Source organism: Miniopterus schreibersii, assembly GCF_964146895.1.
Source record: "Miniopterus schreibersii genome assembly, chromosome: 11".
NCBI lineage: Eukaryota > Metazoa > Chordata > Mammalia > Chiroptera > Miniopteridae > Miniopterus > Miniopterus schreibersii.
In genome coordinates, this window is record NC_138111.1 from 2,505,274 (window position 1) to 2,643,583 (window position 138,310).

Genomic DNA, 138,310 nt, shown 5'->3' on the forward strand with positions numbered 1-138,310 from the left:
CAAAAAGAAAAGTTAGGGTGGTATTTAGGATAAGATAATGGGTGAATAAAGGAATATGGGCCTTGACGTTTTAAGAGTGATCTACAAACCAGGACCAAGTTTGTCGGCCAGATTGTTTTGTGAGAGCAAAGTGAAACCAATTAACTGTGCTTCACATTCATTTCCCCCAGGTGATTATTTCTTGAAGCCTATGTGAAATCACCTCTATTTCCCAATCCAGCAGAACTATTTCCAAAATACATATAATAGTAACAATGTACAAAGTATAAAATTTATAATGCGCCTGTAGTTTTCCCCCTAATATCACTAGCAACTTGTTAAAATACGGGTTGTCTAACATTAAGCCAACAGTTACTTGATACTGAATGGTAGAGTGGAAAACCATGGGCTTTGGAGCAACATCAATCTGGACTCAAATTGTGACTTTGTCACATATTAGGCAAGTGACCTTGAGTAAGTTTCTGAATCTTCCCAGCTGTATAACGGAGAAGACTATTCCATTCCTCATTGGGCCCTAGTGAGGATTAAATGAGATAATACAGTTTATGGAAAGCTTTAACAGTGCGTGGTGTGGAGGAGGCGCTGTGGTGAGTGGATCCTCGTAGAAATGGTGGTATCCAGGTCAGGTAGGTGCACCATGGGAGACCTGGAGGGTAAAGAGTAGGGGACCCGGTGCTTTTTAGTTGCAGAAGATGGGTTCTGACAGGTGTGGGTTTGTGTCTGGGTCATTGGCCAGCTCTGTAGGCCTGATAGCCAGCAGTCGCCGCAGTTTCTCGGCTTACACAGTGGATACATGTGAACACGTGCACCCGTGAGATGAGGTCGTTTAGAATCGCAACCGATCTACGACTGCACCTGGCTTAGACTCGGAGAGGCTCCTGCTGCCCCAAAGAAACAATGAAATTCTCTAGCAATATGTCGGATGCGTTCCAGTCATTTGTTTTTCGCTAGTGCTAATATTTATGCTTCTTCGGGGGAAAAGGTGGAAACTTGGGGTCGGGGAGTAGGCACCAAAACCCTTGGTTTCCAGGAGCGAGCTAAATTTCCTCTCTTAAAGAGCCTCAAGAAAGTAATCCAACTCCGGGTCTGGGAAAATCCAAACCGTAGTTTTCTCTTTGCTTTGGCTCCTCGCGGGTGTTAGTACCCGCGCGGGGGAGACATTGCCAGCCCTAAGCAAGGCCGGCGAGAATCCACCGGCTCCCGGGAGGGGGGACCGAAGCTCAGCGGCCGGGAGCAGAGGGCGAGAAGTCGCGGGAGTGCGCGGGCGGGGGCGGGAGCTACGGGACCACAACTCCCGGCATGCCCTGCGGGCTGCGCCGAGAGCAGTTGGCTGGGAGCTCTGCCCTCATCGGCCAATAGGACGCCGGAGAAAGACGACTCGAACTCTAGGGGGCCAATGGTGGTTCAGGGGAGGCGGGTGCTTCCTTACTCCTCACCTTGCACTCGGAAGAATCCTATTTAAAAGGTTGGGCCGGGGCGGGCTCTGGCGGGCAGGACGACGAGAGCGGGAAGGCGCAGCGGCGTCCCCGAAAACGGCGCCAGGAGGGTCCCGGTCCTCGCGAGGCGCGCTGCGGACGTCGCTGGGGGCGGGGCCAGGGGCGGGGCCTGGCCTCGTTGTGGAGCGGCTCGTAATCCATCATGGCGGCCGCGGGGGTCGGCGTCCGTTCCTGAGCAGCGCCGGAGCCGGAGCCGGTCCCCGCGCCCCACAGCTGAGGAGCACCCGCGTCGTCCGCGGCCCCTACCCGCGCGGGGAGGCTGGGCCCCGCGGCGGAGCCCGGGGGATGTGACTGCCTGGCGGCGGCGGCAGCGTCCCGGACCGGGGGAGGGGGTGTCTCGGGCAGAGACCCCCGGGCTCGGGGCAGCTGAGGCGGCCGGGCCTCCTCCCCCCACCGCCGGCTGTCCCCTTCGGAGCCCCGAGAGCCCTTCGTGCCTCACAGCCCTGCGCCGGCTCTGGGACCCTGGGGGTGGTCTCTTCCCCCCGGACCTGGGACACCGGCTTCCTGAGGCGTGAGCGGCGTCGCCCCGAGTCCGCCGCCCCCGCCGCGCCCGGCAGCCTCGCTCAGTCTCGGGCCGCCCCTCGCTCCGGCCCCGGGCCCCCAGTTCAGCCTCGGAGCCCCCCGCGCCGCCGCTCCGGCCATTCAGACCCCCTCCCTGCTGTCAAGTGGCCTCCCCTTCTCCCCAGGCTGCTCCCGGGAGCCTCCGATGTCCTGACTTCTCCCAATGTCACCTGCGGCGCCCCTGGTCCCAGCCCTGCCGAGAACTTTAATGCGGAGGAAGAGTCTGGACTCGTTCCACAGGCCTTTTAAAAAGCGGACCGAGGAGTCGCTGGCCGCGCGCCCCCGCCGGTGGGAGCCGAGGGCGAGCGCGCGCTGAGGCCGGGGGCCCGCGTCCTGTTCCGGCGGCGGGGCGGAGGAGCGGCGGCCGCGGCCGGCCGGCAGGAAATCTGTCCGAAGATGAAGAAACCGGGGGGTGGGTGACTTCCACGGGGACAGTTCCGGAGGAGCGCCCCGGACGACCGGCGTTTCCTTTCCGGGTGGGAGTCCTCGGCACGACTGGAGTGCCCCCGACCCTTTTACAGCGGCTCCTGTGAATATTTCTCTTTAGGTTTTGTTTTTTTTGTGTTGGGTTTTTTTTTTTTTTTTACTTCTTGAAAGAAATGGTTATCCAGCCAGTAAAAGACGCTTAAAAATCAAGAAACTTCAAAGCGATACACCGCGAAGCCCATCGGACCCCCTGTTTCCATGTGTCAGCCTGCAACCGGCCTCCGTTCGTCGTGATGGGAGGTGTCGCCGGGTGACCGCCCCCGGCCACCGCGTCCTGGCCGCGCGGCGAGTGTGAGATCCCGCGGGTCGCAGCGCCCCGCTGTCCTCAGCCCACGGACCCTTCCGGAAGACCTCGAGCCCTCTTCTGGAAAGGGGTACCTATCCTTGCTTTATGGGGCAGCAGCCTGGAAAAGTTCTTGGGGACCAGAGACGGCCAAGTTTGCCTGCCCTGCACTTTATCAAGGGAGCGGGGAAGAAGGAGTCATCCAGGCACGGGGGCCCGCACTGCAACGTGTTCGTGGAGCATGGTGAGTGCGGCGCGTGGGCCGCGGGCCGGCCCCGTCCAGGTCCGCCTGGAACTTCCGTCACTGCGGCGGCCCCGCCGCTCTGTGGGAGGAGAAGGTGCGCGGTGACCGCGACCGTAGGTGCTCGGTGAGCGGGTCGCGTCTGCTCCGCGCGGCTGCGGGTTGACCTTGGACGAGCCGTCTCCCGGGCCGGGTTCCTGGGGAGGCCGGGCCGAGGGCGCCCCCGCCGGAAGCCGGGCTTCCCCCAGGTGTCGGGGCCCCGCCCGCGGCCCCCGCGCAGAGCGCTTCCGGGCCCTCCGAGCTGAAGAGTCAGCTCCTAGCGGGCGGTGGTACCCTGGGCCTGCTCAGCCGTCAGGGGGCTTGAAAAGGCTCCCTTTGGCGCCGGGGGGAACCCAGCAGGGAAGCAGCGCTCCCCGAGCCGAGGAGGGTGCCCAGTCCCGGGGTGATCCTCTCCCAGGGGTGGGGCGGAAGTTCCTCTGCCTGCTCCCGGTCGCAGGTGACACATCTGCAGCAAAAAAATGTTGTCCTTGACATTTCATGGAGGTGTTGGCGTGGAGCTCTGACTGTACCTGTGACACTGTTTACCTCTAGTGATTGTCTGTGAGCTTTAAAGCTAAGGGTCAGCTAGAAGATGTTTGTAAGGGGCGCCGGGAACCAGGTAATTAGGGCCCTCCTCCTACACTTGGCTCTGACATTTTCCACCCTGGGCACTTTATGTTAAAATACCGGTTGAGCCCCCCCGCCCTGTAAGCAGATGTAAGGTGTGTACAAGTGGCTTATAGTTTGAAATTCAATCACAAATACCTCTTAACAGCGGGTCACTATAGTAAGCAAAGGTCTCTGTTCAGTGAACTTGCATTTGACAGTTGAGGTTTGACTTCCCAACAGGAAAATGTTCACTGCATCTGAATAATCTGGGTACTTGGATTTGACTTTGCCTTAAAACATTTGGTTATATTTTGGCATTGGTTTTTAGACAGGCAGATATGGCAATGTGTTATGTTTTGGTGCTTTTCAAATTCAGCATTTATAAAGTGAATTATTTACATTTTAAAATGCTAGGGATGGTCACACAGACCTAAGTAGGGAAAATCGGTACAGACTTTAAGGAGAGCTTTGGCCAAACTTACCAGAATTTAAAATGTACATACCAATGACCCAGTAACCACACTTCTAGGGAACTATCCTGGTGTAGAACAGTGTAGTCCCCTAGATGTCCCTGATACCCCTTTGGGGGTCCAGGGTTAAAACTGTTTGCATATTAAGGCAATACCCAATTGTTGTTTGTACTGCTTGCACTAATGGTGCAAAAGTAACGCATGAATCAAGGCTGTGGCACCTGACTATACTGGTAGTCATTAAATACCTGTTATGCATCCATAGCTAAAAAAAATTAGGTTTTCACTTAAGAATGTCCTTGATGAAACAGCAAAGATTATTAATGTTATTAACTCCTGACCCTGGTGTATGTGTCTTTAATATTATGTGGGAGGAAATGGGAAGACCGTAGTTTCTGTTGTGCACTGATTATCTTGAGGCAGGGCACTGGGGCAGCTTGAGTTGCAGGCTGAACTAGCTGCTTTTCTCATGGACTATCCATTTTACTTGAAACTGCAGTGAAAATGTACAACTGACGAACTGTGGCTATTCAAACTAAAAGTATAAAGGAGTCTTGAAAAGAAAACTGGCAGTATCTGTTGCCAATGATAAAATTTTAGCTTTCCAGCAAAAAAATAGGATTGTGGAAAACTTGTATCTGCTGCTGTGATGTAGAGATTGGTGGTAATATTTACAAATGCGGTGTTTTGATATCTTATAATGAAATGTGTTATTTGGAAAATCTGTATAATTCAGTGAATCACTCTTCTAAATGATCAACACACGATACTATAAAATCACACACGGGTAAAGGATTCATTCAAGGTATAACATGGGCAAATGGATTTTAATGCAACAGAATACAAAAGTTCATTGATAATAGTTTTAGATTACGCATCACAACTAACTTTTAGGAAACTACCAGTTACCAAGGTTTGGTGTCATTTCAAAGAATATCTACAATTATCTAAAAATAGGGTGAAACAGTTATTTTCCAGTCATAATAAAAATGTTTACTTTTAAACAAATAATTAAAAATTTTTAGTTTAAACTTCTAGTCTGGTAAATAATGGTGAGATAACCTATCTATATATATATTTGGGGTCCTCAATAATTTTCCAGAGTGTCAAAGAGGTCTTGAGATAAAAAAAAAAGTTTGAGAACTGCGGCTATGGAAAGTATATTGAGAGGGCACATGAGGATGTTTATCGTTGGCATACTGTAAAGTACTAACACCAAAAGGTGTCCATGTAGTGGTAAGAGTGGAAGAAGGAATTTGGAGATCAGTCTATGTGGTGGGGCCCAATTTTTGTAAAATAAAAATTGTCTATTTATTTGTACATTCACAGGAGAAAAGCGTAGAAGGATTTAGACGGAAATAGTTGCTGTCTCTAGGGAACCAGGGTTTAGGTGGAATAGGAGAAAACTTTCACTTTGTTGTTGTTGTTAGCCCTCACCCCAGGATATTTTTTGCATTTATTTTTTAGAGAGAGGGAGAGGGAGGGAGCTGGGGAGAGAGAGCACGACAGAAACATTGATGTGAGAGAGGCACCTGGATTGGTTGCCTCCTGCACTGGCCCCTCGGGGTCAAACCTGCAGCCCAGGTATGGGCCTTTGCGGGGCTCCGGCCGACACGCTAACCTCGGAGCGTCGCAGGCCAGGGTAGAACTTCTGCTCTTTTCACTTTGCATTTGTGATATTACAGATTTCTTACAAGTGTGTGTTATTTTGTAATAAAAAATATGAAGATTTAAAAACTGAACATAGGGCAACCCAACCAAATAGTCGCTTCTTTGTGGCACCTTTTCATGAAAGAATTTGCCAAAGTTACGTTTTACTGAAGACAATGCAGTTTCTTTGGGCCTTGGGTGTTCTTTCTCAGGGGGAGCACTGACATGTCTTACTCTGTGTTACAAGTTCTTGATCTTTCATAGCCTGATCTTTCCAGAGCTGGTTAATATCCATACAGGCTGGGTTAAAACACTTGCAGGCATCGCGTACAGTGTCGGGCCAGATGTGAATCTGGAAGCCACGGCCATGTCGGGTGGTGGTGCAACTGAAAGAAGTGGGCCCACGGCAGCGTTTTGCTGGGATTAGTCATGTTCAGAAGGGCTGGTGGTCGTGTGTATGGGTTGGGGAACCGTGTTGTTTCATGTACCATATGTTCCTTCCAAATTTCAGTGGCTTGACTAAGAAAATTCATTTTTAGGAGAATTGATAAAGCAAGATTGAAAACAGTCACTAGTAAACCTCTTTTTCTTAGTGTTTCCTCCTTCCTTCCATGAATATTTACTGAGCACACACCATGTACCTAGTAGTTGCTGTATTAGTGAACAAAAACCATATCCCTTCATTCCTAAAACTTAAATTCTAGTGGGAGGAGACAGACCTTCAATAAGCAAAATCAGTAACATATAGACTATGTTAGGTGGTGGTAGGTGTTGAGAAAAAATAACAGAGAAGGAGACAGAGCATGTTGGGTGTGTGTGATTTTCATTCGGGTGACTGTAGAGAGGCCCCCATGAGACGGTGGCATTTGAATCAAGACCTGTAGGAGGGAGTTGAGGGAACAAGCCATGGAGATAATGGGGTAAACATTTCAGACAGAGGAAATCAGGTGCAGAGCTTCTGAGGCAGAGCTTGCTTAACGTGTTCAAGGAAAAGCCCAGAGTAGCTGGAGCGAAGAGAGCCCACGGAAAGTTATAGGAGGTGAAGTGGGAGGTGGAGGCAGAACGGCCGAGAAGAGGGGCTGGTTGGCTTTTACTCATGTGGTTTGGGCATCTTTGGAGAATATTGGAGTAACAGGACCTGATATATGCTTTAATAAAATCTCTCTGCCAGTACATTCGGCAGGAGAGCCGGGAGGAAGCAGGAATTTCACTTAGGGGTTGAGTGTGAGGGTGGCATGGACCGGGTTGGTGGCTGTGGTCAGGTTCTGTGACTGCCTGAAGGTTCAGCTAACTGGGTTTGCTCTTGGATTAGATGTGAGATGTGGCAAGTGAGAGAAGTCAAGCGTGACTCCAGGATTTTTGGATTGAATAACTGGAAAACCAGAGTTGACAGTCACTGAAATGTAGACTTAGAGGAGCAGGTTTGGGAGGTGGGTTGGGGGGAGCTTCTTTGGGGCATGCTGCATCTGAGATTCCTATTAGGCATCCACCAGGTGGGTAGGCCAAATACACAGTCAAGTCAACAAGCTTGAATTCAGGGAAGCGGTCCAGGCTGGACAGAGAACCTGGGAGTCGTCAGGTTATAGATGGTATTTAAAGCTATGTGAATGGATGGTGTCCCCAAGGGAGACATCTCCATGTATGTGTATGTGTCTTTCATGTATGCAAGTGACATTCAGTAGTTATGAAATTAAGACATTTTTTAAACATAATTACCTTTTCATTTTTTTAAATTGATTTTGGAGAGAGGAAGGGGGGCAGGGAGAGAGAGAAAGACATGGATGTGAGAGAGAAACATCGATCGGTTGCCTCCTGCATGCACCCTGACCACAGGCGGCCCAATCTGAGATCGAATCCAGAACCTGGGTATGTGCCTTGACCGGGAATTGGATCTGCCACCTTTTGGTGTACAGGACAATTCTCCTACCCACTGAGCCACACTGGCCAGGGCAAGACTACATATTTATATAGGATGAATTTGAATCTTTTGGGGGGGGGGTTGATATGCAAATTTTGCATGGGAATGATTTTAACTCATCTTTAAGTTTTATATTATGTTTCTCTGGATTTTTTCCCCTTAAATCAAAAAGTTACAGAATTAGTATGTGTATGCATGCAATGGAATATTATTCAGCAATAAAAAACAAAACAGTGAAATCTTGCCATTTGCAACAACATGGATGGACCTAGAGAGCATTATGCTAAGTGAAATAAGTCAGACAGAGAAAGACAAATACCGTGTGGTTTCACTTACATGTGGAGTCTAGAAACAAAACAAACACCCATCTCCCATATTTGCCCTGGTATTGAATAGGTTCAACATAAACTTCTGCACTTTCTACTTCTGCAATATCATATAGTAATTCATGGTTTTATTGGTGATTCTGCAGCATCCTGGATTGCAAAGAGTGTCTTTTGTAGATGTGTAAAGATTGAAATACTGTTAAAGCACTTCCATGTATATGTACTGGATCTGTGGTGTAGGTAGGATAGACGTTATTCCTGTTTTCAGTAGAGAAAGCTGTGGTTTGGGTGGTAAAGTAGTGCTTTTAGGGTTACGTTGCTGATTGATTATAGAGCTGGGATTGAAATCAAGTGTTTTTTTTTATAGCTTCAGGGGGTTTTTTCCTGTCAAAAAGATTACTTTTTGAATCTGGACTAATGCCTTTTGAAAATCTTCACAACAATGAAATGAGGGGGATTTAAATTTAGAATTTATTTAATCTGAATTTTTATTTTTTCATCATGTTTTTTGTTGTTAATTCTCACATTAGGATGTTTTTTCCGTTGCTTTTTAGAAAGAGCAGAAGGGGGGGAGAGAGGGAGAGAGAAACATGGATGTGAGAGAGAGACATCGACTGGTATATGGTTGAGACATCGCACAGCCCAGGTATATGCCCTTGACCGAGAATCAAACTTGCAGCCCTTTGGTGCGTGGGCCAGCGCTCCAACCACTGAGCAACACTGGCCAGGGCAAAATTCATTTTCAAATTGAATGTAATAATTTTGAATATGTATTTTCTGATTTAAACCACAGACTGTATTACAAATGTATGTTCTGAGGAGCTTACTTCTACCCTAGCCCCTCTATTCTTTTCACTACTGCCTCTGGGAACCCAGTTTTATTGTTTTATTTTTTATTTTTATTTTTTTAAATGTATCTTTATTGATTTCAGAGAGAGGAAAGGAGAGGGAGAGAGAGAGAAACATCAATGATGAGAGAGTCATTGATCAGCTGCCTCCTGCACGGCTCCTGACTGGGGATCGGGCCCGCAACCCGGGCATGTGCCCTGACCCGGAATTGAACCCTGATCACCTGGATCCTAGGTCGACGTTCAACCGCTGAGTTGGGCGGGAACCCAGTTTTATTAGTGGCTTTTTTTTGCTTGTTTGGTTTTTTTATTATCCCAGTGTTTATTTTTGCAAATGCAAGCAAATATGTACTTATTGTATAAAAGGCAGCATACGGTATATACTGTTCTGTACTTTACGGTTTTTGTCTTTCACTTACTGTACCCTCAGGATCTCTCCATATGGGAATACAGACATCTTTCCTTTCCTTACGGCTGCAGTGTACCCCACTGTCTTGGAAGTGTCATTGATTTTTCAACTAGTACCCTCTTTCTGGACATTTGGGTGGTTTCCAGTCTTGAGTTCCAATGCTAGAGAATAGCCTTGCATCTGCCATTTTAACAAGTTTAGCTAAAGGGTTCATGCATTTGTAGCTTTTATTAGTAGGTAGATGTTACTTAGCAGATTAATAGTTGTAAGTAGGTAGATATTAATATGGATGCTGCTTGGTAAATACTACTCCCAAATTCCCTTCCGTCTTGTGCTAGGTTATACTCCCATTACCGGTGATGCACGAGAGTGGCTGTATCCCCAAAGCCTAGCCAAGAGTGTGTTGTCAAACTTTGGGACTTATACCAATCTGATAAGAAATAATATCTTAGTATGGTTTTAATTAGTAGCTCTCTTATGAGTGAGGTCGAGCATTTTAAATGTGTTTAAGGGACACACATTTTATCTTTTTGTGAACCGTCTCACCAGGTTCTTTGTTTGCCAGGTACTTGAACAGGCACTTGTGCAGGGAAACAACCCCTCCACCTCTGTGTGTCTCACAGGGAACATCCCATACCAGCCTCCAGAGCTGTCCTGATTAGGCCATTTTCAGCCCTGGCTGTACTTTAGAATCTCAGGGATTGATTTAACTGGTCTAAGGAGATGCCTGCACCTCAGTTTTTTGTTGTGTTGTTTAGTAGGAGTGACTTCATTCCAAAGGAAGATTGCAAGGGGGAAGGAAGGGACTTTTGCAATAGGGAGAGCACTCTGACCTCAAGGTCTGCAAGTGTCTCCTTGTTTTGTTTTTGTATTATTGTTATGAGTTTTTAACTCTCCTGGTAATTCTGACAGGCAGCCGGGTTTGAGCATCAGTGGTGTAAGCCAAACACAGACATCCTAGACTGACTCAGTCTGAGGGAAATCAAGGCCTTTTTCCCCCTGGTGTTGGGCTTGCGGTGGTCTTTGCTTCTGGGGGACAGCTCGTCTCAGTCTGGAGCTGAAATGCTGGGGTGGGGCCGGGTGGGAGAACAGGGACTGTGGGGCTGCTGCAGGCACCTCACCTCTGGACTTTGAATTAGGTGACATGGTACATTTTCCTTACTGTTTAAGCCATTTTGATTTGGGCTGACTATTACTTTGTACCACCAGTGTTTTCACTGAAAAAGTAATACATTTTAACCTGATCAATTTTTTCTACTTTCCATTTTTGGAAAGAAAAATGGCAGCTTCCACTGACAAATGATGTTACAATTCCTTATATTTGTTTTGCTCTTTAGTTTCGTACCATTTTCATACTTTTTTTTTTTTGTAAAATTGGCAAAATCCTGTTGTATGAAGATAACCTTACCTCTCTCTACCACAGTGTACTAATTATATCCTCAAGGTATATTGTTGGAGGACCTCGTGATAACATCAGTTGTTAGAGATAATACAGTATTTATATTGCCTGGAAGCACAGCCCTGAGGTCATGTGGCCTGGCCATTGCTGCTGCCTCTTCTAGGGGCTGGGCTGGATTAGCCAGTGCCAGCGCTCCTGCTTCTCCTAGGCTGTGGCTCAGTCCTGCAGTTGGCACCTCAAGCTAATGTGCTAAGCCTGGACCATGTTTAAAGAACACAGGACCTGTGGTTCAGGGAGCTTTTATTGCTGCAGACTGCATTGCAAGGAAGCCAGGGGCAGAGTGAAGTCTGCTGAATGCCAGTGCTGGTTCTTGCTGCCCAGGGAGCAAGGAGTGGGGAAAAACTCAGCTCAGTTCAAGTCTTCCTTGAAGCCTGCCTGCTGTAGCCACTGTTTGCCTAACTGTTCGGATAGCTTTGGCCTCAGAGTAATGTCCATTCTTGAGGAATGATGGTCTATTAGGAGGAAAACAAAAAAATAAGTCCCAATGCAAAGAACCTCCTAGCCTAAGATACAGTCAGAACATTGCCCAAGGGGAGAGAAATGTCATGATAGTGTTTGTCTTTCAATTGCCTTTCCCTATCTAGGCTACTAATAATACTTGGTGACATTTAGTTAGCACTTTCTATATTCAGGTAGTAATCCAGTCACTTTTTTTTTTTTTTTAAATATATCTTTATTGATCTCAGAGAGAGGAAAGGAGAGGGAGAGAGAGAGAGAGAGAAACATCTATGATGAGAGAGTCATTGATCGGCTGCCACCTGCACGGCCTCGACTGGGAATCAAGCCCACAACCTGGGCATGTGCCCTGACTGGGAATCGAACCCCGATAGCCTAGATCCTAGGTCGATGCTCAACCGCCGAGCCACGCCCGGCTGGCCAATCACTTTTTTAAAAATATTTTTTATTGATTTTTAGAGAGACAGGAAAGGAGAGGGAGAGAGAGAAACATTGATGTGGTAGTGAAACATCCATTGGCTGCCTCCTGCATGTCTCCTACTGCAGATCAAAGCTGCAGTCCGGGCGTGTGTCCTGACCGGGAACCGAACTGGCAACCCTTCCGGGCATGTGACAGTACCCAGCTGACTGAGCCACACAGGCCAGGGTCCGAACACTTTTAATGTAATAAGTTGTTTAATACAACAACAATTTCAGGTATTTTTAACAAGGAAAAAGTGAAAATTGAGACTTGATCATTACTAGCACATCTGGAGAGTCTGTTTGGTTTGAGAAGCATAATTGAGGTAGTTGCTGGGATGAGGCGACTTGTGAGGATGAAGGTGAACACACAAAATGTTAAAACATGCCCTGGCCTGGGAGCTCAGTTGTTCAGATCATCGCCCCAATACGCCAAACCCAGTCAGGGCACATGCTCGAATCAACCAGTGAATGCATAAGTAAGTGGAACAATAAATCATTGTTTGTTTGTTTTCTCCCTCTCTCTCCCTTCCTCTCTCAAAAAAACCCCCCACGAAAGCAGTAAAAAATGTTACAACGTGATATTATGAATAATAGTAATAGTGATTACTCCCCCTTCCCATTCAAAACAAAATCTATTGTTTAGTGGATACAATGTAAGGAACATTTTTTTTCTTAGAGAAATGTATCTTTTTTGGTGATGCATGAGCCTTTCAAGTCTAGCAGTGAAAATAGAGCTCTTTAAATACAGAAAAGTGTGTTGCTTATGTGATTTGTTAGCAGTAGCTCACTGTGTAGCTTTGTGGACGTGATGTAATTAGCATCCTCCTTGACAGTGTCTAATTCATGGTCATGCCCTTGTCAGTTAAACTAAATGCATAGTGTTTCCAGGTTGTTTTTTAGGGCTTTTTTTAGTTTAATTAAAATATGGGTATAATGGAGAAAGCCTTCAGGAAATATAAGGAGTATTACTTTTAAAATCGCTACATTGTTTTTTATGAAAACAACATACATTTCTGTAAATTATTCAATCAAGGAAGATTTGATTTAGAAAGTAGTTTGAAGTTCGGTCAGCATGATCAGTGCTACTTTAATTCCTGTTCAAATGAAAATCCTCTCCTAGTCAAAGTGATACATATGGTAAGGAAAGTGTGGTGGAGGGAGGAGAGCAGGAATACCAATTACCCTGCTGGAGAGACCTGTGGGTTACACAGGAGAGGGCAAGACCACACCTGTCCTCAGGCATTTGCACCAGTACAGAGGGAAACAAGAGCAAGGTAAGGAAAATGCAGCGAGAGGATGAGGGCTTAAGAAACGGGATGAAGTGGGTTGGCTGGAATTGGTTGCACCACAGCCACTTGCCACCACACAGCATGGGTGCCGTGGGGGCCGCTGTACATCCGGCTCAGACCTTCTCTGGCGGGGAACTCTGTGCCTTTTACAGGCCAGTTGTCGAAAGGGAGGAACCTGACCTTTGTCGTGGTGCAAGACTCATTCCTAGGCCCACCAAGGTTACAGTGTCGTGTATGTTGTTTGGTTGTCCCTGATTTGGGCTGAACTGAAAGGATGGCCATTTGTGAGGAGCATTGATGCTTTTTAGCACTTATGTGCTCCAGCTGTGGCGGGTGTCATTTTGAGGATGTACACTCAGCAGTGAGTCAGATGGGACACACACATGGCTTTTCAGTTATTAGCTCAGTGCGCTCTCCTGACGTACTTCTGAGAAGTCCCGATGACAGTTGAAAACTTTTTTTCTACCGGCTGGAAGTTGAGGTCCCTTTCAACAAGGTCTTCCATCTCCTGCAGCACATTAGGGAAACTGGAGGCTGTCAGTGACTCCCAGGTGATGGGTTACACGTAAATAACCCATCTTAGACATATGCCAGGCATGGTGTGGTCTGTGTTCCCGCCTGTTACAGCTGCTGTTTGAGGGCTTTCTCTGGCTGTGTGCAGAGACGTACTATCTTGAAAGTTACGAAATAATGCCAGAGCCCTTGTTCTAAATGCTGAAAGTCTGTTGTATAATAAAGTAGGTTTTCTGAATGCATATGTTAAAAAATTGACAAATTAGTTAACCCAGTTTTACTTATGTAGACACGTTTGTGTAATTAAAATTAAGAATGTATGAAAAGTTTAATTTCACAGAAAAGTTTTCTATATGTCTTACTGTAATTTTAAATTTATACTGAATAGGTCTAGTAAATATGTGAATTCACCAGTCACTGAGAGTAAGCAAATGCACGCGGCTGGGGTATGGCTTAGAAAGTCCGGCCAGGAGATAACAGAACCAATTTCCTTGAGAGATGCATTGTGATCATGTGCTAATCATTCATGGAATGCTGTTTAGGAGCGGTGACTATTGGATTTAAATGTGTAGACTATAGGGGTAGATACGTAATATTTATTTATGTCAGAGAAATTACTAGTGTTTTTTCCAACATATGTCCTATTTGATAAAATTTGTTAAAAATAACAGTGATTTAGTAACAAAAAATAACTTGTTAATTAATTAAAAGCATTTAAAAATTAATGGTGTTAATTTTCACATATGACATAGGACCGGAAATTTTGTCCATTAAGTCTGAAGTCTGTACAATTGAGGTCCACAAAATTGAGGGTTTACTGTAAATCTTATGCTGTGCTGGTGGTTATTTGGAGGTTGGTTTTCTGGCCCTTGCTTTCAATCTCCTTCCTTCCTTATGTCATTTAGCCATGGTATTATTATTTTAATTATTATTGTTTTAATTGATTTCAGAGAGAGGAAGGCAGAGGGAGAGAGAGAGAGAAACATCAGTGATGAGAGGGCCCCCTACTAGAGATCAAGCCCAAAACTCAGGGATGTGCTCTGACCCAGAATCAAACCATGACCTTCTCCTGGTTCATAGGTCAGCGCTCAACCACTGAGCCACGCCCCCTGGGCCGGCTGGGCTGTGTTGTTTCCGCAGTTTGACCTAGCGTCTCCTTATGCTTGGTCACTGAGCAGTAGGGGTTAGGCCTGTTTTTCCTTTCCCACAGGTTCAGGAGCTGTTGGGGTGCCGTTTTGCTGCACCAGCGATGAACAGTAGCTGTTTGGTCTCTTCTCCTCCTTAAAGTCAGTCCTTGAGCACGGGGACTTCTAAGAACTGGACCGTTGTCATCAATTAGGATTCCTGCTCCTCTTGGGTTTGTAATAGAAACTCCTGTCCTGTTACAAGAGGCATGTTGTTCCTGCATTTCTTTCTGTTCTCGTAACATAGACCCTCTCAAGTCTACAAATCCCAGGGGCTCTGGGAAGCAGGACATACTTTGATCTTTTCCGAGTGGCTGGATAACCAGTCCTTGTAAAAAGACCTCGAAACACTAGGAAATGACTTTCCTGCTTCAACATTGGGGTACTAAGTCCTTATTATACTACTTCTCCACTTTTTAAGGAAAATTTCTCATAAATTTTTTGGGGGCTAAGTTTATTTTCCCCCCTTCTTACAGCTATTTAAGGTCTTTGACATATCCTTCAAATCTGATAGTTGACTTCTGATTGGAGGGTGGCATCTGTCCTCTCTCCAGCCTGCCGTCCCTCCCCACCTGGGCCCCCGCACAGCCTGTTCTCTCTTCTCTGGGAAGGGGGGGTCTTTTGAAGCACTGTTAGGATTATGAGAACAAGGTCAGGAACTGCTGAAATATCCTGTTTCAGTCCCCTTCTCCCTTAAAATTCATTAGACATTACGCAGTGAGAACCCATTGGGGTCACCAGGCAGGGGGCCTTTCTTCCACGTCCCCTCACAGACACCGCCGCCTCACTGCTGCGGCACGGTCAGGAGGCTCGCCCCTTTAATTCTGTTTTTCCTCTCAAATAATTAGAGCCTTCACTGAGTGGACTGTGAGCCATTTCTTTAAATTTCTTATTTTTAGTAATGTAAAAGTTAAATTTTTTTTCACAAATGAAATTTTATATTTATCTCTTTATATAATAAAGAGCTAAATGCTCATTATTAAAAAAGAAAATTCAGAAGTACAGATAGTGATAACACAGAAAGTATGAATCGCCCACAGTCCCACTGCTGAGAGAGAACCAGCATTTGTTTTGTGGGAATATTTCAGATTTATTTCTCTGCTTATAGCCACACCCCACTTACACAGAAGCATTCATATGAGAGATGCGGTTTCTGTTCATTTGCTTAAAAAAATAAACACCTTAACAATAGGTTGTAAACCTTTTTCCGTGCCACTGAATGTAGAAGATGGTAGTTTTTTATTTTGTGTTGTGTGCACTTTATACTTCACAGTGATTGTGTATGTTTATGGTGATTTTCAAACTGAGTATTTACAAAGAAAAAATGAACAATTGGGTGCATAGTGTGCTAAGCACTTTATAGGAATTGTCTCATCAAATCCATCCTTCATCTGGATTTATGCAGCACTCTCCTTACTGATACTCCTGCTTTCAGTCTTTCTGCTCTACAACCTCCTTTTCATACAGAAACCTGAATAATCTTTCAGGAATGCAAATGAGATCACATTGCTCCTCTGCTGAAAATCCTCCAGTAGCTTCTTATTTCACCTCAACTGAGATCTGACCTGTGTCCCCAGTATCCTCTCACAGCCACCTTGGCCTTTCTGTTCCTTAAGAAGGGCAAATCTATTTTAACCACAGGGCCTTTGCACTGTTTTCTGGTTCCTCTGCCTTGGGACATTTGAATAATTGTCTTTCTTTTCATTCAGGTCCCAGTTCAAATTGAATTCAAGTAAGGCGAACCCCATAATGCATGTACTTTGTAGAAAATTTTAAAAATTTAGCCAAGTATAGAATAGAACATGTCCCACCACCTACTCTTAACATTTTAGAGATATTTTCCTTTCATTTGTTTCTCATTTGTTTGTTCTTTTGACAAAAATATCTACGATATGGCAGGTATATTGTACAGGTGTTTGGGGAGGTTACAGCATTAAATAAGATGATTCTTGCCTTTGTGAGGCCTGTTGGGGGCATTAATCCTTCTGTGAGGAGGCTGCATGATGTAATAGTCAAGAGCTCAGACTCCACAGTCAGACTAGCAGGATTCAAAAACTGTGGTGAGCTAGTTACTTACATTCTCAGCCTCAGTTTTCCCACCAGTGTTAGTTATCTATTTCTATATGACAAATCACCTCAAAATGTAGTTGCTTAAAACAGCAAATACACATTACCTCACAGTGTCTGTGGGCCAGGAATTTAGAAGTGGGTTAGCCGGGTGGTCTGGCCTGTGGTCTCCACTGAGATTGTAGTCTAGATGTCGATGGGCTGCAGTCATCTGACAGCTTGACTGGGGTGGCAGATCCACCTAAGGGTGGCTTAGTCACAGGGCCGGCAAGGCAGCACTGGCTCTTGGCAGGAGGCCTTGGTTCCTTGCCACACAGACGTATCCACAGGTTGCTTGAGTGTCCCCAGAACAAGCATTCTAGGAGACCACCACAAGGCAGAAGTTATAATGTCCTGTGACCTAGCTGCAGAAGTTGCACTGTCATTTCTGCAGTGTCCTATTGGTTATGCAGGTCAGCCCTGCTCAGTGAGGGAGGGGACTAAACAAATGAGGGGGGACCACTGGGACCATTTGGGAGGCTGGCTCCTATACTGGCTATAGCCTCATAGTGCTGACCATATCCTTGGTTTATAATGAGGATTAAATGAGATAATACATATAAAGTGAATGCAGAAAAATCCTGGTACGTAGTAAGCAAGTACTCAGAACACCTTAGCTGTGATTGTGTTGTCATTACAATCACTACCACCTCCTCCGCCCGCACAGGGGAAAATGAACCCAGCATAAAGGGGGCAGGGACGACAGGAAAGACTTCTCCGAGGAAATATTTATGCTGAGACTGGGCCACAAGCAGACTTTGGAGAGGTTAAAAGCATTGCAGGCAAAGGGGCAGTGATTACGAAGGTCCTGAGTAGGCAGGCAGCTGACTGGAGGGGGGAGAGTGGCAGCGAGGGGGGCAGAGGCCAGGAAGCGGTCATCACTGTGCCCTGTAGGGCGCTTTCCTTCTGTGGGAACACAGCTGGACTTACCCAGCAACCGCAGAGAAAATAAGAGCTGAGATTTCTGGAGTGCAGTTATCCTGTGAAGTGAGGTCTGTGTACCGCACGTTTCCCCAGAGCTCTTCAAGTTGTTTTATTTCATTACCACTGGGGGGAAGACTTACCTGGTTCTTCTGGTTCAGACCAGACTCTGTTACTGACCTTTTCATGTGTTAAAGGCTCCCTCTGCCATTAGGGGGGTTGTGCTTTTCTTGTTTCAACAGTGTATTTCTTTTATTTTGCAGGATCAGATTCTTGTTCTGATTAATGTATCCAAAAAACTTGGAAATCTGTACAGATCTCTGGTTCCTCATGCTACATTGTTTTCCTTGCTTGTTACATCCCGGTCAAGAATTGTGTCTGTGTTCCTGACACCTTGAGTTGGGATTGATTTGATGATTTCAGAGCACACAAGTTGTCTGTCTGCTTAGTTGCCTGTCTGCCTGACTAACCAGCCGCTAAACACTGAAGTTCCCAACACCCCCCTTTTTTGGCCAGAGTTGCCCATATTCAGAATTTGTTACTTTGCTAAGGTGATTTTTTATTGTTAAATATGAATGATATGCTTCTCTTTGGACTTTCTAGGCCTTTCTGAAATTTTGTGTGTTCATGTTTTTTGTTTTTGGGGTTTTTTTTTGGTGAGGAAATTCATAGCCTTTATCAGCTTCTCAAGGGGTTAGAGGCTCAGGGGAGGCTTTGATGCAGTTATGACAGTGCTATAGGCAGCCACCTGGGGACGCCTGGGTGCTGCTTACCCACTTCTCTGGTGGCCTTGCAGGAGGAGGGAATGCCGTACAGATATGTAGCAGGATGGACGTCAGGTACACAGGACAGGTGCTGATATGCCATCATTAGAGGGTTAGTCCCCTGACCCACTGTTGCTGGGCACTTAAGTTGTTTGCTGTTTTTCTCCCCAGAATCATCTTCGTGATCCATTTTTGTACATTCTTATTATTTCCTTAGGATAAATTTCTAGGAGTGGGATTTCTGCATCAAAAGGTATATCCAGTAGATCGGTTTACCTGTGAGCTGACAGTAACATATCAGTCTTTATTTATCTTTATAAGGGAGGAAATCCAAGTTGTTTGGTGGCATAGAGTCGAAATTCAGCCCGACAGCCCCTGTGTTTCTCATCTGTCTCTTAGGCCCCCCAGGAGCCCCTTTTGCAAGTTACACAAATCTGTTGGGGCATTAGAGTCGACGGGCTTCCCCAATCCTAGCACTGGCCAAAGGAATCAGTTGTAAGTGGTGGCAGCGTGGTGGAAACATGTCCATCAGCAGGGTTAGGTAAGGAAGCTGCCACAAGACTGGTGTTGGTCTCCTGAGGGCTTCCCTGAGGAGAGGGAAGATGAAGCCAAGAAATGAGTGAATTCGTCAGATTGTATTTGGCAGAATGGAGACCAAGTGGGTGCAGGTCATCGCCCACAAGTTTCCCAGGGTGGCGGAGAGACCGCTGCCCCAGAGCTTCCGACCGGGGGCCCTGGGGCCGTGGCTGCGTTGGTGCGCTCTGAGGAATGTGGCCTGGCATTCCACAGACATACCAAACACTGGGCCTCCCCCAGCGCCCTCCACAGCTCGCTCCCGACATGCTCACCAACCGGAGCAGCCCGCATGGCCACAGCAGGGAAAGTGGGTCAGGCAGGACAGATGCCTTAGTGTAGGCTCAGGAGAGAAGGGGTGATGGTGGACACACTTCTGAGTAGGACCCTGAGAAAGGATGGGAAAGCCGCCGCGGGTGCCGCCCAGCCAAGGGTGGCTTCTGCAGGAGACTGAGTGTCACGTAGGCAGACCACCTGAGTGGCTGTGTTGGATATCGCTCATCAGGGTACAGGTGAGGATGTCCCTCGATTATCGAGGTGGAGAAGCACAGGTGCTCTGAAGGGCTGTTTCGTTCGCGTTCATGGGATCTCACTAAACCTGGTCTTCACATTCCAGCCCTGTCCTTTTCTTGATGACTTAGGACCTGAGGAAAGGGTGACAACCTGTGGCCCTGGCATCGTCTCCCCAGGTCCCTGCCACCTCCTCTAGGTGTCATCCCTCACTCCTCCCTTCCCTCACTCCCACGTCCGATACAGCGCAGGCGCTCCCGAGCGAATCCCAGAGGGAGTCAAGTCAGTGCTGCCGCCTGTCGTGGGAGATTTCCCAGCCTCCCGTCCTGGTCTTGTTCCCACCCCTGTCTGCTCTCCCGCTGCCATCGCAGAGCCCTTTCTGCAGACACCTACATCAGATCTTTTCACTCCCCAGGTTCCTGTCTACTGGGTGCCCATCTCAGAATAGAATTCCCAGCTCCTCTCAACAGCCTGTGGCCCCTCTTGCTCTGGGCCGGTTCCCTCTCGGATGATACCTCCCATCAGTCCCTTTGCTTACTGGGGTGCTCTTCCCTTTGGTGCCTGCCCCAGGCTCTGCCTCTCTCTGGGGTACTCTTATACCACATCTTCCGGGGCTGACACTTTGTAGGAAAGGCCTTCCGTCACCACCCAGTCCAGAGTACCCCTGCTGGCAGTACCCACTCCAGCACCAGCTCTTTATCTCCTTCCTCTTGTGATTTCACAGTACGTGCCATCTGCAGTCACTTCACCTATTTATGCATATAGGTGTTTGCTCTCCTACTGGGATCCCAAGGGCCCCTCAGCGATCCCCTTCTTCTAGGCTCACCTGACCTCAGGATGCCCTGGAGAGTCCCATCCCAAGTGAGAGTACTACATTTCAGTTCTGGGAGAGCTGTTTGTATGAGAAAGAAAAACGTTTGATTTCTCAAACCAGCCACAGCACAGACTTCCAGAACTGTGAGTGTATGCATGTGTGCACATACCGTGTGTACACACACACACACACACACACACACACAGAGAAATAGGGCATCTCTTTTAAACAGAAATAGCCACCTGTATTTCAGCAAAGAAAGGTTTACACAGAGAAACATTAAAATGTAGCTCCTAACACATTAAATTCAGTCATCAAAATTTAGACTGAGGGGAACTCTGTAGAACAAATAACTTGGTTTCATTAATGGGTAAATTGGAAGAAAAAAATTTAAGTGGAATCTGTAAATTAAAGGAGACATAATTGCAATGTATGGAGCTGATTAAGATCTGCATCCAAACTATAAAAATTGGGAAAGTCCATGTATGAGCTGGTTGGGGAACTTTGAAATGACTGAACATTGGATGATATTAAAGATTTATTGTTAACTTTTTAGGTGTGATAACCAAAAGAACCATTATGTGTAAAAATTGGTCTTATAGCCCTGGCCAGGTAGCCTGGCTGGTTAGAGCGTAGTCCTGATGTAATAAGGTTGGGGGTTCGATCCCCAGTCAGGACACATATAAGAAGCGACCAGTGAAACATAAATAAGTGGAGCAGCGAATTGATGTTTCTCTCTCTAAAGAACCAGTTAAAAAAAAAAACAAAACACCAGAAAACAAACAAAAAAATTAGCTTTACCTTTTAGAGACATATTAAAATATTTCTTAATGAAATGATATAATATCAGATATTTGCTTCAGAGTAATCTGGGCAGGAGAAGTGTGTGGGGCTCTAGGGAACTCCACTTAGCTAGGAGTAGATACTTGTTGAAACCAGGTGGGGGGTACATGAGTACATGGGGGCCTTGGGGTTCTTAGACTGCTCTCTCTACCTTGAGATATATTTTTAAACTTCCATAATAATTTTTTAAACTAGGAGATTATACCTCCAAAACCCTTATCATATGCCAGCTGTCTGCTGGAGCCGAGTGGCTGCTGTTCTTCTAAGCAGCATCTTTTAACATGGGAAAGCCCTCCCTATGCACTTAATTCACGTGTACAACTGCCCCAGGCGGCTGGGGGGAGGGGTGCTCTGAGAGCCTCCTCTTTTTCTGTTTGTTGTTTTTTTAAAAATACATATATTTTATTGATTTCAGAGAGAGGAAGGGAAAGGGAGAGATAGAAACATCAATGATGAGCGTCATTGATTGGCTGCCCCTTGCACGCCCTCCACTGGGGATTGAGCCCACAACCGGGGCATGTCTCCTGACCAGGAATCGAACTGAGATCTCCCGGATCCTAGGTTGACGCTCAACCGCTGAGCCACGCCGGCCAGGCCTGTTTCCTTCTTGATGGAAAGATTGGTGGCAGGATTTACTTGATTGCTACTTTTGGGAACATATAAAAAAATTCATGCTTTCCTAAGTCTACAGCTTCATGCTCCCATGAAGCTTGGTGTGAACTGGCCCTTAGGAGCAGTGTGGAGCTTACGGAAGACTCATTGGCATGAGCACAGCCTCCCTAGGCTAGAGCCGGTGGTGAGTCCCCGTGTGACTGACCTCGGCCTGTGGGAATGGAGGAGAGGCAGCACCAAGGAGCAGAAGCAGGAAGCTTTCACCGGGGACCGCCCTGCCCGCTGTCAGGGCTGAGAGCCCCTCTGCGGCCCCCGCTGCCCTCCTCAAGCCAGCCGACTTGTTCTGGGCAAGGGGCTTGTTGGCTGTTACAGCCAGTGAAGAAAGGTAGTGAGACCTCTGGTCCTGTGTGTGTGGTGGTCCTGGTGGAGCAGTGTTTGCTGAAGGAAAAGGTAGTGCATCTTTCCAAGCCTCAGGGACGCATCTGTAATAGACCCACCCTATAGGTCACCGGGAAAATTAAATTAGCACCTCTGTGAGAAACCTAACTTGGAACAAGTGAAAACACTGAAATGTTCATTAACAGGGAATGGCAAGTGTGGCCACCATTCTGTGCAGCACCCTTATGTGGTCGAGAACTGTTTTCTTTTCACCTAGAGGAAGCGCTTTGTGGCTTCTCATTGGCGTGTCCGAATTGCCAGCATCACCGCTCCTTTACTTTGGGGCCGTTATTTAGTACAGTAAGGGTGACCTGAACACCGGCACTACATTCAGTACCTCCAGTTGGTTTGATAACCTTGGTGGCTACAAAGCGACTGCGGGACGGGGAGTGTGGAGGGAATGGAGATGCTGGACAAAGGGATGATTCACATCCCTGGGTGGGATGCAGCGGGAGGGCTTGCGGTTTCATCACGCTGCTCAGAGCGGTGCGCAATTGACAAGGTATGAATTCTTTATTTCTGGAATTTTCCATTTAATATTTTCAGACTGGTTGACCGCAGGTAACTGAAACTGCAGAAAGCAAAACGGGGTGATACTCTATAACGCATCCTGTTGGTATCTGTGTTGAGAACACTTTGTGTACTAAAAACATTCACCACGTGGTGGCGCTCTTAAAGAAACGGGACAAGATTATAGGTCAGCATTGAGTGCTTGGCGTGGAACTGAGGAGAGGCAGCTGGCGTGCCAATTCATATTCCATACATTTGCGCTTTGAGTTTTGGGGGTCAAATAAGGAAATGAGCCCTTTCATTTTATTGGCTCAGTAAGTTATGCAGGTGTCAGAGTATAGGGACATTTGTTCTTTCTCACACACTGTGACATATTCATTGTAAATTAACATGCTCTCCTTTTAAAATGGCCTAGATACGGTCATTCAGAAGCTTGTGTGCTTACTGGGAAAAAATACATCTGTAAAGAGAACATCGATACCTCTTCACAAATTTTATTCCTTCGTTGTAATTGGAAGGGGCCACAGGAAGGAGAGGGGATGGCACGTGTGCCCCAGTCTATTGCTTAGTCCCAGAAACCCAGTCGTTATTTTAATACCTCTGATAACTGTGGATCACTGCAGATAAAGAAGACATAAGCCACTAAGCCAAATATATATCAACCCCGAGGGGATTATCTAGAGCTTATTTAGAGTTCTTTTAAAGTTCCTTGCACCTTGAAAACTTGTCATTTTCTCCTTAAAAAAAAAAGTTTGTGGTAAACAGGGAAGAAAAAACTTTCTAGTTAATTGAGAATTATGATTAAGCAATATTCAAGTATTATCATATATTGATGAAAACTATGACTTTTTAAAGAAATATTTTTTATTGATTTTTAGAGAGAGGAGGGGCGAGGGAGAGAGATATGAAAACATCAATGTGAGAGTCATTGATCGGCTGCCTCCTGCCCACCCCCTACTGGGGATCGAGCCTGCAACCTGGGCATGTGCCCTGACCAGGAATCTGACCAGCGGCCTTCAAGGGTACATGGAACACCGCCAACCAACTGAGCCACACCAGCCAGGACGAGAACTGACTTTAAAGAAAAAAATCTAAGAACTGATTTCTAATTAGTTGTTCACAACACAGCCCCCCTTTGTGATGGGATAACAGCGTTTGGCCTGAGCAGCTTCCTGGTGAATGAAAGCCGATCAGAAGTGACCTGGAGTGAGGGAGTGGCAGCAACAGCACTGGAGATCTGTGCGCAGTTTGTTAAGATGAGTCAAGTGGTAGTTATGGTAACGAAGAGCAACAGAGGGAGGAGGAGAGAGATGCGGGAAAGGCGGCAGCACATTTAGTAGCAGCCATTATTCATGACGACAGCGTTGTTTACTGTAACGATTCCACCTCCTCTGCCCCTCTGCTGTCCCGCCGTCTTTGACTTTGTGTTAGAGCGTGCCAATTGATGGCACAGCGCAGTGCAGTGCCACCTCTGGAGTGGAACCTGTAAAGTCGCGAGATGTATTAAATACAGACTTAGTCCCCAACAGTAAGTCCCGAAAGGACCTTATCCTGTTTAACCCTTTATGCTCGGGGAGGGGCAGCCTGTAAATTTATACAGAGAAATGGGCATGAGGTGGTGCATTTGACAGTGAACTGCCTCGCCTAAGCAGACTTGGCCGCTCCAAGAAAAACAACAATGTATATACCACGTGAGGAACTCATGTGGGGAGTTACTTTGTTTTGGTTGGTTTTTTTAATCCTCACCTGAGGATGTGTTTCATTGATTTTTTTAGAGAGAGAGAGAAACATCAGTGTGAGGTGGAAACATTGGTCGCCGCCTCCTGTGCGTGCCCTGACCTGGGGTTGAACCTGCAGCGTTTTGGAGCACGGGACGCTCCAGCCAGCTGTGCCACCCAGCCAGCGCTGCGGAGTTAGCAGTGTCAGGCTCTTCTTTTGTCCTCACCGAGGATTTTCCCCCACTGCTTTTCAGAGAGAGTGGAAGGGAGAGAGAGAGACATCGGTGAGAGAGACACATTGGTTGGTTGGTTGCTGCCCGAACGTGCCCAGACTGGGGCTAGGAATCCTGCAACCGAGGTACGTGCCCTTGGCCGGAATTGAACCTGGGACCCTTCAGTCTGTGGGCCGATGCTCTGACCACTGAGCCACGCCGGCCAGGGCAGTGTCGTACTCCTGGTGCTCTCAGGTGGCTAATGTCTTGCTTGGTAAGGATGAAATAGAAACAAGGTGAAGTTGCATTTGATCTTGAGAGGTATTAGTGGCAGACTCTGACATTTAGCTCGGTTAGTAGAGGTTTTATCTTTCACAGCTGCTCAGCTTTTGTATTACTAGAGCCCCCTCTGCTTTCTGGCTCCATGATGCCTTTTATAATTTCAGTGTTCTCAAAGAGAACACTGTGTGAAAGTGATCAGCCGCAAATGTAAACGACTTTTAAGAAAGCAGACACAGTTTATGTTGGCTCATCCTCTGGCTTTTGGTTGTCCCTTTTAGGAGGGAAGCTGTGGGGCCTTTTGTAAGTGTGGTGGATCAGGTAACGCTGAGGTTCCCTGGTTTCAGGTCCTGCTGGTCTGTATAGCCTTGTTGGCTTTCTTCATATTGGTGGTGGTCTGGCGCTCTGTGTCTGAGCCGTTCCCAAAGGAAACCTTGCAGCCCCCATTGTGGGATTCTGCTCGCCCCTGATCAGTACTGTAGCAGGTACTTCCTTGCTTTAGGCTTCACCTGCCGTTTTTAGGTGAATGGTTCCCTCCACTTCCCATATCTCAGACTCTCCTCTCCCTGGCTGGCAGGGCCTCGTCCTCCAGGTCTCATCTCCACGTCACAGAGACCTTTCTAGTCTCCATCAGAGCCTCTGGCACCTGTACCTGTCCTTGCTGGCACTTTTTATAGTTAGGGTGAACCTGTTAGTGTGGCAGGGATTTAAAGCCTCCCTCCTTCCCTAGACTGTGAGCTCCATGTGGGAAAGGGCTGTCTGTCCTGGTCAGTCTGCTCTGTCTGCGGTGCCTGCCTCGAGCCTGGCACATGCCATGGGCCGATGCTGTTTATGGTGAGTGATGGGGTGGATGGCCTGCCTTTGCCAGTCCACCAGTGATCCACTCCTGCTCAGCATCTTGGGTGGGCGCAGAGGGGGCTGATTTAGGAGGTTAGATGAGCCATTGTGTGTTGTCTTTATTAGGACTGGGAGGAAATACTGAACTGTTTCTAAAAATGGGGTAGGAGAACATGGGTAATGGAGGTCACTTGCCCAATCTCCACGAGCAGGCTTCCTTTTTCTCAGTAAAAAGATTAGAGGAGGGAACGCCAGATGTGTAGATACTCGGCACTGGAGAAACGTGATCAAGTACTTCCAGAAGTAGGTTGGACCCGAGTAGATATGAGGGCCTAAAGAGGGTGAGCAAGTTAAGAAACGACCGTGAAACGGAGGGGGGCCTGTTTCACCAGCTGGAAGAGTGAGCCGACCGCGATGAAACTGAAGGCGAGGGGAGGACCACTCCCGTTACCTCCTGACCTAGCGATCCTGCGAGCGGGCACCGGGCTGGCCTGGGCTTCGAGGGCAGCCTGTGCTGGGTATAGTCTCCGTCTGTTTTGAAGCTGTGCAGAGAAGCTCACTTGCGTCATTCCGAAGATGCAGTGAGTCAGCGCGGTCCCAGGGGAGCAGTAATGGCCTCAAACAGAAACTTGGAGTGAGACATAGCTGTGGATTTAAAGACATAGTACTTTCTTCCTGTAATTTCTTTTGGTCACGTTAGGATTAATTCACAGAAAACCCTCCTCTAATGGCAGACCTTAAACATGTGTGGAATGATTTTTTCCCTTTTCCTATTTAACCTTTTAAGAAAGGACGTACAGTTAGGTGCTTGGTTTGAAGGGCTCAATAAAATAATTCACCACCACTCACTTGCCATCCACACTGCCCCCCCCCCCCCCCAAGCTGCTTTTGGGCTTTTCCAAAAATGTCAGTATAGTATTTCCTGGTCATTCTTTTTTTTTTTTTTTTTTAATATATCTTTATTGATTTCATAGAGAGGAAAGGACAGGGAGAGATAGAGAAACATCAGTGATGAGCAAGTCACTGATCGGCCGCCTCCTGCACACCCCCAACTGGGGATCGAGCCCGCAACCCGGGCATATGCCCTGACCGGGAATCGAACCCCGATCGCCTGGATCCGAGGTCAGCGCTCAACCACTGAGCCACGCCCAGCCGGGCTCCTGGTCATTCTTGACCCTCAGCCATAGTTACATGCATTGGGCTTTTCAGTGGAGGGGAACCAGAGAAGAATCTTTTCATCTAATGTTAACCTTTGACCATATATACTATTTCAGCCTGATTTTTAAATTGCTATCTTTTAATAGTATTACAGATAACATCTCACTATAACAAACATCAAGGGGATTATCCAAATTCCTACCTGAAAATGTCTTTTTTATTAGCAGATTTGCCAGCTGCGTCATTATCTGTTAGTGTGTACTAAAACTATATTATTTTGAGATTAGAGAATCCCCAGTGGAATTTTCCCCTTAACCATCTAAATCTGTATTGCTTTTTTTTTTTTCCTAGTCTCCTGAACAGTGGGCTTCTGGCAGGAAATGAAAGAGGAGGAGGCCATGTAGAATAATTCAGAGTGGCTTTCACACGTTATGGTGTGTGTGCGTGAGGAGTGTATACTCTCCTGTGACTGTGTGTGTATGTGTAGAAAGAAAGTCTGAAGGAAGCCTATGAGTTAACACATACCCTTATTATGGAGCATGGTGATGTTTTCTATGTTAATTCATTTTTGGAAAATGCTGGCAGTGATTTACTAGCGGATGTCATGACCAAGAATGAGTCTTGTTTGAAGATTGGTCATGGTAAAGACTGTGGGCTCCAGAGTTTGCCCAGGTTTAAATCCTGGCTCTACCCCACCTTGAGTGGGATCACACGGTTACTGGCTCACCCTTCTAAAGCTTTGGCTCTGACTCCTGCGAGGTACCAATAGTGGCAGCACACCTAGCTCATGGGATTCCTGAGAGGATTTGAGGAGATGATGCACTAAACCTCTTAGCAAGGGCCTGTCCAGAGACCTTGTGACTCAGCTGCTGCAGTGGTGGCCGTGACTGTTCTTAAAGACGCTGCAGCTGTGTTGGCTTCATGAGAAATCGTGGAATTTCATTCCCTGAGGATGCTGAGGAAAGATTATACTTGTCAAGAGCATTTATTATTACTTTCTTTTCTTTATTTTTTAATGAAAATTTTTAAAGATATAAAAAGTTGAAAAACTGTGAAGAATCGCCAGTATATCCTTCACCTAGATTCATCAACTCTTAACACGCTCTTCTTTCACCAGACCTCCTGGAAATTGCCCGTAGGCTCATGACAGCCAAGAAGGGACATTCTCTTACACCACCGCAGCACTGTCACCGCGCTTAAGGAAATCACCGTTAGCATTACCAGCATGGGCTCCATATCCACAACTCCCCCGTCTCAGTAACATTCTAGACACAACCATTCAGAGAATTTAGGATGAACTAGGTGGCCTCACTCTGAAGTTCGCCCTGGAGCTAAAGAGTCCTGTGAAGTTGGGCCCGGCCGGGTGTGGCTCAGCGGTTGAGCTTCGACCTGAGATCCAGGCAATTGGGGTTCGATTTCCGGTCAGGGCACATGGCGGGGTTGCGGGCTCGATCAATGACTCTCTCATCATTGATGTTTCTGTCTCTCTCTCCCTCTCCTTTCCTCTCTCTGAAATCAATAAAGATATATTTAAAAACAAAACAAAACAACAACACAGAGTCCTGTGAAGTTGGAAATAACCACCCACAGTGTGGCTCTCACGTGGAACGTTAAATCAGTGGTGTATCTTTTTGGCCTCCTGCATGTAAACTCCAGAGAGCTGATGAGATGAGGGGGAGCTTGGGGTTGCCTGCCCTGTGTGAGCCAGGTGGCTTGGCAGTTGGCACACCTGCTTTAGAGGTGGCACCCTTTACTTTGCCAGTTCATGCAGATGTGTTTGGCAATAAAACTGGGGACCAAAAAGATACACCTTGAAATGCAAAGTTGTAGAGCAGTAGGTAACATTCGAACTTAAATGGGTATGAATTGGAAAAATTTGTTGGAATTAGAAATACTTGTTGGAATTAGAATGTGTCTGGGTAGGAATTTAAGTTCTTCCTCAAATTGAGAATGACATGGATGTCTTTTAAGGAGAGAATTTAAGATAAATAGTTAGGCAGTTTGTACGTGTGTGTTTTAAGCAGACATATTTATGGTAAAAAAATTAAAGCAACAACATAAAGCATTCAGTAGTAAGTCAGTCCTACCTTGCTAGTTTCTGTATTTTTCAGAGCTGCTTTAATTTATTCTTTAATTTAATGTATGTGATGTTACATTAAAAACACCTCTAAAATCAGAATGGTTCTTATAATCAACAGAATGCTATGGTTTAATGGTTCACAAGAGTAAAGGCGTATCTTACGGCACCGTCTTAGGTTTGAAGAAGTATTCTATGCGTATACAAGTTTGTGTGTTCTTTCTGGTTCCCCCCCCTTTTAAGACATATAGTCAAATTGTAGAGCCATAGATTTATATACTACTACCCAGCTGGGCAGAGAGACATTACAGCCTTTTGTTTTGTTTTGTTTTGTTAAACCTCACCCCGGAACATTTTTTCCATTGATTTTTTTAGAGAGAGTGGAAGGGTGGGGGGGCGGGGAGAGAGAATTTTAGTACTGGGCTTTGCCTGCTTTTAAAAGAGGCAGGTAAACCCAGCTAATGAGTGACATTTCAAAACTAAGCCATCATTATCCTACAGATGACATGGGATCATGGTCATCTGTAGGATAACCTCGCTGTCTTGTTGATGCAGGTGCTTCAAATTGCAAGTCCGTCACCGTCCTTCAGTCTTTTTTTTTTTTTTTTTACCTGCAAGCTTTCATCCATAAGTTAGCAGAATATGTCAAAGTCAAGTTCATAAACTAGCTGATTTATTTTGTTCACTTAGTGAGCTTGGAAAGAATTTTTTTTAAAGACCAAGTTTAAGATACCTTAGAACATAAAAATGTGTGTATTTCCTGGTCTATTCTATCTTTTGAAGGCCTGATTTCATCAAAATAAATGAATCACTGTTTTTTCTTCTTTCATCATCTCCTAATTGGTTTCCAAAATAAAATGATTAATGGCTGCGTTTCTCAACGGCATTGTTTTGATTACAGTCCTACTGGCAGTACCGGTGATCATTGGGAAACACTTTCAAAACGGGTGATTGTTTCTGGCTGGGCCACATGACTTCACCAAGGGTACCAGATATGTTGCCACTAGGAAGTCTTCAAAGAAACAAGCAAGTTCGCCCTTGTGCTTTTGTTGTAAGTTAAGGAAAATGATTTTAAACAATGAAAACTTAGTTACAACTCAGGCTCTATTTTTTTTCTTGAGATGTCTTAGTTTTCAGAAAGGAAAAAGGTGTGTATTTTAGAGTTCCCTAGAGCATATTTTAATTAGTGGAGTTTTCTGCCATCAGCTTGAGTGAAAGCTTCATCAACTGACCCTTTGGCAGAATATGCTAATTATTCCTGACTCCAGGCCCCTCTTTCCTGGTACCCTCAAAAGTGTAACGCACACCCTGACTGGTGTGGCTCAGTTGGTGGGGCATCGTCCCATGCACCGAAAGGCTGATGGTTCGATTCCAGGTCCTGGCTGATGGCACATGCCCAGGCTGTGGGCTCCATCCCTGGTAGGGGGTGTGCAGGAAGCAATCAATGTTCCGCTCTTACACTGATGTTTCTCTTTCTCTCTCCTTCTCCCTTTTTCTCTAAAAATCAATTTAAAAAAAGAGTAGCTCCCTTCACATCTCTTCAGCACTTTGGTGAGTGGTTTGAAGCATAAAGCTGGTTGAACTAGCGGGTGAGACATAAGGGGTTCTTGCGAGCATCTATATGCACTACAGTTGGACCTTTTGCTCATTGGTGCCCCTGCTCCTTGCCATGCTGTCCTGTAGCTAGTTGGGCATTGAGAGTTTCTTAGTGTGAAGTGGGTGGTTTTAGAATTCCACTTCAGATGGCATCAACCCCGAGTACAGCTGGTTTCACTTAATACGTTTTGTTTAAACAAACCCTGTTCCTGGAAATGGTTTCAGAATAGTCTGTTCCTTGTAGCTGTTCCTTTGCTCTTATTTTTAAAACTGTTTTCCCGACAATATCATAAGTGCATGAGCATGACAGATTCAGAAATTTTGCTTGAAGTTTTACATATGAATAGAGTTGGATCCAGATTTGGTGTATGGATTCTCATTCAGTACTGTAGATTTAATTCGGTACCTTTATTTTGCAAACTGACCACATGCCTTTGTGGTTTAGGTATATCCCCCTTTAAGGGACTCACGCAGCAATCTCCACTGACAAAACAGGTAAATTAGAGAATAAGTACTTTTCACTTTGCAAACATGAGCAGTTCTTAACAAAAAGCCAGGGCTGGGCAAATTATGTAATCAGTATAGTTTCAAATGGGATATAAATTTTTATTTTAGGTATGATACCACAATATTAAAATGGAATTCAGGAAAAAACTGGATGGAAATACAAAATAAGGTATTAGTAGTCTCTACTCTGACTTTTCTAAAACAAGTTTGTATTTTTATTTGAAAATTTTAAATGAGAGAACCTTCTAAAAATAGGAATTTATAAAGCATATATGCAACTCATTAAGAAGTTTTTAACATAAACTTTAATTTTGTTATGTTCTGTCATAGGATTTATCCTTGTCTTTGGAGATCTTCTCTGTTTATAATTATACACTAATTAATGTGGTGGTTTGTTTACTGTCCCTCCCCTCCTCGACTGTAAGGTCCCTTAGCATGGAGACCATGCCCATCTTGTGCTTTGTTAACTCTCTGCACACGTCGTATTACCTGGCACATAGTAGATGTTTAGTAGAAAACTTGTCTAGTGAATGAATGGATGGATGAGTGGATGCTTTTCTCCTGGAGTGTGGTGTGATGGTGGCAAGCCACTTACATTCCTCTTGACTGCCTCAGGCACTGTTCTGAGCGCTCTGCATGCTTCAGCTCCGTATTTACTACGTATCGGGTGGCGAGCACACAGCACTCAGTAGCGAGCCTGATAACGTTTAAATCTTTGCTGCCAAGACCTTTATTTTTTGCGTTTGACAGTTACTTCGGGCATTTTCCACATAAGCATATTTTGGCAACGAAAGAACACAGGATATTCTTCCACTCCCAGTACTAGTGCGCTTGTGGCTCCAGGTGCAGATCTCTGCTGCTGGGAGCCATGGACCTGTTCGCAAGCTCAAGCTGCGTCAGAGATGAGAGCTGGTGCCTCTTCCTTTATTCTGCTCTTTTCTGTCCTTTATCCCCTTTCTGATTTTCATTCCTTTTTCTTTTTTTTTTTTTTAATCCTCACCAGATGATGTATTTATTATTGATTTGAGAGAGAGGAAGGGAGAGAGAGAGAAAGAGAGAAACATTGATGTGTGAGAAACATCAGTCAGTTGCCTCCCACATGCGCCCTGACCAGGGATCGAACCCACAACCTAGGTATGTGCCCTGACCGGAACCGAATCAGCAGCCTTTTGGTGCACAGGATGACGCTCCAACCATCTGGGCCACCCAGCCAGGCCTGATTTTCATTTCATCAGCAGGTCAGAATTGACATATTTTACAGAAGCTTCCAGTAAACAAATGATTAGCTTTTAATTCTTATTCTGATGAATACTTTCGGTTGTAATTGTTTTTATTCCAAAAGGTAGTATTTACTTACCTTTAAAAATATTTTTTTTTTAATTGATTTTTAGGGAGAGAGAGAGAGGGAAGCATCCATGTGAGAGCAAAACATTGATTAGCTGCCTCCTGTTCCCCCACTACTGGGGATTGAGCCTGCAACTCAGACATGTGCCCTGACCGGGAATCACACCCGTGAATTCCTGGTGCGTGGGACGGCACTCAACCAACTGAGCCACACAGACCCCAGCAGGATATGTTTTATTGATTTGAGAGAGAAGGGAAAGAGACGGAGGGAGGGAGGGAAGGAAAAAGGGAGAGACAGAGACATATATGAGAAACATCAGTTGTTGCCTCCTGGGATGGAACCCGCAGCCTTTTGGTGCATTGGAAGATGCTCCAACAAACTGAGCCACTGGGCCAGATGATGAATGGAGCCCCTGTAAACATTTGCCCGGAGGTTTTCGTGTGGATACATTTTTATTTCTCTCGGGTAAATAATCAGGAATGTGGTTGCTAGGTCATATGTTAGGTGTATGCTTGACTTCCGAAAAACTGCCAGATAGCTTTACAAAGTGAGTTTGCATTTCCTGCCGCCAGTTCATACCAGTTTGCGCTCACACCGGCTGGCTGCTCCACATTCTTTCCAGCACTTGGTATTTTCTTCCAGTCTTTGACTTATCTTTTCATTGTCTTAACAGTGTCTTTAGAAGAGCAGAAGTTTTTGCCCTGGCCAGTGTGGCTCAGTTGGTTAGAGTGTGCACTAAAGGTTCATGGGTTTGATTCCCTGTCAGGGCGTACCAGGTTGCAGGTTCCATCCCGGGCAGGATGGGCGGCAGCCAGTGGATGTTCTGTCTCACGTCCGTGTTTCTCTCTCCCTCTCCCTCTTCCTTTCTGTCTCTCTAAAACAACAACAACAACAAAGGAGCAGAACTTTTTCATTTTGATGAAGTCCAATTTCTCAGTTATTTCTCTTAAAGTTCATACTATAAGAAATCTTTATCTAACCCAAGGTCACAGAGGCTTGTCTTCGGTTTTCTTTTGTAAGTTTTATAAGTTTTTATTTAACGTTTAGGCCTATAATCCATTTTGCATTAAGTTTTGTATGTGGTGCAGGTCTTGATGGAGCGTTATCATTTAGCATATGGGTGTCCAGTGTTTCAGCGCCATTTGTTCAAAAGACTCCATTGAATTATTGCCTTTGCATCTTTGTGGGGAATCAATTCAGCACATATGTGTGGACTACTTGTATGCTTTTAATTGATTTCTAAGCTCTGAAAGGAAAATGGTAGAAAGGAAGACTCTTCCACTATTTCTACACCACTGGGGTCTCACCTGGAAATCTTTCCTGGCATCTCTAGGCAGAACCAGCCACTTCTCTCACCCTTGTGATTCTGTTTCAGTGTCTGCTCCTCCCTCCCAGCCCTTGCTCTCAAGACTGTATCCGTGGAGGCCCCAAGTGCCTTGTTCCTGTTTGTCATCTTCATCACAGCTGAGTGAGTGGACCACTCAGGTCTCTGATGACACATCAGATCTCTGATTGACAGTTGATGACAAATCAGAGAGTTTTATGAGAGGTATACCAGTTGGGTTAAGAAAAAGACCCAGTTTTCTTTAAAGCAGGAACTGTTTCTCATTCGGCTTTGGTGTGACCTCTGCCTTGCCCAGCATGGGTGTTGTGGGCCTGTTGTACTCGGGACACTTGGGTCATGGGTGAGATCTCAGCTTCAGAGGATGCCTGGCTTCTCTAGTCCCTCTTCCTGTGGGATTCCTCCTTGCTGGGCTTCAGTCACTGCAGCTTCACTGGGGATACAGAGACATTCCTCCTACTTCCCATGGGTTGTTTTGGAGATCAACTGAGAAGAAGTAAGGGCAAAGACTGGGCAGTATTGAGAATTATTGGCTGATTAGCTTTTCAGATCTTTTATCAGAAGCTTAAGACTCATGAAGTATTTATTGTTAATTAATTCCAATATTTAATTGGCTACTTCTCTTCCTCCTAGCACTTGGGAAACATAATGTTTACCACCAAGAAATTTTCCTACAATAGATCTTAAATATTGTTCGTAACATTTTAATCTCATCTGATTTACCATGACCATCAGTTTCTCTGAGAGATTTAACAGTTGGGACTGTATTGTCCGGAAGATGTGTGTGGGGTCGGGGTGTATGTTTGGGAGCTCTCAGGGTCGCAGCCCCACAGGCCCTGTGAAAGCTGCATGCACTTACTTGTGAGAGTCTCCAGGTGCTTCCTCTGAATGGGGATGTGTTTCTGTGCATTCCATTCTTTGATGTGCCACGTCTGCCCACTCCCACCAGGTAGTGATCGTCTTGGTTGTGTGTGTACAGTCCTCCCTTTACACTTCCTCCTTAGGCAGGAATTATGCTGGGAGTCCGAGAGCTGTTGGAGCTGGGTGTTTTATGTTTGTTCTCTGGGAATGTAAGTGGCCTTCATTAAGGCATCTCCAAATAAGATGCCACAGGCCAGCAACACTGTGCTATGGTCCCTTTAGGTTCATAGCATGGAACTGAGCAGCCAAACTGGTTGCATTTCTAATCCTTTTGTCTCATCCTTTGTATGACATCCATTAAGAAAAAGTATCAAAATCAGAAAACATTGCTTTCTCCCTTTTTTTACTAACAGGTTTTTTTGTGTGGTATAATTACAATCCATAAAATTTAACATTTTTCTGTGCAATTCAGTGATTTCTAGTAAATTTATAGGGCGTTCAGCCATCACCACAGTCCAGTTCTAGGACATTCCCATCATCTAAAAAAGATTCTTTCTGCCCCTTTGCAATCAGTGCCACCCCCACCCCCAGGTAACCCACTCATCTACTTTCCATCTCTATAGATTTGCCTTTTCTGCACATTTCATATCAGTGGAATCATACAACATGTGCTCTTCTGCAACTGGCTTCTTTCACTTCACAGCATGTTTGTGAGGTTTATATTGTTGCACGTGTCAGGACTGTGTTCCTTTTTATTGTTGAATGTTATCCCATTCTTTGGAAATAAATTTTGTTTATCCATTCACCAGTTGATGGACATTTGGATTGTTTCCAGTTTTGGTCCTTATGAACAATGGTGCTTGGACATGTTTTCATTTCTCCAGGGTAGATTCCTAGGAGTGGAGCTGCTGGGTCTGATAGTACGTTCCCCACATTCTCACCAGTACTTGGTTTTATCTGTCTTTTTGATTATAGTTAGTCACGTGGATGTGAAGTGGTATCTCACTGTGGCTTTAGTTTCCATTTCTTGAATAACTAATGATGCTGAACATCTTTTTATGTGCTTAGCAGCCATTTGTATTTCTTGTTTGGTGACATGTCAATTCAAAAATTTTAAATTGGTTTGCGTGCTGTTTTATTATTGTGTGGTAAGAGTTTTCTCTATTCTGGATATAAGTTTTTTATCAAGTGTATGATACAACACATGGGTTTTTTATCTCTCTCACATTGGCACCGAAGACTGAGGAAAGGGGGAGGGCCAGTTAATAGTAAGAATAATTGATGTGTGCTATTTGCATGTTGTGAGTTGGACACCGGGCTATATGTTTCGCAGGGATTATTTAAACCACTTTCTCATTGCCTAGAGCTTATAGCACTGTTTCAAATGTTTGCTCTGCAATTAACAGTTTTTAATAGATAAAGAATAGAAACAGTTGATTTGGAGAATTCTTAGATTTTTTGCAAGTTGAAACCGGTCTTTTAATATTATTACCATTAAGACTAAATGGCTGTTATGACAGATGCTGAATGCCAGCGATTTAAACAAGCCAGATGTTTATTTCTCTTTCCTATAATAGGCTGACATTAGCCCTTCTGGATGTGCGTGGGGACTCCACAGGGTCAAACCCCGGGTATCTTGTTAATCTGTAAGATGTGATTCTACCTCACTCTCTGAATTGCCTCTCCAGCTATCCTGACCCCTTGCAGGTGGTGGGAAGTAGAAAAGAAGAGAGGGAGCCCATTCCTTTTTTTTTTTTTTAAATTTAAAAGTTTAGTTTTCATTTGCAGTTTACATTCAATATTGTTTTATATTAGTTTCAGGTGTGCAGCATAGTGGTTAGACAATCATACTTTACAAAGTGTTCTCCCCAGTATTTCCAGTACCCACCTGGCACTACACACAGTTATTACAATATTATTAACTATATTTCCTAATCCCTGCGACTATTCTGTACCTACCAATTTGTAGTTCTTACCCCCTCTACCTTTTCACCCAACCCCCTCCCTTCTGGCAACCACCAGTCTCTTTGTGTCTGTGAGTCTGTTTCAATTTTGTTTGTTCGCTTATTTGGTTCTTTAGATTTTACATATAAGTGAAATCATGTGGTATTTCTTCCTCTGACTTATTTCACTTAGCATTATACTCTCTCGGTTCATTCATGCTGTCGTAAGTGGTAAGATTTCATTCTTTTTTATGGCTGAGTAATATTCCATTGTATATGTACCACAGCTTTTTTAGCCACTCATCTATTGATAGGCACTTGGTTTGCTTCCATATTTTGGTTATTGCAAATAATGCTGCAGTGAACATGGGTGCATGTATCTTTTTAAATTTGTGTTTTGTGTTTCTTCAGACAGATACCCAGAAGTGGAATTACTGGGTCATAAGACAGTTCCATTTTTAATTTTTTGAGGACCCTCCATACTGTTTTCCATAATGAGGGAGCCCATTCCTTTTAAGAACTTGACCCAAAAGTTCAAGTATCATTTCTGCTCACATACCATTGGTTAAAACTTAGTCATATGGTAATGCCCAAATGTAAGAGAGTCTGGAAAATGTGGTTTTTATTCTGGGACAGTGTGTCCATCCAAAACTTAGGGGGTAAGGCCTAAAACTTAAGATTGGAGGTGAGAGAACAGATGTTGGGGGCCATTGTTGGGCTTGGGGGGTCCTGTAACTAGTCTGTGTGGGATTCTCATTCATTTTTCATTAAAGAAAGTCTAGTTGATATGCAGTTGTTGGCCTAAACCTTATTGAGGAGTTACTTTTACTGTTGTTTTTAGAATCACACTAGAATATTCTTCATGGTGAAATAGCCATAAATATGAATTATTATCGCTCAGGGATTGTGAAAATATCTTAGTGATTAAATCTGATTTTGGAGTTGCTGTACTGCATATATTTTATACAGCAGCTGGTAGGAAGGGTGGCAAATAAGAGAACAGCTTCTGCCAGGTGGACTTTGAAAGCAGAACTTTGTTTTATAGTTTTCTTTTCAAGTGGCTGTTTCCTCCTGATGTCACCACAGCCACTCAGTGAGCAGTTAACTGTAGCCATTCCTCTCCGGTTACTATGCACTTCTGGATAAGTATGCCAGATCTGCCGCTTTAGGAAGGAAAAGAGCAGCGCGTTTCATTGGGACATGGCATTGCTTCTCTAAGGACAGCAGGGATTTCTGATAAGTGTAGGCAAGGAATCATCTGGACCCATTTGTTCTTTGTGTGTTTAAAACCTTCACACAAAAAATTGGTACTGAGAAACAAGCATTAATTTCTAGGTTTTCAGCTCTAGGCTGCTGAGAGGTTCTTAAATACCGAGGGAATCTATACTTGGGCAGCCCTTTCAGCTGCCCCAGAGATAACTTGGGTAAACATGGGCTCCTCCAGTACCTCCTAATCCCTGCTGGGTCTCCCACTGTTGGGAGGTTCAGACAACTTGTTTTCTTTCCCTTCTAGCCCTTCTCTCTACACTCCCCTCCAGCTGCCTTCCCCCACCCCCAGAGTAACGTGATCTCCTAGGCCTGGTCTGCTGCTTTGGCAGATTCTTTTAGTCTTAGAGAAAGAGAGGAAAAAAATTAACCATTGGCTTCCCAGTTCAAAGTTAACAAAACCATAAAAGCTAAAAGCACTGCCAGTGTTTGAAAATAAGAGTATTGCTTATAAATAACCAGTGCCTGGCTTTTATCAGTTGTTTCTACTTAAGTGTGCTTAGGGTTACCTCTTATAAAGATAATAGTTTGAGGCCGTTAGGGTTATTGCAACATGCTATTTTTTGTTTCTTTTGTAGATATCTTCATCTTTATTCAATATTCAGATTAAAGAGTGAACAAAAACACGACTTTTTGTGATTTAAAATACAGTTCTGTGGCATTTATTTCAAAAGTTAACCAAAGTGAAGGGACAAAGACAATTCATGAAAACATGCAGGTCGTTTTTAAGTTAAATTCAGAGTCTTAGAATTAATAAGAATATCCCAGACTATTTTAGTTCCACAATGTATGTGTTTATAACTTAACTTTAAGCTATGTGACTGGATTTAAGAATTTGGGGTTTGGTTATTTTTTCACTACCAGCAATGTTAAGATTTGAGTAGTTCGCAACAAATTTTAAGTAGTTTTCCATTCTCTTGCCCTGGCCAGTGTAACTCAGTGGTTTGACTGTTGTCCTGTGCACCAAAGGATCACGAGTTCGATTGCCGGTCAGGGCACATACCCAGGTTGGAGGTTCAATCCCCAGTTGAGGCACATATGGTAGGCAACCAATCTATGTTTTTCTCTCTTCCTTTCTCTCTAGAATCAATGAAAAAAATATATCCTCGGGTGAGATGTAAATATTCTTTTTGCGGGGGGATAAACCAAATTGCATGGCCCTAGAGAAAAGCCATTTTGGGGATTCTTTTGGTGGATAGCTTACCACCTCCCATCATTAAAGTCCACCAGTTGTCATGCACCTTCAGTGTTTCCTTTTTAGTTCCTCATTTGTATATAATGAATGGATAGCCACGTTTCTCTAAACATTAGAGAAAATCTCTAACATGATAGTAAAGGGTAAAACAAATTCACATAAAAAAGGAACTTGGTGGAAATAAAGATATTGTAGGAAACAGAAGAATTCAGAACTTTTCTTTGCTATTCTTAGAGAGATTATAAACATCAAACAACAGTATGTTGTTAAAAACAATAGCAATTAAAACAAGAATGAGTTCTTTAATATTGAAAACATTATAGCCAAAATTTTACATTCAACAGAAGACTTGGAAAATAGCCTATCTCAGAAAGCAGAATGTAAAGACAAAAACATGGGCAGTAAGAGGGAACAGGTCAGTCCCAGGGCTTCAGTTCCTGTCTGGGAGGAATTCCAGAAAGAAAGAATGGAAGGAAAATGGAGGAAAATTCAGAGGACTGTAATATTAGGAATTATTTGAGTTTAGTGAAGCATTATATATGAAAAAAGACTCGTTTCAAGCCATATTGTGAAATTTCAACACCAAGGATATTAGAAGTTCCTAAAAACTTCCAAAGAGTAAAGCAGGTCATATCTGAAAGATTAGGAATCTGAGTGGAATTGCATTTTTAAACAGCAGTATTAGAAACTAGAAGATAGTGAAGAAATACCTTCAAAATTAAGTGGGGAAAATTATTTTCAATGTAGAATTCTATACCCAGCCAAACTGTCAGTAGAATAGACATGCACCTCCCCTCCTCCCAGGAAGCTGCTGGACAGTGGAAGCCAGCAAAATGAGGATATAAGCCAACAAGTAGAACTGAGAATATTTTAAATGTTTTAGTATTTGGAAAAAATACCACTAAGTGTTTGACAGATCTTTGAAATATTTGGGGGGAAAATAGTAATAGATATACAGAAGACTAATCAAATGAAAAATCGAGACCATTACTATCTCCAGGGTAAACAAAGTTTTATAATAAATAAGTTGATAGTATATTATTGTTAGAGCAGTGAACAGTATGTTTTTTTGCCCTAGCCAGTTTGGCTCAGTGGTTAGAGCATCGTACCTCGGACTGAACCATCCCAGGCTCATTTCCGGCCAAGAGCACGTACCTCGGTTGCAGGCGCGATCCCAGCCCTGGTCAGGGCGCACGCGGGAGGCAGCTCGATGTGTCTCTCTCACATCGATGCTTCTCTCCCTCCCTCGCCTTCCATTCTCTCTGGAAAGGCAATGGAAAAATCTCCTCAGATGAGGATTAAAAAAAAGTTTTTATTGATTTTACTTTATTGTTATTTTTATTTAAATTTTTAAATAATATTTTTATTGATTTTAGAGAGAAAGGAAGGGGGAGGAAGAGAGAGTGACATCGATGAGAGAGAGACATCAGTCAGCTGCCTCCCGCATGCCCCATGCTGGGGCTTGAGCCCGAAACCCTGGCATCGAACCGGCAGTTCCGTGGTGCACGGGATGGCACTCAGCCACTGAGCCACACCAGCTGGGCCAGTGGTGAACAGTGTTTATACCGAAGGAATGTAAGCACTGGTTATCGCTTTAACTAAAAACTGATTTTCCTGTTTTCGGAGGTTGGGGAGGGTGATAGTAATAATAAGTTAATATATGATATGGAAAGATGATGGGTCCAGAAACAAAAATATGAGGATATTAGTTGGAAATCTGATGAAGGCTGCCTCTGGAGAAACAGGCTGGGGGATGGAGTCCAGGGGCTGCTGTTATTATAAGACTTTCAGCACTTTTTGCTTTTTACCCATGTGTATATATTATTTTGATTAAAAAAAATAAAAATGAATAAAAAATAAAATGGGCTCACCAATAATACTAGTTTCCTCCTGGAGAAAATGGCTGTTTAATAGTTGTGTTTGCTTGCTGATTATAAAAATACCGTAGAGCCTTACTGTCATCTCTACTATAACGAGACTTTCTAGAGAGCGGAATTACTCAAAGACGGGTCAGTAGACCTGTAGCCCTGGGATACCAAGGGGACCGACAAACAACCGGTGTTGTCTGCAGGACAGCCACACATGCTGCACATTAGGTCCTGGGCCCCAAGAAGGCCCCGTGAGAATGTGGGGTGTGGAGTTTGTGTTTTGCGGCAAAGCATGGTTGCAAAACCTTGGCTTTAGGATTAAAAAGTAGGACTCCGTGACATTTCAGTCTTAGTTGCTACCCCTGCCCCGTAGCTAGTGTTTCTTTCCCTTAATAAAATGAATTGATTTTCTGTCCCTTGGAAAACCTCCAGACTGCCCTCACTCCCTCAGACTGTACTTTCTGAATCATTTTCACATATCACATTTGTTCATTTTAGCTCCTGACTTAGTCCCAGTAAGATTTAGGCAGGAACACAGACCATCAACCAACATAGTAAGAATCCTCATTTGGAAAAAACATATAGCTAGTGTTTATCGAGCACTTTCCATACATTATTTCTAATTTTCATAACCCTGTGCGATAGCTACTCTTATGACCACCCGAACTCCAGTTTTACAGAAGAGAAAATTGAGGCTCTGGGTGGTAAAGTCACTTGCCGAAGCCACTACTATGAATGGCAGATCTGAGGTTCAGAACTAGGCTGCACAAGGCCATAGCTGGTCCAGCCTCTGCTGCGCTGCCCCCCCCTTACCCAGTTTGCCCAGTCCACAGTCATCAGGCCTTGGTAACACTTGGCCGGTAAGTAGTGCTATCTCACTGAAAATGTGTGCAACTTAAAGAGAGGCGTGTGTTTCCTTATACAGTACTGCCGAACATGGTTGTGATTGATGTGCTCTTTCAGCTAGAGAACCCCGCAGGCTCTCACTGGGCAGGATTTGCAGAATCGGGGGAAGTGGGCTCTGTTGGCATGTGCGTATGAAATAGCGGGCACATACCTCAAGATCTTTGCCCTTTCCCACTAAAGTTATTGGCTGGGCTGGAAACAGTGAGAGGGTCAGTCACACCTGGGGTTATATAGTCCTAGGCTTCCCAAACCAGGCCCCACAACACACTTGCCTGCCTGCCTTCCACTCCCACCCATCCTGCCGCTCACAGGTGGAGCTTCAGCATCCTGCCGCCTCCTGCTCCTGTCTGGTCTCCTTCCTCCTTCCCTTGACCCCTCTGCCTCCTCCCCTATCTTTTAAAAATAGGACTGAATTCCAAACTTTAAAAAATTTCAAAATTTATCCTAAAATCTTCAGAGAATAGTCCCCTTTTGGTAACTTGTTCTAGAATTGTACTTTTCTTAAATTTAGAAATTTCTTTCAAATGAATGAATTTTTTAGGAATATCCATTGTTGTATGTTCTGTCCCCAGTGGAAATAAGCAAATCTTTCCTCTTCCAAAACAGTGGTTTTCAAACCTAAGTACAGTACGCACACAGGTCACCTGGGGAACTGGTTGAGGCGCGTCCTGTTCCACACATCCTGCTTCTGGAGGTGCGGGTGGAGGCCGAGGGTCTGGTTTGCATTTTCAGCAGGCACCACAGGTGATTCTAAGTAGGTTGTCCCTGGACCATACTTTTGGAAACAGAGCTCGTATCACATACTTTAACCTAATTAAGGACCTTTGTTCTTTCTTAATATTCTTAATATGTTTTAAAATATTCTTAAGTAGTTCTAATTCCCAGGATTATTTTCTTCTAAGACTTATTTTTCCAATTTTTATTTCATTCTTTGGCTTTGCACATATTATCCACCTTTCACTTAAATTGCAAATTATGTGCCTGCCACTTTGGGAAGTTCAAGGGCTTTGGACCTTACTACTTCCTAGCTGTGTGAACTTGGACAAGGATACTTACTCTCCCCTTCCCCTCCTCCCCAAGTTTCCTTACTTGTGAAATGAAATTCTACTACACAGTATTCAAAGGATTATTGTGAGGCTTATGCCTGGCATGTATTAGGTGCACAATAAATGTCTATTCCTTTTTCAAACTGAATGCATCATGACAAACAAGCTGTGTAGTTCACAGTCTTTTTCATTTCTTTGTTGTTTTTCTTTATGTTTTAAAGTTAATGCCTTTGAGGCGTAAGGCTGCTTAGAGGGAGTACTTCTTGGGCCTTTCTTCATTCTAGTAAGAAGATTGGGGCTTCCCTTTATTTGCTTGTAACAGAATGCCTTTTGTATCTTGCAAGTGAGTTTCCTAAGCATCAAAACTGGATCTGGAAAGAATAGTCGAGGTTTGATGTGGTAGTGTAGCGTACAGTTTGGTGATACTTTCAGTATTTGTTGCTGCTAATTCAGTTTCGCTGGACCAGTTGATGCATAGTTTTATAACTAAATTTTGAAAGATTTGGACACAGTTTATAAGCATTACTCATTTTAAGAGGATAAGGTCATTTTAGACTCAAGAACAGAATATTAGTAATAGTCGTTAGCTTTTAAAAATAAACTTACATCCCAATGTAAAGTACAGCACATGCAAACAAATATCTGGGCCTATATTAACTGATAGCATTCAAGATTATAGTTAGAATTGCAAAAATGCCCATTAATGTATAATTCTTGGCATTAACTTGCCAATGTGAATATACAGCCCTTTAGATCTGAAATGCTGTATAATGACAGACTTTACTATAGTCTAGTCCAAAGCCCTTGAACTTTCCAGAATGGCACCAGAACAGATTATTGTTTTTCAGCTTGTTTTGAATTTTATTTTTGGCTGTACACTTAGAGGTTGAAAGGTTCAAGACAACACAGAACAAGTCAGCAGTTGTTACCTGAAGGCTGACCAGCAGACGATAGTATCTGCCAGAGTCTAGGTAGCATTCGCAGTCACTGCACTTGTCACCTGGTGGCCCTGTAGCCCTGTGTCTACTGTCCGTGACGGGGCCTTCTTAGGTGCTCATGAGGCCTGACCTTGTACTACCGCACTAACTGTAGGTCCGCGCAACTGCAGTAAAAACATTTTGTACATTGTTCAGAATTTGGCAGGACACTTCTGAAAAGTTGATGATGCCCTTGCCTGTGATACACACTGGTCACCTCCAGCCAGATCTTGAATTTTTGTGTGTTGTGTATGACAGACCCAAATGAAGATCTTCTTACATAGCCATTCCTGGTGCACTGAAGATGCCCATATTTTCGCCATTACCATATAGGCCAAATGAACCCAGCTTTGTCTCTGGGGCTGATCACCACAGCCAGGATCTCTCAGCCACACTTCCTCTGAAACATATGCTAACCTTAGTTATTTGACCAAAGATATAGACAACCAAAGCTTGAATCTAGTTGTAATTTATTCTTGGTCGGAGGCAGCTGTGTAATCTACTGGTCAGGAGCCTGATCCTTGGATCCAGGTGGACCTGGGTTGAGCTCAGCTCTGCCCATTTCCAGCTGTTGGACCTTTGGCAAGGAGCTTGACTTCTCTGAGCTTCAGGTTTTTACCCAAAGAATTGGGATAATAATTCTGTTTTCCTTACAGGGTTGTTGCAGTGCAGTAGTGGACAGACCATACTTCTCACAAGACTCAGACACACAGTGAGATCTCAGTACATGTTAGCTTTATATATATGTACACACACACACACACGTGTACATATATACACACACGTGTATATAATATTGGTTGATTAGAGAGAGAGAGAGAGAGAGAAACATGGATTTGTTATTTCGCTTATTTATACATTTATTAGCTGCTGCTTGTATGTGCTCTGATCCGGGATCAAACCTGCAGCCTTGGTGTTTCGAGACGATGCTCTAACCAACCAACCTACCCAGCTAGATCAGTACGTGTTAGTGCTAATTATTCATGTGCTAAGGTACGGACTAGCTTAGTTTTGTTTTGTTTTTTTAAGAATAGTTTTAGAGAGAGAGAAAGGGAGAGGGGGAGAGAGAGAAACCGATGTGAGAGCATAACTTCGATCAGCTGCTTTCTGCACCACTCCCTCTGGGATCAGGCCTGGAACCTGGGCATATGCCCTGACCTGGAATCAAACCAGCAACCTCTGGTGCAGGGGATAACGCCCCACCAACTGAGCCACACTGGCCAGGGCTGAACTAAACTTAGTGTTTCTGCTTGTTGCAGTTTAGTTATCTGACACTGTTATTAAATTTATTAAATTATTTGGTGTGATTGGGGTTCCTGTTGTTTCCCGTTGACCTGGATTTCTGGTTTTGTGCTGAGTAACACATTCTTGTGATTGTTATGTTATGACATTGTCTATTATCCCTCCTAACCAGAATTATAAAAAGATTGGAGCCCAGCACAGCAATGAAATGGGTTTTAAACTATAGTGCCCCATGGCACTTGTCAAACAAGGAAAAAAGTTCCCTGTTGAAGACAATGAGGCAGACAGGGGATGCAGGCCCTGCCTCTGAAGTTCTCACTGTGGAGACTACATTCCCTTTACATAAAATGAGAAACTATGTTTGAGTGGGACTCGCACATCTTTTCCAGCCGTCACCTAGCCCGCGTGTCTGGACTGACAACTGTGCGGCATACTTGTAGCCGCTGCGCGGGTTCCAGCCCCGTGATTCATGGCTTAAACGCCCACGGGGCTTAGCCTCGATCGCAGGACGCTCGCCGGTGGCAGTGAGACCGGCGCTGGTACTGGCCGCGGGCTTTGCCTTACCCACCAGCCTTCTGGGGACGGAGGCTCGCCAGGCCCCCGCGGCGGAGCGGGCCTCCAGCAGTGCCGGCGGGGGCTCCTCCTGCAGCGGGAGACACGCGAGGTTTCGGAAGAGGTGCGGGGCACCTGCCTCCCCCAGCCCACAGCTGGGGTAGCCGGTGTCTTTCTTGGGGTGTTAGGGCCGCACCTCCCAACGCTGAGCACCACTAAGTGCTGTGCTTTGAAGAAATCCTCCTGCTGCCTTAGGAGTTGGCCCTGGGCTGGTTTCGGCCGCGGTAACGGCCTAGGACCGGCCTGCGCCTCGCCCCGCCCCGCCCCGAGAGGGTCCCGGCGCGGCGCCGAGGGGGTTAAGGCGGCCGAGGAGGCGGGGGCGGGCCGCGGGCGGGCTCGGGCCCTTTGTTAACCGGCGCGGCCGAGCGGGGCCGAGACGCGGCCGGGCCCTGGGCGGGCGCGCGGGCGGCGGTGAGGCCCATGGCGGGGCCGCGGGGGCCCGGGGCGGCGCGCGGAGCCAGCGGGGCGAGCCGAGCCTGAGCCGCCCGCGCCGCGGGAGGGGCGCCGGCCCCACGGCTCCGGCGCGCGAAGATGTTGGAGATCTGCTTGAAGCTGGTGGGCTGCAAGTCGAAGAAGGGGCTTTCCTCGTCCTCCAGCTGCTACCTGGAAGGTGAGCGCCGGCCGCGCGGCCTCCGACCGGCCGGGCCTTCCTAGGCCTCCCCGCCTGCGCGCTCCCCTTCTCCTGCCTCCCTGCCTCCCTCCCATTCCCTCCCTTCCTCTTCCCTTCCCTTCCCCTTCCCCTTTCTCTCTCTCTCTCTCTCTTTTTCTCTCTCTCTCTCTCTCTCTCTCTCTCGCCCTCTCCCCTTTTCTCTCCCTTTTCTCTCGGCGGCCCCCGCGCGCGCTGCGGGCTTTGCGGGAAGGGGGCGGCGGGGGGGGGCCGGCCCCGGCGCACTAGTCCCGAGAGAGGTGGCGTCCGGATGGCGGTGTCGAGGGGGCCCCAACTGTGGGGTTCTACCCAAAAAAGTTTAAGAAGGCGAACTCTACAGGCCTGAGCGGCCTGGTGAGCCCACGTTGTAGAATTTCCACCGTTAATTGGAAATTATGTGTCAAAAGGGCCGGCCTGTGTTTGAAACAGACGCTTTTGATTAGGTGTCGTGTACTACAAAGGGAACGCGTCTCTACCATTTATGGGTACAGAATTTCAAGCGATCTCTCCACTCCTCCATCCCCAACCCAGACAGACCACGAAGAGGTCTTAGACGGTCTCTCTCCTTTCGGTGGAGTACAGAGAAGTCGCACCAAGTTTTAAGGAGGCATTTTGAATGAGTCCGGGGTCCGGGCGGGGGAGGGGCGCTCATTTAGGCCGCTTCAGAAAAGCGGGGAGCCAGGATCCGCTCACCTTTGCCGCCTTTCCACTCTGCTCGTCTTTTTCTTCTGGAAGCCCGTCCCCCCTTTCCTGTTGCTTTTCTTTCACTTTCTGTCCTTGTCTGGTGACATCTGAAAAAAAGTGAATTGAGGATGAGTGGTTATCATTTGGTAGCTTCAAGATGGATCTGAAATAGATCTGCTTTGGGGACTAGTCATCCCAGGCTGTTGCTTTCAGCTGAAAAGGCTGATTGTACTTAAGAGATGTAATCCTGCTTGCATTTCTCCATCATGTTCATTGAGGACTTAAAAAGCTTACTTTAGAACACGCAGGGTTGCTGCTGTAGTGCCAGGAAGTTGTAATGTTTTTCTTTTTAAAATGAAGGAGAAATAAACAGAGGCCTCATTAATTGTCTAAACCATTTTTCTTTTCTTTCCAATTTTTTGATTTGAGGGCCTGCCTAGAGTCATACATGCAGCTAACACCATAAACACCAGAGATATAGGTGAAGCCTGTTTGCCCTTCTTGCCATACTGTGTGTGCATGAGTCCCTTTCTCTCTCTGGGATTTGGGGTCTGAGAGAAGACTCACCCAGACAGAGTGGGCTTAAAAAATCCAGGATTTGGAGAGAGATGGTTTATTTATCCCCTAAAAATTCATATCCTAGCAGCCAGAATCATCTTCAGTTAATACGTGGCTTGTTTTCCAAGTTGCTCAAAATTCTGAACACATTCTCATTTACATCTGTAACGAGTTAGTGTCAGGCATTATCATCTCAGCTTTGCAGATGGACGCCCAAGGCAGAGTAGATGAATGGGCTTTTGTAACCGCAGAGCTGGAGGAGAGTTTAGGTCACAAACCTGTGACATTGTTTTGTTTTCCTGGGGGGAATATTAAGTATGTACCTGGCTGGTTTAATTATTGTTTATTTGGAGGGGGGGCTAAAGTGTCTTATTCCAACATGTCTTGAAATAATGTTGGCTCTCAAGTTTGAAAAAAAAAGAAAAAAGGATTCTGGGACAGCAGATGGCTTCTGGCTAAGCTGTATCTGGAGAGGTGTCACTAGGAATTCTTTATTGTTGCTGAGTTTTCCTTGTGTCGTCGTTATATTTAATTGGGAAAAGTAAATGAAATTATTGTTTTGTAGTTAAGAAAATTTAACAGACTTCAGTGATCCTTTCTTAGAGACTAGATGTGCTATCGGTCTCTTGGGAAAAGCAGTTGCCAACATCTGGATAAGCAATCCAGCCTTTCTGCTTTTACTGACATCTAAATCAATCAATCAGTGTTTATTGACAGCCACAGGGGCCCAGTCCTCACAGGTCCTGGGGAGATTTAAATATGGCCAAGTTTTCCATTCTGTCAAAGAAGAGTCAGCCGTAAATGCAGCCTGGTCACACATCTACTTGCTGCTCGGGCCTAGTTGTCAGAGCAGTTATTAAATGCTTACTGTGGTCCAAGCACTGTTTCAGCATTCTGTGACTTATTTGATTCTCATGATGGCCTTGAGGTTTTTTCCATTTCATTGATGAGGAAACTGAGGCACGGGAAGGTTAGGAAACTTGTTTAAGATAGTAGAGCTATTAAGTGGTGGAGCTGGGATTTGAACCCATGCTGTAAGGCCCCAGAGAGCCCAATTTAGCCACAGCTTTACGGATTAGGACTATCTTTGGAACTCTCCGTGGGTGTAAAATGATATTTTCAGAAACACTAACGCCTGAAAAAAGTCATTCTTTTTATGTCTTCTGGAAACCTAATACTGATAAAAATGATCACCTTTAGCCATAGAATTAAAATTTTCTAAATGTATATTAAAATCACTGTACACAGTAAAAAATTCTAAAAGGGTATTTATTGAAAAGTAATTCTGTCTCCTGTGCAGTTTTCCTACCCAGAAACACTCAGGAGTTTCTGTGTGTCCTTGTAGAAATATTTTATGCACATATAAGCATTATAGCATTTGAGTACTGTGTGTCAATTTTGTGAAAATGTATGTTGATAGCTGTACCTATTTACCATGCCCACATGGTGTTTAGCTTTATAATCTTTGGTCTGCTTCAAACACTGAATTTTCCGGCTATTTCTTCCCTCTAGTGATGTGAAAGAAAACATGAACATTAGCCACATGAATTAATTTTTCCTCCAGTTTACTTTTATTTGTTCATATGTTTGTATTTACCTACACTGTACATGGACATGTAAGTTCTGTGCGGTGGAATCAAAACCTAATGTGATGTGAACTCTTCTTGAACTTTCAGATTTATTTTAAGGGCCCACTTTTAAATGCTTCTTTCGGCAGTTAACTTTCTGGCGAGCGCTTTATGTGGTACCAGCCACACAGATGCACTTTTAGAACTTCTGCCTCAGAGGAGCTTACCTCTCCCTAAATGCTCTCTCCTGAGGTCGTCAGATACTTCTCTTGTTTGGTAACAAAGCAGATCTGAGGCTCCTGCTCGGCCTGATGGAAGGCCGTCCGTCCCTTTCCTTTGGGCTGCGTTCACGGTGCTGAGCATTTCCGATGTGATGGGCCGCGGCCCCAGCGCTTCGCAGACATCCTCCCTAATTCCCGTACCAGTGCTGTGAGCTTTTCAGAGACGAGGAGGAAGGGCTGTGTTCGGTTTGGTTGGAAATTTGGAGTCAGGAGACCCGGTCGCCTGACTTCTCCCAGCTTTTCTGTTCCATTACCTCTAAGACAGAACAAACATCCTCTGTCCAGCCCACCTTAGAGGATTGTTTGGAGGATCTATGAGGTGAATGAAGTGAAAGTTTTGAAATGAATAAAATGCTAAGTATATGTGTTTGTACCAACATGAGGTTCCTTTGTGATGTCCTTGAGTCCAGAGAGTTTTATGGCTGGGCTACTGCTAAGGTCCCGTTCTTGTGTGAGGCATGCAGTTCTGGAGCCAGCAGGCCTGGACCCAGACGCTGGCCACGTTGCCCAGCAATCTTGGGCACGTTGTTCTCAGCCTGGGTGTTCTCCTTTCTACAGTAGGGATCAGAGCAGTCCCTGCCTTGTCCAGTTGGGAGATTCACATGAGAAATTAAATTTAAATTGTTTAACAGGGAGCCGGGTACAGAGCAAGATGTTAGCCTATGTGAGCTGTTGTTATTTTAAACAAATACTTAGCAGTCTAAAACGGTGGCGTTGCCAGTATTTCTAATGGCTGAAATATGATTAGAGTTGAGCTGAACCCACCCATAGTTTTCCTTGTTAACAAAACAACTTGTTTCCATGTTTGTCTTTGGTGCATGTAATTAATATTTCCTGTCCTTGGTTTTAAGGAAAAGTATCTTCCCTTCCTCTGACCCTCTCTTATTCCCATGGTGAATATTTTAATTGTTGATTCATGGTTGGCATCTTATTTCTTCTCTCCAGAGGTGGTATGTCCATAGCTCCAATTTTTCCTGTTTCTGTTTCAGTGATTACACTGGCAAAATTATGACTTTTACAACAAGGTAGAAAGTAGCATGAGAGTTTTAGTTTTCACCTTTTTTACAATGGAAAAGTTAACCCTCTAACAAAAGCAGACACATAATGAACTCCCTTGTAGTCATCACCCAGCTGTAATGTTACCGACTTTTAGTCTTGTGTTCTTGCCTAGAAGTTACAGTTCCAAAGCCATTGACCAGCTTTGCTAGTTGCTGGCTTTGAGAGCCGAGCCTTGTCCTCAGGTGGTAACAGGAGTTCTCTAAAGTTTGTGTTCCCTGCCTCCTTCTTAATCCACGCCACAGGCCTTTCGGGTGGTGAGAGGGAGGACTGACAGACGAGGGGACGGAGAAGCAGGTGGGAGTTAGAGGAAAGGGAGGGAGACGGAGATGCAGACTGGGCGACAAAGACCAGAAGACAGGTTGAGGCAGGAAAGGGAAACCAAGGTGAGAGGGAAGGAAGACAGAGAAAGGGGGGACTGGACAGAGGGGGATGCCTGAGAGAAAGAGAAAGAAAGAGCAGGACTGTGAGAGAGCCGTGCCGACGGAGGGAGAGGCAGGGACAGGCAGCCGGGGGCTGGTCACTGGAGGCAGAGGCGAGGAGTGGCTTCTCTCTGCCTCCGTTCCCTGCCCTCTCATGCGCAGTAATAATGGAGTCTACGGGAGCGGGATGCGGGGGCACAGTGCTGCGCTCAGTGAGGCATTAGTGAACACCGCCTATTGTATTGCATTCTGTTACGTGAACTTTAACCTCCTTGCTCCTAATTTCTCCTTAGAGGCCTAGTTCTTAATCAGCCTTACCAGTCCTCAAATTTAGCACATAGCTTTGTGCCTTGAATACCTGAAAGTTGACTCTAAAGGCGGGCATGAATGGAATTAGCCATTGCTTTTGGGAGCCAAATACCCTTTGTTTTGGTCATTTTCAGTTCCTTGGGTTAGCAGTAGACGTGATAGTGACTAACGGGACATTTTGGGGGAAATGGCTGCCATTGGGTAACCTCTCTACTTCGGTGACTCGGGTCTGAGCTGACCCAGGAGCCCCGGATGACGTCTAGAGGAGAGCGGGAGACGAGAAGTGAGTGCCCATGAGGAGCAAGATGGGGAGCCAGATGGCCCATGGCAGGGGAAACAGCTTCCCTGGGCCATGCAGCAAATCGTGGAACCTTTTCTCCCCACAGACGGGGGGAGGGGGGGGCACTCCGTGCTGTCTGCTGGTTAGAAAGCACAGAGAAGTGGACTTTAGTGTTACACCTTGTTTTCGGATCTTGGCCATGGTTCCATTTAAAAAAAAAAACCTCTGCATTTCCTAGGTCTCTATAAAGTCTTCCCGGTCGGGGCGTTTGCTTTCTCTTCTTTCCCATCCGCCGTTGCTGTTCTGTGCAACAGGTTCACGTGCAGTTAAGGTGCACTCTTTTTTTTTTTTAATATATCTTTATTGATTTCAGAGAGAGGAAGGGAGAGGGAGCGAGAGAGAAAGAAACATCAATGCTGAGAGGAGAGTCATTGATTGGCTGCAGCCTGTAACCCAGGCATGTGCCCTGACTGGGAATCGAACCCCGATCGCCTGGATCCTAGGTTGATGCTCAACCGCTGAGCCACGCCCGGCCGGGCTAAGGTGCACTCTTAAGTCGAGGCTCAATATTTTACCTTGTTGCTGAAGACACACGAGTGCAGGGCGTTGTCCATGTGAGTTTGTTGAACATGGAGCGGCGCTATGTGTTCCGCATCATGAGGCGGGTGCTGAAGACCCTGTGAGGAGAATCCTTGGCCTCTGCCCAAAGGGTGCTGATGTGTGTGGTGACAATAACAAGAGGAAGAGTAATTGCCCTGCAGAGCCCTAGTGCCAGGAAGCACACCTGACGTTCATACCACAGTTCTCCGCGTGCAGTGTGCATTGAGCCCTCCCGACAGCCCAGCTAGGGACTGGGTCCATACTGTCGTCCCATTGTGCAGCTGAGACCCAGAGGCTCAAAATGAGCATCTTCCAGATGTGTGGGCTGAGATTTGAACAAGGCTTGTCCACCCTGAGCCCAGGCTTATTATTTCACTGCAAGGGACACAGATTCCTTATGTGTCTGGCAGGGCCGTAATAGAAACAGACACCACGTACCCAAATAAGGTGAAGGGTAAGTAAGCTTGAGGGTGAGGCGGGGGAGGGGGAGGAAGGACAAACCAGGTTTACTAGAGGTAGTGCGGTCAGGAGGAGGAATTCCAGGGAGCGTAAATGGCCCTTGTCAAGGTGCACTCAGGTGAGGCAGCAGCAGGGTTTGCCCTGGGGGAAGCCGCAAGGCATTTGAGGATGAGGGGCTGGAGTGGGAAGTAGGGTGATGGGAGAAGGTGGTCCCAGACCCGACCCTGAAGGGCCTCGCGAGCCCGCTTTAGTTTAGGAGCCTGGACTTCTGCGGTGGTGGCACCAAGAACAACCGCAGCCATGCCGTGAGGGCCAGTGACGTGCCAGGAGCAGTGTCCCGCATATCATCTGCACACGGCCCGCTGCCTGGCAAGGCCCAGGTTCCCTAGGTTGCCATAGGTGCACGGCTGGTGAGTGGTGACTGTGGTCGACAGGCAGGGCCGCCACCCAGACGTCTAAATGGGATTTTAACAGGAGAGTGACTTGGTCAGATTCACAGTTTAGAAAGACCCTTCTGGTGACTGTATGTATGGACGAGGTCAGTGGGGGAGCCAGTCAAGGGTGTGGTGGGGCACAGAGTGGACAGGACGGATCAGGGAGATTTAGGAAGAAAAATGGCCAGGATATGGGTGTGAACCTGATTGGATGAGAGGGAGGGAAGGGGGCACAAAGGACAGGTGTTCAGAGTGGTGGCTTGAGGATGGTGGGTTCTCATTTTACATGGATTTTTATACTCCATTTCCAGTATTGTAGACTTTTGCAACAGATTCTTAGAAGACAATAGAAAATTCCTTTTTTTTGCATTTTGGTGGAGGAAGCAGGAGGGGGATCGGGACTGTGTATCTTCAGAAAGGCTACTGTGTAGACTGCAAATGGGGGCAGAAGTTAGGATGGAGGATTCTGTTTTCTAAAATTGACTGGCCAGGAACATTATACCATAAAAAGACTCCAGGGGAAATACTTAAACCTTGGGCTAATTTAAATGAATTTTTTTTTGTTTTTTAACTTTTTGTTTTTTAAAGGAGGTTTCTCTAGAAACTTATTTAACTTACTGCCTGAAATGTAATAGAACTGCATTATTTAAAAAAGGAGACCGTATAATTTGGACTTCTCTCTGGTTTATAGGAGCCCTCTTTCTTGTACTGAACCAGATCTGTAGTGCAGGAGTTAGCAACCTGGCAGGCCCGTGGAGCCTGGGATAGAATTCAGGGGTCGTGTCCGTGGATGGGAAAATACTAAAATTTTATTTCACTAACCTTTAATTGAAAATTAGTATTTTATTTTTTAAAGGTAACAAACTACAGTAATATCAGCAGTACTTGTGGCTTTGTTACCAGTAGAAGTCAGATATTTTCACCTCATATAATAGTTTTGATTATTGCTTACACTCCTCACTAGTTTGAAATGACAGTACCCCCTGGATCTCGTTATTTAACGTGTTAATAAAGACACATACACTGGATGCGTTAATAAGGAAGCACTGTCTGTCACAGATTTTTTTTTTTAAAGTTTGAGGATTATTTCAATACAGATGTTTTCCTTTGCAGTTCTTCATATTTATTTTATGCATTTGCAAACTTTATTCTCAGGAGGAGTCCCTGACCATCACCAGAGGGTCCACCTCACATCACAGATAAGGACCCTCCCTTAGTAGTCTTGGTGGGTCAGGCTGGCCTTGGGTCACGGTGAATCCTGCCTCCCTTGCTGGGCACCGTCTTGGTCAGGGTCGCCTCCTTCCTAGCCCCTCACAGCTCCAGACCACGTGTCTGTGTTCTGATACATTAATCCATGGGACAGCACTTGTCTTCTGTTAGACTTTGCTTGAGGTCCCCTGCATGTTCTTTAACTGCATTTCTCCCCCCAGGAGCAGGGCCGTGCAGTGATGATTCCTGGCATCATCACCACCTCACCCCGCCCCTGCTCCCCACAGCTGACATGGTGTTTTTGGGTGCTGGGCAGTTTTTGTTCAGAGAATAAAGTTAGTGCCGAGGCTGTATTTAGGTAGTAAACTTGTTTTTAAGCTAATTTTAACTGCTCCGGGTGAGGGCGTAAATGACAAAATAAAGGGCCATGTAGACTGTAGATAAAATTACTTTCATCGGGTTCAAATTGTGGGAAATAATACTTTTCCTCTAAGCTCATGTTATAAAAAGTTGTATGAGACGGTTACAAACGGACTTGAGAATAGTCTGAGCATGATCTCATCAGCTGGGACAGAGGAGAAAATAAAACACGAAGACTTCCCTCTTTTCTGAAGCGTCTGTTTTATAGATTTCTAAATTAGAGATTCCTTGAACTGGAGGATAGTAGCGAAGGACCCACAAAAGGAATGAGGGTAAAGCATCAGGGGTTTAAATGGTTGAATGGGAGCATCCGACACACCCTGCCCTCTCTCCCCTCCCCGACTCGGTGACCTGCCCTCAGCGGACAGTAAAGACAGCAGAGGGCCTTCCAAAGGGAGCCGTGCCACCAGCGTCAACAGGAAGGTGGAAGCTTCCCAGGGATGTTTTTCCTGGAGGTGAAGTCCCCTCCCACGGGGACAGTGAAGTAGCCTAGCCAAGCCTTGGAGCTTAGGAACATTTCTTCTCTCCCTGTTTGCCAGTGGCGGGTTCAGCAGCGGCAGCCCCTGGAAGTCTAGACCAGATATGCCATATCAGAGAATCTCCTGTAAACATTTTTGATCGGTGACTCACTACTTTAAGAAAGGATTATTTTGTATCAGACGATCTTTTAAATTGTACTTTAAAGACCCAACCCATTTTCTTAGAATACTAAGTTAATCCTGCACCAGCCCAGTGAATTTTGTGGCATTTCCAAACATTAGATATTCTTATAGTTGGAACCCTGGCTTTCTAGAGGTTTGGAGGCATTTTTGTAGATATCTCCATTCTTGGTGCTTCAACGGCTGATTAATGACTTTCCTGAGTTTTGTGGGTGATGGGAACCTTTTCATTAACACTGTGGTGAGATAACAATAGTTTTAAATGGGATGAGAGGCACTTTTTTTTTTAAATATATCTTTATTGATTTCAGAGAGAGGAAAGGAGATAGAGAGAGAGATATAGAAACATCAGTGATGAGAGTCATTGATTGGCTGCAGCCCACAACCCGGGCATGTGCCCTGACCGGGAATCGAACCCCGATCGCCTGGATCCTAGGTCTATGCTCAACCGCTGAGCCATGCCCGGCCGGGCGAGAGGCACTTTTGAAGGTGCAAATCTTAAATATATTTAAAATATGACCCAGAAAGGATGCTGCAGAAAATTTTCACTTTAAAAAAAAAAAGCCACAAGAATTATAGCAGATGCTAACTTTTCTTCCCCAAGATTAAACAATAGCCCAAAGATCTGTTGGAAGGACCGAGGAGGGGAGCTATTTTGGGCATCTTTTTTAAACGAAGCCTTCAGGCTTCTCTATGGGTTTAACTTCCTGCCGGTGGGACTGGCAGAAAGTTCACATATTAAGCAAGGAAGATATAAGTACATTCTGCAACTTTGGCCTTGTAAGCTGTGATCATTTTTAAGGTTGACGAGCATAGCTCACTATGAGATGAAGCAAGGAGCTTGGCATTTACACACTGTGAGTCAGTTTCGACATCAGCCTGGGCTGGGAATTGACTGGGAGGTTTGGGGCTGGCCTGTGGCTGAGCTGCAGTGTGTTGATCCAGAGGCATGCATGAGCAATACTTCCCTTTGGGCTTCGGCCATTAATTTGTGGAATGGAGCAAGGACTGGAGAGGAAAACTGAGAGACTGCCTTGGATTTCCTCACGTCCTGTTGAATCAAAAAACAGTGGGAGGCCCTTTTCCTTCCTGACAAAGGCCTCATCCCTTCACATGGATTTCCCAAGCATCTGTCTCCGTTTTAGGGACTGCCCCTCTCTAACCCATAGTTTAAACCAGTGCATACCCCTGGGCCAGTATCTGCACTCTGCCCATTCCAGGTGTTTTCCAGGCCACTTCCCCTGATTATGTAACTTTCTTTGATCAAATCCAGATGCTGCAGAATGCTTGATAGAAGAGGTCAAATGGCCTTTGAGAAGAAAGCATTTCTGTATTCATGACTTTGGTTTAATTTCCTGTATGGGCCTCGTCTGCCAAGGTTGTGCGCTCATGGCCACGATGCTAGGACACTAGAGGGAAATAAGCAAGCACTTTTTTGGGACAACCTGAGAAGATGTCCCCCTCCCCCAGTGTACTTTTTCATGTTAGATTATCAGTTATTACATGAGTGTCAGCTGGCTTCTATTTAGAACAGTTTTTCTATTTTTGTAATTGTTTTCTGATGATAGAAACATTCCACATTCATTGTGAGAAATATGACAAAATACAGAAAAAGAATAAAGAAAATTCTAAATATCTGTACTCTCACCACCCTGAGTGAACTACTTTTTAACTACTTTTAATGGTACTGTTAACATTCTACCCTGAGTTAACTACTGTTCACATTTTGATGTAGTTCCTTTTGGACTTTTTTCAGTTTTCTCCAAAAATATGTATATATTTTTAAATTCTCACCTGAGGATATTTTTTCACTGCTTTTAAATAGAGGAGAGGGAGGGGGTGTTGGGAGGGGGAGAGAGACATTGATGTGAGAGAGACACATCAGTTGGTTGCCTCCCACACGCACCCCAACTAGGACCAGGGAACGAAACTGCAATCCAGGTTTGTGCCCTTGATCAGGAACCGAACCCGTGACCCTTTGTGCATGGGCCAACGCTCTGATCCTTCGGCAACACCAGCCAGGGCTCCCCAAAAGTATTTTGAATGGCTTTATGAGTATATTTTGTTTTATGGGCAGAACCACAGACTAACTTATCTTATGTTGATAAATATTTTGTACTTTTTCTTTTATGTGTTATTTAAAAATCAGTATGTACAGATCATTGTGTGGCTCTCTCAGGTTAGATTCCTCAAGGTAGGTCAGAGGCTATGGGATCTTTAAAAGACTTGGTTCCTATTTCCAGTTGCCTGTCTGAAATGTGGCGGCAGGGTCTACGCCAAGCACTAGCATCGTGTGAGAGTGCCCGTTTCATTGCAGTTGCACTGTTAGCCTCAGGAAAACGGACCTTCCAGTTTGATGAAGAATTCACATCTCTGATGACTAGAGGGTTAACATGCTTTCCGTGTTTAATGGCAGTTTAAATTTTCTGTGAATTGCTAATCCGTGGTTTTGGTCCCTTTTTCCGTAGTGCAGGGCTTGTCTTGTTTTTCTGGTAGGCAGACGTTCTTTTAGGAACCATCCTTTGTCTAATGGCTTCACTTAACATAACGATAATAGACGTTCTTTTGATTGGCTTCCACTACTTTACTTGACTTGCTAAATTCACCCTGGCGCTCTCCTGCCCGCTCCACGGCACCGGTGGGGCAGCCGCGCCGCCCCTCTGCTGCGAACACTGCTCCCCTCCCACCACTGGAGTTGCAGCCACACCAAAGCCAGTTGTGTTTCTGTTCATTTTAGATATACTTGTTGTTTTAATTACTTGGTTAATATGAAGCCAGTGAGATCCAAATGTGAAAAGAGAATTCTATGAAAATGAGTGCTTTAGGCAGACTCAGTAAAGGCAGGTAACTTTTAAAAATTGCTACAGGACTAGAGGTGAGTGAGGCAGCTGTGGACAGTGGGAAGGATGTACTGGGATCACATAGCGAATGGCTCCGAATTCCCCCTCCACCTGCAGGAATGTGAGCTGGGGGTGAGACTGCATCACAGGTAGGACTTCCAGAAGATAACACCCAGCTCTAACTGCATATTCACACCGAAGGGGGGTCCTTGGCCCCATAGTCAAGGCTAGCAAACCAGTGTATATTCCAGTGGGGTGGGAGATCACATATTTTAATAAAAAATAATAATAATTCCCTGCTTTAACGAACTTTTTTAGGGTTAGTTGGTCAAACCCTGATCAGTGGCGCTAGACACATTTTTCGAGCCAGTGTAAATAATCAGAGAACAGGCCCTAACATACCACGAAGCCTTTTCCACATTCTAGGGAATGGCAGTGTTACCGGACTCTCTTCCTTGAAATTATCTTTGCCCCTGTGGTTCATAAGATGGAATTACCAAGCATAGTGATGACATAGGTTGGGATGTACTCTTTCAGAAAAGCAGTTCCTGAAGTTCGCCTCAGTCAGTGGCACCAAAGCTAGAATTGAAAGACCTCCTTTATTTAGCTCTGTTGGTTTATTCTAGAGGGATATTTAAAGAATGTTTCCGAAAGCTCTCCAGTCACGTGTCTGGAAGTTTAGCTTAGTCCCTCAGAGGTCTTAGGTGCCTCCAGTGGGTTGCTTTTTGTTTTGTTTTGTTTTGTTTTTTAAGGGAATGCAGCAGAATCAGGCCTATCCCAAAAGATGTTTGGGTGTCCTCTAAATCCATAAAGAGAAAATTAAAACAATTGTGTTTGGTTACCATTTAGGTTTGGCTTAAGCATGTGGTGGATCCTTTCATTCTTTTCAAATTCGAATTATCCCCCCTGCCTTTTTTAAAGTTTGATTTCTTATTGTAGTTTCCTTAAATGAGTATTCATATTTCATTCCATAATATCCTTACAACTGTTAAGATCCACTTGGAGTAGATTTGTTGGTTTCAAATAACCATTGTGCATATTGGTCATTATCACAGAGAAGTTCGAGAGCATTTGAGCCTAGTTCAGGAAAAAGAAAGGCCAGGAGAGACTTCAGAAGATATTGAGCTGTTTGGCCCTGTAGGGACTAAGCCCGACACGTTCCCAATATAAGAGGTACTGGTTTTCAACTCTTAGAATCTACCTGTAGACAAAACATGAAAGATGTTATTGTTACAGAGTAGGAGACACTTGTTAACTTCCACAAGGTACAAGAAAGAGTGAAGAAGGCCCTGCTCGAGAGTGAGCATAGTGAGGGAAGCTGGACGGCAGGCAAGGTGTTAATATAGCTTATGGTGTAGATAGTCCAGAGATACCGTCTCTAGCTGGTAGGACTAGAAGTAAAGGCCTAAGTCTGTTCCTGAACATGCGAAGGTAGCCAGTAGAGGGCAGCACCAGAGAGGCGGGGGCGGGGCGGGGTCCTAGTGAGACAGTGGATGTCTCCAGAGATGGAAATGATCGTGGAGAGAAGAGCTGTTGCCTCTGGGTGTAGGGGAGAGTGGATGGAAAAATGTTTGTCTTTCATTATAAACCCTTCTGTGTGTAATATCTGATTTTTAAACTATATGCATGTGTTAACTTTGATACCTTTAAAAATGTTTTAAAGCAAGAAACTCTCCATATTATAACATAAGCAGTGGCAGACTTATGAGGTTGGACTGTTTCCATTTCTAACTGAATTCATTTTGAATTAGTGAATTTAAGTGACTTAACCTATTTGGGAACACCCCCTTGGAACGCAAATACTTAGCGTTTTCCACAAGATTTGGGAAAGGGAAGAGTTCATTTCCTACACCACCTTTCTTATTAATGTGTAATGTGCACAGGTGATGAGAAACAAAATAAATTAGGAATGTATAATTTTGGAAATACAGACTTTCTTGCTTCTGGGAATAAAATTAATTTTCCCCCTAATTATTCTTTTTCTTTCTTCTGTTTCCCTATTTCTCTTCCAGAAGCCCTCCAAAGGCCAGTAGCATCTGACTTCGAGTCCCAAGGTCTGAGCGAGGCAGCTCGTTGGAACTCCAAGGAAAACCTCCTCGCTGGTCCCAGTGAAAACGACCCCAACCTTTTCGTTGCACTGTATGATTTTGTGGCCAGTGGGGATAACACTCTAAGTATCACTAAAGGTAAAGGGCTGTGGGCAGCAGGTGGTCATTGCAAGAGCCAGAAATTGAGGGAAACTGTGGCTCAATTGTTTGCCCCTCTGCTGATTAAAGGAGCAGATTTAAAGTTTGGAATGCAGAGATATCCAAGAAAACAACAGCAACTTTATAAGAGAACCTCTTTTCCTGAGGAGAGTTCCTGTGTAGCATCCTTCGCAAAAACAGAGCTTTCCTTGTTTTATATTGAAAAAGACACTGAGACCAAATGCAGAAAACACTTTTTTTACTTTTTTAAAGAAAAAATATTTTTCCCCTAAAATGCTTCCTTGTATCAGGAACAGAGCACTTGAGTAAACAAAACATAATAGGTTTATAAAAATTGAGGCTTTATGATTATTCCTGTTTTCAGTACAAACAGGAAGTTTCATGTAAAACGTACTCATACACTTAAAATGCGTGCATTTTCGTGGACTTGTTAAGGTGAAGGGGGTGGTTAGGAACTGGGAGATGTGTAGTAATCATATAAGACTAAGTGGAATGAGCAAGTTAGTTTTTGAAGCTGATGCGTCTGGTTTGGTTCTCTCCTAAGGCGAAAAGCTCCGGGTCTTAGGCTACAATCACAATGGCGAATGGTGCGAAGCCCAAACCAAAAATGGCCAAGGGTGGGTCCCAAGCAACTACATCACGCCAGTCAACAGCCTGGAGAAACATTCCTGGTACCATGGGCCCGTGTCCCGCAATGCTGCTGAGTACCTGCTGAGCAGCGGGATCAACGGCAGCTTCCTGGTGCGGGAGAGCGAGAGCAGCCCCGGGCAGAGGTCCATCTCGCTGCGATACGAAGGGAGGGTGTACCACTACAGGATCAACACTGCTTCCGATGGCAAGGTAGGGCCCTGGCGGGACCTGATGGGCGCGTCGGCGAGTAGTCTTTGGCCAGGAGAGCCCAGAGTCCTGCTGCTGGGTTGCTAAGTTATTGCACCAAAGCCCAGCCAAGATGTTTGAAGAAGCTTTCAGGTAAACAGCAGGCATCAATTTATTAGCCTTATGAAAGGCCCTCTGTGGAGGACCAGTCACATGATGTTATAAGGGTTGGTGTGGTTCTCTGTGTCCTACTGGACTTTTGTTAGCAGTTTCATAAGAGAGGTGTGGAGTATCTGTTGGGTTTCATACATGCCTCTTACATTGAAACTCTTCCTTGTAAAAAATCTCTTAGGATAGTAATTTATCCTTAATGAGAAAAGTTCAGACAAAGGTAGGTATTTTATAAGTAAAAAGCCACCTTAATAACACCTCCCCAAAATATGTCTGGTCCATGGCCTTGATCCTATGGATAAAATTGTGTGTGTCTGTGTGTCTGTCTGTGTGTCTGTCTGCCTGTCTGTGTGTCTATAGACAGTTTTTATACAAAAATGGGATCACATTATACCTGTAGATTTCTAAACCCAAACTGCAGTTTTGTAAAGAAGTTGATACACTATATGGTTTTGTGATCTTCACATGAAGGGTCCTTAAGAGTCCATGAAGGGAAGGGAGGAACGAATATCTACCAAGTTCCTACTGTGTGCTGGGGCATTTTTCCGTCTTCATCTCATTTCAACGACATCTCAGTCTTCAGGGCAGTATTGCTGAAATCTGTATTTATGCATTAAGCAGTGGATGCTCAGAGGGATGACATTTCCTGCCCCAGATCACATAGTGAGTCATTGATGGAACTAGGCTGCAGTCCCACTGTCCACTCTGCTGCACCACGCTGTCGCTGAGGGTGTGCGTAGGTGGATTGTGGGTGGGTCCAGGTGGTATATGTATTCTTTAACAATATGTAATGCATGCATGTGGCTTGGAAAAAAATGAATTACAGTGAAAAGTAATTCTGTCTCCTACCTTAGTAGGAGATGCAGCCACTGTAACCAGTTTCTTCCAGAGTCGCCCTATGTTTACATTTTTAAAAAACCAAAAGATGTGTACTGCACGCTGTTCTACGTCTTGCTCTTCCCACCTGACATATTTTGGAGATTGTGGTGGCACATTTAGAGCTGCCTCATCCTTAATAATGCCTAGTGTGGATGGACCATCGTTTATTTAAGCAGTCCCTGCTGGTGGACGTGTAGGTTGCTTACAGTCTTATGCTGTTATAAATAATGCTTTTTATAAGGTGGCTTTCAGACCTTTTATAAAAATTTTAGCCTGCTGTAAAAAGTCATTTTAGCCCTGGCCAGTGGTTATAGAGCGTCGGCCCACGGACTGAATGGTCCCAGGTTCAGTTCTGGCCAAGGGTATGTACTTCAGTTGCAGGCCTGATTCCCCAGCCCTGGTCCGGGCATGTGTGGTAGGCAAACAATTGATGTGTCTCTCTCACATCGATATTTCTCTCCCCCGAGCCACCTTCCCTTCCATTCTCTCTGAAAGCAATGGAAAAAATATCCTCAGGTGAAGACTACCAAAAAAGTCATTTTACATCACCACCCAGTACTCCCATTAGTTACAGAAGGTTCCTGAAACTTTGCTTTCTCCTAATATATGTACTTCACCTGATACTTTGTATTCTGTTCTGTTTCATTTTTTTAAAAGTTCTGGTCATAATCCACTAAATTGATTTCATAGCCCTACCCCCCTCGGGGTCCTGCCCTGCAGTTTGAAAATACAGTACACAGACTTTTCTGTGTACGGTGGAGTGAATGCAAGATAAGCTGCTAGAACTGAGGGAAGGTCCTGTGCATTTAAATCTGTTTACCTATTGCCCATCACCTTCTGTGGAAATTGTACAGATTGGCTCTCTTACCATCAGCTTATGAGAGTGCATGTTTTACCTCACCCTCCTCAGCAGCACATTTTCAGACTTGTGAAGACATCTCACTCTAACTGGTAAATGCATGTGTCACATTTTGAGTAATCCTTGTGTCTTTTTAAAAAATATGTTTTTATTGATCTTTTAGAGAGAGAGGAAGGTGGAGAGAGAGAGGAACATCGACCAGTGACCTCCTGCATGCCCCCTACTGGGGACTGAGCCCTCAACCTGGGCATGTGCCCTGACTTGGAATCGAACCAGGGACCTTTTGGTGCACAGGACGACACTCAGCCAACTGAGCCACACCTGCCAGGGCAATCCCTATGCCTTTTACTAAATTCATCTTTTCCTACATATTTGAAATTCAGCAAATTTACATACATATTTAGGTCTGTTGCTCTCTCTTCTCTTCCATTGGTCTGTCTGTACATGTGCCAATGACACTTCTAATTTGTAATGGCTTTGTAATGTTTTAATATCTGGTAGGGCTAGTCCCCTCCTCTTAATCTTTTTAGCATTTTTATTATTCCTCACACATTCATTTGTACCATCCATACAAATGCATATTGTGTGTGCGTGTGTGTGTATTTAATGTTCTTTTCTGTTTTTTTTTTTCCAAGTGTTTTAAAGTCATTTGACCACAGTCTTGTTGCCAATATCTGGTGCTTTTCATCATGGCAGATGTCTCTAAACCAGCGCGTGGGTCGTATGGCAGACAGCATAGTCTGCTGTGACGTGTGACTGGAGATCAGCTTGATCAGCCTGCTTTTAGGATCTTAACCAAAATGTGGGGATAGGTCCTTCCATTCTGCAGGATTGATTCCAAGGGGGTAGGTCCTTGGAAATCTTGCCTTCAGACCACAAGGGTGCCTTTTTAATGAACTAGAACAGCAGAGTGCACCTAGAGCAGGTGACTTCCTTCAGCTGACATGTTGCTCCCCATCTGTGCTGTTTATCCAAGCCAAGCCGTGCTGCCCCACGGCCATCAGTTGGGGTTTGTATTGAATGGGGTGGTGGTCTCTTTGCCCTGGAGTTGTGTGATCAGCATCCTTGCAGCATCAGCATCCTTGCAGGCAGATGCAGGTGTGTGATCGGCATCCTTGCAGGCAGATGCAGGTGTGTGATCGGCATCCTTGCAGGCAGATGCAGGTGTGTGATCGGCGTCCTTGCAGGCAGATGCAGGTGTGTGATCGGCGTCCTTGCAGGCAGATGCAGGTGTGTGATCGGCATCCTTGCAGGCAGATACAGGTGTGTGATCGGCATCCTTGCAGACAGATGCAGGTGTGTGAACGGCATCCTTGCCCCCTGATGCAAGGTGTGTGATAGGCATCCTTGCTGGCAGATGCAGGCAGGCGTGCTCTAGTTTGATAGCTTAAGAGAGAAAGCAAGGCCTCCGTGTGGGATGCATGATGTGCAGAATTCGAGAGTCAGGCAGTGAAGACAGACCCTTTCTCTAAATGCGAGTGTGTGCCAGGGTTCCTTTCACTCCAGGTGGAGTCCAGGACACCCATGCGATCAGGCACTGCCCACCACTGGACGGCTTATCAAAGTGTCCTAGGCCTCCTGCCCATCCGCCTCCCTGACAGAGACCCTCCCTTCAGCTGTTTGAGTGCCTGGAGACGTCTAGTCCCATGGGGTCATCAGGCAGACCATCTGCAGAGGCTCCTCTCTGTGAGGGCTGCCCTTGAGGGGGCTGTGCTGGGTGGAATCTTGCTCCTGGAATGTGTGGAACAGCATCAAAGTGGTGAAACGGCATCAAATGGGGAGGTGCCGCAGTGACTCGTGAGACAGTGTGGCCCAGCATCAGCACTGCGGCTCGTGGCAGAGCTTTGGTGCAGTCCTTTCTGGATTTCTAAGAGGAAAATGTGAGGTTCATAGGAGGGACAGGCTAGGGTCGAATAAGTTTAATTCTTAGTTTCAGATTAGCTAATCTTTAGAAAAACAGCTGAATTTCAAAGATTCTTCTGTAAAGCTCCGAAGGATATCTTTCTGTCTCCACCCTCTTGGCTACGGTTTACCTCTCTCTTCGTGTTCCTGAGCTTTCACCAGTCAGCTCAGGGCCGCCAGCTCAGGGCCCAGAGCCCAGGACTTGGGTGTTTAGCACTGGACTCTTGAAAGGGCCATACCAGACAGAGCTATTGCTGTTTCCTAAGAGTCTTGACAGCTTAAAAATCTTCAGGTACCCTGGCACTTGGATGTCATTCTTCCATGCTTTCTCAACATTTGTGATCCTCTGCCAACACAGTGGAATTGAAGACTGGTTTTTATCTTACTCCCCCAAAATCTTTCTTAGCTCTTCTAGTTGTGTCCACATTTTATTTGCCCCTGTGAGGTGCTCCTGTCAAGTTCCACAATTTCTTATAGCTTTTGATGGAGTCTTTCCTTGAGATGCCGCCTGATGCTTATTTTCTGTCTAATAGAGGGGCAGGTTCAGGTCCACAGGAGTGGGATTTGGGCTTAAGCTTTAGCAGAGGTGGCAGGATGGGCCAACTGTGTAACCTCTAGAATTTTATTAAGATTTACTAACCCTGACAGTGGCATCCCGGTGGAAGGTGAAAAGCCTGCTGAAACCTTGCTGACCTTCCCTTATGGAGGAGACTGGAGCGTTATTAAGCTGCTGAATTATTAAGTACCGCCTGGCCCCTGGCATGTGAGAGGCTCTCGGGGAACTGTGCTGCTGGCCGAGAGCCTGTAAACAGCACACCTGCGGGGGTCTGCAGGGTTGTGGGCAGCTCAAGGGCACACACGTCTCAGCTCTGATTAGCCTGCAAGATGGCCGTCGGGGAAAGTGCTTCTGCTGAGTTTCTTTGATAGGTCCTGTCCTTGGGTTCCTGCGAGATCAGGGAGAGGCACAGCCCTAGCTGAGCACCCTGAGTGTTTATGTGACAGGTTACATAGCATAATGACATACCATTCGTAATGCTAATTTCACTTTCTCCTCTGAGCATGCCATGAATTCCCGATGGAGATTACCCAGCACACTAGCAAAAGCTGCTCAGAAACTAGAACTAATCAGAAGGAAGCCATCAGACTCCTTGACGGCTAGAAGGTGGCTGTGCTGTGCATTTAAGGGAGAGTAATTTTAGTACCTAATAAATGTTGGTATATCAGTTTTATGTTGAAAGATGAACTGAGTCACAGGATCTGTAAACTTAATTATTGAAAAGGGTGAAGTTTGCCCATTCATTGAAATCTCCTGTCACTCTGACGTGTCTAACCGAGGAGCCTGTGAGGGAATCAAAGGAGACCAAGAACAGATTCTGCATAACCTAGGGCTTAGGGAGCCACTAGCATTCTCTGCAGTTGAAGGAACGTGCTCTTTGGGTTGGGGAGCACTCCTTTCAAGCTGAGGCGGAGAAATAGGCAGTGAGCCTGTTCCCAGGCGACCGGCCTGGACTCCGCCAATGATTGCCGGGGAGTGTGTGCGTTCTGATTCCAGGGAGCGTCTTCTTGGAATGGCTTTCTCTCTCCTCGCCGCTCCTTGGTAGGGAAGACACTGTCCGCTGAGCTAACCCAAGAGAGGAGGACTTGGAGGATCACAACCTGAAGCAAAGTATCTAGACACCTGGCGGACTTTTCCACAGAGGGCCGGGCTTTACGAGCTGTCCCAGGTCCCATTCAGTCTTTGTGAACTGCACTGTTGTCAGGACTGACACTGACAGATGCTGTGCATGCTGAGGGCAGGCTCGGCAGTCTGACTTCACTCCCCTACCCCGCCACCCCCAACACTGTACACGTGTCACACAGCATATCCCCAGAGTGGTTCACTTCCAGGTTTTCCTCAGGGCCCTCAAGTGTAAAAGTGGGGCCTTCGGGTGGGCCTCCCCCTCACCCTCAAAGGTCCTGCCACTCAGCGGCACCATCTCGCAGAGGGAGGGGCTCCCTGCCTAGCAGCTCTCCACTGTGCATCAGAGAGAGACTCACGTGCACTCGTGTCTGAAAGCCTGCTCCTGACTTCCCTGGGGTGGAGGAGCCCGTGTGGCCTTGGTGCGGCCCTCCGAGGCCCACTCTGTTCCTGGAGAGTCTCAGCTGATGGGCACCTGGCAGGGCATGACATCTGATGCTTCCCTCTCGGCCTGAATCGTGGAGGTTGGAATGAGAAGGACACCTATGCTTTGTTTAGTAATTTCCATCTCTGGTCACTGTCTAGTTCTAGATAATTATATAATTATAGGTGATAGTTTTTAATAAGCATAATTATTTAGAAGTTTTTTTTGCAATCAGCAAAACTTTTTAAGTTTTACTCCTCACTACTGTGATCAACAGTTAGTATCGAGTACCTATTATATGCTCATTTCCTGTTCTTGACATTGGAGATGTGGGATAAAGAGAACCAGCATGTAAGGCTTAGGTACGGGGAGGATTTCAGTCTGGGAACAGCAGATGCAAAGGCCCTGGGGCATGTTATTGCATCTTTCTGCTTTAGCAGGTAAATTATAGCATGTATAGCACTTGATCCTATGTGGAGAGCCATTCATCTGGGGTTTTGCTGTGCATTAAGGCTCAGCAGAGCTGGCTCACTGGAGTTGTGTGAGTGTGTGTGTGCTCTGGGGCTGACGACTGTCCCTGTTCCCTCAGCTCTATGTCTCCTCCGAGAGCCGCTTCAACACGTTGGCGGAGCTGGTTCACCATCACTCGACTGTGGCCGACGGGCTCATCACCACTCTCCACTACCCAGCTCCCAAGCGCAACAAGCCCACTGTCTACGGCGTGTCCCCCAACTACGACAAGTGGGAGATGGAGCGCACGGACATCACCATGAAGCACAAGCTGGGAGGAGGCCAGTACGGGGAGGTGTACGAGGGCGTGTGGAAGAAGTACAGCCTGACTGTGGCCGTGAAGACCCTGAAGGTAGGCCCGGGGCCCGGGACCCAGTCGGCGCCCGCAGAGCCGCCTCTGCTCCGGTGCCTGGGTGAGCTGTGGCGCAGTGTCTGCGGGGGGTGGGGAAGGGTGCCCCTTCCCAGGTGGCCTGCCTCCTGCATGCAGGTCCAGGGGGCTCCTTGGTGCCGAGGAGCTGATTCCTCAGTCTCCTGCCGCCTGTCTCTTTGTACATGTTGAGTCACTGTCATAATCTCAGTGTTTCCACATATGGTGAGAGCTGAGAAGGGCTGCGGTTTTTGGTGTAAAAAGATTAGTCATTTGGAGAGGTTTTTTCCACTGTATGGCAAGAGTCTCTTAAAGCCGTGGGTTTCCGTTCCGTTCGTGTCGCGTTCGAATCACTTCCTATTGAGTTAAGGGGAGGAAGGAGGGAAATAAAATCCTTAAGTTTTGCGAGGAGATTTAACCAAAATGCGTTTGACATTTCTGTGGATTTTTGTTGGCAGGTTTGAAAGGCAAGTGCTGTTTATTTCCTAGCAGCGTCCTGTTCTGGGATTTCTGGGATTAAGGAAACGTTAATGAAGGCTTCTTACTAACTCAGATCACCTAGCCCCCACCTTGTTATCTATGACTTTCATCCCCTCGACTAATGCACAGTGTGTGGCATTTTCAGGCAGCTTGTTTTCCTGTTGAAGTTCTCTGAGATGTTTCGGTTGCCAGGGGAGGAAGTTTCAGTTTGCAGCCTTCCCAGAGAACTCTGTGCTTTCTCTGTGGAGAGAGTGTCCTCTCGAGTCAACCTCTGTCATTTTCACTCTTTCTAAGTGAACTCTGGCTATGCGGATGGACGTGTGCACAGAGAGTGGGAGAGGGAGCTCCTTTCGTAACTAAAGAAGAACCAACACAGCCACTGCTGGGAAAATGGACCCCAGTCAGTCAGGTGCTCACAGTGAGACCTGGGCCCCCAGACGCTCCTCTTCTAGGGACTGGACCACTCCCCTGATACTCAGAGGCACAGTAAAATGTAAATACGACTTCTGGCTAATATAAAGTGTCACGTTAAAGAAAATACCAAAGGAGGTATTCTTAGCAACCAAAGGAGGCTTCCTGGCACTGTACTAAATGTGTCCCCTTAGAGATGTCCTTGGGGTGAGACTGACACTTATGTGTGTGGATGGAGGTGGCATGGTTTGGGGTCACCTTGAGGACTCCTGGGTATTTTCCAGATGGGATGTTTTATAGTTTTAATAAGCCTTCATTGAGTTCCTCGCTTCTGTTTGCCAGACCCTGGGCTTAATGAGAAATGGATTAGAGTTCTTCATGTCAGGCTGGTCTAGGTAGTTAGAATGGTCTAGTTAGTAGTAGACAGTCTAGTTAGTAGGAGAAACGGGCAAGTATAACAATAATTGTAGCACAGTGTGGTAAGGGCCACATTAGGCTCGAGCGTGGTGCTCTGTCACTTCACAGGAATGAACGGAAGGGGCTGGTGAGCTCTGCTTGGCGGGAAGAAAGCAGGAAGAGAATCGGGAGCTGGGGCTGCAGTGAAGGAGTAAGCATTGGCCAAGGGCACAGAGGTCAGGAGAGGCAGGTGAGGACAGAGAGCTCACCAGTCAGAGGGCTAAACCTGGCCGAGGAGCTGGGATGTTATCCTGGAGGTAGTGGGGCCCATCGAAGGGCTTGACGCACAGGCGTATGACGAGGATTTGCATTTCACAGGGATGGCTATGTTGGTGGCCTTAGGAAGAACTGAACCACCATTGCCCCTCCACTCACAGATCGGGGAGTACAGGGAGGGGCGTTTGCTTGTGCTGCAGCATCTCAATTTGGTGCAAGTTGAGGACCTGGCCCAGTGACACTGCGCCTTGACCTGCTAATGGCCTGGGCATCACCCACACATTGGCCAGGATTTGCAAAATGAAACAAGGAAGGCTAAAAGTACAAAACACACTGAATTTCAGTCCAGACGAGACTCGTTTGAAACTTTTAAGAGGTATAGCTCGTACAACTTGAAATGTGAGGCAAATCCAGCCCCCAACCGAGGCTGTGGTGTTTCCTGAGCGACTGAAAAGGGGTTTCAGAGTGGGGACCTCCTGGAACTCAGTGTGGTGCCTGTGGTTTCTCATTCCAGTGAATCAGAATTATCTGGAAGAGGATGGTTATATACTTCTCTAATGATTTATTTTTGAACTTTATTGTATGCTTTTAATGATTTTCCCTAAGGGCCTTATTAACTTATAGTCCCAAGTTACAGCATCTTGTTGCATGGAGTTCTGTGAGCAGTCACCCCAGGTGGTAGCCATTTAGGGAAAGGGAAATGCATCATCGTCTAGAGGAATGTTCACCCAGAACATGGTACTAAGCAACTACTAAATAAACTATCCCTCCTTCCCCTCACCCTGCACAGAGAACATGTCTGTGTCAATAATTTGAGCACGTATCTCCACTGTAGAGGTTGGGGACTTGGAGTGGGCTCTCAGTGACAGCAGTGGCTGATGCTTACTGAGCTCCTACCACGTGCCTGGCAGGGTTCTGAGCGCCTTGCATATAGCATCTCAGGTAAACCTTACAGCAGCTTTAAGAGAAGGGTAGTGCTGTTACCACCATGTCTAGGTTGAGAAAACCGAAGCAGAGGGAGACGGGGTAGCTGGCCTGGAGCTACACGCCAGGTGCGGCAGAGCCGAGCTTCAGACCCAGGCACCCTGCTCCAAAGCCCAGAGACTGTTCTTTTGTCACTCATATACCATGAAAAATATGCACGAACCACAGGCACCCTAAAAATCACCTTTTCTCCCCTTTCCCATTAACTTCCCCACAGGCTGTAGCCATGGTCTGCCTTCTCTTTAGGGCTCCTTGGAAAACCCTTGCAGCTGTAGCCCTGGTGGTCCTTCCTCAGCGCCACTTTGTGCGGGACCGCACTGGGCCCCGGAGTCCGTCTTCTCCCCATCCCTCTCCCTCAGAGGGCTGAGCCAGCGCCTCCTTCACCAGCAGGGGGAGCAAAGCCCCGCTTTAACCGTGACTCCTGATTGAACCACTCGGCGGCCCTGGGCCCTGTGCCTTCAGGGCGTAATGAAGACCGGAGCACAGGAAAAAAGGCGGCACGAGGCTGACCCCTAGGGGTGGGAAGCTGGGATTGCAGACGACGCCCACTGATGGGGAAACTGGCTGCTCGTTGCAATTTTGACAATATTCTGTGTGTGGTAGGCTTCACTTGATCCTTGTTAAAGGCAGGATGTGCCTAAGAGAACCAGCTGCCAAGTACAAAAAGCCCCAAGTTTCACACGAGCTGTGTGCCACATTAGTTTGTAAGTCAGTTTTTTTCCTGTGAAACAATTGTATAAGTTATGGAATTTGGAAAAAACTACTGTTAGTCTAGTTGTGGCATTAAGATTGAATCGTAAGCTAACTCTATAATTTACCATTAAAATAGTGGAACATAACATTGTTATAAAATGTTGACTTAAAATTGTACCCAGTTCTTTACCTATTTTTCAAATAGGTGAGATATGCACAGTCTCCTCTACCCGTAATTTTCATGTCTTTCCAGAAATAGTCCACATGTGCATCATTTGTAACCATGTGGCAGCATGTTACAGACACTGCTCCGCACCTCTTGGTGTCCATGTAGTGTAATGATAGCTGTTCCCTATCGGTACACACCAGGCTACCTCACCTTTGTGTGGCTGTGTTTCAGTACGCACCAGCCCTCAGTGGACATCTGGGTTCTTTCTAGTACTTGGCTATTACAAACAATTGCCCCGGGGTTGCTCTTGTTTGCACATGTGGCTGAGTGTCCTGATGGGTCAGTTCCCTGAGTAGAACTGCTGGGTCAGGGCCACGTGCGTTCATGGTTGTGATCGTACTCCAGGTGCCTCCCAAGGCCCTGCACCCTGCCGGCAGCGCCGAGCAAGTGCCTGTTCACTGTCTCTCACCAGCTCAGTTTATTTGGTTTGGGTTTTATTTTTGTCATTCTCCCCTAGGGGGTTGGTTTTATTGGAGAGCTCCAGAAACAAGGAAGGAAGGAAGGGTCCACGACAGCACTGACGGTGGACAATCCATACTGTGGCTTCCCAACTTCACAGAGGGCCGTGCCCCCAGAGAGGCCACGCAGCCTGGAGCCCACTGTTGCCATGCGCACTTGGCTGTGCCGTGGCCTCCCTCCTGGATGTAGAGCTGGATACAGCGGCGATGTTGGGGATCGGAGTTCTGGGGGCTTCCTCTTTGGGGTGGTTTCTCGGCATTTTGCTTGGGCTTCAAGTCCCACATCAGGTTTGTGAACCACCTTCCTCAGCTGAGTGCAGGAACTCTGCCCCAGCTTCCCAGTGTTTTAAACATGTCTGCCCTGGTCTACCTGGATGAGGGATGGTACTTCCCTGTAGTTGTAACCTGTTCGCCCAGCATTTGGGTAAGAACCAGAAATATGTGGAAACTAATCTCACACCAGGAGTTCTGGTCCAGGGCCAGGGGTCCCCGCTGAGAGGGAGGCAGCGAGAGCCCTGAAAGCTGTGCTGCACCAGCGGGATGTGGAGCTGTCTTTAAAACGGTGCTTTCTGTGACGTGGAATACCTGCAGTGAGCACATGAGGAAGCCGGTTGGAACTTACCTGTGAGATGTTGAGTCCAGGAGACTGTATCTGTGAGAAAAACAGAAAACAGTGTAAAGGGCTAATGCTTGTCTTCCTTACAAGCAACATATTCAGTCTGCTTCTCAGGAGTAGAGACCAGGTGTCTTCATAATTAAAGTGTGTTCCGCTAAGAGGGTGCTGACCATGGTCTGGGCCCTGCACTTGGCGCCCTGTGCATCAGGTGGACACTCCTGTTCTTCCCATCCTGTAGATGAGAAAATGGTGGGTCAGAGATGACCTCTGTGTTACCTGTTGTGTGAGTCATCTGCCATGGCCACACAGTGGCAGAGCCTGGTCGGCACAAATAGGCGGCCATCCTCTTGCCCTCTCGGCTGTACCAGGGAAAAAGTTTGCCCACATCTGGGCTGGGCCCATCAGTCCTCATGAAGAGAGGCCAGATGGACCATCTCTCTCCCTAACAGACAAGCCTGAAGTTCACAGCTTTTACTCAAAAGTGTTGCCTTCACCCTGATTAATCTGAGTTAGTTTTATTCTATGTAAATGGAAGAATTATCTTCAAAAACATGGTGGAAAGTTTTAAAATAGCAGTGAAGGAATATAACAGGGTAGCACCTGGGATATTTCTAGTTTAGCACAGCTTCATGTACTGTGCTGTTAGCAGTTTACATCATAAACTGAACCAGGTCTGATTCCAGCAGGGGGAGACAAGTCACACCTACTCCTGAAAAGGGAAAACACACACCCAAGGGTTTACTTATACTGTGCACATGTGTGCATGCAGGTGTGTGAACGATTAGAGAGAGAAAGACATGAGAAGAGGAGTGTCCGTGAGAGCTGTATTGTTCTTTGTGCAGGTTCAGGTCTCAGGATCTAGGACACGGTTCTTTTAGAAAAGAGCCAGGAGCTGTAAGAGCAAATGATGTTTCTGAAATTATTTCACCGTGGGTGGTTTATTATGTGGCTCTTTAAACTTGAAAAACTCCATGTGTCTAGAAAACTTCACAGGAGAGCTGCTTTTTCAACATATTATGGGCCAGGCAAGATTCGTAAAGCCCCTGGACCCTACATGAGCAGTGTTGAGCCCCCTGACTCTGGCAGGTGTTCACCCTCCAGCCATCGATACTAGTCTGTCACCTGGCGAATCATAGCACCTCACGCCCAGAACGCCAGTGGCTGGCTGAGCATGTTGAGGAGCAGAGAGGACTCAGAAGAATTAAACAGCCAGTGGGGTGGCAGCAGGGATGAGTCCTTTCCCCCACATAGCTTGACACAGAGATGACTGACGAGGTTTAATTGAATTTACGGCAGCTTGGCGTTTTTAAAGAGCAGTAAATTGTTTCTAAGTTTCAGCCTCACAGAGCCCTAAGCAGAGCGATAATGGGCTGGCACATAACTCATCCGTCACGCTTTGCTTGTAAACACATAGACCAAAGCAAGAAAGCGCTGAGAAAGGCTGTCTCGCCCTCTGGGAGTCTTCCCTAAGGTACAGTCAGGTGAGGACAACAGTTAGGACACTTTAGGTCTTCGTCTCCAATGGGGCAGGTGCAGTGTACAAAGCATTCTCTCGGGGGAACCTAGTTTCCAAGGAGTCACTCCCCATCTCCCCTGCAGTCTTTCTCTTCAGAGTAACTTACTCCATATCGAAAGTTGGAGGGTGGTGTCTTGCTTCCCTCATTGGATTTCGTGGCCAGGTTCTCACAACAAACGGACCATGTCATTTACCACCACCTGCTTCCTGTTTTGAGGACAGTGGATCCTTTAAGTCAAAAAGAGGTTTACCACCCTAGCTGGTTTTGCTCAGTGGTTAGAGCGTCAGCCCGCGCAGACTGAAGGATGTGGGGTTCGATTCTGGTCAAGGGCATGTACCTCGGTTGTAGGCTTGATCCTGGCCCCAGTTGGGGCATACGTGATAGGCAACCAACCGATTTGTCTCTCTCACATCAATGTTTCTCTCTCTTTCTCTCTCTCTCTCTTTGAAAGAATATTCTTGGGTGAGGATTGAAAAAAAAAGGTTTACCCAGCATAAGCCACAGCAAGGCTCTTGTGAAACAGGGCCGCCGCACTGTGCACTGGAGCCTAGAGCTGCAATATTCAACCTTCTTCATCCCATGGCACTCATGCAGACTAATTACTGAAATTCTGCGGCACACTTAAAAAATACATATGTCTTGCAGATCTAACCCAAAAAAGGTGTAATTTTTATTTATTCACACCAGATGGCTATTGTTGTGTTGGTGGTTGTCATTTTTTTATCTGACAGTCTACGGGAAGAAAGGTCACCGGTTGAAAATCTCTGGTCTAGACTCAGAATATGTGAGGAAATACAGAAGTGTCCATCACATTTGCTCTGGGCATTTGCTACTGTCTTTGTCTCCCCTCGGCATTCAGCTCCCGTGAATGTGCTTCTAAGACTCGTGACTGTTAGGGAAGCAGCTCGCGAGGATCGCTTTAGCATCGGAGTAATTGACCCGACAGACAGCGGTGACTGCTTCATTAAGAGCCCGCAACACCGCATCCTTAGGCAGTCTCACATCCTCTCATTCCGCCATATCTTGAGACATGGTTCTTCTTTGGTTGGCAGTCCAATATTATTTTGTATCATCAGGGTCTCTTCCCTTAAATCAGGTACATTTCAGATTCTTTGAGTGATTTTTTTTTTTTTACGTTATACATTTTAGGACCCCTCGAAAACCAGCTGTTCCTTAGAGAAATAGTACCATGTTTGTGGCCTTTGCCTGTGCACATCTCCCTCACCCCCACACACTCCACAAGGTGGTAGAAACAAATACAGTTTGTGCAGCAGCCACCAGAAGCAAGTCGCCAGCAATACAGGCAGCCCTGACGCATTGCCCTGGAGGAGAATTCGGAAGCTCAGCAGCCAAGGGGAACATCTGTGCAGTCGAGGCCACGACCAGCCGCCATGGAGCCCATCCGGAGTGGGGTGGAGGTCGAAACTGGTTGGCCGGGGTGATTGTTCATCGAGGATCCTGCGCGTACTAACCATTCACGGTGTACTTTCCTGCTCAGACACATTCCTTGCTGAAATAACTTTCCCCTTTTTTCTCTGCAGGAGGACACCATGGAGGTGGAAGAGTTCCTGAAGGAAGCGGCGGTAATGAAGGAGATCAAGCACCCTAATCTGGTGCAGTTGCTTGGTGAGTGTGTGCAGCTCCCACTGAGCCCTCGGGCAGCACAGGTGCTGTTGGAGCAGAGGGGGCGGCTGACTGCATTGGGACCCTGAGCTGGACCTTGTCCTCTCTACCAGCATTCAGTCACCTCCTTCCCCAGCACGGGTAAAGGAGGCCCGCGTGGGATTGTGTGTGATTGGGGTGGGGAGGGATGTGGAAGAGAATGTTATTACTTTAAATCGATACCTAAAAGCAGTCAAGCTCACATTAGCTTCTGAAACTTAAGGCTTTTTAACGTTTCTTCCCTGGAGTGATTCTGTAAGTAGACAGACATAACCATGGGACATAGCCATCAGGGGTGAACTAACAGTGGTTTAGGCAATTGATGTGGGCCCGGCCTTCACTTCTGAGCTCACTGAAAGCCCCTTCCCGTGTAAGTTCACTGGCTTGAGAGGAAGAAGAGAGAGTGTGTCCCACAGGAGCACAATCTCAGGTCACAAGCTCCTGGAGCCATGTTGGGAGCTGGCCCAGGACTTCAGGGCAGAGTCAGCATCCATTTCAGAAGCGTTTTCCTTTAGTGCCAGTTTGTTCGGACATTTGTTCAGTTGGGATAAAGTGGCTCCCTGAAGACCTCAATGTCTTGTTGGCAGGGGTCTGCACCCGGGAGCCCCCGTTCTATATAATCACTGAGTTCATGACCTATGGGAACCTGTTGGATTACCTGAGAGAGTGTAACCGGCAGGAGGTGAATGCTGTGGTGCTGCTGTACATGGCCACTCAGATCTCGTCAGCCATGGAGTACCTGGAGAAGAAAAACTTCATCCACAGGTAGGAGCCTGGCCGTGGAGTGAGCTTGGGGCCCTGGCATCCTTCTGCAAGAAGCCCCAGCCTCTGAGGACTTCGGCCCAGCCTCTAACTTAGTGCCGGCAGTATATTAGACCTTGACACTAAGGCCAGCCCTGGGTTCCTGACATTGCCGGCTCAGGCGTGCCAAAGTCTAGGGCTAGATTCAGCCAGGCCTAGACTCTGGACCAGTGGAGCAGTTAATCCTCGGGTAAGAAACATCTCACTTTGGAACCATTTTGGACTAAGTAGAACATTAGATGATTCTTCAGAGGCGTCCTCCCTGGTAGCCACAGCGCGCTCTGAAGTGGGAGCTTGCTCATGGTCCCTCGAGGCCCGGCGCGTCCTAATGACCTTCCTGAGAGCGGCGTCACTGTTACTCAGACTGGCGGTAACAGCCAGTGCATGGGTTTTGTTTCTGCGTCGCATTTGTTTTTTCCCCTCCCTTCTTTTTATTATCATTTCCTTCTCCACTTAACTTGCTGTCGTCTGGTTCGGCAGTGCTTGCACAATCGTCAGAATTGTGTGTCTGTGGTTCTCAATTAGCGCCTTTGCCGTTTTAAAGCCTGGAGTGCTCTGACCTTCAGGCGTGCCGCAATTACCGTGGCCTCCGCATTCTTCAGTGGTGGAAAGGGCCTCCTAGCAGAGTGACAGCCTGTGCAGGATGGAGCCTCATGGGCTTTGCCGGAGCCTTTTATACAGGATGTTCTCCACGCCACTGTGCGACCTTTCCTACCCAGTTAACTCGAGTGTGAGACCCACGCGTGAGATTTCCTAGCGAGGAACAGGAGCGGCGTGTGTGAAGTGCTGGCAGTTCCTTGTAAGATAGGTTTTCCATGCTCTGCGGGACCCCGATTCAGGTGCTCCTGTCACACAAGGATAAAACCCTCTGAGGCTGCAAATTGAGATTTCTTGACTCCAGGTTTGCCTTGCACAGCTAGGTTCGTCTGTTCTCTCTTCATTTGGGCAAACTTAAAATCCGTTACCAAAATCCTATTAGGCACAGCTCCTCTGTATTTAATTTCCCTCTGATTGCTGGTGTGCGGCATTGTGTTAGTGGCTGCCTCTTCTCACTCCTCCATTCCTGTTTGCCTCGGGATTTCATGGCTATGTCCTTGAACCAAAAATTAGACTCCTACCTCCCCAGTAGATTTGGGAGGCGAGAGGAAGCTGGTTACATAGGAGAGAAGTCTTGGGATACATTTGGATAAGCACTGGGGAGAAAGAGGAAAGTAGGAAACACAATTTGGGCAAAGAATGCAGTGGGCTTTGCTTTACTTTGTCCCCCTGTCTGGACAAGAGTGTGGAGACTCAGGACAGCCTGTGTGCTTGCTCCTGGTTCCTGCCTAGAGCAGTGAGAACCAGACAGACACTTAGGTGACACATACTCTTCTCGGCATCAGTTGAAGCACTTTACCTATTAATTACCACTGAAAACAACCCTAAGAAGTAGGTGCTGTGTTATCCTTTTTGTTTTCTGGGTGCGGTAGCTGAGTCCCAGAGTAATGACCTTGCTCCAGGTCACAGGGCCAGGGAGTCTGCCCCCCCTTGCCCCTCTGCTGCCTCTCACCATGCTGGGAGCCCAGGTGGGTGCTGAGTTAACAGAAGTTCCTGGGGGACTCCCATTGTCCATTGTTGGTGGTGGGTTTGTGACGTTGGAAAGATAGGCAGGGACTCTCACAGATAAACATTTTCCTTTCTCAGAGATCTCGCTGCCCGAAACTGCCTGGTAGGGGAAAACCACTTGGTGAAGGTGGCTGATTTCGGCCTGAGCAGGTTGATGACAGGGGACACCTACACTGCCCACGCTGGGGCCAAGTTCCCGATCAAGTGGACTGCACCCGAAAGCCTGGCCTACAACAAATTCTCCATCAAGTCCGACGTCTGGGGTAAGGGCCACTCCAGTCCCCGTTGCCCAGCCAGGGTGTGGCTTCTTTTACCTGTTTTCCTCTCCTGCTTTTTCACGGCCCTTTCTCCCCATCACTGAGTTCTCTCTTTTGCTCGTTTCTTTTTCTTCTAAAAATCTTTTCTTCCCTGTTCTCTCTCCAGAGTGAAGTAAAAGGGAGCTTTTTCTTCTGAAATAATTCAGATTAACTTACCACCTCTGTCTTTGTGCTAAGTTCGTTGCTTGGGTTTGCGGGGGCAGCTTGCCTACCGTGTAGGCGCCAGAGGTCTCCAGGGGAATGCTGTGTGGTGTGGTTTGGGCTTTCAGTAGGATACTCCCCTCTGAAGCCTCCTATGACACTGTTGTGTTTTTACATTTTTAAAGAACTTTTTGTTGTGGCAAATTATAAGCATACCCTGAAGAAGACAGACCTGCCTAATGAACCCGTGGCAACCATCACCAGCTCTGCTAATCACCCACCACCTCTTGCTCCTCTGTGCCGCGCCCACACCCCTGGCCCTTTGAAGCACATCCCAGACATGATGCTGTTTGGTCCGGAAGTATTTCAGTACAAGCCTCTTAAAGATGGCATTTTTATCCTCATGCCCACAGTGCCCCTCCTCCCGAAACTGACAGCAATTTCCAAATATTATCAAGGATCCAGTTAGTGCTCAAATTTCCCCAATGAATCATAAAAGTCATACTTTTCTTTGCAGTCTATTTGAATTGAGATTGAAATACGGTTCACACGGGATTAGTTGGCCTGTTGCCTAAAACCCCTTAACCCGTGAGCTCCCTCTCCGTCTCACTTCCCTTGCTGTTCGTTTGTTGAAGAGATCCTGTGCTTGTCCTCTAAAGCCTCCCTCAGCCTGGATCTTGCTCACTGTGCCTGCGGCCTGCCTCTGATGCCCCTCTCCCCAGTATTCCTGGTAAGGGCAGCTGGGTCTGAACAGCTGGGCCACAGTCGGATTGACCTTTTCCTTTCAGTCAAGAGTTCTTCATGGGCGATGGTGTGCGTTTTCATCAGTAGGTACATAATTCTTGATTTTCTCTCTTTTTTATGACCTTAGCAGTTACTGACACCCAGCACCTAGATCCACTAATTATTAGGGGTTAGTTACCAGATGGTAGTTTTCTAATCTCTCATTTCTTACTCACTTATTAGCTCAGTGGTTCTGTGAGAAGAAACTTCCCCTCACCTACTGTTGGTTACTCAGGATAGACATTTGCTTTCCCGCCATCACTTACTAGTTTTCACAGTAAGAAGTTGGTTTCTTAATACTCCACGATGGTGACCAATTTGATTTTTGTTTGTTTTTTTGTGTGTGATATAAAGAACTCACGTATATAACGTGTTTAAATACATTTGATGTGTTTTAATCTGCTCGGTTATTTTTCTTATTGATGCTCAGATTTCACCTTTGGCCGGTGGAAACTCATGTTGCTCCTGGTCTTCTTGACAAGATCCTTGTAGCTTTTGTACCATCAGTGCTGTCCGCAATGATAAGATATTTTGGATTCATTCCCTGCCCGAGACCTGAGCGACCCATTTCTCTGGGAAGTCAGTTCTGCTTCCTTTGGTGGGATCAGGAATTCCAAAGCTGTACTGGGGGCCTGCAAAACTTCCAAAGATCTTACAAGATTTTTGTGAAATTTTTAGAGTTCAGAGGGGCCTTAGAGATAATCTCATACTCCAGAAAGGGGCGGTGGCTTGTTGTAATTAAGCACATAGCCAGTTGCTCACAGAGCTAGGGGTAGAAATAGCCTGATCTCTAGCCCTAGATTCCCTCCACCACCTGTCCCAGCAGGATTGCCACATTACCTGCAGTACCCTGGAGGGGTTCATCAGCCGGGTCTCCTCTTTCCCCATGTGTTCTGGTCTGTGGGGTGGGTGAACTGAAGGTTTCAGTCTGCCCTGGGCTGTTGGTAATTAAGAGCCTGGTAAAATGTCAGCATCTGGCCTGCTTTGAGGGTGTAACTTCTGTTGTCTACTGCACAGGTAACCAATTTTAAATGCAGGAGACTTAAATCTTATACATTTCAAATAACCTTTCTCTTGTTTTTCCCCCAGCATTTGGAGTACTGCTTTGGGAGATTGCTACCTATGGCATGTCACCTTACCCAGGAATCGACCTGTCGCAGGTGTATGAGCTGCTAGAGAAAGACTATCGCATGGAGCGCCCGGAAGGCTGTCCCGAGAAGGTCTACGAACTGATGCGAGCATGTGAGCCTCCCCTGCCAGTTCTGAAAATTACGTGTGGGCTTTGTAAAGCATTCCACTGCAGGAGTGTACATGCACAGTAAAAAACTAGAGCATTATATCGCCTCTCTTCATTCCCAGTCTTCAGAGCAGTGAATGGAACAGTTTGATACAAATTTTTGTAGCCTTTTTTCACTTTTTCTCTATATGTTTATTTATACATAGTATTTATATTTGAGGGTTTTTTGTTTGTTTTTGAATATTGCGATTGATGCATACCAAACTGGGATTTCTTTTTAATAAATACAAGTTCCTGGACTTACCTTCAAACATCTGCTATAGTAGGTAGATGTTCCAGGGGACATTTATCTGGTTGGTTTTATTATATATATATATAAAATCATTTTTGCAACTTTGTTTGTACTTAGCAGTGTAATCGACCTACCTTTCCATGTCCATAATCCAGAGATTTCTCCTCCCTGCTTGTTTTTTTTTAAAAAACATATCTTTATTGATTTCAGAGAGAGGAAAGGAGGGGGAGAGAGAGATAGAAACATCAACGATGAGAGAGTCATTGATCGGTTGCAGCCCACAACCTGGGCATGTGCCCTGACCGGGAATCTAACCCCAGTCTCCTGGATCCTAGGTTGATGCTAAACCCCTGAGCCACACCTGCTGGGCTCCCTACTTATTTTTAATCTAGCTGTTGAGCATCCCATGAATGACTTACCCATTCACCCAGTCCTTTTGATGAACATTTGGTGATTTTACACATTGGTTTGGGTTTTGCTGTGATAAGCAAGGTAGGAGTGAGCACCCTCACATACGCACCTCTGTGTTTACTGGTATTGCTGAAAATTGAACTATTGGCTCAAAGGGCATGTGTGTTTTATGTTTTGATAGATTTTCCCAAACTGTTTTCCAGAAAAGGTTGTACCAATATATACTCCCACCAGAAGTATGTGTGAGTGACTCCCATCCTCACAGCTCTGGCCTGGCCAGTCCGCAGCCCTCGGTCACATCTTGCTCTGACCGCCGTGTCTTTTTGGATGCGGATTTTGGGCTTTGGTAACCATGAAGTAGGGGTGAGCTGCTTGGCTTAGTAGTTCCCTGCAATTGCTAGAGGGGTTGGGAAAATATATTTGGAAATGCAGTTCTGGCAGTCAACATCTCTCTGGGGTTTTACAACCCATATTCCTGCCAATATCTACAGTTCTCTCAAATTCTTAACGCCCGTAATAGGACACGATGGCATTCGTCACTTTAACTTGTCACACTAAAAGATGAGTAGCAGGAGCGGAACACTTCTTTCATTTCTAGACTTTTCCTTGGGAATTGCTAGCCACACACGTGTTGGCAAGGCCCCGTGGGTGGTCTGACTGAGGTCTCATCTGTCCAGGTTGGCAGTGGAATCCCTCTGACCGGCCCTCCTTTGCTGAAATCCACCAAGCCTTTGAAACAATGTTTCAGGAGTCCAGCATATCAGATGGTAAAGTGCCCATCCTTGGGGTGCCTGCCGTGCGGCGAAAGGTTGGGGTAGGAGGGACGGCTGTGGGGGAGGGGACTCTAGCTCTGCTCCTTCAGTTCACTTCCAGGGAGAAGTGCAAGGGCCAGCAAGTTATCTGAGGCCAGAAAGCTGGACAGCAGTGTTGAGTGTGGAGTGCTCTGTCGTAGCCATGCAGGATTCTGAAAACTATTCAGTGCCGTTTCTTTATCATCTGTATCTCTTTTCTGTAAATGTGTGTAGATGACCACTGTTACTGTAAAAAGCAAAAGAAAACCAACATACCAAAATGACACCACTGCTGATGGCTGCTGGTTTTTGTGTGTGTGTTTGTTTTTGGTGGTTCTTAGAAGTGGAAAAGGAACTGGGGAAAAAAGGCATGCGAGGGGTTGCAGGTACTTTGCTGCAGGCCCCAGAGCTGCCCACCAAGACAAGAACCTCCAGGAGAGCTACGGAACACAAAGATTCCACCGACGTGCCTGAGATGCCCCACTCCAAGGGCCCAGGAGAGCCTGGTAGGTCTCCACCCCATCCCCACCGGAGGCCAGGGCCAGGGTGGCACGTGGGAAGCAGTGAGTGGAACCTGCCCAGAGAGGCAGGCAGATCCCATGTTAGACTTGCGTTGGAAGGAAGGTTCTCCTCTCTCCGCAGCACAGCCCCTCTCTCCCCACTCCCACTGCCCGGGAATCATTAGGAGCCATTGGCTTGGCTCCAGCAGTCAGTCACATGGGCAGAGGTGCTTACAAAACCTGAGAAAGGAGCCCACCTTGTCATGTGTCGTTCACAGCTGTGGCCCAGAGTGAGTGTCCTGTCTGGCCTCTGAGAAGTGAGAGGGAGATGGGAGTGGTTCAGGAGGGATCTTGATAGTATCAGGGTTGGATCTGGTGCCTCCTGTGTGTCAGGTTGTATTCAGAGTCAGGCTGCTTTGACGTAGCAGTTGCCCCCCTGCACCCCAAACCCCACAAGCCCGGGTCCTAGTGCAGACCAGTGGCAGAACGAAAGTGTTGGAGGAGGGCCATCGTCGGGTTTGTAGAGGATGCTCTGACGGACCACAGACTAAGTGGGAAGGGACAGGACAAAGCCAGAATTATGGGATGTCTTGCCACAGTAGAATCTATAGAACCATGATTCCCAAGTTTTCTTGTTTGTTTTTTAATGTTTTTATTGAGTCTAGAGAGAGGGGGGCAGAGAGGGAGAAAAACATCGTTTTGAGAGAGAAACATTGATTGGTTGCCTAATGCATGCGCCCCAACCAGGGAGCGAACTTGCAACCTGGGTATGTGCCCTGACCAGGAATCAAACCTGCGATCTTTCTGTGTACAGGACTATGCTCCAACCAACTGAGCCACATCAGTCAGGGCCCAAGTTTTTCTAATTATGTACCCATATTAAAGAAAAATTGAGTGTGTAGCACATATATGTATGTGTGTGTGTATTTATATGTATATACACAGACACATACATACATATGTATATAGAGAGAATATATACGTATGTACTATTGCACAAATATATTAAGTATATTGTAAAACATATATGTAAAAGTTTACCTGAGAAATACATCCACATTACGGTGCTTTTTTTCCATACCCCCAATCACCTTGCTCTGCCTACTTTGGGGGCCATGGGGCATAAACAGTCCAGAACCTTAGACCCTTTGTCCTTCTGTTAGTTGTGATTTCAGGTAGTTGAGCAATGGGGAGGAGCCACTGTGGGAACTCCAGGCTTACGAAACGGCCCGTGGGTAACAGTCACGTTCGTTTGTGCCCGTCGGTGTTCACCGTCAGGGGTATCCTGATATATAATCTCAGGAAACCAAAAACATCAGCTGCTCAGCACTGGGATACTGCTGTGCAGAGCGTGTGAATCCCACCTTCTTTGCCCTCTTCCGCTGGCTCACCGTTTTGGGAGGTCCTGGGCTCTCCCTAAGTCCCATGTCCTGCATCCCACCTGGTATTCTGGTAAATGCCACTTGTACCTCTGCTCTGAGCTACGAGGTGTGACAGAAACCTCTCTCCCTGCAGCTGCCCCCGAGGAGAATTCTGTCAGTCACTAGCGAGGAGCTTGGCAACACCAGAAAGACTCCTTAGAAGCTATTGTTCATACTTAAAGAGTGTCCATTTAAAAATTTTAAAAGGTCACCCCTGCTTGTTTCCTGAGCATAATAGCCTGTTGACACTGTGCCCCGTGGGCGTGTCCCTTTCCCTCCAGGTCATACCTCATGAGGTCTTAGGCACCTCAACCCCCTGGCTGGTCTGAGATGCATAGGTCTGACCCTTTGCTTGGCCTTGTCATGGTTTTTACTTAACAGATGTGGGGGGTACTCTGCTGATTTAAAGAAAAGCATTGCAGGGATAAGGGGCCAGAGTCACCCCGGCTCTCCCCTGCTGTCTTCAAGGAGAGAGACCTGAGCTTTTCCTCGTAAGAATACTAACGACAGTGACAACAGTAGAAGTGATGCCCACGTTCATTACTGCGTGGCATTCTCCCAGCAGTGCTGCAGATTGGCTTATCCGAGTTTCACGGGTGGGAAGGCCGAGGGTGAGGGAGGAAGTATCTTGCCCAGGCCCGTGGCTGCAAGCAGCAGAGGCAATCACACCGGCCCCTGCAGAGCGTGGGAGGCCAGCCCCAGGGCCTGGCCCACCAGGAGCTTCTAGCCTGGGTTTGTTCACCCTTCCCCTGTGTTTCAGATCCTCTGGACCACGAGCCTGCCGTTTCTCCATTGCTCCCTCGCAAAGAGCGAGGTCCTCAGGAGGGTGGCCTGAACGAAGAGGAGCGCCTCCTCCCCAAAGACAAGAAGCCCAATTTGTTCAGCGCCTTGATCAAGAAGAAGAGGAGGACGGCCCCCACCCCTCCCAAGCGCAGCAGCTCCTTCCGGGAGATGGATGGCCAGCCCGAGCGCAAGGGGCCCACAGAGGAAGAGGGCCGTGAAGTCAGCAATGGGGCGCCTGCTCTCCCGCCCTTGGACCCAGCTGAGCCAGCCAAGTCCCCAAAGCCCAGCAGCGGGGCTGGTGTCCCCAATGGAGCCTTCCGGGAGTCGGGGGGCCCAGGCTTCCGGTCTCCCCACCTGTGGAAAAAGTCTAGCACGCTGACCAGCGGCCGATTAGCAGCCGGTGAAGAGGAGAGTGGAAGCAGCGCCAGCAAGCGCTTCCTGAGGTCCTGCTCTGCCTCGTGCGTGCCGCACGGGGCCAAGGACACGGAGTGGAGGTCCGTCACACTGCCCCGGGACCTGCAGTCCACGGGAAGGCAGTTTGACTCGTCCACTTTTGGGGGGCACAAAAGTGAGAAGCCTGCTCTGCCCCGGAAGCGGGCGAGTGAGAACAGGTTTGACCAGGTGACCAGGGGCACAGTGACGCCCCCACCCAGGCTGGTGAAGAAGACGGAAGAGGCGGCCGATGAGGTCTTCAAAGACCCGACGGAGTCCAGCCCGGGCTCCAGCCCTCCCAGTCTGACCCCAAAACTCCTCCGAAGGCAGGTTGTGGTGGCCCCTTCCTCTGGCCTGCCCCATAAGGAAGAGGCTGGCAAGCCTGGTGCCTTGGGGACGCCTGCTGCAGCTGAGCCAGTGCCCCCCACCAGCAGAGCGGGACCAGGAGCGTCTGGAGGGGCCAGCAAGGCCCCCGGTGAGGACTCCAGAATGAGGAGGCACAAGACCACCTCCGAGTCCCCAGGGAGAGACAAGGGGAAGTTGTCCAAGCTCAAGCCTGCCCCGCCGCCCCCACCACCAGCCTCAGCCGGGAAGGCCGGGAGGCCCTCTCAGAGCCCAAACCAGGAAGCAGCCGGGGAGGCGGGCACCAGCGGGAAAGCAAAATCCTCGGCTGTGGTTGTGGATGCTGTGAACGATGCTGCCAGACCCAGCCAGCTGGGAGAGGGCGTCAAGAAGCCTGTGCTCCCGTCCATGCCAAAGCCACAGTCATCCACCAAGCCAGCTGGGACCCCCACCAGCCCAGGCCCCACTGCCCCCACATTGCCATCAGCATCCTCCGCCCTGGCAGGGGACCAGCCGTCCTCCACCGCCTTCATCCCTCTCATATCGACCCGCGTGTCTCTTCGGAAAACCCGCCAACCTCCTGAGCGCATTGCGAGTGGCACCATCACCAAGGGCGTGGTCCTGGATGGCACCGAGGCCCTGTGCCTTGCCATCTCCAAAAACTCCGAGCAGATGGCCAGCCATAGCGCCGTGCTCGAAGCTGGCAAAAACCTCTACACCTTCTGCGTGAGCTACGTGGACTCCATCCAGCAGATGCGCAACAAGTTTGCCTTCCGCGAGGCCATCAACAAGCTGGAGAATAGTCTCCGGGAGCTTCAGATCTGCCCGGCGACAGCGGCGAGTGGCCCAGCGGCCACGCAGGACTTCAGCAAGCTCCTCAGCTCTGTGAAAGAGATCAGTGACATCGTGCAGAGGTAGCAGAAGCCAGCGCCGGGCCAGCCAGTGCCGCCTGCCATGCGTGAGGGCTCCCCCATGTCTGTGACGGTGGCTGACGGGACCAGTGATCTGAGACCTTGGCCCCGGAGCTGAGGGCCACCCTGGAGTACAGCCCTACTACCTACATGTGCACCAACTGTCCTCTTGCACTTGCCGCCTCCTCAGCCCACCCGCTGGGCCCTCTGTCCGAGTTCTATCTGTGGAGTCCCGCCTGGTGGACTGCGGTCGCCATGCCAGCCCCTTCCCTGTAGGGCACTTCAGACTGAGCCCTTCGGGCCAGCTGGGAAGGTGGGCGAGCGTCTCCCCTTCGTGTTTCTTTCTGGAGGATTTCCTCTGGCTCCGCCTTCTCCTCAGCTTTCCCCAACAAGTGCCCTGAATGGGAGCTGTGTCACCATGCCTTGGGGACTGTTACCTTCACACACCTGGTGGAAGGAGCCTGTCCCCTCTTCCTCCTGCCACTTGAGACGCATTTGCAGAACTGCATCCTGGGAGGCCCTGCCTGGGCCACTCTGCCTCCACTGCTCTGGGCTGGTGCCCTTCCACTTCCTCACGGGCAGGACAGCTCTCATTTGGGGGTAAAACAGGGTGCTAACACTAGCCAGCCTTTGGGTCCAGGAAGGGGGGGACTGGAGAGGCCCACGGTGGGGGACTGTCCTGTCATCCTCTGTGTGTCCTCAGAGCCCAGTTCCTGCTCTCTTGTGACGTGCACTGCTGATCCTGGATGGAAGCTTGAGTCTTAAGGGAAGCAGGTCGCAGTCCAGCACACAGGGACGGGATACAGGAGGAGTGGCTTGTGGGTGAACAGCTGGTGCTGAGGTGGCCTGGGGTTGGGCCTAGGCGGGTCTTTGGTGGTCCCAGTGTTACCTTCTTTTTGAATTTCTAGGTGCCCTGAAAAAGGCACTTGATCTTGATTTCTGACCGATCTTCCTGTCCCCTGTACTCCCCTAAGACACAGCAGATTCTTGCAGGGCTCTTTCCTGTGTGAGAAGACAGTTCTCAGCTTTCTGGAATCTTGAAGCATTTAGAAGCTCTGCTTTCCTCACAGCCGACACAGACGTCGGGCACCAGCACGCAAACAGGAGGAAAAGGACTGGGCGCCGAGGCCCCACCCAGTGTTGGCTGCACCCTCATGGGCAAATGTCTTATTTAATTACCACGGGCAGCACTTAGCCTTCAGGGATGAAGAAAAACACAAAGAAATGAGACCCTGGGAAGCGTCTGGAAGAGCAGGCCTTGGCGTAATCCTCCCTTGGGCTGCCCAGGACCAGGCTCGTGGGGCAGGGCCCAGGTCTCCTTGACCTTGACCCAGAGCAGCTACTGAGGAGTGGGCAGGCACCTGCCTGGGCCTTCCTGCAGGCCCAGAACCAGCCCTTGGAGAAACCGGCAGAAAACCACCTTCTGCTCCCCACACCTCATGCCCTCGACCTCACACAGACCCCGTTTTTACGCTAATTACCCAAACTTGTATTTTATTTCTCTGGATCGTTTGATATTGTCCTCACAGCATCACCTCTGCCCCCGACAGCTGTGTTCACAGACTGAGGGAGGCGCTAGAACACCGCTGGCGGCCTTGCAGACAAAGCAGACAGGCCCCGGTGCCTGCCTCCTGTTCCTGAGGCTCTGGTCTCCTTCCTTCACACGACGTGCCACTATATTTTGCATTTATATCTTGGTATTACACTCTTGTAGACTTGCTCTTTTATAAATTACATGTAAATAGTTTTCCACACCCCTACCTTCTTGAATGCCTATGGTTTCTCTTTTTTTTGGTCCAGTACATTTTGTTTCTGTATGTGACTGTTTTTTTGAATCCACATCTCTCCTCCGTAGTATTTTTTAAATAAATGTTTACAACATTAGAATTTGGACAGATTGCTTTAGTCTGTATCACTTTCCAGTCACCCAGAGCCATGGCGGGAGGGAGGGCGTCCTTGTTTCCTGGAAGGGCTTGGGGCTCTTGTTTAGGTTTTAGGGTACAGAATGATGGCAGGTCATGGCAGGCACTTTCCCTACCCTCATCTCAAACCCTTCCCACGCCCCTGGCACACAGTTGTCAGCAGCCCAGCTCTTGTCAGAGGCACTAAGAGTGAGCTGTGCCACCGTATGGGCGACTTCTGACTGAAAGGACAAGGAAAACCAGCCAAGGGCTGTGCCAACTGTCCGGCTGCCACAGTGTCATTGAAATGGGGGGTGTAATGTCCTGATTCCTCGCTAGCCTGAGAGGGTCAATCCCTGCGCTCATGCCCATGCACTCTCTCTTGGTCTTTGAACTTACTTTCTGCCACTGCCCTTGGCCCCAAAATGCCCCTCACCATGCCGGTGCTGTTTCTTCCTGTGGATGGGGGGGACCAGGGCACGCTGGCCTGCGAGGGGATGGAGGTGCCACCCTGGGCCCTGCCTTGGCCTCTCCCAGCCCCCAGCCAGGGGGCCGTGGGGGGGGGTGGCGCTGACTTTTCTCATCTTGGCCTCCATTCAACACCAGCTGACAGCCGGGAAGTAGAAGTCGGGAGAAAGCACTCTGTGATGGTGATGCTTACTAAGCCAGCAGATGTGTCAGGGGGCCCATCCTGCTCACCAAAGCATGGTGGGGAACATGGGTGAGGGGAACCTCTCACCGGAGGCCTCAGCAGCGAGGGGTGTGGCACGCAGGTGACGGAGGTGAAGACACTGCCTGGGACGAGTTTGCCAGAACCCACCTGTGTGCGCTCGCAAGCCCAGCTGCCACAAGCAGTGCCCAAGGTCAGGGCTCTTTCCTCTCTCCTCAGAGGCAATGACGGGCCGGGCCCCAGGTCCGTGCCTGCTTGAACCGTCACTGGACACCAGCTCTTCTCTTGAATGACAGCTCTCCGGTCTGAAAGAGGGTGTGGAGTGGTGGTGACGACAGCCACCAGTGGTGGCTGCTTCCTCATGTCAGGCGTGGCCAGTCATGGAATCTACACTGCAGCCTCCTGGGCAGGGTATGTGGTAAGACCCTTCCCCCAAATGAGAATCCTCCATGTATTTCACCTGAGCTTAACCTTGGGTCCAGCCATTTTAGGACAATGGTTTTTAAACTATTTTGGGACACAGGACCCCTTGAAAGCTCAATGCAGACTACCTCTAGCCTCATAAAAATGCACACTCAACAGTTTTCAGATAATTTTGAGTTCTGCTCTCAAAGTCCAGAACCAAGGAGTACCCAAGGGCCAACCTGCCAAGAGGGCCCACCGCTGCTAATAGTGCTATCCCAAAATCGGAGCCTAAAACGTCAGAAGTTTAGGATGGGCACGTGGTGGGATGTTTGTAGTGGAATATTACGGAGCAGTGAGCGTGGACCGAACGTCGCCACAGCACATGAGTGAGTCTCACGATGTCACGTTGAGCAGAGTGGCCACGAGCTGGTGAAGCCAGAGCTCTCATTTACATGAACGGCAGGGCGGTCCGTGGAGTGGTGCTGGGTGTCAGGGTGGAGGGTAATGGAACAGGGGGCGGTCATGCCAGGCTGGGGCACGGGGGAGCTCTGGGGAGCAGGCAGTGCCCCGGTTCTTAGTCTGGGTGGTGCTTGGTGGGTGTCCCCTGGAGAGAGACCTCAAGCTGCACAGTTGGGATCACGCACGTTTCCATGGTTTGTGTGTCCGCGACGGCTTTCCAAAACCAGCTCGCGAGCGCCTCCCGCCACTCGCAGGTGTGCTCTGCGTCGCCACGTGCAGCCCGCACACCTTTTTTCTATGAGGTAGGCCCTGTCACTGTCCTCGTTTGATGGGTGAGGAAAGTGGGGCTCAGAGATGTGAAGCCGCTTGCCCAAGGTCACACAGCATGTGCCGGCTACAGTGGCGATGCCAAGACTAATGTTTCGACAGTGCAGATGGCCACAGCGTGACTCGCAGTGACGGTGCTCCAGGCCCAGGCCCCTCCCTCCGCCGTAGGAGAGGCTGAGAGTGAGCTCGCCCAGCTGCTTGGGCATCAAGATCTTGATAGGTGTTCCCAAATTGAGTGCACCAGAAAATTCAGTTTCTAAACGTGTTGGCACAGAAGACTTTAGGCCGGACAAGACTGACCAACCACGGTGGCCCGTCCGCGCCTGCCCTCAGCTGGTGCTCACCCAGCACCTTCGGCAGGGCTCCAGCTCCCTGCCTGGAGGGTTAGGGATGAGGCATCGTGTCCGGTTGGGTCTCCCTCGGAACGAGTCACAGCGTCTGGCACTGGGCCAGTTAGCACAAGGTGGCCTCGTCCAGCACGGCAGCTGCCCAATGGCTTGCTGCCCCCACGAGCCTCTCTTTCTTAAACATTTTTATTAATAGTTCAAACACATGGGAGCGTATAGACAAATACCCCCCCTCCAGTTTAACTGCTGAATACCTTTAGACCTACACCCGAGACAGAGGCCTTTCTCGTGTTTGAGTAAGTGTGACGGAGAATGCGAACTGCTCTGGTGCCTGCGCCGGAGACCCCGCGCTGCTGCTCCGGGGAGCGTACAGCTTCCAAAACAGATGTTCGCCAGCGAGCCTCGCGCCGCCTTCCCTAACCCGCAGAGTAGCCTTCCCACCAAGGAGGGGGCGGGGGAGGCCCCAAACCTTGCCTGAGCCGGTGGGGCCGAGGGGCACGGTTAAAGAGCTTTAGCCAAATGGAGTGGGAGTGGATTTGACAGTGCCCTCAGCAGGTCGATTGTTCCGATTTTCAGGGTTATTGAGCTCGAATGTACCGGCAACTGGAAAGAACAGCTGTGGTTGATTTTAGTTCAGCGACCGAAGCCTAACGACAGGATACCCCTGCCTGCCAAGGCCTCCCCTCTCCCCTTCCCTCTGATTTCCTCCGGGAGGCTAATCTAATCCGACTCAATTAAAGCCCGGCCAGGGAAGGTGTGTGCAAACACACAGGAGAGCCGCGGCCTTGGTAACCTCCAAGTCCAGTAATTAGGGACCACGGGGTGGCTCTTTTTTTAAGGTGTGTATTTCCATTTCTAAGAGTGGAAATTGGCAAGTGAGGGTCAACCAGGGGACTTGTTGCAGGTGTCCCTCTGCCGTGGGCCTTTGGTCTGTTCCACCTGGTCTCTCATGAGCATGTTCTCGGGTTCCCTTTGTGTGCGTGAAAAAGCTGGTGGGTGATTCAGGTATGTGCGAGTGAGCGGATGGGTGATCCAGGTGTGTGCGAAGGAACTGATGGGTGATCCAGGTGTGTGCGAAGGAACTGATGGGTGATCCAGGTGTGTGCGAAGGAACTGATGGGTGATCCAGGTGTGTGCGAAGGAACTGATGGGTGATCCAGGTGTGTGCGAAGGAACTGATGGGTGATCCAGGTGTGTGCGAAGGAACTGATGGGTGATCCAGGTGTGTGCGAAGGAACTGATGGGTGATCCAGGTGTGTGCGAAGGAACTGATGGGTGATCCAGGTGTGTGCGAAGGAACTGATGGGTGATCCAGGTGTGTACGAAGGAACTGATGGGTGATCCAGGTGTGTGCGAAGGAACTGATGGGTGATCCAGGTTGCTGTCCCCCGACCCCCTTAGCACAGTGCGAATGAGCACACCCTGGGCTAGGCAGCCTGGGCTGGAATCCGCTTGTCCCCTCTGCTGCTCTGACAGATTCTGGGCACTGGAGCTGTCCTTTATGTTTTCTTGAGGTTGTCTTCCGTGGCTTGAGGGCTGAGTGTTTGTCCTCAGACAAAGACCTGGGGATGTGTTCCATCCCCATCGGACGGTTAGGTTAGCAGGAGGAATCCTGGGTCGTCCTTCCTTGGACAGTGGTGGTCAGAGTGCGCCGTTCCCCCCCACACACTGCCCGGTCCCTCCCCCAGCAGCCCCGACCCCCACGGCACGTGTGCGGGGCATCGGCGAGACGCAGTGAGGAGCCAGGGGAAGGCCGCCCCCTTCGGCCTCAGGTGACATTCTGACTCCCGTGCGCCCACCCTGCTTCACCAGCCTGTTCCCCTGGGTCAGCGTGGCTCCCGTGGCTCAGACCCCAACACCCCTTAATGAAGTGGCTTTCTCGCCGAGGATTGAGTGCCGCTCCTGGGGAATGTAAGTCACTAACTGGCTGGAAAACACGGTGACGTGCTCCAAGGTGCCAAGCTGGGTCCAGCTCGGTGTGGCTAACAGGCTAATAAAAATCCACCAATTAATTGTGGCAGCTCAGTGGGAAATTACTCAGTTGTGAACAGGGGGGAGCAGCAGCTCCCGGGGAGGGGGAGACGTTGCCATGGTAACATAGACACAGGTTCTCCTGGCAGTGGAAACAGCCCCCGGAGTGAGAAGGGGCAGACCCACCGCGTCTGACACAGGCTAGGGCCCAGGACAGCGGTCGTGGAGACGCCCAGCCTCGCCCCAGGCCTGCAGCTTCTCCAGGCTGAGGGCCCGCCGGCCCCCCGGGTAGAGAAAGGGTTTTCAGAAGGCTCCCTGCTTGGAAACCAGGGAGGCAGCACTCAAGGGCAGGAGGAAAATGCACCCCGTGTGTTTCGCTATACCTCCGACCATGGGCACTTGACCAGCAGCCAATTACGGGGACCTGGGAGGGGCGTGCGGCACATGCAGCCCGGCTTCCATCTCCCCAGAGCTAAGGCACTGGCCGCACAGGAAAGCGAATTCCCAGGGCCCAGGGGACCTGTCGGCAGGAGGCAGGCAAGATCCTGTTACCACTTGCAGTTGTTACAGCTTTTATTTCAAAAGATCCGCGCAGCACATTTCACATTCTGAGCATTGGCAGTGCAGCCTTGCTGACACTGGGCAGACACTGGGCCACCGAGCAGGACCATTGTCCGAAGGGGATGGGCAGCTGGTGCTGAACGGCATCGCGGCACCACAGCAGGGCTTCTCGCCAAGGGGGTCTCATGTTAACGGGGTAAAGAGCAAGATTTTACTTTCTCATTTTTAACTTCCAGAGCCATGCTCTGTGCCCCTTGGGAGGCACTCATTCGCAGTTGCACTCGGATGTCAGCCCCAGACGTCCCCTGTGGAGACCGTCAACGCTCTGATTACCCCTCTGCAATCCCTCAGTCTGCCTACCTGCAGCCCGCAGCCGGCACAGCCCACTGCCTGCTCGCACTCACGGCCGCCAGGGTCTCAGCTCCATGCCTGGGGGGGGGGCACCCAGAACCAGGCACCAGGAGGCACCTGTGAGCTACAACAGCAGTGGCATTTTCTCCCTGACCCCAGACCCAGCCTGCTCTTGGTCACCTCCTTTTGGATACCACCCAGGTTTTTGCTTTAGCAAAGCTGGAAATCAAAAGAAAGCACCCACCTAACCAATCCTACGGCTAATAATACATTATACTAACACCCACCCCTTTTCAGGGTCTTTGAGGTGGGGGGGCCGAGGAGAGACCCTCTCCAGGGTGCCCGGCCCTTCACCGCCGGCCGAAGCGGAAGCGGAAGCCGCCTTTCTCCCTGCTGTAGCCGTTGAGCTCCTCCGCCAGCGTCCCCAGCGGGCTGCTGGCCTTCTCGCCGTCGGCCAGGAGGAAGCCAGCGACCCCCCTGCCCTCATCCTGCCGCCCGAAGCGGAGCCCGAAGCCGGCGCGCTCCCTGCGCGACATCTGCAGCTCCTTGGCCATGACGAGCAGGGCTTGCGGGTGTGGAGCTCCGGGCCTGGGAGAGGAGCCCCGCGGTAAGGGGACGCGGCGCCCCGCAGCCGGGCCGGCCCAGCTCGTGTCGCCTCCGGCGCCGCCCGGGGTGTCCATGGGCTCTTCTCTGCCCAGCAGAGGAAAGCAGGTGCCCAGCGGCAGGAGGAGGAGGCAGGGGAGGAAGTAAGGGCCTGTCATCTGGTCCGGAGGAAAGAGGGAGAAGTTACAGGCTGCCATGTGGGCCACGGCCAGCCCTGCCCAGCTCCTTCCCCGGCCAGGCAGCCGGCAGAGCTGTAAGCGGGGGGGGGGGGCTCAGCCGAGTCCCTGCGTTGGGGGACCCGGGTGTCATGTCATAGGAGGCGGAGGAACTGACCGCACCAGTTAGGCTGGCTCTCCCTCGCCTGCCCCCTCTGGTTTGAGGGCCGTGGCAGCCTCGGGCCTAAGCCCACCGCTGCCAGAATGGTGCTCAGGGGCCCCCGGGGGAGCTGGGCAAGTTTGGGTTCATTTTTCTTCTACTGTTATTATTGACTCTTGAGCCGTATCGTCTCAGGGGCTCAGGGTAGAAAGCTAATAGCGCCGATCTCTCAGTTTCAACTTGACAGTCGACGGGCCCAGCTACACCGTTCAGCGGGGACACTGCTAAAGTCTCTAACACGGAAACAAACGGGCTGCTCCCGAAAGCAGCAAACAGATTTGAGGAACCTGGTCTAACTCGGGTACCCACCCGGAGAGAGAGAGGAGCATGTAGACTTGGCCGGGGCGTCGGTGGTCCCCACCTCATCTTCACAAGAAACCTAACTTTTAGGCACTGTTACTCCCCTTTTTTCACCAAGAAAACTGTCAGGAAGGCTACGAGACTGCGCCTGTGTCATAGGCTAGAAAGCGAAGGCCTCGTGACTAACGGCCGGTGGGTCTGAAACTCCTCGCAGCCCTCCAGGAGGTTTTACTTATCTCCTGTTCAGGGGGGCAGCAGGCTCAAACGGGGGACTTGCCCGAGGTCTCACAGGACAGTGATCCATGGGGGTCTGAACCCGGACTAGAGCTTCCCGACGTGGCCCTGCCTGGGCCGTGACCCCTCGTTCCCTTGCCAAGGAGGCTGTTCTGGTAACGACGGCGGGGAGGCAGGGCTGGCTGGCCCTGGGAGGGGAGCCGAGGCCGGACAGAGGACTGGATCCCGAGAACACGGCCCAGACTCCCGGAGCTCTCTCCACAAGTGCCCCCCCGGGAGACACTTCAGAGCTCACTCGGCCAGGACGCTCTACAGAAACCACGAAGGCAGCCTCCCCGCCCCGGGGAAGCCCTCCCTCGGGCCTGGGTGGACCGGGCTTCCCACAGGTGTCCCTCCCACGGGGAGCACTGCCCACAGCTGTTTGAACGGGGCAGCCTCCCACCTGGTTGATGGATCCACCTGAGGATGGCCTGCGTCTTGAGAAGGGGACACCCTGATGCACTGAAGGAAGTGGCCTCCTCACCTTTGGGGGGTCGTGGGCCTGTTCTAGAACCTGGTGGAAGGTCGGGATACTCGCCACCCAAAACTGGGCCCCAGCACAAGTCGGGCCTTCAGGCCGCAGCGTCCAGGACGTGGCAGGAGGAGCACAGGCTGAGGACCCAGGCTGAGCCCTGAGGGCGGCTCCGGCCACTCGGCGAGGCTCCGGCCGCCAGGCAAGGTGCTGGGTCACCTCCCCGGCCCGAGCGGGGCTCCTGCGGGGCGTGGGGGCTGTACTCACCGCGCTGCGGGCCTGCTCCCAGGAGGGCTGCCGGGCTGGGGTCCAGGAGGTGCGGCTCCCGGGCCCTCCGGCCTTATATAGGCCCTGCGTGGGCTTGCGGCCGCCTTGTGCTCCGCTGTGCATTCCTGGCTCTGGGATTCCATTGGGGACGCTGGTGGCGAAGGAGGGGGCAGTGCCGGCTGCATTGACAAAAGGCCCGACGCAGGATGTGACCTGACGAGGGGCAGATGGGCGCCGTCCCGAGGCCGCCTCGGGCGGGGGGAGTGGGCAGCAGCACTGACTGAGTGACGGGCTTGGGCCCCGCGTGTGGCGGAGGCGGCCTTGGTGCCCACCCCTCCCGATCCCCCATCCCGCGTGTCAGGGCCGCCTGGCTCCCGGAGCTGGGGGCCGCGCCTCCCCGCCCCCCCGGCCGCAGCTGCTCCCGGCCGGGAGCTCGGGCACCTGCGAAACCACCGGCTTTCCCGCTCGGCAGGCGAGCAGTCGTTCGGTGCCACGGTTCCCTGGCTCCAGAGCCTCCCGAGTGTTGGTGCCGAGAGGCCGAGCAGGGGCGGGACCCCCGCTTCCTACGAGGAAGCACAAGGGGTCCGGAGCCCCCTGTAACCCCAGGCCTGGCGGGCCGCCTCCGCAGCCGGGAAGGCTCTTTGCGCAGCAGCGTTGGCAGGGGAGCCGGGCGCCTGCTCCCACAGGCCGGAACCCTGCTGGAGGAGGGTCAGCGCCACATCCAGGATGCCCCGGCTGACCAGCAGCCCGTCCTTGCTCCTGAAAGCGGGCTGGGACTGGGCGAGGGCAGCCCCGTGCTGCCGAGCCAGCCCGTGCCCAGCTCTCGGGCTCCCCCCACCCTTTGGCCCCACATAAGCCCCGAGAACCAGGTCCCACCCCCGTCAGCCACACACCAGCTGTGGCCTCTGCCAGCTCCTGTCACTTTCTGAGCCTCCGGTTCTCCACCTGGGTGGGGGTAACAGCAATGCCCACAGCCTGGGGGTGGTGAGCTACTGAGGGAGGTGGGGAGGCAGCTGCTGCTGGCGCCCAGGAGCCCGGACGGCGCCCCCGTGGGCCCAGGCCTCCCGGGGCGCTGGCTCCTCTTTCCACGGGACCCCTCCCGTGCTGCGTCAGGCAGTGTGTGTGGCTAAACTGCAAGCCCCCTTGTCAGCCCTGAGACCCTCACTGAACCTTCCCAGGTGCCCTGTGAACCAAGCCAGCGCAGCCACCTGATGAGGGGACAGCCACTGGAAGGGTTGTGGCTGCAGGGGAGGGGCTGAGCTGGGCACAGCCATCGCCTGGGAGAGGTGTGGCCTTGGAGAGGCAGATGGCCATGGTCACCTCAGTCAGTTCCAGTGGCCTGGCTCCTCCCCAGGTGTCCGTGCGGGCCCGACACAGAGCTGCCCGAGCGAGCAGGACTCTGTGCCTGGTGACCGAGGACACCGGAGGGGACTAGTGTTCCCACCACACTGCGGGGCCGAGCGGACGGTGGCCTTGCCTGCCACACACGCCGGGTGAGCTGTCGGCCCAGGGCCTGGACCCCATGGGGCCTCCCGCGCAGGCGCTCAGTAAATCCTGGTTTATTAATCAGCTCAGGGACTATTTTGTCCTTAAGCCTCAAACTGGTTTTATGAATAAACAGCCATCAGGGGCTGTTCTTAATAAAGACTCGCAGCGCCTCAGGACTCCAGCCCCAGGGACCCACAGGGACAACTTGTCACCCTGAGGACCCTGCTGGGACACACAGGTAGAGCGGCTCAGGTTCCCCCCCGAAGCCCAGCCCTGGGGCTCCAGGCAGTGTGGGAGGCCGCCCTGGGACCTGGTGTCTGCCCCGCCTTGTGCTCCCGTGGACGCTGAGCAGGCTCAGAGGCGAGGCCAGACTGCGTCACCACCAGACTTTATTGGAGACAGGAACACACAAGGCCAAGGGATCCCCGCCGACGGGCACCCACCCCCCGCACACCATGCTCTGTCCACCGGGAGCTCCCTCCCTCCCACCCAGCCAGCCTGTGTGGTCGGGCGCAGGTCAGGGCCGGTGCCCCGCTGTTCACCCCCCAAACCCCAAGGTCTAACTTCAGCCCCCGGGTCTGTCAGTCCTGCCAGCTGCCTGGCCCGCTCGGGGCCTGGGAACGGCCCTCTCCCTGTGAGCAGAGGAAGAAACAGGCCTGGGAGGCCTCTCCCCCTGGACCAAGACCTGGTGTCCTCTGTTCTGGGGTTAGTGCCAGCACAGTGCTCCTCGGACCCACAGGGACCGTGCGGGCTGCTCCCATCCCGGTGCCCCGTGCCTGCAGACCAGCACCCCCCTCCTCTCCCCCTCCTGCGGTTCCTGTGACGCTCCTCACTAACCCGCTGAGTCCTGGGGGACAGGCCTCCCAGCTTCCGGGCTCCAGCCCAAGCCTGGCCAGCCAGAGGCCTGTGTGGGTGCGGGTGGGTGGCAGGGTGGGTGGCAGAGCGGGCGGGGGGCCAGGAGGAGGTGGGCACTGGCAATATCGCTTTTGCCCCAAGACAAGCATGAAACCTATTTACACGCGGCTGCAGAGGCCAGTGCCATGTGGGAACTGCTCAGAGCTCTGTCCTGTCACCCGCTGACCTCCGAGGTCATCAGGGTGAAGACCCAGGTCCGTCTGTCCTCTGGACTCAGGAGCCCAGGTGGCCAGCTGGGTGGCCTCTAGCTTAACTCAGAGATGCATCCGGAGCTGGGAAAGCGAGGCCCGCGGCCGTCGGTGATTCCTCAGAAGCTCCCTGTGCGTGTGGAGAGGAGCCTGTAGAAGGTGGGGGGCGGTGCCCCAAGATCCCAGCATGGACTCCTCCTTTCCCGCCGGCTCCTCTCGTGGGAGGAAGAAACAGGGCAGGGGCTGGGCAGGTGAGGCGAGAGCAGGGACACAGGCACCCCACCGCCAGGTCGGGCCCCGCAGGTCAGGGCTCTGGTGCAGTGACCACAGTCCTGGGTGACCTTCTGCACGTGCGGAGCCGCCCTCCCACCGGCTCTCCCGGGTCTCCCCGCGGCCGGCCACCTGCACTGCAGCCACAGCCTGAGCTCCTGGAGGCGGGGGCCCTGCCTCGCCAAGAGGGTGCAGGGGCCGCCTGTGCTCAGCACCAGCCTTTGAAGGGGTGCCCTCTGGGAAGGGGTGCTAGCCTGGCTGCCCCCACCATGATGGGCTTTGTGCCCCTGCAGCCACGTTGCCCAGTGGTGCCAGGCTTGGGCTGGGGGTGGGGCTGCTCTGGAGCAGGACGGCGTGGGCGTCTCCAGGCCCCTGAAGGCAGCCCTCGCCCGCCCCCGCCAGGCCCGAGCTGTGGCACGTCTGTTCCTCCGCCAGGCCCTGGCACAAGCGCCTGAGCCTCCTGAACATCACTCACCAGGAGTTTGTTTGATGACAGATCAGACAGCGCTTGGCACTTTCTAAACAGCGGCTGGCTCTGCGAAGCTGGTGCGGAAGCCAGCTCCACCCAGGGCTCGTGGGGAGGGGCTCCCCGGCCTGCTCCTCGGCTGGACGCCCCTGCAGCCTGCGGGGGGCCTGGCTCTCCATTTCTTGAAGGGGCTCCTTCAAGTCGTGTGTGCTCAGCTACCATTCTCCCTACCCCAACCCACCCCGGGTCCTGCCTGCACCTGGGCCGCTCCTGTCACTGCCTTGGTCACTCCGGGATGTAAGCGCCTTCTCCTGGCCGTCTGCTTCGAGCTGAGTGCCAAGAGGGCAGGGACTTGGTCTTGGCCAGCACCCAGGGCCGGCCTTGGCCCGCAGCAGATGTCCAACAAAGCTTTGCTCACCGCCAACGAGCAGGTGGAGCTAGAGGGGACTGGCCAGGCCACAGGGCTAGTCCGAGGCTCTCCCGGCCTCCCCTGCTGCCCCGGCCAGCTCTGACTTATTACTGAAGCACGAACTTTGGTGGGACTGGGAAGGAGAGCTGAGCGCCCCCCTGGTCCCCACCCCCGTTCCTGCTTTCAGGTGTCCTGCCTGAGGAAGGGGTGCTGGTGCTGCCCACCCTCCGAGCAGCTCCCCAGGCTGACTGCCCGGCCCCCCCAAAGCCTCCCCCGCCCACCAGGTGCCCACAGGCAGGAATGAGAAGCAGCCTTGCCCTTGGTTCTGGCAGCAAAGGCATCAGGGCCCCGAGGCTGCTGAGCAGGAGGTGAAGGTCAGGGGTCCCAGCCCTGCCTCTCCTGGCTACTGACCTTGGGAACCTGCGGTTCTTGTTGGGGGGGGGAGGTGCCACAATAGTACATTGGGCATCGGGAGGATTCAGCGAGAAAATGGCTCTCAGTGCCTGGCAGGTGCCCGTCTCCCCCGTTTGCCCCAGGAGACCTCCCTTCCCCTGAGAGGTGGCAGCGCAAACAGTCACCAGCAGGGGGCGACCTTCCCACTGAGATGACAGTCCCTGGGCCCGTGGGGTAACAGCCACCAAACTCCTCCAGGTCCAGCCCTAGGGAGTCAGGACCCTGGAGTCCCTGGAAATTGGGGGTGGTACAGGCCCTTGGATGCCCAGAAAATCAAGAGGCCCTCACTGGCCGGGCCAGACCAGTGATTTGGGACCTGTCCCCTCCCCCTACAAGCAGAGAATGGAGTGGGGCAGGGCTCCCGCTTCCCCAGAAGAGCAAGAGGCTGGGCACAGCAGCCCAGGGCGTGGGGACCTCCCAGGCCTGCGGGGATATGGGGTGGGTGATGGGGGACATCAGGGGACCGGCCTCAGCCCCCGTGGGGCTTGAGTTCGGCAGGCAGCCGAGCCACAGCCTGGCCCGGGCACGTGGCCAGGGCAGCCCTCGGCACCAGCTGCTCCTCAGGGCTCGTGGGGGAGAGGCGGGACCTCCAGGCCCGTGGAAACGAGGGAGGGGCGTCGGGGGACCAGGGGGGGCCGGCTTCAGACCCGACTCATATGCGAACATTCCGCTGTATGCTAGAAGGGCTCCGGGGGCGCCGCCCCCTCTTCTCTGTGCCCCTAGAACGCCAGGTGCTTGGACTGGCAAAGAGGAGGGGCCGCCAGGAGGCCGTGGCAGGCTCCTGGCCAGGAGGAGGCAGCCCCGGAGCCGAAGTCTGGGCAGGTGGGATTTGGGGTGGTTTGCCCCGCCCGCATCGGAGGCAAATGGGGGTGCAGGGTCAGGGTGAAGGTGAGGTGTGACCTCACCTGCCCAGGGGCCTGGGGTCGGGCTGGCCCGGCCCACCCCACGCGGGAGCGGGCCAGCCAGGTGCGCGGGCGGGCGGCCGGGGACGGGACGGGGCGGGGGGCCAGGCCGCGGCCCGGCCTAGCGGTCCTCCCGGACCGGCCGGATCTTCATCTCGGAGAACTTGAGCGAGTACTGCCAGCCGGTCCAGGAGGACCACTCGACGCCGTCGGCGTAGGACGCGTGTGCGCCGCGCAGGTACTGCCCGTTGAGGTTGGACGTGTGGCAGTTGCGGTACCACCAGGCGCCGCGGTAGAAGGCGGCGCAGTTGTTCTCGGAGTGGTCGCCGTCGCGGTCCTTGGTGGTGAACCTCATGCCGCTGTGCTTCAGGAGGGAGTCCCCTGTGCGGGCGCGAGGTGAGTCCTCGGGGCACGGCCGCGGGCGCGAGGCACCCCCAGGCACGCGCGCCTCTCCCTGCACACCACGGCGTCCGTGCAGCTCAGGGCGCCCAGGGTGCCAGCCTGGGCCCTGGCTGCCCCTGGGTTCAGGTCTCCCTCCCTCCCTCCTCCCAGCTGCGTCACGCACTCCCTTCCCTGCTTTCTTGCCTCTGCCAAGCGGAGCAGCCCGGCCCAGAGGGCTTTGCCACCGCACTTTCGGGGCGCAGTGGAGCCCAGCCCCGGTGTCCTGAGCACTCCAGGCCCCGCTGGCAGGGGCTTCGGAATGGGGGGGGGTGGGAGGGGAGGGAGGGAGGGGACGGCCCTGCCTGCCGCCCGCGCCTGCCGCCTGCAGCCCTACCTGCAGTGCCCGAGTAGTCGGCCACCGTGAGCGGGTACCCGTCCCCCTCGGGATCCACTGAGAACAGGCCCACCCCGAAGCTCCGGTAGTGGGCGTAGGCCGTGCCGTTGTCGAAGTCCTCCAGGTCCACGTGCAGCTCGTAGGCCGCCTGGGCGGTCAGCGCGTGGAGCCTCCTGAGCCCTGGAGCGGGAGAGAAAATGTGGGAGGAGTTGGGGGGCTTAGGAGGTGGCCCCCCCCCCGAGAGAACTAGGGAGAAACAAGAGCTCGGCTCATGCGGCTGGTGACAAAGGGACGACGACCCCAGAGGTGGGGCTCCGCACACAGTAGGCGCTCAATACGTGGATGAGAGGAAGGGGGGTGCCTGTCTCCTGCTGCCTCCAGGGCCTGGCTCTGTGCCCTCAACACGCAACACCCGGCCCACCTCCTCCCTCCCTCCCTCCGTCCCTCCCTCCGTCTGTCCCTCCCGCCTGAGCTCTCCTGTGCCCATCCTGGGACCTCGCCCCGGCCTCCCTCCCCCCCACACACACTCTTAGGACAGCCTCAGTTTCCCCATCCACTCCTAGGGTGGGTATAAGGTTGGGCCGGGCAGAGAGGAGGTGCGCAGGGAGGGGGGCCGTGGTCACGTCCGCTCCGGGGTGTCTGGGTCTCCTGCGGCCGGAGCCTGGGCGCCGCCAGGGACCCAGCAGAGATCGGGGCCGAGGGGCTCCTGCCCTCACGGATCCCAGGTCGGAGGAAACAGACATTAAGCAAATGGCAGCTTAAATCACCACCCAGCTGCCTCTGCACCCACAGGGGGTGGGCACCCCCCCCAGGACCTACCCGCCTTCTCCCAAGGGTTCCTCCTGACGCGGACCCTTCCCGTCCCCCCATCCAGGTAGGTGTGTAAGTAGGGAGACGGCGGCCAGGTGGGGGCCCAGACCTTTGCACTGAGCCCTCCTGTTGGTGCTCCCCACCGGCCACACGCCTCACACTGTCGCTGTCACCTCCCGCAGGCCACCTCTGTGGGCCGCAGGGGCTCTCACCCAGCCAGTGCTCCCCGGTGAGCCTGCCGAAGCCGTCCCGGTACGCCTCCCAGCCTCGGAAGAAGTTCACGGAGCCGTCCTCCCGCCGCTGAAATACCTGCGGGAGGTGAGCATGGAGAGCTGGCGCCAGGCCCCCGGCCCCAGGCCCAGCCTGCGTCCCCCTGCCTCGCCTGCCCCCTTCTCCACCGGCCGCTCCGGGAGGCAGGGGCTGGTCCTCCCATTTCCCTCAACAGCTCTCAGCACGGGGCCTGGAGCAGAGCCCGGATTCTGCAGCCCTATGGTGACCCGAGGTGGGACTGAGTGTCCCCAAGCCCCCAGGACGTCCCCTCAGGAAGGATCAGGGTCACTGGGGCGGGGCGGAGGGAACCCTGCTTCCAAGCCCGCCTCTGCTGCCTCACTGAGGGACCCCAGACTGGTCCTGTCCCTGCTTGGGCCTTAGTTTCCCCACCAGTCAAATAAAAGGGCCACGTGGACAAGGGTTCCAATAGCTTTCCCAGGTCAAAACAAACCCGAACAAAAACCCATCCTCAAGTTTTTAAAAACCAAGAACCCCCCTCCCCCCCCCGGCTTGGCCTCCAGAGCTTCGGCTCTTAAAAGGTCTTTGCCAGTCACCCCCCCCCCCCCAACCAGCCAGGCAGGGAGGGAAGGAGGGGACCAGTGGCGGGGGGGGGGGCCAGGGAGAGCCCCAGCATCTCTGGGGGAGGACAGGAGTCCGCAGCCGCTGGGCTGTGACTCGGGCGCCCGATGAGCCACCTGGCCGCCTGTTCCTCATTTAATAACATTCCTGGTCTGGGAGTCGGGAGTCCCATTGCTTAAATTGCTTTGAAATAAGTACCGCGCGGGGCCAGGCCAGAGCCGCCTGAGTAAGTGCGAGGTCACCGTCCCCGTGCCGTGGCCCCGCCTCCAGGTCTTTCTGTAACAAGCCTTTCCCGCCCCTCTGCCCACCCTCCATCTGGGCGTCCAAGGTGGAGGCTTTGGCTGCGGTGCCAGCGGCCTGCCAGCTTCTGACTAAGCAGCCGGACTCCAGCTGCCCGAAATGCCCGGGTGCGGGTCTGCCTGGGTGCCCGTGTCTGTCCCCGGGGACCCATCGGTCACAGCATTTGGGCAGCGCTGACTCAGGCAGCGGGAGGGAGGTGACACCTTTTTCTTGCTCCAGGACCTGAAGCCCGGCCCAACCCTGAAGCGTGAACATCCTCAGAAGGGGCCGGCTGGGCAGAAGGAAATTCGATGAGGCTTAGAGATCTGAGAGGCCCTGGGAGGGGAAGCTATTGACGGCTGCAGATTTGCTACCCTGAGCACGGCCGCTGCTGACAGGCCTAATCCTGGCAGGAGCTCGGGCGCGCCCCCCCCCCCCAGCCCAGGAGAAGGGGCCTGTTCCTGCTGGGGGGAGGCGGGCGGAGGGGGGCTGGGCATTGGTTATTGGGCCTGGGCTCCAGGGTGCCCGGCAGTTATTCCCCTCCTGAGCCTCAGTTTCCTCATCTGTAGAATGGGGATCCTAACAGCACCTCCCCCACAGGCTGTGGCCGTCCACTGGGAAAAAGCTCGGGGCCTGGCACAGTCAGTCCTCAGTACATGCCAGCTGGAGACAGCACAGACGCAGGCCCGGCCGTGGCATGAGTCTCCTCTCCTCCCCCTCCCCCGCTCGTCCTTCCAGACCTGGGCCCTGTACCCTCTCCTGCCTGAGCTGTCCCGAGTGGCCTGGCCCTGGCCTCTTCATTCACTCTCATGTTCCGCTGAGCACCTCTGCACCAGGGGCCAGCTGGGGAAACTGAGTCAGGGCCCTCCCCTCAGGGCCCTTAGGGCAGAGGAACAGGGGAGAGGCCTGGGCCCCGGGGGACCCCCACCCGGGCGGGAAGCAAGACTGGTCTGAGGGGTGAGGGGGAGGGAGTCCAGGATGCCCCCAGAGGAGGTGCAGGCTGCTGGCCCCGTGCTCACCCGCTTGCTGTGTGGCCTGGGTAAGACATCTGTCCCCTCTGGGCCTCACTTTCTCACCCTCTGAGAAGCCTGCCTCCCGGGACCTCAGCCAGGATGAAATGGCACAGTGGCTGGTATTATTATTGCCGTTTTCCTACTACTACTATCAGGGAGTAGAAAGTGGGGGTGCCAGGCTTCAGGCACGGTGAGGGCATGAAGCCCAGACGGTCCGCAGAGGGGCAGAGTGGCCAAGACCAGCTGGTGTTGAGAGCTGACCACAGCCGCTGCTCAGCCTTGAGTCCTCCTTACCCCAACCCCGGCGCCAAGGTCCTGTGTCCCCGGCCCCTCCTCGTTGCCGCAGACAGAAGCTCAGACACTGGCAGAGGCCGGCAGCCGTAAGCAGCAGGCCGGGCGGTCATGGCCTGGGCCCACGGCCAGGCTGGACACCTGAGGGCCACTGTCCTACCACCCACGCTCACAGGTGTGTTTGCCGGCGTTTGCCACTGACTGGGGCGTCCACTACCCGGGCTGGGCCCCCTTTTTCTTTGTCAGGCCTCTCAGGCCAAGGGCTGACCTCTACGCCCACAGTCCTTGGCCCCTTTCCTCCTGGCCTCCTGGGCTGGGTGCCTGTCACAGGCACGGTCCCTCCCGAGGGGCCTGGTGCATGATCGGTGGGGGCGAGCGCGTGTCTGGGGGCCACCTGGACCCCGGCCCCTCTCCTCCACCTGGGGCAGTGCACAGCGATCAGGGTCCTGCTGCAGACGGTCCCACCAAAGTGGTCGGAGCCGACACCGCCTCAGGAACGCGTCGCTTTAACCTGGGCGGCAGCGAACAGCAACCCGCCCGTCCCCGGGGTGGCTCTAGACTGGGGAGTGTGCTTTGCAGGTGACCTCCGCTGCCAGGTGCTTCCATCTGAAACAGACGCTTCCTGCAGTGACACCCGCCCTTCCTAAGAGGGACAGGCTCTGACAGCTTCTATCCTGTTTTATTCTGCTCCACTCCCTCTGACGGAAGAAGTATCGCTGATCACAGCCCCTGACGTCGATTTCCCCGCCTGCCAACCTATCACGACCTGTTGCCCACGGTTGCCACGGGCGGTCCTTATCCCTCCGCTCAGTCGCTAAGTGGCCGAGTGTGCCGGGTGCGGGCTAGGATCTCAGGCTCGGGTCGGGCCTCGCCCTGGAGCCAATGACAGCGCAACATGCGGCAAGCCCCCAGTGCGACAGCCGGCCACAGGTCATCTGCTGGTCCCCCCAGGTCCCCCGGAGTGTGGGGAGGTTTTCTCTGGACCGCAGCTGTGGCTTCAGGTTTCTGGACGCCAGCTGTCTCAGGGACATCACCAGGCCCAGGGCCGTCGGCCCGAGAGGCGGAACAGAGAGGGGAGCGAGTGAAGAATCGCTGTTCTCTTCTCCCTCCTCTGCCTGCCCACAGGACATGGGTCCTGCTTAGGGGGAAAAAGGGGGGGAAGTAGGGAAACAAAAGAATTACTTATTAATTTTGAGGCTAAAATATTCATCGGCCCAGCTCCCGGGCACCTCCGTCGCGTCCGGCTGCGAAGCGACTGATGGAGCAGCGCTGGCGGCCGCCGCGGCCTCTTGGGCAGGTGCCACGCGTGGGAAGACAGACGGAGCTGCTTCCTTGGTGTGGATTCTCTAAAGCCAGCCGCCCAGCGCGTCTTCCAAGCGCCGCTGAGGGGACTCAGCCAAGGGAACGGCCCACATCCAGGAGCAGATGGCGCTCTGGGTTTCAAAGGAAGGACGCCACTGGGGCGGGGGGTGGGGGCTGGCTGTCCCCGGCTCATCAGGGAGGCTCCGGATCCGTCTCACGCTCCGCAGGTCTGGCTCCCGCCACGGTCCCTTCCCCGACAGGCCTGTCCGACCCGCTGCTGGTTTGCCTGCGCCGGAGCCTGGCTCCACGGGCACCCCACACGGCAGTGCCCCCGGCCAGCCGCAGGCCCTCCCCGCAGGCAGATGAGAGAGCTAAGGTTTGGGGAGGAAAGGCCACCTCTGCAGAGTGGGGGCGCCTCAAGGCTGGGGGCTGGGCCCACTAAAGCCAGAAGAGGGGAGCTGATGGTGCACAAATGCTGACTGAGGGGTCCCCGTGGCTGAGGGGGCGGAACACTGCTCCCCCACACCTGGGAGCCCCCGGCCCTCCTCGTAGCTGGATCGGGCCAGCCTCAGCTCCACGTTTAGCCGCATGGCGCCTGCTCCCTCTGCATCCTGGGCTGGCACCCGGGAGACCAGGCCCCTGTTGGGGCTCCAGCTAGCGGGCGGTGTGCCCTTCTGAGTCTTGGCCCATATCTTCTGCACAATGAGAGGGTTGCTGCCCCAGGCCCCATGTGGCGTCCCTGGGCTCACAGGGGTAACTCTGGCCCTTGGACAGCTCAATGCCCCAGGAGATGTAGGCACACAAGCCAGCGGTCGCAGGGCAGAGCTACCCGGGTTGCGGCAGGTTCCCAGCCTGGCAGGTTCCTTCGGTGTTGTGCCTCAGTTTCCTCATCTGTGAAATGGGATTGTAACAGCCGCACCCACAGGATCTGCTGCTGGTCAGATGTGCTGGTTGATACACAGCATTTCACAAGGGCAGCAACTGTGGCGAAATTTGCTGGGAGCTCAGAGCAGGATGTGCCACCCCCTGGGGTTGGGAGGGTGGTCCAGGAAGGCTTCCTAGAGGAGTTGGCGCTCAGCTAAACTGTTGATGGAGCAGGGTCTTGGCAGGTAGTCAGGGTTGCTGAGACCCAAGGGATGGGGACTGGGTGGGTCCAAACCCTATAAGACGGGGAGCGGGTGTCTTTGCCACCCTTAGAAGGGTCCTCGGGAGGCAGCATCCGGGATTTTTTCCAGACTCTGATGAAGCTGCTGTGGAAACCAATTACTGGCAGCATTGTGTTGGTGGTGTTGCTGTGGTGGCCACCAGCCTCTGATTCTGGGGGGAAGGAGGGGGAGCTGGAGGCTGAGGAGGATTTTTGTCTAAAGAACAAAGAACGCGAAGGTTCGAGGGAATGCAGCCCTTCAAAGGCAGCCCCCGGGGAGGCTCTGCCCGCCTTCCTGGAGCACAGATGCTCCTTAAATCCCGTCAGGACACCTCTGGGCCTTGCCGGCAAAAGCACAGGTCCCAGAAAACCGGGGCCCTGCCTCCCACAGGGCGTGTGACCTCAGAGAAGCCACAACCCTTCAGAGCCTCCGTTTCCCTCTCTATAAAAAGGTACCATCAGCAACCCCTTTGCTACCCTGCAGGGCTGCAGGCGGCGCACAGTAGGTCTAACCAACATCACTTCCTCCCCTTCAGAACCAGCTGCCAAGCCCAGGGGGCCCCACCTTATTTTGGACTGAAAATGACCCCCCCTGGGCTTGGCAGTGGGCACCCGGCACACACCACTCAGCTGCCATTTAGCAAGTGCTCAGGCACGGGCCCAGCCTCCCCGGCACTACCTGGGCGGCCTTCACAGTCCCAAACACCAAACTGCTCTGGACGGAGGCAGATCGGCCCAGGGCAGGTGGGGTGTTGTCACCGCATGGTCACTATCAGCATGTGCAGGCTCCAGACTCCCTGGAGCAGTGTGTGGGGTGCAGCCTGGGGACACGGTGGCCCCACTGATGTCACAGCAGGTCCCCCTGCACCATAGCCTCAGCCTTCGCAGGGAGGAACCAGTAGCCCTGGTGGGCTCTGCAGTCCTGGGGTCTCAGGCTGGGGTCTGTGCAGGCCCCGCGGGGCCCGGGGAGCATTTCATCTCCGCTTGAGCCTGATCCCCCTGCAGCTCCGGCTGCGGCTGGACTCTGCTGGCCGATGGCTCCTTTGATGTTTTCTAAGCAGAGGCAGGATTTGCCTCCCCAGGGAGCTCAGGTAGAAGGGAATGAGGCACCGTGGGGAGGGTTTCTCCCTCACTGAAGCCCATCAGGGGTCTGTTTGAGCCGATGACAACAGTAAGATGCCTGGCAGAGTGTGGACACCATGCAGAATGGGCGTTTGGGCCACTCAGCTCACGGCGTTGGGGGGCAGCTGGCTGCACCGGGGATCTGAGCAGGGGCTGAGAGCAGAACCAATCCTCCTGCAGGTCCCTGCGGTGGGAGATGCTGAGCTGGACCCGATTTCTGTGACCCTGACTGGTGGTGATGCAAAGTTGGGGGCACAGCAATCGGGCCTGGGTGTCAGTGCCCCTACGGGCAGATCTCCGTGAGGGCAGACTGTGCCTGGACTCTCCTTCCGACCACCCAAAACCCAGGCCTTGCAAGGAGGCTCAGCAAGATGAGAGGGTCTGGCCTGGCCGGCCTGGCTCAGTGGTTAGAGCCTCAGCCTGCCGACTGAAGGTTTGCTTCTGGCCAAGGGCATGCGCCTCGGTTGCCGGCTTGACCGTCGCCTGGGTAGGGGGCATTCAGGAGGCAGCCAATTGATGCGTCTCTCTCACATCAATATTTCTCTCTCTCTCTCCCTTCCACTCCCTCTGAAAAGCAATGGAAAAAATATCCTCAGGTGAGGATTTAAAAAAAAAAAAGACAAGAGGGCTACCTGCTGGCCAGGTGAGGAAGGGGACATCCCAGGAGGTGACTTTACAGCCTCACAGTCGAGGGGAGGGGACCTGGAGAGGAGGCCTGGGCCCAGCCAGAGCCAGCAGCCACATCAGCTGAAAGGCCACTTTGAGGTGTGTGTCCATCTGCCCTGGGCCTCCCCACCCCAAGGAGCCACACCTGGCCTCATTCCCGCGTGGTGGCTCCCACTCTGCAGCAAGGATTCAGGGCTCACGGAATTCATGCTTCCTGAACTGCACCCCACACCCACTGTCCCCTCGGCCCCACGGCTCTGGCCCACTCCTTCCGTGGGCAAATCCCGAGTACAGGAGCCCACTCTGCCCCCAGGAGAAAGCCCAAATCCTCAGGCGCCAGCACAACCCCACACTCCCTCGCCCCTGCCCACCTCCCCCACCTCGTCCCGGCTCCCCAAGCGCCATATACCAGCTGAGCGGGTCACCCCGTCCCAGAACAAGCCCCGCCACCTCCCTGCTGACCCCTACACGCGTGTTCCCTTTGCCTGGAGCACTGTTCTCGCCTCATCCCCCAGAACCTGGGCCCTCGCCTGGGAGCCTCTTGTGGCTGCCCAGGCTGGGTTAGGGGCTCTCCTCTGGGCTCCCCCCTGCCCCCAGTCCTGCAGCTGACCTGTCCAGCTCCCCACCAGGCTGGCCGCTGAATGCTCTGGCCAGTGGTGGGACCTGCGAATCAGTGAGCACCGCCGTGTGGCCGCCGTGGGGCTGCCAGGTCCACAGCCCTGTGTGAGCCTGGGCCTCAGGAGGCCTGGGTGTGCATGCCCTGGGCTAACTGCTTATTTGCTGGGTGCCCTTGGACAAACCTCCTGCCCTCTCTGAGGCTGCCAGGCCAGCCCCCCGGGGTTGGAGGGAGGACTGAGCTGTGTGGGGCACAAGCGGCCCCGCCCGTCTCTGGGAAGCAGGCTCTGCGGGCAGAGCAGCCCCGGCGCCCTGTCCACCGGGGACAGCGCCCAGGGTCAGCGCTCGAGGCCCAGAGTCTGGACACGGAACCTAATGGGGATGGATGGCATCAGCAGCCAGAGAGGCAGCCGGCTCCCTCCCAACAACAACTGAGTTTCCGAGAGATTCGGGTTGTCGGGGAGGCGATCCTGACAGATGCCCAGAGGTATCTGGGAGAAGAATGCTTCTGCCTGGGCCCAAATGGATATGAACGTTTATTGGCTGCGAGAGTGCTTCTCAGCAGAGGGGGCCTCTCCCAGGGCCAGGCCCGGCTGTCTGAGTGGGAGAGTGGGGCCCGCCCACTCCGCCCTGACCACCTGCAGCTGCTCACCCACTCCCCCCTGACCACAGGGTGGGCCCACCCCGCCCTGAACACCCACAGCTGCGCACCCACCCCACTCTCATGGCCCTGAAGCCGCGGCCCCGGGAGATGGCCCCTCCCCGGCCCAGCTCCTGAGTGACTCCGGGGGAGACCGGCTTCAGGGCACCCCAGTGAGGACGCACCGCTCGGGCCGGCGTCTAGCTCTTTCATTAAGTCTGTCCTAACCCTTAACTCTGATTTTTGGGCTCTGGCTGGTGGTTGGTGTGTTCTCCCCGCCAAGGGGATCCCAGAGGCAAACACCATAACTCAGATGTTCTGAGTTAGGAAAACAAAAGAGCTTTTAGCCCCGTACGTGGATCCAGTGCATTTAAATCTCTCCTCTGGAGCTGACAGAGGTTTAAGGTCTGTCTGTCTCTGGGCCTGGGGGGGGTCAGCGCTCTCACATCTGAGCCTAATGGCACCTCACCCCCCGCCTGCCCTCCTCACTCGGCACCCCTGGCCGGGCCTGGGGTCTCTGTTCCTGACTGTGAGGCCCTGAGCTGGTTTCTGGGCTCCCCGGGGCTTCCCTCTAGTACACCCCTTTTCTGCTTTAACCAGCCACTTTCTGTTCCTTGTAGTTAGGACCTCGAAGTGAGGCAGGTGGGTGTCCCCATTTCACACCTGAGGGAGGCTCAGAGAACTTAAGGAACTTGCCCAAGTTCCCACAGCAGGACCGAGAGCCCCGTCAGGCCTGTGCGTGGATGTTGGGGCTTGTGGCAGAGGGGCTTGGTGACAGTCCCGGCCCTGCCCTCCCACTGCCCTAGGACCTCTCATCACCCCCACGTCCCACCCAGGCAGGACCAGAGGCGCAGGGAAGTGGGGGCAACCCCACGCCCACCAGGAGACCATCCGGGTCTCTGCCCCCAGCAGCCACGCGCCCCCTTTTCTCTCCCGCAGGCGCGAGGATGGGAAGGAGAGTCAGAGCCCACAGGCCTCGCCCTGAGCGCACATTAGCAACAGGTGCCGTCCATCCCAGGGCCCAGCCCGCCGGCCCGGGACGCTGCTCGGGGAGCCTCAAGCAGGGAGCAGGAAGGTGGCTCCGCCGACGGGCGACAGGTGAGGGGTCTGTCTGCTCCCGAGGGGCCCCTGGGGGTCAGCTCTCAACCTCCGAGTGCGGGTGCCCCGGGTGCGCAGCCCCATGGTGAGATTACAGGCAGGCTGGCGGGGGCCGGGGGCACCGGGCAGGGCCTGCTCAGAGCACCCGGGGCTCAGGGCCCTGGTCACCCCAGGGGCCTGCCTGGAATGGCTGAGGAAGGGGGACACTCACCGTCCAGCCCCCGCCGTCGGTGCGCATGTCGCAGTAGACCTGGAAGCCGGCGGGGTCGTGCGTGGGGAAGACAGAGTAGACGCCGTCCTCCTGCCGCCCACTCAGGAGGACGTCCAGACAGTCCCGGGGCCGAGAGCCTGAGACGGGGAAGGCCGTCAGGGCGGCTGGCCCCCCGCCCCCGCCCCTCTGTCCCTGGGCCTCCCTGACTTGTCTGTCCACCCAGCAATGTCACTTGGGCTCCAGAGCCCTAGCCTTGGGGTCAGACCTTGGCTCTGCCACCGCCTGGGTGGGTTTGGGTGAGTGAGCGCCCTCTGAGCTTCGCTTTCCTCATCTGGAAAATGGGCACAAGGCCGCCTTGTCGGGCTGGGGGAGGGCTCAACAGGGGTGCAGGCGGGGCTCCCGTGCTGCCCAGCGGCAGGAGGTCCTTGGCAAACAGCACCAGTGTCTCCTTATCAGGGCAGCAGGTGGGACAAAGCTGGGCACCAGGTCACCCAAGGAAGGCAGCCCCTCAGCCCCACTCACCGTTGGCACAGCTCCGGGGCCGCAATCCCCTGGCAGGCGCCCTCTGAAGGTCGGCCTTGACTCGGGGCCGGCTCAGCCCCCGGTCCCTGTGCAAGGCGTCCAGGACGTCGCTGACCAAGTTCACCAGGTGAGCCATGTGGCTTTGGCTCTCAGACAGAAGCTGTGAAACACAGGGGTGATCAGAGGGGGCAAGGGTTCCGGGGGGCCACACAGTATGATTCCTGCTGGCAAGGTGGGCTCCTGGTGCAACAGCAGGCCCTGCCCTGCTCAGGCCCCGATCCAAGGCGGCTGAACTTCCCCATGCTCAGTTTCCTCCTCTGTGAGCCAGAGTAACAGGACCTGTGTCTCCAGGTTCATGACATCCTGTGTCGGGGGCCTGAGTGCTCAGTCAGTGTCCTCGTATCCTTCCCACTGCCTGTGGCCGCCCTTCCCACCACCGAGGACCAGAGGTGTGCGTGTAGCTCAGCGCGGGGCTGTCCCCGGGACCTCGGGACCTTGGCTGGGCCTGAAGGGTCTGGGGTTTGTTGCGTCCCCTCCCTGGGCTCCGGGAGGCTGCAGGACCCCGAGGAGGGGAGGCTGGTCATGCGGTCTCGGTCATGCAGGCCCCCAGCCAGCCAGAGGGCGTGGAGCCTGCTGGGTCTTCACCCACCGAGCCTGTCGGCTGCCAGATAATAGCTAGTTCAGGGAAGGAAAATAGAAATACACTGTGCAGGCAGTTTACAAAATGCAATTCCCGGCTCATCGGGAAACAGCGCCTGCAAAGCTGTTACTTTCCCTCCGCTGAGCAGGTGATTCAGCGAGGCCGCGGCCTGGGGGGTGAGCGGCGATGGGCAGGGTGTGGGCAGGATCCCTCCTGCCGGCGATGTCCCCCCCTCCCCGGCTTCCGTGCAGCGCCAGGCAGACGGCCCCTGGCAGGTGGAGCCTGCAGAGGCAGGCGGGCAGCCCTCGGGGGGGCGGGGCAACGATCACCCGGCTCCCTGGTTAAGTCTCTGGGGCTCTGCCCATGGTTTCAGACGATGCAAAGGCACCAGAAACTCGGGCACGGCTCACTCTTGCTAAGAGGCAAGGAAGCCCTCGGTTTAAAGCAGCGAATGATGCAAGTTGAAACGGAGGTATAAACGTGGCCTGAATTAATGGGGAAAGCCAGGCCCTGCTGGCCGAGCGGCGCGGATGCGTGAGAGAGGACCCGGCAGCTCCCAGAGGCCGTGAAATCGGAGCTGCTGGCGGCCCTGAGACAAGGCACTGGCCACACGGGGCCTCCACCTGCCCCTCCGTGGAATGGGGCTGCGATCCCAGGCTCCTGCTTATTAGCACACAGGCAGGCCCAGCACGCGGTGGTCCGTCACTACCACTGCTCTTGGTTAATAGGACCTTTGTCCCATTGATTCTTAGAGCGGAAGGGGCGGGGGCGGGGGCGGGGGGAGAAAGAAACATCGATGTGTCAGAGACACATCAGTTGGTTGCCCGCCGCATGTGTTCCGACTGGGCCCGGGGGTCGAACCTGTAACCCAGGTACGTGCCCTTGACTGGGGATTGAACCCTTGACCCTTCGGTCCTTGGGCCGACACTCTGACCACTGAACACACCGGCCAGGGCCATCACTGCTACTGGAAAGGGGGTTTCCAGTGGGGCTCCCATGGCTGAAACCTCAGGTACCAACAATTTCCACCATAATAATGAAAGATGCCGCTGTGGAGACAGCACCGCAGGTGCCAGGTGCTGGCCAAGCCCTGTGCAGTCAAGGGCTCCGGCGCCCCGTCAGGTGTGGGTTACCTTATCCCCACTTACAGGTGAGGAGACCCACCCTGGGAGGGCGCAGGACATGCCCAAGGCCCCACAGCTGGGGCTTCAGCCCTGAGGGCAGCACCCCCAGGTGCGTGCTGAGCTGCTGGCACCTGGGGAGTTCGGGGTGAGCTCCCGAGATGCCTTCTAACAGGAAGACCCCGCAGCTCTGACAAGGGTGCCCTTGGGCACTGCTTTGAGAAACCCAGGTCTAGGCTGACCAGCTGAGGTTCTGGGAAGTGTGGAGAGAAGCTGGGAGCCAGGTGAGGACATGTGATCCCTGAAGTCACCCCGTCTCTGGGAAATGAGTCAAATTAAACATTGCTTTGAAAAGTACATGTATCAGGCGAGCCAAAGCACCGCTGGGCCCAGGAAAACTGCTAGTCTCGCAGCAGCTGCTCTGGGCCTCTCTTGGGTGGGCGGTGGAGGCCCTGAGGCCCCTCCCCATCCCTCCCCCCCAGCCCTAAGGGTGAGGCCTCTATGGGCCAGGCCTGGCTAACCAGGGGTTGAGCCACGGGGAGAGCAAGGTGGAGGACCCGGTTCACCCAGAAAGTCTGGAGGTCCCCTGAGCCTTGCAGATGAGCGTCAGGGATGTGCCGACGGTGGGGTGGTGGTAAGGCGGCTGAGCACCCAACCCTGCCTCACCCGGGAAGGGAAGCCGCCTGCCCGTCAGTCACCCAGACAGGATGGTGAGCACTGTAATTTCTCCAGCTGCAGCCTTCGGCGGAGGGAAGAGGCCCACTGCTCATGTGCTGCTGTGTGACCGAACGCCTGGTCATCCCAGGTGTCCGGGAGGGGCTGGGGTGCTGGTGGGGGTGGGGCTTGCCTCCTAGTCCTTAAGGACCCGAGTCACAGGGTGATGGGGTGCAGGCTGGAGGCTGGGCAGGGCCCCGGGAGGCCAGATGCCAGGCCGGACCTAACCAATGTAACCTAGATGAATCCCTGTCCCATTCTGGGCCTCAGCTTTTTCTAATGGAAAATGCTGGGAGGCCAATGAGATGCTCCTAAACCCCCAGTCCCGTGAGGGGGAAAGTTCTTGCTGTGCTCCAGGCGTGGTCAGTTGGAACCTGTTCACCCAGATCTACCCGGCGCTTCCTGGGACCTGGCCTGGCTCGGGGCGTGGGGGGTTCAGAGATAGTAGGGACAAGCTGGGGTTCTGGCTGGGCCCCCTCACTGGTCCCTCCTTCCCTGGACAGCTGGGATAGTGAATGGGGGGTAGATCTGGGGAGTGGGTGCAGCTCTCTGGCCATGTGGCACTACAAAGGGCTTGCCACTGACCTTGAACCTCAGTTTGCTAGTGAAGGTCATGACCAGCCTCACCAGCACTGAGCACCTGGGAGGCCCAAGCCCTGGATTTGACCTGATGACTGGGTGCTACATGAGTACCCGGGACAGTGCGCAGGGCACAGTTTGAATCCTGGAACCATTAGCTGTGTGGCCTTGGACGAGAGGCCAACCTCTCTGAGCCTCATCTGCCCGTCTATAGGAATAGCAACAGCCCCTGGTCCCGGGGCACTTGGGGACTCAGTGAGGCCATGGACACCAAGTGCCCAGCACAGGGCTGGCACACAGTGGCAGCAACCCCCCCTCCCGCCAAGGCCTCAAGCTTGGGCCCTGCCCCTTACCTGGATGAGGTGGGCCTGCTCGCTCTGCAGGGTGCTGAGGCCCTGGCCCAGCGAGCCGTGCCCCTTCCGCAGCCCCGTGCACTCCGCCTGCAGCTCCGCGGCCCGGGCCAGCAGGCGGGGCAGCTGGGCAGCCAGCGCGTCCAGCAGCGCCCTGTCCTGCTCCCGCACCAGCCGGGGCTCGGCGCGGTGCTCGGTCAGCGCCCGCAGCACAGAGGCCTGGGCGCCCTCCAGGCGGGCGAAGCCGTCGGCGAGGTCGGGGCAGCGCGGGTCAATGAGGATGCTGAGGCGCGAGCTGTCGGCTCTCTCCACGGTGACCAGGGCGCCGTTGGCACCGGCCGGCCCCGTGCTGACGACGGGCGGCAGGGCCGTGCCTGGGGCGTGTGCGTGGTTCAGGAAGAGCACGGCCCCGGTGACGGCCACGGCCAGCAGCACCGCCAGGGACAGCAGCACCGTGCACAGCACGTAGCCGCAGCTCGGCCGCTGCAGGCCGGCCAGGCGCACGGACGGACAGACAGACGGACAGACAGGAGAGAGAAGGGGAGGCGGCATCAGGGCAGACCCGGGCCTCCGGCACTGCCCCGTGCGGGCGACCCAGGCAGCCCCAGTCGGGGCCTCGGGACAAAGCTTAGGGGGAGCCCTTCTTGGGGACGGGGGAGCCCTAGAGACAGAGACGAAAGGACACACCGAAGACAGAGCAAGGGCAAGAGAGCGAGAGATGCTGGGAGACGGGGAAGGAGAGGGTGGAAAGGGAAACCGAGGCAGAGAGGCCGATGGAGAGAGTGACCCCTTCCCACCCCACTCAGCCAGCTCAGGGCGGGCCCTCGGGGTCTGCAGAGGGCTGGAGGTGAGGGTCCCACTCTGCAGCCAGGCTCAGGTCCCCACGCTGCCGTTTCACGTGGGGGGACCTGGGGTGAGGCACGTCCCTCACTGAGCCTCGGCGTCCTCACTTGTGAAGGGGCGATGATGGATGCTCCACCTGCCCAGTGACGGCGGCACTGCTACAAACTGTCTGTCCCGGCAGAATGAGCGCCTGGGGGGGGTGCCCATCACTGACGGTCCCTTTCGACCCGGAGCACCTGCATCCCAGGTCCCAAAGCCTGTGCGTCCCGGGAGGCTGCCGGGAGTCCAGGACACAGGGCGGTCTCCCCAGCCCGCTCCTCCGCCCTCCTCCCACTTTCCATGGGGGGGAGGAGCAGCAGGACAAACAGAATCAACACCTTGGTGGCAGAGTGCCACTAAGGTGGGAAAGGGCCTCCCCCCCCTAAGGAGGCGAGGGCTGGGGCGACGGGGCAGCTGTGACTCCCAGAGCAGGAAAAGAGGCAACTTGGGCAAAGAATGGAGGCAGCAGGCCCGGCTGGGCTTGAACTGGGTCTGGGGCCAGCAACCAAGGGAGCAGGAGCCCTGTGCAGCCGGCACTTAAAGGAAGCGCCGTGACACTAGCAAATCCAGACTTACTGGACCTGACCCGTCACGGCCCAGAGGGAGCTTGCAGAGACTACCAAGCATTTGACACATGGGGAAACTGAGACCCAGAGAGGGCAAGGGGCTCGCCCCGAGTCACACAGCAAATTAGAAGCAGAGCTCAGGCTAGACCCCCAGCCTCCCACCTCCCGCCAGGGCCAGGGCCAGGGCCAGGGCCAGGGCCAGCCACCTCCAGACTAAATTTCCTCCCATTTCCAACTTTCTGGACTCAACGCGTCTCTAAATGAGTTAGCACAGGGACGCTGGGCCCGCTCCTGGCGCCACGGGCTTGTGCAGTAAATACTGGCGGCTTTTATTATCTTGTGACCAATGGACACAGAGCGTCGGGAAGTGCTTGGTTTTTTATTTTCCACCCAAAGTGTTGTTTCTGTGTGTCGCTGATGCCGGGACCCACATTCTCTTTTTCTTACATTTTCACGTCTCTAATGTTGGGGGGCATCTTACAGCTGTAATTGGCAGCTTTCTTTCTTTCTAAGTGACACATAAGATAGTGGTTCCTCTTACATCACACAAGAGGTCTCACTATGAGAAAATGTGGCGGAGCGAACAGCTTCTTTTCCATAGATTCAAATCTACAAGTAATTTCCGAGTGCGCTGCTGGGCCCGGGGGAGGCTGGGGGCCGGGGAGGGCGCAGGCGGGCACGCAGACCCCGGGAGGCCGTCTGTGCTACCGGCGAGATGAGGGAGGGAATCCTTAGCCCAGCGGTTTCCAACCGGGGCGCCGCGAGCATGTTTAAAACATGCAGTTCCTGACTATTTAGTCCGGGGCACTGACCTCTTTTCCCTGAGATTGTCAGATAAAAAAAAATGACAGCAGCCAACCCAACAATAGCCGTCTGTCTGTGAGGTGTGAATGCCCGTCTTGAACCAAACAAGGTTGCGTCTCATGGGTTAATTCTTGGTACCAGAAATCCTTATATACACGTACAGGCCCCTGATTTTTAAAAAAAGTCACTCTGGAGCAAAAAGGACAGGTAATTACTATACCATTATTTTGTGTGTGTAAATCAATCAAAATTATACCTATTTTCTGTCAGATCAGCAAAAAGTATGTTTTTGGTGCGCCGCAGAATTATAATAATTAGTTTATGTGCCATGAGATGAAAACGGTTGAAAATCACTGCCTGAGCCTGAACCTGCCGAGATGGGGACTCACTGCCCCTGACTCGCTCCAGCCCCCCTCTCGGCACCCGGGGCACCCCCACCCGGGCTCACAGGCCCAGACGGTTTACTCCCGCAGACCTGCTCCGGTGGCTCCCCTCCGCCAGCTCTGCACAGGCCGTGCGCGGGGCCCGAGGCTCCGCTTCCCCGCTCCTTTCCCACTGGCCTAACTCGCTCTCCTCCCTCAGGGCTCAGCCAGATGCCACCTCTTCCAGGAAGCCTCCCTTGACTGTCTCCTCAACCCTCCCCCCAGTTTAGGAAGGGCTCTTATTCCCTCCTCGGTGGCACTTATCAAGACACAGTCATCGCTTTTGACTTCATCCATTCACTCACTCAAACATCTAGTCCCTGCTCACTGGTGTCCCCATGAGCCGGGCACCAGGCCAGCCTTCACAGTGGACAGCTGTCCTGGCCCTGCCCTGAGGGAGCTCATGTCCCACAGGCTGTGACTGTTATCTTCTTTGGGGGCACAGATCCCTTTGAGGGGATAAAAGCTATGGACACAGGGAAAGCTGGCATTCGGGGGTTGGCAATCCCAGGCCTGGGAGACTTGCCCTGGACCATGAGCCCCCCCCAAGGACAGGGAGCTGGCTGTTGGGTGGATGGAAGAGCAGATGGACTTGGTCATTTCTCTGTGGCCATGCTGACGTAGAGGAGGCAAAGGGGACCTATAGGGGGACCTATAGGCCTAAGGACCTATAGGGCTTGGTAGGGTGGAGGCCCATGACATCCATGCTGAACCCTGGTCCCCAAGGCAGGGCACCTCTGGCCCTGGGACCACCTCCGATGGCCTGGCACAGAAAGAAGGCAACCTCCCGGACATCCCAATCCCCAGTCACTGCAGGTCGGCAGCTTCCGGACCAGTGGGCACCACGTTATCACTGCTGAATCTATACCGTGTTCTGCCACTGGAACCTCCACATAACCCCTGCTAGGGCCACGTTCATTTTGCAGATGGGAACACTGAGGCTCAGAGAGCAGAATACTTTGCCCAAGGTCACCCAGAAGGCAAATGGCCCGGCCAGATTTGAACCCAGGGCCAGGTGGCTCTGGAATCACACCATCTGTGCCCAGGATCCTTGCTGATTAAACCCACAGCGTCTTCCCTCTGCCTCGGGGAACTGGGGTTTGAGAGAGAGAGCTCTGTCAGCAAGCAAGTCTCTGCAGGCCCCTCCCCAGGTCCACCGGGACACCCTGTGCCGCAGAGCTCAGAGAGATGTCCCCCACCTGAAGAACACTAACGTCCCAGCGGGGGAGGCAGAGTGGCCAGCCATGCCCCCGTATCTCCAGGACCCACCCTCTCAGGCTCCCACTCCTACCCAAGCCCCAGGTCCCTGGCTGGAAGGCAGGGATCGTGGAGGAAAGGAGGGGCTCAAGAAAGCTGCAGGGGTCCCCCCCGGGGCAGGGCGACAATGGTAGTTGGAGATGAAATGGGCCGCTCGGCAGAGGAGACTGAGTCTTCAGAGAGCACCTTACACACGAAGGACTGCTCGCCTTACAGGCTGCATTTGCGTGCCCGAGATGCTAAGGGGGGGTTTGGGCGGCGAGCAGCCCAGCCAAGGGTGCCGTGGGGCCGGAGCGTATTCACCAGCGGTGGCCGTGGCAGAGCGGGGTGCACACCCTGGGGTGCACACAGGCCCCCCTTCCAGTGGGGATGGGCGGGAGACTGGGAAGGTAACCCAGGGAGTGGGCTGGAGAGGAGCCCCAGGTTCGGGCCTCCTGCTGCCCCAACCACCCGCATGAGCTCCCAACTGGAGGGACGTGGCTTTGTCCCCCGTGGGACCCCCAGTTCCGGCCCACGGTCAGGCTGCCCAGGAGGCCCTGGTGAGGACGAGATGGGCTCGTGCCAGGGGAGGCAGGAGGTTGGAAGCCCCAGAGGTGCCTCAATTGCAGGTGGCATCCGTCCCACCGCCTCTGAGTTCCCAGCCTCCAGAGTGGGTGTGGGGTCTGGCAGAGGGAGGGAGGGCCGGGGGAAAGGGCAACACTGCCTTGGTGCCCTGCCAGCCTCCCCCCCCCCACCCCCCCCCCGCCTGGGCCTGCTTCCCTGTTATCTAAGGGGACTGGGTTACGGCTGCCCCCTGGGCAGGCTGACACCATACTCCTGGTACCCCAGTAGGAAGGAGAAAGTCTCCCTCCAGGAGAGGCCGGGAGGCTGAGACCTGGCTGCGAGCCCGTCCCAGCCCCATCTCCTAGGAGCGGCCCAGCCTGGGGCAGGACACAGACTCACTGGGGGGTCTCAGACTGGGAAAATCAAGGGGCGTGTGTGGTCTGGGGCCCGGCAGGGGCTCTCTGGTGGGCTTATGGGGTCAGTGGGGAAGGTGGGAGGCACAGCCCCTACCCGGGCCCCTGGGGGAGTCCACCTTACCTCCCCCAGAAGCCCACCCTGGGCAAACAGTTCCGGACCTGGGCTGAACTCTGAGCCCCTGGCCCTGGAAGAGAGGGGTCCGAGGCCCCCAGCGTGAGGGCTGGCTGTTCTGTTCATTATTCCAGGTCCCGGAGACTCAGGAAGCAGCCTGAGGCCTGTTCTATGAGCCATTGGCCCAGGCGCCTGCAGGCGATGCACTCAGCCCCTGGGCTCCTGGTCACAGTCACAACAGGGCTGGCTAATGACCGAGGGTCTAGGGGGGCCCAGAGGAGGGCTCAGGAAAGCGCAGGAGGAGGGAGTCCTGGACTTGTAGCCCCCACGGGCTCCTTTCTTCCCTTCACCCTCCTCCTCTCCCAGCCATGCCATGCAGGGACCTCAACCAGACCCCAGGGACCAAGACAGAAGAGGTGTCCTTTCCATCTTGATGCCCACGGCGCTTAGTGATGACACCTGTCTGGCGCGTTTGTTTGTCCCCACGAGACTCTCAGCTCCCTAGGCATAGGTCCCCGCTGTATCTCCTGGTGAATGAAACGCAGCAGGGTTTGGGTTAGACACCAGGAAGGACTTCTCAATGAGAATCTTTTTTTTTTCTTTCTGGAGTGTTTTTAGAAATTTTGGAAGTATTCAGAGAATTGCCTGGCCCAGCGGGCGTGGCTCAGTGGTTGGGCATCGACCCATGAATCAAAAGGTCACTGGTTCAATTCCTAGTCAGGGCACATGCCTGGGTTGTAGGCTCAATCCCCAGTAGGGGGCATGCAGGAGGCAGCCGATCGATGATGTTTCTCTCTCATCGACATTTCTATCTCTCTCTCCCTCACTCTTCCTCTCTCTCTCAAAAAAAATCAATAAAATGTATATTTTTAAAAAAGACACAGCCTCTGGGCATCAGGAAAGGCTTCCTGGAGGAGGTGGCATTTAGTAGGCTTTCCCTGAGTGAAGGGGTGTGTGTGGGTGTGTCTGTGCTGGGGAACTTGGTGCAGCCAGCAAGAGGAGACAAGAAAGGTTTGAAATGGGCAGCCTGGCGTGGGACCAGGGGTTGGCAAACGACAGGCAATAAGCAGCCGTAAGGGGGCTAATAAAATGGGAGACTGGGCCAGGCTGGGAATGGCCTTGAACGACAAGTCTAGAAGGTAAGGCTGCTCTTGCTGGGAGGGGAGAAAGTCCAGTTTCAGCAAGAGAAGACTTTATCTGGGGATGGCCTGGGTGTGGACCTGATCTACCAGGGAACAGACCACCTCAGGGGCACAGGGGGAGGCTCGGGGCCAGACCTGGCTCCTAAGCCTCGCTCTCCTGCTAACATTCGAGGTGACTGGGGCGTATGCCTCTGCCTCTCTGAGCCACCGGCCCTCTTGACTTGGGAATGTGCATCCCTGCCTAGTCCCCAGGCCGCTGTGGGAAGTGAGGTTGCACAAACGTTTGGGAAAGAGCTTTGCAAACTGTAGAGGGCTGGGCCCCACACCACTGTCAGTGTCACGCCAGACAGAATGAGGAGGTTGCAGCTTCTCAGAGTGAGGGGCCCCCCAAGGCCCTCCCCTGCCGCCCCCTCCTGCCGCTGCAAACACCAACGGTTCCCCAGTGACATCTGTCTGGGAGAAACCTGAAATCTGAACCGGGCAGCCCCATTAATTCCTCTCCTTGGCCAGCGGGCCTCCGCATCTCGCCTTCCTGCCCCAGTCCCTTGGCAGCCTGGCCCGGGGCAGCCCCAGGGCTGCACCTTCACTCAGCCGCCCGCCCGTCTCCGGTCCCCTCTCTGGCCAGCCCTGGAGCTCTGCCCTCGCTCACCCTCTTCTGGTGCTCAGCCCTTGGCACCCCCCAGGCCTGCCCACTTCCACTGCTCCTGAAGAGGCGGCTGGAAGGGTGGAATGAACCACCTGGAGCCCACAGGCCCAGGTTCAAATCCCGGCAGAGCTGTGTGGCCTCCGGCAGGATCAAACTTCTCCGAGCCCGGCTCCCCTTGTCGCAAAGCTGGAGAATCGCCGTATCCTGCATTCTCGCAGGAGGCAAATATTTATCGATTTTCTGCGAGCCTGTGGCAGGGGGCCGGGGACTAAAGTGTGAGGGTTCAGAGGAGATGGGGAGGGGAGTCGGGTTACCAGGCCAGGCACCCGGCAGGGGGTGGGCACAGCTCAGTAAGTGGCTAAGATGCCCATTGCAGAGGTGATGAAACAGACTCAGCGAGAGGTCACTCGGCCAAGGAAAGGGCTAGTTCCGCTGTGAACTAAAGGTCCCCAGACGCGGGCGTGCACGGGAGTCTACTGGAGGCGCAAGGGGACCCTCCCTCCCGCAGGGGGACCGCCCCATCCCCAACCTCAAGTTCAATCGTCCTCTGGAGGGGGACGAGAGGAGGGCGACTGCCCTTCCCCAGCCTCCCGAGCCTCGAAGGGGTGGTCCCCAAACTCCAGGCCGGGGCTGGGTGTCCCTCGTGCCGCCAGCCAGAGCGGCCACCGCCCGGGCCCGGGGAGTCCCCACGCCCCTGGCCCGCGGGTACCTGAGGCTTGTCGCGCGGCCGGTCCTCAAGTTGGGCAGCGCCGCCCACGGTCTTCCACCGGTCGTTGACCATCCTCTGGCAGGACGGGCGGGGTCGCCGGCCGGGACCCGCGGCTGCCGAACGCAAAGGCGCGGAGGTGGGCGCGGGCGCGGGGCGCGTTGTGCGCGCGGACCCCCGCCTCCGTGCTCCGCGCCCGGCGGCCCCGGCCAGCGGGCGTGCGGGTGCAGGTGCGTGTGCGGGTGCGTGTGCGGGTGTGTGTGTGTGTGCGTGCAGGTGTGTGTGCGGGTGTGTGTGCGTGCAGGTGTGTGTGCGGGTGTGTGTGCGGGTGAGAGCGGGAGCGCGAGAGCCGCCCGCCTGCCGCCGCTCGCGCCGCGCGCCCTCCCCGCTCCCCGCTCCCCGCCTCCCCTGCGCGCTCCTCTGCCTCCGCCTCCCTCCCTCCCTCCCTCCCTCTCAATCTCCGCGTCTTTTTTTTTTTTTTGTCTCGGACTCTCTTTGCTTTTTATTGCTCCCCGGTCTCCCTCTGCCACGCGCGCGCGCACCGCGGGCTGCAACACTTACATTCCAGCTCCGAAAGGCCAAGAGAAAGGGGGCAGAGCGCGCCCCAGACGCCCGCGGCCCGGCCCGCGGGAGCGCAGCAGACGCCGCGCGCAGCCCGGGCCCCGCCCACCCGCCCGGGGGGGGGACCCGAGACCACCCCCCACCACCCGCAGCGCCCCCTCTCAAACTTCCTCCGCGGCCGCACTCGCGCCAACTCACCGTGCGCCCGGGCGCGGCACCCGGCCGGCCTCGTGGGCGCCCCCGCCCGGCCGTCGGGCGTCCCCCGGGAGCGGCTCCCCGAGGGCGCGGGGCTCAGCCCCAGACCAGGGCGCGGGGAAGGAGGCGCGGCCGGCCGGAGAGCGCCCCCTGCGGGCCTCCGAGGTCTCGCTCCGGGCCCGGGGCTAGTGCGTCGGGTCCCGGAGTCTCCCTCCGGCCGCGGGGACTAACCCCTGGGGACCCTGCCGCGCGAGGTCGGCCCTTGGGGCGTCTGGACCGGAGTCCGCCGACCTGCGAGCAGCGCCCGCCCGACGCCTCCGTGCTCGGGCGGCCTGCGGGCCGAGGGGGGGTCCCCGCCGCCGAACAGCATCCCTGGCCGCGGGCGCGGGGACGAGCTGCCCGCGCTCCGCCCGCGCTCCCGGCCGCCCGCCCGGCTCCCCAGGCGCGCCCCGCGCCGCCCCCTCCGCCGCGCGGGGGACGGATTTGTGCCCGGAGGGGGCTTCTTAGTCGCCCCCTCCCACCAGCAGCACTTTTCAAAAGCTTGGAATCCGCCGGGAGCAGCCTCGGGAGGTCACCGACGGGCCTTAATTGGCCTCGTTAAGGAGCCGCTATTGTGGCTTCTGTCGGGGAGACGCCCACGCGGCGGCCGCCCGCTCCCCCGACGCCGCCCCGCCCCGCTGCGGCCCCGCGTCTTCTGCTCCCCCCCAACTGCAGAATATACCCCCCGTCTCGCCCCCCACTTCTCCCCAAAGCTGTTTTCCGGCTCCCAGGGCGCTTTGGCCCGCCGCGCTGCTCCGCTGTTCCCTGGCACCGGCTCCGTCTCTCCCCCACTGGCTGCCAGTCTGTCATCCCATCTTTGTCGCTCTCCCGGGTCCTCTACGCCCCCCCCAGCCCCACCCCCACCCCCACCCGCACTGACGGAGCAGCTGCCAGAGGGTGGGGGCTGCGCCCTGGACCAGAAAGCTGGGGGTGGGGGTGCTGCTTCTCTGTGCCCCGTGGGCCTGAGTAGACTGCCCTTCACCCACGGAGGACACTGTTCACGACCCACCCGCTGTTTCTCTGGGGTCTCCAGTTCCATCTAAAGCTGCCCTGCGGCCTCACCTGCAGCCCCACTGCGCTGCCCCCAGGGAGGCTGCCCAGGAGCTGGAGACCATCTCGTGGCACTGGCTGGGCCCCGGGGACGGGTGTGGAACCCTGGCCCCGTGGCTCCTTCTGGGCCCTGTTGCTGTGGACTAAAGGGGTTGGCAGGTGACCTAGAGGGTCATTAGGGCCGAGAAGTGTGGTGGGAAGCACAGGGCCCCCCGGCTGCGTGGTCTGGGGCAAGCTGCCTGCCTGCCTCTCTGAGCCTCGGCTTCCCCGTGTGCCCCAAGGGGTTAACAGCACCTTCTTCAGAGGGCTCCTGTGAAGTTCCGAGACAGCGCCCCAAAGCCCCTGAGCGAGGGTCAAACTTTCCCCGCTATGACCTTGGGCAGAGTCCCTGTCCTCTGCCAGCCTCAGCTTCTTCGCTGAACCAGAAACGGCAGCCTCCCCTTCTCCCCGGGGAATCGTGAGGTTTGCAGGCTTCTCCCCGGGGAATCGTGAGGTTTGCAGGCACGTGGACTCCAGGTCTGCGGTTCCAGTTTGAGGACAGGACCGCCACCCCAGCCGTGACTGTGCACAGACAAAAGACCCGCCCGAGGGGGAACCAGAAATGAGATTGAGTGCTGGGGCCGGAGGCGGATCCCTAAGGGCCGAAAGAGCTCCCGAGTATGTGCTCCAGGGAAGGCACCCCGAGAGGGAGGGCCGCGAGCCAGGCCACCAGGTGGGGACACCTGGGTGTTGGGAAAGAAGGCTTCTTGGGCGGTGAAGGAAGCCGAAGCGCAAAGCAAAGGCCGAGAATGGGGAGTGACAGTGGCCCGCAGCAGGTGCCAACGGGGCTGCTGGCGGCAGGACCCGCTCCCAGGCTGCAGAAGGGCAGTTGCACAGGTGAGCGGGGGCCCCCTAGCGGCTCCTCCTGGCAGTCTGCTGTGGGGTCTCTCACCTGTTCAGCCTCAGGTTCCTCGCTTTCCTGCCTGCGGAGGGGCGGTGAACGCGTGTCTGGGGCGGTCTTCACCCGTCACCCCCTGCTCAGCACCCAGAAGAAGAGGCAGCCCTGGTGCGGCTGTAACAGGCCCACAGGCGTCTGGCCGGCTCTTTACAGGCTGCGCGCGTCTGACACACTTGGGGCGTCCTCCGGGAAGAGGCGAGGGCCCCCCCTCTGCTCATTGGCCCTGAGGTCTATTATGAGAAAAAGCTCAGCGGACTCCACCGAGGGAGCAGGGTCCCACCCTCTGATTTCCTTTCGACAAAGCTGCTGTCCCAGGGCCCCAGGGAAGAGCCCAGGCATGCTCCGCTGGTCAGAGGAATCAGGACTTTTCAGCCAGCCCGAGACAGGTCATCCAAGGACCAGCCAGGACCTCCAGGCTGCATGGCATTAGGCCAGAGGCTGCCCTGGCACCCCTGCCTGCCCCCTGCACATCCACTCACCCTCCTTCCTCTGGCTCAACCATTCTGTGTTCCTACTTGTCCTCCCTACGGCCACTTAGGCATCACGGCCCACCAGCATTTCCCCTTTAAGTCCCAGAGAGAAGGTCTGTGATCCATCCTGCTGATCCTTTAGAGCCCGGACATGTCAGTCATAGATCATCAGCTGGCCAGAGACAGCTGCCCTTGGACAGGTGCCCACCACAGTTCGGTGGAGGGCACAGCTGTGGGGGTCCTGATGCAGGCACCTCCTTTAGCAGGACATGGGTACAGGGCAGGCCGTGAGGCATGACATCGTCGGAGGGATGGAAAATAAGAGAGCCAATGAAAGAGACAAGAAGGAGTGGCCAGGGGTGTCCAAGGACAGCATTCAGGGTGCCTGCCCTTTGGCTGGCCGCGATCTACACTCAGCCCTGTGCTGGGCACGCTGCACCCTCCAAGCCACCTTTGCAAGTAGGAGTGATGGTTCTCCCCATTTTATGGATGAGAAACTGACTCAGAAAAGTAAGTTCCATAACTTGGGTAATAGTGCTATTAGTAAAACGATATAATTAATAGCTACCATTCTGTAAGCATTTTCCATGTGCTGGGCACCTTTCATTAACAATCTATCTATTTCGTGTAATCTTCACCCAAAACCGGTGGGTGCTATTAATATCCTTATTTTATAAATGAGGCAGCTGGAGCTCAGAGAGGTTAAGTAACTTAATCAAGGTCACACAGCAACTGATGGAGCCAGAGTTTGAACCCAGGTCTCTGCACAGCCAGAGCCCGTTGCTCTTTCTCACTTGCCTCCCTCCTCTTGGTTGGCTAGAGCTGGGCCGGGGACATTCAGCGAGTGCTGTGGGGCCAGCGAGCGGCAGGGACTCAGTCGTGGGCCAGATGTTAAATGTGCGTGTCTCGTGGGGACTGGGGACTAGCTGGTCGGGAGGCCGGGACCTCTGGCCATCGTCCACTCACCCTCTGGCCTGCACTGGGAGGATGCTCGGCTCTCTCTGTAAAGCTGTCTCAACTTAACTCTGACAGTTGCATTTATCATTAAAAATAAATTTGTCTTGGCTCCCGTGGCACAGAAAGCTACAGTGCAGTGATTCAATGGGCCTGTCACCCCTCACTGTTAGGCACGGGGAGCTGAACAACTGGATGGTCTCCAACGCCGGCTCCTCATTTTCTGCGGCTGGAGCCAGAAATGTACAGTGGGCTGACATTTAATTTAGAATCCAACATACCTTGACATAAACCCATAATGCAAAGACGGGGGCGGGCGGGGGGGCTGCCAGGCCCAGTGCGGGGTGGGGGAGTCCAAGTGACAGGATGGAGTTCTTTCTTTCTGTTTTTTATTTTGCTTTGTCAACACTGAGTGGAGCTGACAGACGAGAGGCCGCGCTCAGAGGCGGGGATTAACCTGGAGTGAGCGCGTGTGAGCGCGTGTGAGCGCGTGTGCGCTTTTCATGTTGATGGGCTGCGCATGGGCGGTGGGTCTGCGCCCGAGTCCTCTGGGATGCTGTGTGGGCATCTTGTGGTGTGTCCGTCAGATGTAACCAGGGAAACACGTGCCAAGGCCGGGTCCCCGGGCTAGGGCCGGAACCCAGGAGCAGGGTAACTCGACCGCTGGTCTTTGTGTCCCGGGGCTCCCACGGGTCCTCCGACAGACACCTAGTGCTTAGTAAAAGAGAGCGGGAAGGGGACGGGTTATTTTAAAAGCTAGAAGTGGAGTCTGGTTTGTAATGCAACAGGACATCCAGGTGGGCTTGCTGGCTACGAAAAGCGGAGGCTCCAGCCTGGCGGTGGAAGGGAGGGCAGGGCCCAGGAGGGAGGCAAGAAGCTCTGGGAGAAAGGGGGTTAGGTGAGGCAAAAGCAGTGGGAAGGGGTGGGCTGGGGGGGAAAGAGGAGCAGGAGAGGGAGAGGCCGGAGCCCCCCACCCCCCAGCCAGGAGGGGAGGGACAGGCTCTAGAAGTCCAGCATCCAGCCCAGGCAGGAGATCCCCTGGGCAGGTGACACAGGCTTGAGCTGTTGAGCTGTCATTTCTCTGAGCACCAACCACATGTCAGGCACCCTGCAGGCAGCTTGGATTTTGTCATTGAAACACCTCAGGAGGACCCAAGAGGCAGAGGCTGCGATTGTCCCATTTCACAGACCAAGAAACAAGTCAAGTGTGTGAAGGTCATTGACCTTGCTCAAGGTTACGCATCTAAACACCACAGCTTGTACTTGAACCCCGCAGTCTGATCTCTGAACCCACTCCCCCAGGACCCACAGCTGCAGAATTTGAGGACAGTCAGCTGACACTTGGGTTACACGTTTGCTGTGAATGGAAGGGACTGGGTGTAGGAAACCAAAATGTCACGAGTGAGGGCCCTGGCCGGTTTGGCTCAGTGGTTACGGCGTCGGCCCGCAGACTGAAAGGTCCCGGGTTCAGTTCCAGCCAAGGGCATGTACCTTGGCTGCAGGCTCAATCCGCACCCCTGGGGAGCCATGTGGGAGGCAACCTAATCAATGTGTCTCGCTCACATCGATGTTTCTCCCTCTCTCTCTCCCCCTTCCACTCTCTCTGAAAAGGGATGGAAAATATATCCTCTGGTGAGATTTTTAAAAAAGTGTGGATGCAACCAGTGGCCAAAGTTTCAAAACCAGCCTGTCTCGCTTTCATGATTATTTTTGTATTCTGCGCACGGTAAGGCCCTGTGCGCACTTTCTGCCGACTCTCACTCGCGGGGCGGTTGCCCCAAGTGCTCTGTCATTTGGGATCGTGTGTCATCTTTGCCGGGGCCCCAGCTGCGGGGTCCCAGCTGCTCTGGGCTGAGTGCCCTTCCCTGGGGGCGTCGCCTTCGTTTCCACCAGGCATCTGAAGACACTGAACTCGGGCCGCTCTGGGCTCTCACGGTTCACGTAGAATCAGTTCAAACCCCTTCTTCGGAGAACAGGCCTGTGGTCGTCGGCTGACGGTGGCGGCTTTTCCAGGATCAGCTCCCTTTCCCCCAGGTGGCATTTTTCCTTGCCTGCCCTTGTCCACGCAGGTCCTCTGTCCCCTTTTTGTTTCTCAACCCTGTTGAGTTCCCTCTTTCTTTAAAGTCTGACTATCATTTAAAAGGATGTCCGTGGCAGCGTATTTAATTTTTGTAAGTTTTTTGTTGTAGGTGTCTCATCTGCTGTATTATTGACAACAGAAATCCCTTACGTTCTCGTGTCTATTTTCCCTTTTTTAACTTTAAAAAAATAAGCCAAGTCTAACTTCCGTATAACAAAACGCACAGATCTTTTTGCGGTGGTTGTTAACCCGCACCCGAGAATATTTTTTGGGGGGTTGATTTTTGGAGAGAGAGTGGAAGTGGGGGGAGGGGGGGAAACATCGACGTGTTGAGACACGTCCACTGGTTGCCTCCGGCCGAGGCCACGGAGTGACCCTGCAACCCAGGCATGTGCCCTTGGTGAGGACTCAAACCCGAGACCCCTCGGTGCGCAGGCCAGCGCTCTAACCACTGAGCACACCGGCCGGGGCAAACCGCACAGATGTCGAGGGTAGAGCTTGGTGAGTCTGCACCGCCGTGCGGGCCATCTCCGCCGCCCGGAGGTTCCTTGTGCCCTGCCAGCGCGCAGCCCCCGGCGGTACCCCGGTCTCACCCCTATCACCGCGGCTCCCTGCCACCTTTTCCTAACCCTGACCTAACGCGGGGGGGGGTGTCCCCTCTGGGGTCAGGCTCCCTTCACCCAGCGCCGGGCGGTGACATTCCCCCGGGCGGTGAGCATGGCAGTTGATTCCTTTTTGTTGCCAACAGTGTTTCACCCGCGGCTGCGCCACAGCCGCTTTCACCGTCTCCTGTGGGGGGCGGCCGTCTCCACGGGGCTGCTAGGACAGTGTTGGTGTGAACGTTTGCACACACGGCCGGGTGCACACACGGCCGCATTTCTTGGCTGGCTGCTTGGGAATGGCGGGGCGACGGGCGGGCGTCAGTTGATCTCCGTGAGAAGCAGCCACACCCGGGCTTCTCCCCGCGCTCCTTCGAGCGCCTGGTGTGTCATGGTGGCGCTGGTGTGTCTCCCGGGAACCCGTCACTCACTCGGTTCACTCATTCCCTCTCTCACTCATTCCGCAAACAGCCACTGCCCGCCGTCGGTGGGGCTCTGGCGGTGGGCGGGCAACCGTCTCAGGGCGGAGCTCTGCCCCAGCTGTGTCCCCGGCCCTCACCTGCAGGCGGGTTCCCCGCCGCCCTTCACCGGCCCCGCCTTCACCCTGGGCTCTGTCCCCGCCTTCCCGGCGCCTTCTAGCAGATGCTCCAGCCTCCCGAGCGGCAGCTGAGGCTGGAAAGAGGGCGGGCGGGCAGGCAGCCACGGGCGCGCCCTTGGCTCCTCCCTTCCTTCCTTCATCCTGCCCCACTTCCCCCCCACAGCTGTCAGGCTGCTCCATGCGACCGTGTCTGTGGCCCTATTTTGTCCGTCGGTTTATTTTGTTCATTAGGTTCCCCATGAGTGGGATCACGCGGTACTTGTCCTCCTCTGCCGGGCTTATTTCACTCAGCACAGGGCTCTCCAGGCCCATCGCGCTGTCTCGGAAGGTAAGAGGTCCTCCTTCTTCACGGCTGCGTAGTGTTCCCCGGTGTGACTGTCCCACAGCTTTCTATCCATCATCTCCTGACGGGCCCTGGGGCTGCTTCCAGATCTCAGCTGCTGTAAACTGCGCCGCTGTGAACAGAGGGGTGCATGTTCTTTGTGGTTAGTCTTTCAGGCTTCTTAGGATATATTCCCAGAAGTGGGGTCACTGGGTCAAAAGGCAGCTCCATTTTTAACTTTCTGAGGAACCTCCACACTCTTTTCCACAGGGGCTGCCCCCGTCTGCGTTCCCACCAGCAGGGCACCAGGTTCCCCTTTCCCCACACCCTCGCCAGCACCTGTAGTTCGTTGACTTGTTGATGGAGCCATTCTGACAGGTGTGAGTGATACCTCACTGTGGTTTCAATTTGCATCTCTCATTATTAGCGACGTTGAGCGTTTTTTCATATGTCTCTTGGCCATCCGTGTGTTCTCTTTGGAGAAGTGTCTATTCAGGTCCTTCGCCCATTTTTTAATCGGGTTGTTTGTCCTCCTTTTGTTACGTTGTATAAGTTCTTTATATATTTGGGAAATTAACCCTTTATCGGATGTATCATTGGCAAATATGTTCTCCCACACAGTGGGCTCCCTTTTCATTTTATTGATGGTTTCTTTTGCTGTGCAGAAGCTTTTTAGTTTGATGTAGTCCCATTTATTTATTTCTCCTTTGTTTCTCTTGCCCTGAGAGATGTATCAGCAAATATATTGCTACGAGAGATGTCTGAGATTTTTATTGCCTTTGTTTTCTTCTAGGATTTTTATGGTTTCGCGACTTACATTTAAGTCTTTTATCCATTTTGAGTTTATTTTTGTGTGTGGTGTAAATTGGTGGTCTAGTTTCATTTTTTTGCATGTACCTGTCCAGTCTTCCCAGCACCATTTATCAAAGAGACTGTCTTTACTCCATTGTATGCTCTTGTCTTCTTTGTTAAATATTAATTGGCCATAAAGGCGTGGGTTGATTTCTGGGCTCTCTGTTCTGTTCTGTTGATCTATATGCCTGTTCTTGTGCCAGCACCAGGCTGCTTCGATTACAGTGTCTTTGTAACATGACCTGATATCCAGTGTTGTGATCCTTCCAACTTTGTTCTTTGTTCTCAAGATGACTGTGGCCATTCAGGGTCCTTCTTGGTTCCATATAAATTTTTGGAATATTTGTCCTACATCCATGAAATATGCCATTGGTATTTTAATAAGAATTGCATTGAATCTTTGGATTGCTTTGGATAGCATGGACATTTTAATGATGCTAATTCTTCCCATCCATGAACATGGTATATGCTTCCACTTATTTGTATCTGTCTCTATTTCTTTCTTTAATGTCCTATAGTTTTCTGAGGACAGAACTTTTTAACTCCTTGGTTAAATTTATTCTTAGGTACCTTATTTTTTGTTGTTGTTGCAATAGTAAATGGGATTGTTTTCTTAGTTTCTCTTTCTGATAGTTCATTATCGATGTATAAAATGCCACCAATTTCTGAATATTAATTTAGTATTCTGCTAATGTGCTGAATTTTTTTTAGATATAGTCACTTTCTGTTGGAGTCTTTAGGGTTTTCTATGTATAATATCATATCATCTGCAAATAACGACAGTTTTACTTCATCATTATTATCACCACCATCATCACCATCACCACCATGTTTGGGGGATAAAAGCTGCTCCTAGAACTGTACCCCACGGCAGCCTCCATTTATGTGCCTCAGGCCCTGCAACATCGGGAGGACGGTGGGCATAACCCCGGGCACACCACCACTGGGCCCCTAGCTCCTGGCTCTCCTCTTGGGAGCCTGCCATGCTCCATTGGTTTGAGCTTGGGAGTGTTTGGGGCTCCCCAAGGAGTGCACCCCTAACAGAAGCTCATGCTGCCAGCCCTGCCCACCTCTCATAGCTGACCTCGCTGAGTGATGTGTTACAAATCTCCCTGGTCCTGGGCCAGGGAAAGGACGGCCCTGTCCTGAGTCCCTGCTCTGTGCCTGGCAGTGAACGAGGCTGACTGTCCCTTCTCTCCAGGGTGCCTACGTGATGGGAGAGAGCAAAGAGTGTGGGGACCACGGGGCCTCCCAGATGCCCTAGCTCCTGGCACCAGCTTTGTTCCTCGCTGAGCCCTTGGCTCAGAGCAGGCAGCCAAGCTAATCCCATTCCAGGCTGGTGGCCGCCCCTGGCCTGGAGGGGGAAGGGAGCCACCTGGAAAGCTGGTTTGGAGTCCCCGTTAGTTGTGGATGGCATTGTGGTGCCACCAGGAGATTATCTACACCCACTGGTCCCCGGCGGCCAGCCCCAGCGCCCCTAAAGAAGGCAGCTGGCTATTAAGGAGATTCATGGGAAGGGGCGAGGCGGCGGGAAGGCTAATCACGCCGTCCTGATTGTAATTGTCCGAAGGTGCTGGCCTCCCTCGCGAACGCGCCGACCGTGGGCCGCCTCTGCGTCTCCGGCATGCCTTCTCCCTGCTGGGACCGTGCTGGGTAATGTTCTTTTGACATAACTATTTAAATTCACATCTCAGTCTTCCCCCAGAGGAGCCGGCGAGAGCGGAGCTGCATGGTCTAAGCCGGGAAAGGATTAGCTGGGGTGGGTGTTATTTTCCCTTCCCCTCAGTGATGGAGGGGGCTGCTCTAGAATCCCGCAATGTCAGGGTCCACTGCCGCATCCAGCTTACCCCTCCGTGTCCAGATGGGAAACTGAGGCCCATAGTGCCCTCAGCACGTGCCACAGAGCCCCCTTCCCCATTTCTCCCCTGACTAGACCCCAGGGCAGGAGTGAAGGAAAGGCCTGGAGCCAGGGTCTTTGTCCCTTTGCGGGGCAGGTGGGGCAACTTCCCTTCAAGCCCACATGCTGGCCATGCAGCCCCCCCCCCCCCCCCCAGAGGCTCAGCCCCTTCCCTGCTGCTCTGCTGAGCCCAAGGGAGGGGGAGCCGAGCGGTCATGAGTCACATTCCCGCAGCGCAGCCGGGGCCTCATTTCCTCTGCAGGCGGCCTCGGGGGGGGGGGGCAGCCAAGGCCATGGCCTCTCTGGAGTGGAGGAGGGGGTGGGGGTGGGGGCCATCAGACAGGGCCCAGGCCAGGGCCGGGTTCAGGAATGTGGCTCTCAGGGGAGGCCAAGCCAGGCCAGCTGAGGAGCGGGCGGGACGGGGTGGGGGCGTCGGGCGGGCGGATGGCGGGGGCTCCGGTCCTTCTGTCCTGTGGAGGGGCCTGGAGGGCGGGAGGCTTAGGGCGGGAGACGAGGCAGCGGGCGGGGGAAGTTAGCGCCGTTTGGGATGAAACTCCTAGCCTTCCGAATGCCAGAAATGTTCAAAGAGGCATCTGGTTTTGTTTTTTTCAACTTCCCCCATTATCAACAGCTTGGGTGCTGTGGAGGGGGCCGCAGCCCAGCCTGGATGTCCCCTCTGCCAAGAGGCTCTGCCACCATGGTGACAGCGGGGTGTGTGTGTGTGTATGTGACCTCCTCCGAGCAGCCTCCCTGGGGGCCCCGTGGCTCGGCCTCAGTGATGTGAGGCTCAGGAACGGGCCTTGGCTGAGCTGGTAGGAGGGGGCTTTGGCTCGCCTCCCAGTGGACTCAGCGCAGTGGGATGGACGGGTTCTCTCTTCCAGGGCGAGGGACAATCCGTCCCGGATCCCAGAGCCCTGGGCTGCTGCAGCTGTGTCCACCACGGTCCCTCTCCTACGCTTCCACGGGCCAGCATTTCCTCACAGGCCAGGACCGTGCTGAGTCCTGACTGAGGAGGCCCAGAGAGGCTGAGACAGCCGTCTATGGTCGCACAGCCAAGCGCTCTCGTCGCTACCTTGCGCCGCACCCCCACGTGGGCGCCCCGACCAGCCCGAGGGCCCCGCAGAGGCTGGAGTGTAGAGCTGGCTGAGGGTCGGCCCTCTGCCGTCTTGGTCAGTCGCCTCCTCAGCTGTGCTCTGTGACCTCTTTCAAGTCATGTGCTCTCTCTGGCCTCAGTTTCCCCTCTGCTGCTTGGGTCTACCTTGCAGGACCATTTCAGAGGTCACAGAAGACAAAGGCAGGGAAGTCGCTTTGCAAAGGGGTCACGCAGACTCGGATGCTGCCGGGGAGGCAGGTGTGTGAGGCGGCCCTGGAAGGTGGATGGGGAGCGGGACATGGGGTATGCCGGGTTCCCCCATGGGGCTGCCACTTTGTGTCCCTGCAGCAGGGGCCAGATATGAGGGGTTAACACAGCGCAGTGCAGTCGGGCAGACGTGGGTTCCTGTCCTGGCCGTGCCACTTCCTCGCTGACCTTGGGCAAGTGGCTTTGCCTCTCTGAGCCTCAGTTTCTTCATCTGTAAATGGGTTGATAATAACATAAGAAGGCAAACCTCCTTGGTGGCCATGAAGATGCAATGAGATAAGATGTATCAATTTCTTTTTAATATAAATCTTTATTGATTTCAGAGAGAGGAAGGGGAGGGGAGAGAGAGATAGAAACATCAATGATCAGAGCCATTGATCGGCCGCCTCCTGCACTCCCCCGACTGGGGACCAAGCCAGCAACCCGGGCCTGTGCCCTGACCGGGAATCGAACCCAGATCTCCTGGATCCTAGGTCGACGCTCAACCGCTCAGACAAGCCTGGCCCATAGTAATACAAGGCTTGGCACATAGTAAGGACTCAATAAACACTGGCTGCTATTATTATCATCACTGCCACCATCACCATCATCACCCCCACCCCCACCATCACCCCCACCATTACCCCCACCCCCACCATCACCATCATCACCATCATCATCACCCCCACCCCCACCCCCACCGTCACCCCCACCATCACCCCCACCCCCACCATCACCATCATCACCATCATCATCACCCCCACCCCCACCGTCACCCCCACCATCACCCCCACCCCCACCATCACCATCATCACCATCATCATCACCCCCACCCCCACCGTCACCCCCACCATCACCCCCACCCCCACCATCACCATCATCACCATCATCATCACCATCACCCCCACCATCACCTTCACTGCAACCCCCCTCTACTACTTTTGCACAAAAGCCCTCGCCCCTCCTCTTGGGCCCTGACCCCATCTGCCTAGTGACTGTCAGATGCGCCCGCAGGGCCCGGGCTGAACCCGAGGGCGCTCTGCCTGCCCTGCTGGGGCCGCGGACCTGCCCGTCCCCTCAGCTGCAGAGTGGGGTCTCCAGCTCCTAGAGCCTTTCAAACACTGAGTCTCAGAACCAGGGAATCTTAGAGTCATGCAATCACAGGCCTCCCAGGATGTTTGGGAGAATTTTTTTTTACAAAACAGAGAGATAACAAATGGCAAAGGAATTTGGAAAAGCTTCCCGAACTCGAGGATGGCTGGTTCCCCGTGCCATCTTGGAGGGTGGGTGTGGGGTGTCTGGTAGGGGTGGGAACACAGAGGGGGCTGCGGGGACTTCAAGGAGCTGCCAGGACACCTGCTTCTCCCTGAGCGGAACCCAGAGATGTGACGCGGCCCCCAGATGTCGCCAAGCTCCCCTCCTTTTCTCCTGCTGACTCCTGTCCCTGCTGCTGGGTCCCCCAGCCTGGGACTGGACGGTGACCTGGAGGAGCGCCCCTCCATGGCTACAGTGTCCCCATCTGTCAGATGCGGTCCCTGGATTCCATTCTGGCTGCCACACTCTGTTAAAATTCGAACAGCGGTCTAACATCAGAGCTGTTCTGGGTGCGGGGGGTGGGGGACGCTGAACTGCCCAGGGCCCCCCTACTGGCCTCCCAGTGTCCTCCCTCAGCACCCCCTGCCTTCAGCCCCCAAAGTCGCTGCACGGAGCCCGAGACTGGGAGCACATCTTTAGCCTGTGGCCGGGACAGACGCTCTGTAGGTGCAGCACCCAAACTGCCACACGTTGGAGGGTCCTCAGATTCCAGCCGGGCCTGGGCTCCCTGCCAGCCTGGCCAGAGATCCCATGTGTGTCCATGAGCAGCTGAGCGCGGTGCCCAGACGTTAGCTGGCGGAGGTGACTAGCGGTGTGGGCTGGCGTGTCCGCTCCAAGGAAGGGGCCCTTCTGTGGGTGGACCTGGGGACAGTTTGCCATGCAGCGCTGCTCTGGGACAGAGGACCAGAGCCGGGCCCAAAGCAGGTGCTCAGTGAGTAGAGGTTGAGCGAATGGCCTAGAGTGGGGGTGCCCTCTGAGTCTCCGCCTGAAGGCAGGGTCTGGGGGGTGGGGCCCGGGAGCTGCGCCCGCAGCCTGGGCACTGGAGGGTCAGCCAGGCTTCTATCTGCGGGGGGGATGGGCCACCTGAGAGCTGCTGAGTGGCCTCTGTGATGTATGTCCTGAGGGAGAGACTGTAGGCTGGGCAGGAACTCCCTCTGGGTGCGACATGGTGAGGAAGGGTCCCCTGGGGAAATGACAAGGCGGACCAGCAGGTGTTACAGGCGTTACAGGTGTTATAGGTGAGGGAGGGGCCCAGGGCCCAGCATGGGCGCAGGGGGAAGACCAGTGCACCAGAGGCAGTGCTGCTATGGGGGAGAGTGGCCGGACTTTCAGAAGGACAGTCCGGAAACGGGTAAAGGAGAGGTGGGCACCAAGGGTGACCCCCTGCCCCATGGCTGGTCCAGGCATTTTGGGGTGCTATTCATCTCAATGGGGAGGACCAGGCTTGGGGGCAGACCCAAAGCTTCTTACTGAACACACTGGGCTGGGGGAGCCCTTGCAACCCATCATGGGGAGTCAAGGAGGCAGGTAGAGGCCCAGGCGTGGAGGCCCAGGTGTGGGAGGCTGCTGACTGCAGGTGCAGGTCGTGTGTCATCGCCCCGCGAGGGGTGCCCGCTGAGAGACCCCAGTGACGAGGCAGGGTGAGGAGCTGAGGATTCCAGGCGCCACCCTGAACGGGAACCTGCCACATGGCCCGGAGGATCTTCCTGTCGGTGCCCCAACTGGGACATCAGTAGGGTTGGTGGGCCCCTTGTGAGAAGTCCCCAAGCCCCCCAACATATCCAGGTGGCTCTGAGAGTTGGCTGTTGCCCCCGAAGTCGTGTGGTTGGCAGGGGAGCAGAAAGTGAGTCCTGTGGCTCATGTGACTTTGTCAGGACTCCTGGCGGACCGGCTGGGGCCCTTCAGATTCAGGGGGGTCTGTGCCATCCTCCCATGTCTGTCCCACAGCGTGGGCCTTCTCGACATGGCGCCGGGCAGCCCGAGCTGCTCCTGCTCGCGCGGCCCCTCGGGCAGCCTTGTGATGTTAATGATGAGAGGGCGGCGCCTTTGCAGGCGGCAGGCCCGCTCTTGACTGTGGCAGGAGGTGGCAATGCCAAGTGGCCCCTGGGATGCCACCGCAGACAGGTGAGGGAGCCCTGGCTGCTGTGGGCAGGGTGGCTCTCTGGCAGGCTGTCCCTACCCCAGGGGGCTATCTAGGACATCTTTAAA

General features: G+C 52.3%; 3 protein-coding genes across 5 annotated transcripts; 1 reads left to right on the top strand and 2 right to left on the bottom strand.

Annotated features, from left to right (window-relative positions):
* Window positions 1-2,371: 2,371 nt before the first annotated feature.
* Window positions 2,372-88,397, top strand: ABL1 (ABL proto-oncogene 1, non-receptor tyrosine kinase). Of its 3 annotated transcripts, none has more exons than XM_081150447.1 (11): window positions 2,372-3,070; window positions 60,215-60,388; window positions 60,954-61,249; window positions 67,728-68,000; window positions 75,617-75,701; window positions 76,325-76,502; window positions 78,222-78,406; window positions 80,474-80,626; window positions 82,002-82,091; window positions 82,457-82,621; window positions 84,797-88,397. In XM_081150447.1, exons 1-11 carry the CDS (start codon window positions 2,935-2,937, stop codon window positions 86,509-86,511), a joined length of 3,450 nt encoding a protein of 1,149 aa, XP_081006573.1. In that variant the 5' UTR covers window positions 2,372-2,934; the 3' UTR covers window positions 86,512-88,397. The 3 variants fall into 3 exon arrangements, with proteins under 3 accessions (XP_081006573.1, XP_081006575.1, XP_081006574.1); XM_081150448.1 differs by lacking the exon at window positions 2,372-3,070 and adding an exon at window positions 46,227-46,387; XM_081150449.1 differs by lacking the exons at window positions 82,457-82,621; window positions 84,797-88,397 and adding an exon at window positions 82,187-82,445.
* Window positions 88,398-93,846: 5,449 nt separating this feature from the next.
* QRFP (pyroglutamylated RFamide peptide) lies at window positions 93,847-94,257 on the bottom strand (the record flags this gene model as incomplete). The annotated part of the gene is made up of 1 exon (XM_081151396.1): window positions 93,847-94,257. One exon carries the CDS (start codon window positions 94,255-94,257, stop codon window positions 93,847-93,849), a length of 411 nt encoding a protein of 136 aa, XP_081007522.1.
* Window positions 94,258-100,998: 6,741 nt separating this feature from the next.
* On the bottom strand, window positions 100,999-123,191 carry FIBCD1 (fibrinogen C domain containing 1; the record flags this gene model as incomplete). Its single annotated transcript, XM_081151392.1, has 7 exons — window positions 123,118-123,191; window positions 115,622-116,101; window positions 112,215-112,374; window positions 111,693-111,829; window positions 102,675-102,771; window positions 101,653-101,832; window positions 100,999-101,258 (listed from the first exon to the last, which is right to left on the bottom strand). Exons 1-7 carry the CDS (start codon window positions 123,187-123,189, stop codon window positions 100,999-101,001), a joined length of 1,386 nt encoding a protein of 461 aa, XP_081007518.1. The 5' UTR covers window positions 123,190-123,191.
* Window positions 123,192-138,310: the final 15,119 nt, after the last annotated feature.

Excerpts from the sequence above, each read along its gene's own strand:
- ABL1 (XM_081150447.1), top strand. The coding sequence starts at position 2,935 with ATGGGGCAGCAGCCTGGAAAAGTTCTTGGGGACCAGAGACGGCCAAGT. Across the intron at positions 60,389-60,953 it reads CACTCTAAGTATCACTAAAG|GCGAAAAGCTCCGGGTCTTA; the intron begins GTAAAGGGCTGT and ends TTCTCTCCTAAG. Across the intron at positions 61,250-67,727 it reads ACACTGCTTCCGATGGCAAG|CTCTATGTCTCCTCCGAGAG; the intron begins GTAGGGCCCTGG and ends CTGTTCCCTCAG.